Here is a 144179-nt window from a genome sequence, read left to right as displayed (position 1 = left end):
TCTGGCTGTGAGTCAGGTACCCGAACCAAAGGCAAGGCCTAAGGCAAGAAGAAGGAAGACCAAGAAGGCCACCTCTGTGGAGGGAACACCTTCTCTTCCTGCTGTTCCGACAGCACCCATTGGGATCCATGCTCCGGACGGGCTGGGTCCAGTGGAAAACCCAAACTCAACTCCTGTGGGAGAAGAGACAGAAGACTCTCCTGTGGGAGAGGTTCTCAACCCGGAGGATCATCCCGACCTTCAATGCTTGTTAGCTGAAGGGGGACCCTCCCGGGCAGACTTCTGTAAGGGACAGAGAGAGTGCCACTCTCTCGAGGGACTGAGGAAACAGGCCCTGTCCCAGGCACAAGGAGAAGTGCCTAGGACATTCCGGATTTATTGGGAGGGTGAGCTCCTTGTTAGTGAGCCCACTAAGCCTGAACCTGGTGCCCTCAAGAGGTTGGTGGTACCCCAGGTTTACAGGCCCTTCCTACTGCAGTTGGCGCATGAGGTGCCCTTGGCTGGTCATCTTGGGACCAAGAAGACTAAGCAGAGGCTCTCTGCCCATTTCTACTGGCCACAGATGGGAGTAGAGGTGGAGTCCCACTGCAGGACCTGCCCAACTTGTCAGTTGTCTGGCAAGACTGGAGGCAGTGTCATTGCCCCACTGCAGCCATTGCCAGTGGTTGGCACACCATTTGAGAGGGTGGGCATCGACATTGTCAGTCCCCTTGACCCTCCCACTTCAGGTGGACATCAGTTCATCCTGGTCTTGGTAGATCATGCCACCAGGTACCCTGAGGCAATACCCCTTCGGACTGTTACTGCCAAGGTGGTGGCCAGGGCTCTCCTGGGCATTTTCACCCGTGTTGGATTCCCCAAGGAGGTTGTCTCTGACAGAGGATCCAACTTCATGTCTAGTTACATGAAAACCATGTGGAAAGAGTGCGGGGTAACCTACAAGTTCTCCACCTCTTACCACCCCCAGACCAATGGTCTGGTTGAGAGATTTAATAAAACTCTCAAGTGCATGCTAGGGGCTTTGGAAGAACCCCTAAGGAGGAAATGGGATCTCCTCCTGCCATGCCTGCTGTTTGCTTACAGAGAGGTACCTCAAGAGGGTGTTGGTTTCAGCCCCTTTGAGTTACTCTTTGGACATCCCGTGAGGGGGCCCCTCGCCTTGATCAGAGAAGGCTTGGAAGCCACCCCTCCAGGTCCCACCAAGCAAGTGGGGGACTATGTGTTAGGTCTCAGACGGAGGATGACACAGATGATGGGTCAGGCAACAGCAAATTTCAAGGCCAGCCAGGAATTGAATAAGTACTGGCATGACCTTAAAGCCTCGCAAGTGGTTTGGACTCCGGGACAGGAAATCCTTGTGATGGAGCCTACCAAGCCTAGAGCTTTGGCAGACAAGTGGACTGGACCCTTCAGGATCATCTCCAAGATGGGCGAAGTCAATTATCTGGTTGACATGGGAGCCTCTGGGGTAGCCCCTCAGGTATTCCATGTCAACAGGCTCAAGCCTTTCCACCGGCGAGCAGAAGTCTCATGTCTCTTGCTAGCTTCAGGGCAAGAAGAGGATGAGAGTGAGCCCCTTCCTGATTTGCTGCATAGCAACCCTCAGGATGGCTCAGTGGAGGGAGTACATCTCTCTCCGGATTTGACAACAGAGCAACAGAGGGCCTGCAGGGCTTTGCTCCAACAGTATGCCTCTCTGTTTTCACTGACGCCAGGCCTTACACCATGGTGTAGGCATGAAATTGACATTGGTGACAGTGTGCCTGTACCGTATGTCAGATACCATCAAGAACCACATCCAGGCTGAGGTCGCCAAGATGTTGGATCTGGGTGTTATTGAACCCTCAACCAGTCCCTTGTCCAGTCCAGTGGTCCTTGTCCCCAAGGCAAGTTCCCAGGCGGGTACCAAGGATTGGAGGTTCTGTGTGGACTACCGCGGAGTCAATGCCGTCACCAAAACTGACGCGCACCCATTGCCCAGGGCTGATGAGCTTGTGGACACCATAGGTGCTGCCAAATTTGTGAGCACCTTTGACCTTATCTCAGGCTATTGGCAAATAGCTCTGACGGACCATGCCAAGGAAAAGACGGACTTCTTAACACCTGAGGGACTCTACCAGTTTAGGGTCATGCCTTTTGGGTTGAAGAATGCCCCTGCCACCTTCCAGAGATTGGTCAACCATGCTCTCAGTGGGCTGGAAGCCTTTTGTGTGGCTTACTTAGACGACATTGCCGTCTATAGTTCCACCTGGGAAGAGCATTTGACACATCTGGATAAGGTGTTGCAGGCCTTGAAAAGGGCTAACCTCACTATCAAGGCCACCAAGTGCCAGATAGCTCAGGGTAAAGTTACCTATCTTGGTCATGAGGTAGGAGGGGGTCAAATCCAACCTCTCTCCAGTAAAGTACAGGATGTACAGAACTGGGAGACTCCCACTACTCAAACCCAGGTGAGAGCCTTTTTGGGCCTCACTGGGTACTATCGCAATTTCATGGCAGACTATGGAACCATAGCTGCACCCCTGACAGCTCTAACTTCACCCAAACAGCCTAGGAAGGTTAATTGGACCGAAGACTGTCAGAGGGCCTTCGATGGCTTGAAAGAAAGTCTGTGTAGGGCACCTGTGTTGTGTGCGCCTGACTACAGCCGACCCTTTATCGTCCAGACGGATGCCTGCGACACCGGAATTGGAGCTGTCTTGTCCCAGTTAGATGACAAAGGGAGAGAACAACCTATCATATTCATCAGTAGACAACTCAAGGGTAGAGAACTTAGGTGGGCTACTGTTGAAAAGGAGTGTTTTAGCATAGTTTGGAGCTTTAGGCGTTTTAGGCCCTACCTTACGGGGTCTACCTTCAAGGTCCAAACAGATCATAAGCCCCTGAAGTGGCTTATGGAGATGAAGGGTGAGAATCCGAAATTGCTCAGGTGGTCCATTAGCCTGCAAGGGCTAGACTTCAACATAGAGCACAGACCAGGGAAGAGTCACGATAATGCAGATGGCCTTTCCAGAAGGTATGTTGACCGTCTGGATGAGGGTGTCTATCCCGTGGGAGATTAGACACCCTCCACCTCAGTCTGGGGGGGGCGACTGTGATGCTGGAAATGCATCAGAGGGACAGGGCCTCTGAATCCTTCTCCTTTCTGCTTTTTATCGTGTGTTCTGTCATGTTTTCTGCCCAGGAGTCCATGTGGGACTCCTGGCAGTGCAGCTCTCTCTTTTGGTTTGGTGAACAGACCCATGGGATACCCTTATGGCACCCATGGGTAGGGGTACAACCCTGTGCCCCTAGTGTATGTTTTTGGGCACCTGTGGGTGGCCCACAGAGCAGGGTATGGGCTGGTGGCAGATCCATGCTGAATTTGACAGGTGCTCTGGGTGTCCTCCATTTTGGGATACCCAGGCCCTGCCATTGGGATCAGTTGATTCCTGATAGGAAACAAGATGGCTCCTGTGGCCTCTTGCTTTCTATTGCCTGTTACCTTGTTTTCCCAAAGTCCTGGGAAGCCCTGACTCTGTCCCTTACCCCTGACTGGCTGTTGGGTGGAAGTTCCATATATGGTGTTGTTGTGAAGGCCCAGCTAGACTGACTGGAGCCTTCCCAGTGACTGTATGTTGTGGGTACCTCCTGTGGGTGGGACCTGGGTGAATGGAGTGTGTGACCAATATACACTCCTTGTTGTGGTTGTCTGGTGTCTGGCATGAGAGACAAAGACTGAGACAGCCCTGCCCGAAACTGGCCTGAATGCAGTGTGTAGTGTTGAATGGCTGGGTACTTGTCCCAATCCACATTCCTTGTTGTGAGTGTCTGAAAGGGAGGAGTGTGGCCTGAATGCACTGTGTGCCTGATTGGCTGACTGACTGCATGAATGCCCTTCTGTATGATTGGCTGCAGAGTGTGTGCCAGCAGTGTGGATGAGAGACAGAATAGTATATCTGGGGACTTCTCACCACTGGTAATTGTTCAGAAGCGTTCAGAAGCTGAGTCTCCACTCTAAGAGTAACTGGAACTGCTGATCCTCGACGTCCAGCTGGAAGAAGAAGACTTGCTGTTGCACTTGCTTCGACCGATCTGAAAGCTGCCGAATTCGTCGAGGACTGACCCGAGAGAGAACCTGGTAAGGCGCCCTCTTCCCGTGCTCTGAGGGATCATCGAGCACCGCTACACCTTCGCCGAAGCCCCCTGGAAGTCAGACCCTCGAAAGGCTGCCGACCCGAGACGGGAACGCCGAGGAGATCGAAGTGAAGCACCCGGACATCGCCGCCGTCGAAGTCCATTGCCGTCGACCAGGGTTCGCAGGTCTGTGTAACCGCTGAAGGCCCGTCGAAGTTGTGTTGCCCAGCCGTGGGAACCACTTGACGCTGTGCCGCCGACGAGCGGTGCCGTCCGCTCCTTGCCTAAGAACATTTGAATCGAAGGACTCCCTCGTCCGCACCATTGACCGCTTTATCCTGCCGGAGAAAGTCGAGGACGACCAACGCGCCGACGAGAACCCTGCCGGTGGGTTTCCCGCCACCCAAAGACCACAAAGACTCGAACGACTCGACGTCCTTGCTGGGCCCCCGTCTTCACAATCTTTGCAGTCCAGAACAATTGTCATCGAGGTGCCCCGCACGCCTCTGTCTAACGAGCACCGCTTGGATCGAAGCTGCCGCCTCATCGACGCCGTTCTACCCTGTTTGTTGTCGGACGTTCGACGCCCCGAGTCTCCCGCTTGAAAGGGAAGGCATTCAAGAAGGGCCGTCGATTCCCCGACGCCGAACGCCGAGTTCCTCGACTTACGTTCGACGCCCCGTGTCTCCCGCTTGAAAGGGAAGGCATTCAAGAAGGGCCGTCGATTCCCCGCCGCCGAACGCCGAGTTCCTTGACGCTTCTTGACGCCTCTCGACGATCCGTGACTCCCGCTTGAAAGGGGGTCGCTCAAGAAGGATCTGTCGACGCCTCTTCGAAGAACTCGACTCCACCAGGTACATTGGGGGGGTAAAAACATTATAGGAGGGAATAAGACTTGCAGAACAATATATGGACTGGGCTTGTGCTATATCTTTATTTTACAGGTTGCCCAGGTGGGGGGATCTCCACACAGAACTGTGTCTAGTGATAGGGGCCAGTATTCTGCCTATTGCTCAACCATCTTATTTTCTCTCCTCTCTCTATTGCTGGTTTCACTCTATTGATATGTGTGACATTTTTACAGTATTGTTGATGCACTTTAATGAGATCTAATACAAAGGGTGGTACCACTTTAGAATTGTATATATTTGCCATTGTTGATTTTCCTAAGTACAAAGTGAGTTATTATGGTAAGTGTACATAACCTTGAATATTGATTATATAAAGACTGTGTTCTAACCAATACAGTGTGTGGACATTCCTTTGTGGGGGCTTGGGGACTACACTGTACTTAAGAACCAGCCTGCATCACCTCCTGAGAAGCTAGGCCTTGATTGCTCGACCATAGCTACCGAATAGAGAATCTAGGCTAGGGTCCTCTGTGCCTCCCCTCTACCATATAGAGAGCAGAAGTACAGACCACCCCCTACCAGTCCTTTACAATCTCTAACTCAGAAAGTGCGATATTATTTATTCTTGCATTTTTAAAGCACTCATACAGCCCACGGGCATCGAGGCAATGTTGCAGGCTTTTTTTTTTTTTTTTTAGTTGCATATTTTTTTTTCTTTTTTTTCCTTATTTGCCTATTTATAGCGCACTTAAACACCCAGAGTTTTCTAAGCACAGATCGAACCTGTGTTGCTTGCTGTCGTCTTGCTCCCAAGGCGAACACGTTGCCACTGAGCTATCCTCCCGTGACAAACTAAGAAACAGCTCATCAGAAAATCAGGATTCGCCTCATACAGATTTGAATGTGTCTAAATAAAGTTTATTTATGTGGTTCTGTCATACAGTTGAACATTAAAGCACACAACATGGTAAAAGGTAATTCATTTCCGCAGGTTATGTGCATTCAATTCACACGGGTCAGATTACTTGCCTGGCATACTGAATGCGGGAACCCCAACATCGTATCAGAAATAATCCCAGCACAGTATAGTGCCAAATACACCATTCCATGTAGTATTCAGTGGAAGTAGTATAGGACTGGGTGTACATAGCTACCCTCAGCAATCACTGTAACTTAAGACTGTTGCTTTTAGTCAAGTAAATGGGTCTCCCGATAACATTGTCAATACATCGCCGGGTATCCCCTTAAGAGAACATTGCATTACTCTCTTTAGTCATTTTTCCCAGAAAAGTAGGAGCTTAATGCAAAGTGGAAAATTAAAATCATTTGAAATCGTGATATTTTTTCATTCCCAGGTCTGCATCGCAAAATAAATATTTCAAATGTATATCTCCAGCACAGAACTAATCTCCCTTGAGCCTTTTTATGCAAATGCTCTCTTCGCATAATAGCCTCTTTCTAATCCCCAGTTCAAAAGAGCTGCTCAAGCTGCAGCATTTAAAGGATAATGTATATTCTTTTTATGGTATGCCCGGTACTTACCCCTATGTAACATCCGCCTCTCCGTCTTACCCTTCCAGCAATCGACGTTTGGGGATATCTGTTATTCCTTTACATATACTAAAAAGTCAAAGGGGAATCTTAAGTAAGGATTGCTTTAAAGAAATATGACCTCAATGCTTGCTGAAATCCACACACTCGCAAAAGCCTCAAATCACCTTACCCCTTCAACTTATCTCTATTTTGAAGAAAAAAAAAACAACCTTTAAGGCAGGTGTTACTACATCAAGGACATTTAGGTGACCATTTGTTATTGAAAAAAAAAAAAAAACATTGCATGACATGTGTATTTTGTATGATATGTACTCGTAAATTAGGAGAATTTGTCAATTTATAAGGACTTTGTCCATGAATAAATTAAATATGTTTTTGTACCAAAGGTGTAGTACTCGCTTGCTGCAACAAATACTGCAATGCACAGATCCTTTATTTGTTAATGGTAACAAAATCAATGACATGCCTTTACAAATTTCCTGATTATTTATCGCTTACATTCATTACACTGAATCCTAGTTGTCATCATCACATCATTTACTTATGTGAGGTGGCGGCCCCCGAGATAGACTCAACCTGCTATACTTTCCAAAACATTTTAGAATACCTGTCTTATACTAGATTTGAGTCCCTCCTTTATGTTTAGTAGCATTTTTGCTTCCAATCACCACATGGGACATGTATGAGAACTCCATCCGCACCACACATCCCAAGATACAAAGCTCATCACTTCCAGGTTGGGGGCATGGGAAACCAGGGCTGTGATAGTGTAAAGGGTCTCCCAATATTCCACACCAAACCAAAATAAGGGAGAAAACTAAGGTGCACAAAGAAGCCAGGTTCATTAATACATTTGGCTGATAAAAGGACTAAAGATGTTATCACTTACTTCCTGGTAACCCCAGAGTTATAAACTAAACAAATTAAATCATCATATTCATACAAAACAATAATCACAAGCTACTATTGGTTTTTAGAATAAAATCACCTGTATAATTCCATATGTTGTTACTCCTAATTGGATGTTCCTTATACTAAAATCCACCCATGGTCCATCCCATTATACAAGATGTCATATCCCAGGCGTCATCAGACTGTTCATCTAATTGGTTGGCACTACAAGAGGTTGGCCCCAGTGCAATACTGTTTCCTGCTACTGATAAGGCTTTGGATGTCATCCTTATCCACAGCAGTCCAATTACCTTCTGGTGGGAAAGGAGAGATCAAAATGTTGTCTTGCCCAAATAACTATTACATTCACTCTCCTCTCATCTTTCCACGCCGGGTATCAATCTCCGAGTTTGCTGAACCTTGGACAGCTCGTCCTCTACTCCCTTCTGATAAATGCTGCTGCCAGCAGGTGTTTGATCTAATTGGGTCATGATGTCCATAGCTTATTCATTGCAGTGTGAGGCCAGTGTATGAGACATGTTGTCTTCAATTTATTCAACCTGTTAATGTTTTCTTCATGTATGTGTTGAACTGCTTTCACACTGGAGGCACTGTGGGTAAATCTTGCTAGTGTGTCATTGACAATTCTACTAAGTGCACCTGGCTATAAGAACGTTGTGTATTTCTGCCTGCTAGCAACAAAACAAACTTAATTGTTGCATACCTAAACTGGAACTATGAGAAAGGACTTTTCAAGCAGTTTCAACTATCCTCCCTCTTCTCTAGACCATTGCACTTTCAGTCATATAGACACAACCATGGACTAACACAAATCCCTATTAAACTATTTAAAACACAATGCTGTGCTTTCTTAACAATGTACTGTGCAGAGCCTTGCAAAAGGAAAATGGTGTTTCTCTTGATATTTTTAATGTTGCTTTACATATATGTCCTACCTAACTGTGCATACCACCATTACTACATTCCCTCAGTGTGCATTAAGCAACATAACCCTTCCTAAAATGTGGCAAACTAGCTCCCTATAGTCTGGCAAACTAGCTGTATCCTACATCTGTTACATTCTACATGGCGGTTGCATACACAAAATGACACTTTATTCACGTTTTCATTTTATGCATGTTCGCACTTCTTTGGGATCAGACTCCTCTTTAGGGGTCCAAGCTCTACAGACCCCCCTCAGGTTACCTCCTCCTTTTGCAAATATTACTTTGGGCCACAGGCTATGAAGCAATAATCACAATCAGCCTCACAATCTAGCCAGTGTTGTGTATAGTTCTCAGGGTCAAAAGGGGGCATAAACCTAGTTCCAGAGGATCAAATAGGTCTCTCTATTGGAACCATCCTACTTTCATCTGGGACAAATAGTGCATCTGTCTGTTTATCAATATGCACCAGACCAGCAGTACCTTCAATATTAGTAATAGTAAGGGGCATCACATTACTCTCTTCCTTCCCCTTTTTACTAATTCACTGTATCCATTTATTATGTGTACAATGCACATACTTACTAGTAGTACCAACAAGAGACACACTACGACTTTAAATATTTTGCCCTACCGGGGAGGCACCCGTGAGCACATCCAATGCTACCAGTCCTCATCTACTACTTTCGTCCACTCTGTTTTCATAGTTGTGTGCAGGGTGCACACGAAAGATATAGCTTCTGTTAAAATGCCACTCTGTTTTCTGGTGAAAGGGTGCAGCAACTTGCACCTATTTTTTGAGGTCTAGCACATACCTATTTTGGAAAACAGTTAGTGACATCCCTTAGCTCTTCCTTAATACCGTTCAGACCTCTCTCTGTGGCATTTGGCAACTGCAACAACTCCCACCTGGTGATTTGGAGCCATTTTGCATTTGCTGCAGCCTGATCACCAGGGGTCAGCAGGGGCTCCTTTTTAAGGCCAAACTCTTATGAGCCCCTACTTGTTGGCCACATCCATCATTTTGGGATGTTCATTAATAGACACAACTTGGTTCTGTGTCACTACAAGCACTGGTGAGTCAAGGATAGTAAGAGAGCAAATACAGTTCCAACGTGGCTAGAGGTACATGTATGCGTGAGTGCTACATGACCAATTATGGTCCATCAATACTGCAGTGCCCAATTGCATACCTTTACTTTACTTTACATTTATAACACACTCCAGGTAACCCTCCCCACCCCCCCACAGGCTTAAGGGAGCACATATAGTTAACATAAAAAAAGGAAAAAAAAAACTTGACAAACATTACGCATTGTTGATACATGTGTAGACATAGGGTCTGTGCTGCTCAGATGCCTAGTAGAATAGAAGTGATTTTAATTTCTTTTTGAAGGCTTCTGTGGACTCGATCACAAGTACATCAGAAGAGTAAATCCATGATCCTGTATTTTTCCATATATGTACTGTGTCATTATTTCTGAAACATAACAACAGTGTCATTATTCTTTGTGCGTTCATGGGTGCACAGTTGACCTCAACCCAGGTGTGCAAATTTGCATAGTGCCTTCAATTACCAAGGTACTTACTATTAAGGAATGCAACTGTTTCTTCTGCTAGCCCAACAATTATGTCTTCAAGGCATCCCATCACTCCATCCATCCAACCTGATTTTGAAAACACCATCATATTGTACAGAGCTGTGGCTTGGTCCAACACCATGGAACACAGCCCCTGTAGCATTAGTCAATTGTGTAAGTTCTTGTTGTTGACAAGTAACCTCCCCTCTATGTGCCCATTGCAAAGTGTACTCCACTTGTTTGTTTTCTAGGCCAAACTATCCAACATCCTCTGACCTTTAACATAATCATCACTAAAAATGTGAAAATAATCATCACTATCTACTCATTTAACAAATTACCCAGTGGCCTTGGAACAGTCATCTCGTTTTGCAAACGGCAACATGAACCAAACCATGCACCATGTCTACTTGTATTTTAGGTGCTACAAACAATCTGGGGCACTTGTGGTGTGGGGTATGAGAGAACAAATGTAGCAACTCTCATCTGATTTCTATCTTCCCACCTCCTGCATGTGGCCATACTAGGTATTATCAACTTCTGTTTGAAATCCCTCATATTTGTCTCTCAAAGACAATTCTTCATTAAATATTTCTCTATTTCTTCTTAAAGTTCTCCTTCTTCTATTCTCTACTTTATTTATATTGTCTACTTCTTCGTTTCTCAGATTTCTGTGTTCTAACCAATGGAAAGAAAGAGAAAACAGGAAAACTACTGTGCAAACTATTATTCAACGGCGCGATACAAGCACACTTAACATAACATATTCATGACACATTTGTCCTAAAAAAAATCACGTCTCCAAAAACTTGTAGAAAAACAGTTGGTGCGTATTGCTGGCCACAAAACATTTAAACAGATTCTGATTGATCAGTGGTTCACGTATTCTTCTTCTTCTTCTTCTTCTTCTTCTTCTTCTTCTTGAACATGCTCATTCAAATTGGGAATGAAACACTGCTCATTCATCTCAGCTGTAATGTATTCTCTAGATGCATGCACGGGATAGTGGAGCTGTTCTAATATTACTGTTAATAATTCTAGCAGCCCATCTTGGCCCATAATTCCTGATATTCCTGTGATGCGCGTCCTTCTAATTCAATGACCTGGAGCAGAGGTGGTTGGGCTTGGACAGGAGGTTCCATTGGAGCCAAATGAGAAATTTTGAAGAAGACTTGTCTTGACCTGTGCGGCTATAGATGAAACAATCTTGAGGGAACACAGCATCCTAGGACTGAGCAACACTCTACTTTGCCAGATAGTCTGCATGAACACTACTTGAAAAGGAATAAGATTGGGATACACCCCTGCAGACTGAATTTGTAATGTCCTGAAGATGGCTGGTTTATGTAATTCAGACAGATTACTCAGCAGAAACTCGAGTCGATGATTCGGAAACCTAAATTGGACTCAAATGTGGAAAGGCCTATTTTGTATCTAAAATCGAAAGGAAAAATGCCACAAAGAAAAGAGTGGTGCATTGACATGATTTACAGCACTTTGCACTTTGGTTCAATTCATTGACCCCCTTACGATGTTCAAATTTAGCACAGTATGAATTAAGTAAAGCGAGAATGATTGATATGATTTGACTGTGTGTTATTAGGTTTACAGGGTTTTGTATCTAGATTTTAGCATTTTTGTGGCTAGTTGTAAAGTATTGATGAAATGTGTTATGTAAAGATGTATTTAATGTATGAATAAATATATGAATATATTATTATGAAACAAACCTTGGGACTAGATCTCACCTGTGGAATCTGGCTTTAATACAAAATATGTGTTAAATGCAAATATGTTTTTTTCTTCTGTGCTGTGTCGGGGGTAATGCATTATATGGCTCTGCTATTTCTTTCTGATGTACCTTCTGCTCACTTAAGCAATAGGCCCCTAAGAGGGGCCCATTGCTATTAGTACCCCAGCCCATAAAACCGGGGTACTAAAAGCATTTTTTTTCTGCTCCATAAAAAAATGGCCACCGGGGAAGGGAAAATGAGTTCCGTTTTCACTTTCCAGGGCGGCCATTGAAAAAAATAGAAAAAAGGTTTTTTAAAAAAAGGCAGCCATGGAAACAGGAGCAGGAACTATCCGTATTCCCTTCTCTCTTTCCGTAGCAGTCAAAAACAAAATGGCCACCATGGAAAGGAGAGAAGGGCCTAGATGTAGTCCTTCTTTGTGTCCATGATGGCCTGTCACAGATCGGGAGCAGACTTGCTGCGGTCACAAGTGTTCCCAGCGTGTCAGTTTCTGAAATGGATGTAAAAGAAGGTAAGTAGGTATGGGAGGGTGGAGAGGGTATTCTGTAGATGGGGGCTGGGGAGAGGGGAAGACTTACCTCAGACCCCGGCGAGGGGAGATGGTGGCCACCAGCCCTGAGAAGGCTCAGGGTGGCGGGATTACCCCCTGGTAACACCCATGTTCTGAGCCTCCCCATTGGCTGGGTACTAATTTTTAATGTTTCTAACTATAACATGTCTGTTGAATTCGCTGCTTCTTTGGCCACCATACCTGTTGCCACAATGCCTTACACTAAGTTGGTACCATTCGTGTGGGGCAGCACTTCACGAATGCCACTGGCGTAGGCAGTGACAGCGCATCAATACGTTCGGACAATAATGCGGCTTGCTGCACTGGCATGCCATCTGCTCACTGGAACCCCCTTCTTTTACAGTGGGACAATCCTGAATGTACGGTTGATGTCACATAGGCTGAATCAGAGTAGATTGTCACCTCTCTGTCAGCGTAAAAATTGTAGGGATGTTATTAATGGCACAAGTTATGTTGCTTGTGCAGAGTATTGCAGAGGCAATCTCCATTCTCGCTACTACCTCGAGGTCTCCTTCCTCTCTATGTACTATGTAGAACTGATACACCTGTGTGTCTCAATCCGGTGCTCTGTGTGATTGTCGACAAAACATCAACCAACACAATCTCTCCCCCGTCAAGTTTATTTTACTTAACCTGGGGTATTTCATCATATACATCAGTATATATAGAACAGTCATATGCATAATTACCTTCCTCTACCAGATTGGCGATAAAGGTTGCCAGATTCACAGTGCAGCATCTTGCAATCTTAAATTAAGGATTGGATGTGATCGCTTCATAGCTAGAAACTTGCGATGTCATCAGCATGCTTTTCGGTTTATGCGAAATCGCAAATGGGGCGTGCTCCACATACAGTGTCACTGTACCACCCATCATTATTGTTGCTGATTTCTCAATAGAAAACACTGCTGCAGTCAATGCTCACTCACACAGGACATTTTGCTTCATCACTGGATCTAACAACCCACTGTAATATGCTAGCAGTTTATACCCCATCAAGGATTTCTGTGTGAAGACAGTTGTCATCACATACCCGTTTGAATGAGAAACCAAGAAAAACCTCTCTGCATAATCTGGTAGTGCTAAAAATGGGGTTGTTCTAAACTCTCTCTCTCAACTGTCGCCCCACCCATCGACACTCGCAATAAGAAAGATATCACAGTGAAGAAACCTCTACCGCTAATCCTCCCTATGCTTAATACTGCATCGACCACCTGCTCTGACACCACAGTTCTACTAGATACCTATAATCATGTCATGCTACAACCCCTCAACACCATTTCTCTGCTAAAACTGTGCAAACAAAAACCTCGCCTTCACCTCAATTCCTGGTTTACCCCACATCTTAGAGACCTTTGAAAACAAAAGAGAAAGGCTGAGGCACATTGGAAAAGTATACCGTCATTAGTTAACAAAAATAACCTAACCAAAGCCTCCTCTACTTACAAAAATGCCTTACTGGCAGCTAAAAAAGACGTGTGTAAAAAAACACATATTACTAACACAATGAAACACAAAGGAACTATTTAAGATCCTCAAGGAATTAGAGTCTCCTGTAGCCCCTCTGGACACTTGCACCACTGACACTTCCTGGTGTACTAACATCCAAAAGGCAATTCTAGATCAAATATCTATGCTTCAAGCTAAAATCAATGCTAAAAGAAGGAACCTCTAAGACTCTACACTTAACTCCCCGTCTTATGACCTCCCTATGCCTAAACACGCCTTCAAACCATTCAGCTTTCAACCGCTCTCTATCTGGGAAGTTGAAAATATTATCAAGAGGCTCAAAATGTCTAATTGCCAAGGTGACTCATGCCCTGACCCCATCATCAAGGAGGCTGCGCACAAGCTTGCGCCTTTTATCACTACCTTTATAAATGCCTCATTCAAATCTAGTATTGTCCCGGATAACCTCAAGGATGCTTGGGTCATCCCACTAATCAAAAAACCCACTATTGAACCGTGCAACCCATCCAATTACAGGCCTATTACCACTGTACCTTACTTACTAAAAATCCTGAACCGGGCGGCCTACCTACAAATCCAGGATTACCTTGAAACAAATAAATTATTGGGCCTTAGACAATCAGATTTCCGTCCCAGACATGGGACAGAGACCACCCTGATTGACCTAAAAACACAAATTGAGGATCTAAAAAGACATGGGCAAGTTGGTACTCCTACTTCTCCTTGATCTTTCAGCAGCATTTGATTTGGTAGACCATCGAATCCTATGTCACCACCTCAAAATAGCTGCCGATTTCTCAGACGCTGCCACATCTTGGATTAGCTCCTTCTTGGCTAATAGAACCAGGAGGGTCTTCTCATCTTCTGCCTCAGCTGAACCAGCACCTGTTCCGTGTGGAGTACCTCAAGGATCGTGTTTATCTCCCACACTTAACAATGTGTTTACTGAGCCAATCTTTGACATACTTGACTTTCTGGGTGTCTCATACACAAACTATGCTGATGACACCCAGATACTCATCCCCATCACAGGTGACTATATAATTGACTCTAAAGCTCTCAACGAAGTCTATTCAGTCACCTAGGCTTGTATGGCACATCATGGGCTCTGCATTAATGATGAAAAAACAGTTCCATGTGATAATATCCCCGCAAAAATATTGCCATACAAAAATTTCGCCATATTTTTGCAGCGATATTACCCCATGGAACCTGCGGGGGACACCCCTGCAACCCCCATATATTTTTAAAGGGAGCGGGGGACACCCCCGCATCATCCCCATCCATTTACCCCATAAATTATCCCCACCAAAAATATCGCCTATGGCCGTTCCCAACGACCATATGTACGGTGATATTTTTGGTGGGGAATATATTACCTGATACCGAAAAAACTGAGCTAATTGTCCTCAGCTCTCATCACAAACTCACTAAACTTGACCCAGCCTACAAATCATTTTCAATCGACGGCAACTTTATCAAAGTGTTTAACGTTACAAAAGCATTTGGCATCTACCTAGACTCGACACTATCCCTCCTTACTAGACAAACGAATGTTGTTGTTTCGGCTTCAGCCTACACCTGCAAACTCATCACCGCCTGCAGACACTTCTTGACGACTGACAACTGCATTATATTGCAAGAACTCTCATCATGTCAAAAATGGATTACTGCAATGCCCTCTAATTAGGGACTAGCCAAAGAAACATTGATAAGTTACTGGTCACCCAGAATAATACCATTAGGGCGGCCCTCAACTTCCCTAGGAGATTACACATCTCTGACACAAGACACAATCTACACTGGCTCCCTGTTGCCCATCATATATCACTGAAAACCCTTGCTTTAACTCACAAGGCCCAGAACAATTTGGCACACGCATACCTGACCAATTGCTTCACGCGGCTCACAGCAATCACACCATTGAGGTCAGCCTAGGTACACACGATATACCCAATTATAACCTTCAGACAGCGGGGGGATCCAGTTTCCCAGTCCTTGCAGCCAATCTGTGGAACACCATACCCACCACACTCAGAATAGAACCGCCCATCCACTCCTTCAAGAACAAAACTAAACTCTGGCTCCATGAGCGTGATGCATCTGCTTCCTCCACCTAATCACATTTGTACTGTATTTATATCTGCTCTTTTGGCAGCTTCTAAAAAACTGCTAACAATTGCTTTAGTAACCGCTGATACACTGTACTAGTTTATTTCTTGTGTGTCCTTTAAGATTTTATGATTTGCCCTTTCCCTTCAGGAAAGCTGTTTTGATTGTTTGTAACAATTTTCCGCAAATTATGCGCCCAGATGCCCCAGGGCAAGGTGCGCAATACAAATAAATAAATACAAATACAAATTCAACTTGGCTGGCTTCCCTTCCTCTCCCAACTAAAATTTCAATTCCTCTGTGGTGTCTTCAAATCTCTCCATGATTGCCCCCATCTCTCTTCCCTCCTCTCATTTTACTCTCCCTCCTGCTCTCTCTGCTTTGCTGATCTCTACCTACTCACTGTACCCCCAGCCCCATGTGCCTCCTTCTGTTCATTTCAACTCTTGGCCCCCCTTCACTGGAACTCCCTACCTATTTCTATCTGCTCCACCACTACCTACCCATCCTTCCGCTCCTCCTTGAAAGCCCTTCTTCTCCACCCTCCTGACTCTCCTTCCCTACCTCTTCCACCCAACTCCCCTGTCCCCCCTTCCCATCCCCTCCCTCCCTCCCCCTTCTTCCCACTCCCACTAATCTCAAATCAGACATTGAAACCTTCCTTACCTACCACCTCTCCCCTCCCTTCCCCCTTCCCTCTTCCCCTCCTTCTAAGTAAATTGTTCTTCATATTGTATCACTGTTTTTTTCATGATTGTAAATATGCTTCTTCATTATTGTACCTTGTTGTTATACTGTAAAGCACTTTGGATTAAAGTGCTAGTGCTATATGTACTTAATGAACATAAACATAAACATAATTGCATTTTTCAATACAATAAAAGACTCAATCATCTCTTCTGTCAATTTAAGTGCTTCTTTCACTTTTTGTGCTTCTTTTAATGCTTACAACAGGATATATGTGGCATAATCAAAAACCCAGGATCGACAATAATTGTACAATCCCAGACACTGTAGCATTTCTCTCACTGTTGCTGGGCGTGGCATATTGTGAATAGCTTCTGCTCATTCTGGTGTCACCTTCCTTCCTTCTGGGGTTATTATTTGTCCCAAATAAATCACCTCTTTCGGACAATATTGTACTTTTTTTGTCAACTTCGTATCCCTTTTCTACCAATTATGTTCGAGCATCACTGAATCTTCGCTACATTGCTTTTCTGTGGTGCTACACACCAACAGATCATCAACATATTGTTTCACTATGCTCTGTGTCTGTATGTTAGCCAAATCGATCGTTTAAAACTCTGTTAAACAAACTAGGGGATTCACAGTACCCCTACGGTGATCTTGTGCTGGAGAAGGTTCCTTCTATAAATAAATCAAGTAAGATATTGTGAGTCATAATGCAATGGAATGGAAAAGAAATCATTTTTCAAATCAATTACTGTTAAAACCATCGCAATTGTGGGTATGTTACCCAAAATTGTGCTTGGATTAGAAACAACAGGGACATCTGCTTCCAAAATATTATTCAACAGATGTAAATCTTGTATGAATCTCTACAACCCCTGTTTGCTTTTTTCACTGTGTACACAGCTGTGTTACATTGGTATTCTTATGGTATTACGTCTTGCTGTAGACGCACAGCTATTATCTGCCTCTCTTGATATGGGATATTACTTTATTTGGGGTAATATTGCAACAAAATAACCCTAACCGCCACTTTGCTTTTAAGACAGTCAACACCATGGGGATTACTGGTTTGTAATTCTTTGAGCACTTCTCAAAATCTGTGACAATGTGGTGATACTTTTTTAGCCAATATTATTTTCTGGAGGACCTATCTGTACACTATTTTCAATTGTTATGGGATGCTTGTCTGAAAAGTATAATTCATTGTCATCATCTCCATCTTGAAACATATGTTTGTCAGTAATGCTGATCAGTCACAGTGCTGGATCATTCACAAAAACTGCATGCCAGTCAATACCTTCCTCCTCTATCACATGCAAAATCACTCTGTCCTCCCTCATCACTGCTGCTTCTACATGCACCATAATATCGGTCCACCATTTAATGTCTGTCGATATTTTAGTTCTAAAAAAATGTCATGTGGGCAACCACAACACCTTGTCCTTTATTCTGGGGACACATTCCAAAAACACCTGTACTCCATAGGAGAACATGTCTGCATTAAATGGCATTCCTCTCATAACTTTCTGGCTGAAAAATTCCTGAATGAATGTGTGGCATGCCTATAATGAATACCTGGTGTACAATACACAATGCCTTCTCTGTGAAATAAATGGTCATGTTCAGTTTGTGCATACAATCTCTACCTAAGATATTCACTGGTGTGCTTTGTGAATATAATAAGGGTACTGAGATTGTGCATTTCCCAATTGTGACTGGCACATCTTCTATAAAAGTAAACCATTAACATACCCCTAGAAAATCCCTGTGTCCATAATCGTGTCCATAATCGTGTCTGACAATGGGTATTCCCTCACTGTGAGACAACACCTAGTTGCCCCTGTGTCTACTAAGAAAGAGAGTGTCATATTCCCTATCCTCACTCCCACCCTCGATTCCCCTTCTGGGTCTGGAGTTACTGATACTACTAGACTTGTCAGAGTCTTCTGTGGGCTGTCATACAGCAGGTGCATACTTTTGCCTATTAATAAAAAGGGATTCCCTCCCATAACTTTACCCCTCCAAAATATGGAGGGACACCTGCTGGTATAACATTTTGGTCCCACTGTCGTGTTGTCTGCTGTGCTTGTAAAGTATTGTTGTTGAACATGGGGCTGTGTCTGTTGCTGTGTATACTCAAAATTATTTGTCGGGCATATCGCATCTACTGTGCTTGTGGTGTATCATACTGTGGGCCTGATCATGACTTTGGTGGTAACGCCGGCGGTGTTACCGCCAGCGGTATTAGCCCTACCGCCGAACTCCCCGGCGCTAATAGTGCCGGATCACGAGTTCGGCGGTAATGTAATTCCCCATTCCTCATTGAGCCCATTCGGGAATGCCCCATTCCCCAATGGGTTCGGATTTCCCGCCGGCGGTAATAGTGCAAATTTTCAGTGGATTTCCCCCAGTTCAGAGCTGGGCGAAATCCGCCGAAGTCCTGATTTAGCGGACCCTTAAATCCAGCGGTAGTAGCGCTACCGCTAGATTTAAGGGTTACTGCCAAAGTCTTGATCAGGCCCTATGTCTGCTGCTGTGTAGAATAAGTAGGTGCAAAATGGGCTGCCCTACCTCTGTGAACCTGAGGCGCCAATCCATGTGGTATGACTCTAAATCAAACAATGATCCTGGTGTAAAGAACTGACCAAACTCCTAACAAATGTTTCTGGGGAAAAGCAATAAATAAATTAAGACTGGTGCATGGTACTTATGAAGACACAATAATACATAATGTGTGAAAAGGGTCAGATCATGAACAAAGTGACTATCATTAAGAAAAAGAAATACCTCTATCCAGCTGGAGTCTGTTAAATGTCTAAACTGTTGTCGCTTCAGCAGGTTATTTTATTTACAACAAGTCCTGTGAAACACAGTGACCACTTATGTACCTTATTTTTACAGTGAAGTGTGGGGAAAATAGTTCTCAGTATTTCACTATGTCCACCTTTAGGTATGCTTACCAAAGGACTTGTGTTATGATTGACACTCTCGTGTCTGCCAGTTTCACATTTACAACATCTCATGTGTAGCACTGGACCTTTCTTCTCTTTCCATTGCCCCTTAAATCTATAGAAACAAGACAAACAAACCAAACACAGTTGGTAGGTGTGCAAGACAATGTTGAATAGCCTAAATATAAAGCAAACATCTTGTGCTTTTATACCTTCTTATCAGTGGTGTGGTATGTATTGACCTGTAGAATGCCTCACAGTACCAATTGATGTGTGTTGTGGTCTAACTAAGTGGTCAGCCTATGGTGGCCAGCCTATGGCTGACCACCTATTTAGACCATGGATCTACACTATGGACAATAAAAGAAACACATTTTGAGACACAGCAAACAATGTCAGAATCATCTTATTTATAAGGTTCAACAAAAACCGTCCATTGCAAGGTAAATAGGACTTTCTGCAGTGTTTCAAAATTATGTTAAGATTGGAATGGTCTTCTTGAAGAAATATTGACACATATCAGCATCCTATACTAAACAATTCTCAGTGAATACACAGCAAGAGCTATAACTTACAAACTCCCATTATAGGGATCCGTTACACCTTGAAACCCTACAAACACAATTGTGACATGATGTTTTTTGTCACAGATGAGGCTCATAGAACCATGTGAAACAAATGTGTTTGTAATGATGTCCTCAAACTTGCGTCTATAAGGCTATTCATGCTCTTTTTCAATCCTGCAACCATATGTAAATGCTAAAGACAGAATGTATTTACAATAAATAGATAAACTATTCATGTAGCCCATCTGAACTGGAAAATTCAAAATGACCAATAGTATCCAGTTACAGAAACACGTATTATTTATATACACACTTCAGCTTGCCTATTCTTTGGAAGTAAAACACTTAATGAACAGGTTAGTCAAGCCATGCTCTAACATAGGGAAATCACTCCATCAACCTGTACAGAATCATAACTGAATGCCATTTAGGGCCTATAACAAAGGTTATTCATGAGTCAATATAAAATCCAGATTTAACACAATGACAGGTGTTTGTGTTTTAATAATTAACCTCTGTTCCTTTTTTTCAATAGCCTTCTCTCTATATTGGTACCATCTTTCTCCTTGTGGTTGTTGGCTACAAAGTGCAGCACCAAGGGGCTCTTAAATTCTTGTTTTTGAATTGACTCTTTATGCCCGCCCACGTGGACCTTAGCCTTCCTCATAGTACTTGCTATGTACAAAAGATTGCATTGAAACCTAATTGCATATACAATCTTAATAGTGTTGGAATTCGTAAAGTGTTTTTGTGCCCATGGTTTTCTTATGCCAGATCATGTGAAGTACTAGCCATGGTTTGAGGACACATAACATAGTTGCCACAAAGAACATATCCAATTGGAGACAGTAAGCCCCATAGCTGAATGATGGTGGGGTGGTTTTGTGAATTTTGGGAGCGTGTTTAAACACAAACATGGGTATCTCCAATTCTGAAGGTCCCTTTTCTAGAATATGCCAGTATCTCAAAACGATGTTCTTAATCTAAAAAGGATAAATTGTAATAGGCATTGACACACACTAGACTGTCTGTGGTAATATTCATGTTGTTGCTGTCTTCTTCTAGAGTAGCTTCCCTATTGTTAATTGATGTTGTCTTCTTGTTTTTGTGAATCAATTTCTTAGGGGACTGACAGCGCTCCAATGTTTTAGTTAACACATTAGCATGAGTCTAGAAGGTGCACCTCTCTGAACTGTTTCAATGTAACATAAGAAATTGTCCATATGTTAAGTTTTCTTTCAATGATCGAGGATGAAAACTATTGTAATGCAGTAGCACATTTCTGGCAGTAGGTTTGGTAAATGGTCCTATCTCCAAAAACCCCCACTCTACATATATTGTTATATCCCGAAAAATTCACCAAATCAACAAAGATATCACTGGTACATTTTAGTGGAAGGTTGAGTGTATTCAGCCAGTTGATAAAAGCTTGTGCTGCCTTCAAAGCATCAATCCATATGATAATGACATTGTCTATATAAGTCTTCCATAATCCAGGTTTTGTTAGTAAGGATTCCTGTCTTTGAAGAAGTAAAACGTTTGAATTCCTCAACACAGAGATTTGCAATACTCTGAGCCACAGTAGAACCCATTCTGATACCATTGTTTGCACAGCTTCTCATCAAATTGAAAAAACATTTTCAGTGAGTGAAATGTCTGAGAACCAAGAGATACAATCCATAGATTCTGGACTCATTGTAGAGCAAAATTGTTTAGGATGTCTCATAACCAACTCCATTAATACATATGGTGCCTTCATTTTTTGCTTCTTCATCCTTGTGCATAATGTCCTGTTTTCCCACACATCCAACACGGTCCTCCGAAATTCCCATAGCCAACAGGTCTAGGTCTAACTCCATGAAATCCTCCTCCATATGCTTGTCCAAATCCTCCTCCTCTTCCCCTACCCCTTCTGTTTCCCCTTTGCAAGTTCCCTCTCCCTCTGGAATAATACATCTGTCCTCCTCCTCCTCTATTAAATCCCATTGGTCCTGACTGCTGTTAATTCAGCTGATATTGTCCCTCTTCTGTATTTGCAATCACTGCCACTTCTACTGCTATTTTTTCCAACTTCTTCTGTACTCATTTTGCTTCTTCACTCACTCTGTCTTCTACTTTCTTCCTTTCATTCTCCTGCTTCAACCTAAAATAATGAACAATCTTCAATTGTATTTCAGGCCATTGCTTCATCTTAATCTCTATTACCATTCACAATTGTGCTTGCATGCTGTCAGGATGAAACTGGCATACAATGTGATAAAACACAAGGATATTTGTATACCATCCTGCTCTTGTTTCTAAGTGCTACTTTTCTTTAATCTCCTCAATATGCACACGGTCCTCATTTAGTTTAATTTTCTGCATCATCCTGCCAGTAATATGTGATATATCTGGGTATATCACTTGTAATGCCTTCCACATGATAGCCCTACAATTATCAAATGGTAAGCCATCATGCTGATTACTGTTTCCCCTGCCTGTTCTGACTTTTCCACAGCTTGTCTGCCTGATCTCCCACTATCGTTGCAAATAAACACTTCATAAAACCTACAGCTAAGATGATTCCTGCCATTCTCTTCTTCAGCTCATGAATCTACTTGCCCGTCCCTACTGTAAGGGATGGCAATTTAGCTAATACATTATTCAGATCTGTCTGGGATGGATGGACTGAGCCAATCTCATCCCCTTCTGTAACAAGGGTAGCTGTGTACTCTGCTTAAGGCATGTGGGTACATTCTTTAATTTGTTCCCTGTGGCCACAGCCATATGGGCCTGGCACGCTTTGAAGCCTATATCTATATAATGATGTTCTTCTTGCATTTAATGGCACAGGAAACAGAAGCCATGGCAGACCATCCTCATCCATTTGCTCGACATCACCCTTAATATCAATAAATTCATTTTCCTCCTATTTCTCCTCCTCATTTCTCCTCCTCATCCCCATGCATGGAATCCTAATGAATACTGTTAGTGTGCCCCACACTTTGGAGCAATCTATCTTTTTGTACATTCACTCTATCTGGTGCACTCAGCCGGTCCCCCGCCCTGCCTCTACATATGGACCTCTGCTGGCAGTTTCACTTGGGGGTCCTCAACAGCTCTGTCGATCTTGAACATAATTTGTCATTCTGTCCATTTATTTGGAGATGTACCTATTCTCTGTCCTTCTCTTCTTGCTTGGCTCTCTTTCTATAGTTCCTCCTTTGCTGCTTGTTCCTGGTCTTCTAAATGTTGCTGCACATCATTCTGTACCTGCAATCCATGAGACTTTTGTGTGTCCTATTTTATGTGTCCTGTCCTTTTGTCACTGTCTTCATTGGGGGTTGTTAGGGAGAATTCTCATAAATGGCTAATTTCACTTACCTATTGAGTCCCTCAGCAGCTTTGCTGTATTTTTAGGATTTATTTTTTTCACCTGGTAAGAGTGTGAGCCTTTTTCTCACTCTTACGTGTGTTTTGCTGTGTGTATTTTTACCATTTGTGTGATCTTGGGCTCTGGAGCCTCACCTACTCCAAGAGCACCATGTTTGTGTGTGTTACAAAGCACCCTCAGTGCAGTGCCACAGGGTTGTCTTTTAGACTTCCCACTGACTCCATTTTTCTGGGACTGACTAATGTTTCCCAGAAACATGTAAAGTTGCCATTAACTTTATGTAGTCTATTTAAATCACAGACCAAGTACACCCCATCTTACCTGCAGTACTGGAAAGGGTTATTTCTTATCCCTTTTTGGCTGTTTCTCATGGAGCACTGTTTCACTCCCTTTTCATCAAGACTTGGCTGGTTGCAGTGATAACTACCCTATTTTTCCTACTGCGGTTATCTTAAATAAGCATGGTATTGTTTTAGGATATTTTAGTAGCCTCGAACATAAACCCGCTTGGCCAAATATATTTTATTTCAGCTCTGGCTGGGTTTGTTCACCATTTCTTTTTGTTAAAGTCTTTCTTGTGTTTTACTCTGCGTGCCAAACCAGGTTTGGTTCCTTTGTTCACTTTCTTTTCGCGGGCTTCTGCACAGAAGCCCTCCTTAAGGCACCTGACATTATGGGTATGCAGGATGTGAGGGGGGGGGGGTAGGACCCCTGCCATGGGTTCCTTTGGTAACCCAAGTCACTATCCTGTTTGATTGGCTGGGTGACTGTCCTTGCCAGGACAGCCACCCTGCTGCGTGATTGACAGCCAGGCTGTGTGAATGGGGGAAAAATGCATAAAAAAGCAGGTCTCTGGAAATGGAAAGGCAGAGTCGCCACTGGAATGAAAGAACCAATGAGGAGCTGATGGAAGAGGACCCCTACCATGACTGAACCACCCGGTGAAGCCCTGCTGCAGGTCTGAATCCTCAAACTCCAATGACAGAGAAGATCCTCCAGGAATCTTCTTCCCTCTATCTGGTGGGACCACCCAGTTCACCCAAAGTTCAATCCAGGACCCCTCCTCTGGTCAAATTCACTGTGCAGAGCTACATTGGGCCGGATAGCCAGTAAGGTTGGACCCTGCTTGGGTTTTAAGGAGTGCATCTTTTATTTGTTGCTTTGCTCTGCTGCTGGTTTCTTCCCTGGGTGGTGCAGGACCCTCCAGTCTTCCTACTTTGTTTCAGTCCAACAGTCACTTCAGGAACTGTGAGCCTGCTGGAACTACCAGGAACGTCCGCCTCAGCTACAGCTCCCTCTTTGTTTTTAGGTTCTGTGAAAAACCGGTTGTTTGTTTCGTTCAGCTGCAGTGAAAGTGTGTGAAATCTTTCTTCAATCCAAGGGCTTGTCCTTCTCTTCTCTTTGAACTAACTTTTCTGCCAACTGACCTCGCCTGGAACCCGTGGCATGAACTTTACCGCAAACTACCCTGAACTGTGTGATCTTGAGCAAAAGAATTTTGACCTATTGACTTTGGTCTTAAGCCTTTATACCCTAATTATATCACTGTAGTTCCTCTTGCTCAATTGCCCTGAGTACGTACCTGTTGGTGTGGTTCCCTTTTGAATTTCTGAAGTGCCATTTTGCTCCCACTTCATTGTGTGAGCTTAACTTGTCTGGAACTTATTGGGAGTGGTATGGTGTATTAAGAGTGTGATTTTTAAACTGCTTTACTTTAGTGAAATGTTATAAAACTGATGAGTAAATGAATGTATATTCTTTTACTCAGAAACCTGAGTCAGTGTTTGTTTGAATCATAGTAATTGCTATCCTTTGTGTAACTATTGATTCTCCTCACTTGCCCTTGAGATAAGTCTGGCTGCTCAGCCATCGCTACCACTTTAATGTGTACTGCATATAATTCTGCCTAACACTGGTACACCTTGAGGATCAGTATATCCTGTGGCCGACTATAACAGGAACTGCAGGACGTGTCCAGGCATGGTCGACACTGTAAAGTACTTGGGAGGAGGACGAGCAGTTGGCAGCATGCATATGTTATCATCCTTCGCACTACATTCGTACTTGCATTCCTCCTCAAAAATCTTCCACAGTTTGAGAATGATTAATCTGTTATTTAACTTGAACTTATGGTCCTTGATCAGTAACACGTCATGCAATAAATGGGATGCAGAATAACTCATCAAATAATCAGACCGACTCAGGAAGTTGGCAAACTCTCATTTGACTGTTTATTATCATTTGTCTAAAACAGGGAGTTACAACAGACATCAGTGAACTTTCGATCATGTTCTCAACACATTTCACACAAAATTATACTTCAGTACTAACAATTCGTCATAAGTGACATCATACTATGTGGCAAATAAGAAAAACCTACAAGGGGTTGTCATTGGTTCAACATCTAGTATACATTCTATACAGTGACAGGTTGTGATAGGACATCTACTATCAGATGGACAACTTGAGCCTGCCTCTATTGCAAGTCATCCCCAACACTTATTAAGTACACAGAATACTATTAGTTCTTAAACTATAAGGCCCTTCGTTATATGGCCTTCTATAATTGGTTGGCACGCTCGTGCCTTGTCTCAAACATTCAGCTTATTAGCAGCACATAATCTCAGACCCAGGTGCCATGGGCTGGAGATGAATTTTGCGTCCCACCCAATTAGCTCACATCTCTCATCGCCCTTGCAGTCTGCCGTGCAGACTGTCTTTGAACATGGCCTTGAAGTAGTTTCTCTTCTCTTTGGAATAAAAGGGAGTATGGGTATTCCCAACTCATATTTCCATCCTTGGTTCACGTGACAGTAGACCACAATTCAGCCTATTTGATAGCATTTTATTGACTTGAATAATTAAACTTGGCACTCATGGTATTCCTTCCTTGTACCTTCGTTGTACCTTGATCAAGGGATGATCCAGCTTCTCATGCTTTCTGCCTTTGAGAACAGATAACCAGTTCTTGACTGCTTCCAGTCTTGACCTCAGGCCAGGCTGCCGTTCCAGCTTCAAGTCTGCGATCTTCAGCTAATTCTTTGCTGCAACACGCACAGCTCTCGATCCTTCTGTCTACATGGATTTTAACTTACTGGAATTGTGACACTGATGTCCAGTTTCAACATATATAATGGCGGCTTTGTCTGCAGTCTCTTCAATACATATAGCAAGCTTCTATGATCATTTGGTCTACCTGCATTGCTGTGTCTGTACATTCATTAAATTACTTGTATTTTCTGCAATGCATCGCACACACACATGCAATCTTCTCTTTGCATAGGAATGTTCACTCAATCCCTTATTTCGTCTTCAACTTCTATAAGGTCCATACGTCTTCTTCTTCTTATCTTCTTAGTGTGTCACTCTCAATTCTTGTTAAATCACCAGCTCCTCTTTAGCTCGTTTTCATATTCCTTGAGGGACTTCTTCCAAGAGACTGTCATCCCATTGGCCATAAATCTGGTATGGTTTTCTTAATGGATAACTTTTCTCGAACAATCATTGCGGTATGGTCACTATTACTGTTGTTAAGCACGGTGCAGGTTCAGGCTTCCAACATATTGGCAATACGGAGTGGGAATACCTGCAGAGGCACTCAGCTATTCCTTTACACTCTCTCCTCTGATTGATTCACCTTCATTAATCTCCACATCTTGGTACTCTTTCTTAAAGAAGTGTTTCTTTGTAGTCCAGATCTTCACCACTCCTTTCAGGGTACTGGCTGATTTAACATGTTCGTCAACACTCTAGGTCATGTAACTGCATCATCCATTTGGGTTACAATACATCCATTGTCCCACATACTTCTTGTGATTCTTCAGATATAGGAACTTCGTTCCCTCAGGTGCTCAAGATACTGGCCTTTATATATTCTCTGATTTCTTCATCAGTCAATTCCTTAGGTTCAAATCCTGATTCAACGTCAGTCATGATTCTCATTACCGCTGCTTTCTTGACTGTCTTCTTGCACTGTACAATTATTATCCTGATCACACAGAATCCAAACATCACCATCACCAAGATTGCTCCAAGAAGCTTGAAGATGTTCGCCATCCACTGTGGGACCCATGAGAAGAATAATGCAAACCGAATGTCATCTGCAACATCTTATGTCTGGTCTTCCATCTTGTTATGTAAGTTTGTCCGCAATGTTATGGCCTCTATCAAGGTCCCATTCTCGTCATCATGAAAAGGCATGAATGTGCAACATGATGGCCCATTTTGGTGCAAATGCCTCCTTCCATAACTGTAATCATATCATGGACGTATCTGTTCTGAAGGGTCATTAGCCATACGGCCCTCACATCTTCCTTGATAGCATTGAATCCCTTTGTGGTAGTGTTAATCGTCTGCAGAAGCTCCCAGCAAGTGATTTGTAACCACTTCACATTAGCCATTGTCTAGATCCCAGGCATAAATATAACCGTAAATACTGAAGCAGTCTTGCTGCATAACCTGTGCTCATATGGGATGGCATCAAATGCTTTTATTGATTTTTCTGAGAAATGATTCTCCCTTCTTGTTCTGTTGAAAAATTCGAACAATCTTCTCCTTCTCAAATGGACATCTGCTTTTGGAAATTCTCCAATATGCAGGTCACTTTTAGGAATCAGTAATGCTGGAACATGAAAAAGGACTAAGGAGCATGTCCCTTCCGAATCTTTGGGCAGCTTCATATAGGTTTTGGTCCCACATGCCCAATAATAATCAAATAAGCATGCTATCCCTTCCTTCATTCCTGCTACATCATAGCTTCGGCCACACTGGCGATTCTCTCCAACCTTATTCACTCCATTATTTGAGTGGTAGTATCTGCAATGGTCGTCCTTGATATACAACCCATGTCAAAAATGTCATAATCTACAGTCAATGAAACTTGCATTCCTTTTCTGTATTAAACACAACTGCTTCCCACTGTCTGGTCATTGCTGCTGCTTTACAAACAACTAGTCCATCAACCCATCCTTTGTGAGTCAGTACTTTTCATTTAACGTGTAGTTGTCCTCTTTCCCAGCATCTTCATAGCTATTCTTCATTCTTGCCTTGACAATTTAGCATCTTATCGTATTCCAGCTGCATCCATTTCAGTTTGCTCATATTTTATTATTCAGTGCCTTGTTTCTGGATTTTCTCTTGTCTTCAAATCTTGCATATAAGTATCTTCTTGTTTATTTGTCACTTTATTCATCCATACCATGGACGCTGTTCGACCCTGAAACTGTCCCCTTGTCAGAAAAAGTGCAAGATTCGTCAGGCAATGGGCTTTCTTCATTGGTACTTCCATGGCTATGAATATTCTGGAGGTTTCTAAAGCCTAATTTATGAGGGAACACATATAGCAACACTACTTTGCTCTCCCACCTTTCCCCGGTGCTGATACCACATGTTTTTACCCAGGTGTGCTTCTTTATCCAGGTATGTATCTATCCCCTCATTATGATCCTCCATGCTTCTTTTGTACCTACCCCGCAAAATGTTTGCAGCCCATGGAAACAACACTAAAGCAGCTTTACTATGCAAAGACAACACAAGGGGTTTTGCGTCATTGGTAATAGGCAAGTCAACAATAGTTCTGGAGTGGGGAAGATCAAAGGGATAGCTGCCTTGTTTGATTTAATGAAATAGAAAAGGTGAATCCAGAGAAATAAAAAGACACAAAACATAATCATACATATGTAAATCATGAACCAACATATCAGTCCCCAGCACCTTGCCATTCTGAAATTTCTTGGGTTTTCTCATTCTCCAAACCCATGTTCACCTCATTATTCCTCATTTCTACTGTAATCGTTTAAGGGAAAAGAAACATTTTACTCCTGAAGATATAACACTTCTTCAATAATTGCTATGAGCAATCTTCTGATCAAAGGGCAATTTTTAGGATCCTGTAAAAAAAGTGTGAATATCAACATTCTTTTCTGACAAGAGCAGGATAAGATTGAAGGATAAATATAAAAACAGCAATCACAAGATGATGTGCATCCCGTCTAAGAGGACCATAGATTTATCCAAATAGATACTCAGTGAGAAACAAGTCAGTGTATTGCTCTTGCATCCAGTTGTCCAATTCAAATTCTAGATTAGGCATATTCACGATACATCAATGTTTTTCTAAAGTCCATTTTTAGAATTCCTGTGACTCCTGACAAAGATCTGCATGCCTGCAATAATATCTATAAGGAGTGACCTAGGGGGGGCCACAGTTCAAATGCAAATCTGCATTTTAATTCAGCTAGTTGATTTATCGTCCTTCTTCTTTGTCATCGATCAAGTTTTCACATGCTGAAATTCTTCTTCTTGTCTTGATTCTGGATTGGTTGGGAGTGGTTTGGCCTCGCCGATGCACAGCTTCATGTCATTTAGATGAATCCACATGCGTCTGCCTTGGACCTTTACTGCTGAGGGAGTGACATTTTCAACAATAAATGGGCTATTAAAGCGTGGCTCATGCCACTTCCTGGTAAAGTTTCTAATTAGGATACAATCGCCAGCAAATAGTTGGGGTGCTGATAATAGTTCAAACATTTGGTTGCTGAATGGTTTTCATCTGTGTTCTGAGACCGACCCCCCTGGTGCTTGAGTTGATCTGAAATGAGAGTGATACTGACAGTCATACATGTTAAATAATCACGTAACTCATTTCCTAACATTTTTGCTGTACTCTTGACATTACTTCTACTCCTCAATGGAGGTGTACAAGGCATTTTCATCTGCCTCCCAGTCACTAGTTAATGGGGTGTGAGGTTTTGGTCCGACCCAGGCTGATTCCTAAGGGCATATCAAGCTAAGTATAGGCAGTATAGTCATCCCTTTTTCAATGTCATTTGAGTTTGGCAATATTTTCTTTACGGATGCCATTGAGTCACTCACATATGACATTTGCTTGTGGGTGATAAGCAGAAGAAAATGTATGCTTAACGCTCAACAATAGCCCTATCTGTTCAAATACTTAATTGAAAAAATGTGGGCCATTATCAGATATCAGCACTCCACACACACACCCCATCTTGGAAAGAAATTGCACACTAGAAATGTTGCAGTGCAAGTGGTGTCAGGGTATGTACACAGACCTGTCTCAATCAACCTGAAGAAGTGACACATCACCACTATCAGATACCTGTATCCACTACACACCTGCAGCATATCAACATAATCAATATGTTAATGCTGAAAAGGACCATTCTCTCAAGGAATAACTCATCTAATCATTTGCAGTGTATACCCAGCAGTACACCTTTGACGTACAATGCAGTTTACTACATAAATTGCAACGTGTCTAAGAGGTTTGGAATAAACCAGTCTTCCGGAATTATTGCCGCAAGACTTTACCTAGTTACATGCGCAGGGTACTCTATCTGTTCAAGCGCAATGGTTAATAATGCTACTGGCATTACTGGCTTTCCAGTGCTGTTTTGTCACCATAATGATTCCGAGGGGGATAAAGAACACCCCTTTTCTTCCATAATTTCTACTCTTCCTATGGTGCACTTCTTGAATCTCCCCTAATTGGGCCATCAGTAATTTATTAAACCCTTCTTGCATCACCATAACTGTGACTACCTTTTCTTTAAAACTTTGAGTATCAAAATTTGAAATATCTGGAGGATATGCAACCTTCTTGGCCTCTACATCTGCAGCTTAATTTCTGCAAGAAATAAAGTCTGTTCGCTTAGCGTGAGTGGTGCATTTAACAACTGCTATAGCTACTGGGAGTTGTAGTGTCATAATAAGCCTATCCAATAAAGATGCGTGCTGCACTGGAGTGCCATCTGCATGGAGGTAGCCCCTCTGTTTCCAACGCACTAGCCCTATATAGGTGGAGTCACTGTATACCATCACTTCCTGTCATTCATCTTTCTCAAGCGTGCCATTGAGCGGTAACAATTCTGCTGCTTGCGCTGAAAAGTGAGATGGTAGTCTTGCACTTGCTACCACTTCAAACTCACCATTTGCTTTATGCCTTACTACAGATGTGCCAGAAAGCCTTTCCCCACTAGTTTAATCAATTTTCAAAGAACCATCAATAAAGAGAATTTCCCCTCCTGACAATGCATTCTGCTATACGCGCGGTATAATCATCATAGAATTTAGCATAATTTGCACAATCATGCACATGTTCATTCTTTGCCAATGGCTCAGCTAGAAATGTGGCTAGATTCACTATCTTACATCAGACAATTTTGATTGTTTGGTTCAAAATCATTACTTCATAAGCAGAAACTCTGTAAGATGTCAATGTACCCTTAGGTTTATCCAAAATGGCAAACAAAGCATGTTCCACAAAAAGTGCCATAGAGCAGCTCATTACTATGCTTGTAGACTTGTCAATTGCGAATGCAGCAGCTGCCAATGACTGTTCGCAAGGAAAGTGTCCTTTAATAACTGGGTCTAAGATCCCACTATAAAATGCTAAAGGCTTGTAGACCAATTTGATCGTCTGTGTAAGCATTGCAGTCATGACTGTCCCATTTGTGTGTGAAAATAATTAGAAGTGCTCAGCATAATTGGGAATTCCTAAAACAGTAGCTATACAAATTGCATTCTTTAACTCTTCAAATCCCTCCCCCATCTTCTCAGTCCACTCTATTGTAACTTTGTTCACTTGTGCCTTTTTTAAAGCCTGCAAAAGGGGTATTGTGTATGTACTGTAATCAAATAACCAGGCTCTAACATAATTACATAGTCCCAAAAACTGTGGCATCTGTTTTACCGTATGCGGTTTGGCAGTTTTCATAATAGCATCAGCTCTTTCAGGTGTCAACATTTTTCCCTCATGTGAAATCAACAGTCTTATATATAACACTTCTCCTTGACAATACTGTAGCTTCTCTTTGTCTACTTTGGATCCCTTGTCTGCTAGGATAGTCATTAATTGAATTGAGCCATCTACGTATTGTATCACCACACTTTTCAAATTGACATTGTGTTGGCTCATCAGGAGGACCCTGTTAAAGATTGATGGAGACTCACAGTACCCTTGGAGCAGCATTGTATGCTTCAGATGTGTCTGATGAAATGTAAATGAAGTCAAGTCTTAAGAATCTTTATGCAATGGGATTGAGAAAAAACACATTTTTCTAATCAATCACTGTGAAATATTGTGCTTCTACTGGGATAATGCATAGCATTGTCACCTGGTTAGGAACTAAAGAAAACTCTGCTTCTACAATCTTGTTAATCGGTCCCATGTCCTGTGTGAATCTCCGTGACCCTCCCTTTGTTTTTTTCCAGGTACACTGCGGTATTACACACTGATTCTGATGGTAACAGAATGCTTTCTTCCATCAGTGCTGAAATGGTCTTGAATATACCCTCATCAACCTCTTGAGACATGTAGTACTGCTTTGCTTGATGTAAAATCGCTCCTGGCTACAGCTTTATTTTGACTTCTCCTATCCCTTTTAAAAATCCTACATCATAGGGCCTGTAGTGCAAAGCATGCTTGGTACTTTCTCAAAGTCTTTTTCAAAAAATGTCTAAACGCTGCCACATTATCACCATTCTCTGTGGAACCTCCCTTTTCTCTATCCTAATCCAGTATGTGATGCTCATTTAAACCCCTACCTCATCGTCTGTTGGATCATCTCTAAACATGCCATTGCCAGTAATGTCAGTTAACCTATACCCTTCTTCGAGATCTATCACTGTCCTCCATGGTCTGCCCTCGTCATATGTTCCTTTGAGCATTGCTGTTTCCCTTCGTACTAAGGCTGCTTCTAACTTGATAGGAATAGTCTGCAACCATCTTTGTCCATATGTATCTGTGGTCTCAAAAAGAATGTTTCAGGTATTCTCATAGTCTTCCCAACTAAGCCAGGTAGCCATGTTAATAGACATGCTCACCCCATAAAGGAAAACCTCTGGCTAGATTGGAATGTCTCGCAGAGCCATTTGCCCTGTGAAAGCCAATATAAATTCACCCACATTTAAATATTGAATTCCAGGAGTGGAACACACTATTCCTTTGTCAGTAAACAAAATTGTCATATTAAGTGTTGTCATCAAATCTCTTCCCAAAATGTAAACTGGTGTCTGTCGGGAATACAACAATGGAACAGACATGTCACACTCTCCTATAGAGACTGGTAATTCATTTGTAAAAGGAACTCAATTTATAGCTCCAGAGAACCCTTGAACATTCATGGCAATTCCCGACATTGGGTATTTTCCCTCTCGTATACAAGAACAAGTAGCCCCAGTGTCTACTAAAAAAGAACATGATTTGCCTCCCATTGTCACATCGATACTTTTCTCTTGGGGTCTGGTGTCACAGATAGTACTGAACACATCAAGTCACCCTGTGACCTGTCCTATTTTAGGTATATGCACACTCCTGTACCTGTGACGGGATTCCCTCCCACTAGAGTGGCACCTCCTATTTCAGGTGTCAGTAAATGTCCTGCGTTTGCATACCCCTGTGTCTGCATGGGGGCATGACGTGATTGCAATTGTGATGAATTAATTTGCACTTGTTGTTGCTGCTGTGTCTGTTGCATTTGTGGTGTTTGTGACGGATACACTGTCTGATCTTTTGCAGACCCTTCCCTAGTTTGTGTGTTATATGGTGGAGGATACGCTGTCCACCCTCTTGTCATTTGGCCATTCTGTACATTCCCTTGGCTCCCACATGAGCTCTCAATGTTCCCTACATCCCACAGGTCCAACATATAGGGGGTGACCGTCTGACTAGTTGTCCTTGGCTGAAATCTCTTTCCACATTCTGATTTTCACATATTGTAACTCAACTTGATTATTTTGAAATGCACCTCTTCCTCTATATCCCATACCCGTGCCTCGTGGCATGAACCCATTTATTGGTCCATTGTGCACTGATTATTTGCCTGCAATGTACCCACTGCTTGCTGTATTCCCAGCCCTTCTCCGCTTTTTAATGTCACCAATTCTATGACATTCTTTGACAATTTTTTCTGAACTAATTTAGCTTCCTCAGCTTCCTCAGTTTTTCTAGTCTCTTCTACTGCAGTAACCAACAATGATGCACTATTGTCAACTGTATCTCAGCCCGTGGTTTGGCTTCCATCCCCACTAATTTCTTCATCTGCCTCTGTCAAGGCTCAGGCAACCCTTGACATAAAATGTGGTAGAATAATGACACAGTTTTTTTTCCCACAGCTCTTTCGTTTCAAGAGTCCAATGCGCTTGAATATCCTGAATGTAAGCAATAGGGTCTTCATCTTCTTTCATCGTACGTGTCATGATTGCACCCTATCTGATGTGTCAGGATACTGTACCCTGAGAGCCCTCCACATGTCTGCTCAGCAATTGTTAAACAGCACCCTATTGGGCGCAGTGTTCTGTGCTGTCACACTTCAATAGCTTCCCTCTTCCATATGCCATCGGCTCTATCTTCAATAATGGCTGCCAAGAGACCCTTAATGTCTCCTATGGCCAACATGTTTCCTCCAGGCATTTTTTCTAATTCATGTATTAATTTCCCCGAACCCTATGTCAATCTCAGAGGTTTGCATCTTATATTATCCTTGTCCATCTGCGGCAGAGGAATATACTGTGGTCTTGCTCCCCCTTTTTCCAATATCGGAAACTGTGTGAATCCTAACCTGCAAACAGTTACCATTTTCTGCCTATTCATGGAGGGGTTGATTGTTGCTAATTGTCTACTTGCTCGTAATGATCTCAACCTGCTCACATATAACAGTGATTCTTCTTTCTCACTATTGTATCATCCTCTGGGGTGTTCTGCATATGATATGGGATCTGGCATGCTATCCTTAGGTTGTTCCAAATCTGACAATCTTACTTCCTTATCTGTCTGCAGGCTTCCCTCAGGGGAACATACGCCTCCTCCTTCTTCCCCACAGAAGAATTATCTCTCCTCGTCTGGCATGTCTAGTCCACAAGAAGTATGACTACTCTCTCCTTCACCCCGGTATAGGTTCAGGTTACTTAAAGACAGAGCTCTATGTTCAAGGTGAAATGGATTTCCTTCTTCACTTGTAATTGAAATACAGGGGATTGCTCTCCCTTCCCTCGGCTTCCCTATTTGCTACCTCCCTTCAATTTCTAATAGGCCTTATCAGTCCTGTCCCTGATACTTCCTATATTGAAGACTTCTTCTATCTCTACTCTGCTTGCCCCTGACGCTGATCCCTTTAATTGAAGGAACACTTCCATTCTGTCCCATCGCATTGTTGGACTTGGTTCCCTTAGCTCTTTTTTAATGCAATTAATATCAAGCTCCCGTTGTCTTCTCTTTCGTTCTAATTCTTCATCTAATTATCTTTGCTTTCTTGCCTCCCTTCTACATTCTCTCCTCCTCATGTCTTATTTCTTCTCTCCTCACTTCACCTCTACTTTCTATAGGATACATCTACCACCCAGCAGAACTCCCCTACACCACCAAACCGCATCTCAGCAGTCACCAGCAGAATGGCTACACTTGCGCTGTTGAGCACTATCACCATGTCTTAAAATTGCATTTTGCAGTCAACAAAATAATGGCTGCACTGTCTACCTGCCACACATGGGGAGAGATGAAACACCAAATACAATGTTTGCCAGTATTTTCTTCAGTGGCTCCAGGGAAAAGTTCATTTGCACCAAAAAGAAAGGAATTCAAAGGCAGCTCTACTACGCTGCCAGCCCAAAGCATTTCACTAAAAACGGAAATATTCTGCATTTTAAAATGACTGCACCCTCATGGCCTTTTTCATATGTTCAACAGTACACATTTCTGATCCAGTGAGACCCAGCTAGGTCCATTCATATTCAGGTCCTGCTCTACCAAAAGGGGGCATTTCTCACTGAATGAGAGGCTGTGCCAGGCAATATCTGTGATATAACAAAGAACTTCACTCCGAGCCGTACGAAGAAAAACGCTTTACTTTGCAACAAAATATCACAGCTGAATTCTTCATAAGAAGCCCTCTCTCTCTTAGCATGTCAGTTTCAAAGGATCCTTGTGTGGAACAGATTCCTGTGAAGTAGAAGTTAACTATGGCCATGGAAATGCTCAGAATAAAGATACCAGGAGAAGCCACATTTGAAAGTGACATCCCAGCAGAATTAACCCACGTGTAAAATCTGCTTTTGACAAAGATGAACATGCTGTTTAAAAGTGAAATGTTGAATTAAGGCCCTGTCATTGCTTAGAAATATGGAGGGGTGTGCGGGTTGTTTGTATATGGGATATTTAATTCCAACAAAATTGCTTTCTGGTACAGAATTTTCTTATAAATAAATAAATAAATAAATGCATTTACTGTGCTGAAGCAACAGAACAGATTTTTCCTGGCCTGGCTTCAAATGAAATTTGCTTCTTGGGAACAGGATCTGTATCCCTTCCAGTGGACCAGCCCTCGAGGCATATGAATAGACAATGGTGGTGGATCTCACACCCTCATCAGACTCTGTGGATGGGCTCGAGCCTGGCAGAATGGATTTCTGAGACACATAGGTGTGACTTTTTAGCAGCACCTCCCCTCAAACTGAAACTGGAGAGCTTCAAAGAAAACTCCATGGCAACACAGGACTAGGGCTGACAGTTGGCTGTGGGTTGGAAGGAAATGCCCTTATTTGGAAGACAAAAGCTGGCCCATCTCGGGCAAAAGACTATTTTATTTAATAAACTTTGAGACTGTTATTTCTGCAACCGGACAATGCAGCAATGCAAAAGTTTAGCAGTTTAAATGCAATTTTTGTATCATTAAAAGAAGACATTGTAATTGTCCCTAGTATGTAGTGAACGCAAATGGCAGAAAAATGGAAATCATGGGGAAAGTGTACATGGCGCAACTTTCAATTTTATGCAAACATGCTATGTGATAATAGGTACACATATGTAAAATTGTAGAATTTTAGGTGAAATATTTCCCACTGAAAAGAGCGAAAGATTATTAGGAGGGGGAAATGACAAAGTACAGAATTGGGAGTCGGGATGCCATGCTCTGTATTAAATGTGTCATTTACCTATGTGATTTTCAAAAATGCCACAACTTTAAAAATGTGCAATTTATGTCATAATTGATTTTTGACAAAAATGACTGTGGGAGGACATGGGCAATTTAAGCTCACACCATAAAACTGATGTCATGTCCTTGAACCCCAACCAGTTTACAGGAAGGCGGAACAGTACATCCTGACCAATCTAGTTGTTAGAGGCATGTCAAGCCAAAGGTCTGCCCCCCTGTGATGTCCTGTGATGTCACTGACCTTATGATATGATATGTTATTTATAACATGCTTAATATCCAGAGGTTTCTAAGCACGGACCCGGGGATCAAACCTGTGGTGCTCTGTGTCATCCTGCTTCCAAGGTCAGCTCGTTTCCCCTGAGCTATCCTCCCAAGACTTATAAAATGTTGAGACTCAGAGAAACAAAGGACACTCTTTTGAATTTTCCAGCTCCTGCACATCCCGCAATCCAGACATTTCAAATACACCCTGCAAGATTCCAGACTCCACTGCCAGGAAAGGGATAGTTGATCCAGGCCCTCCTATCCAGGGCAGAACCACCCTTCAGAACTGAACCCCATAACAAAATCCCACATACTAGGGAGCAAGGCGAAAGGTGGTGGAACCCTCATTGAGATTATACAGATCTGCCTGCCTGCCCTGTCACTGGTTTTATACAGCTGATGCACCTCATTATCCATTGAGACCAGACCCCGGTTACCAGCTGCCCCCCTCTAGGAGAGCCCGCCGATGTGGCATGACCCGATCCATTGAGTCCAGATACCTGGTTGGCTGTCCCAAGTCTCAAACCCAAGTGTTGATTGTGAGTATCACTCCATCCCATAGCAAATCATAGCGTACCCCATTTTGATACCTTGCCTTTGTTCCACCCCATCAGTAATCCTGAAAGTACACTAGTAACTGTTTAATTTATCTGAATCCTCTGTGTATTCTGTTCCTTGATTTCTAGGAGTTAGAGTCATTCTCCCTTCGTTAACGTTCTTTGCTTAAATCCTTAGTCATATTTTGAATAATTTAATTAATCCCCATTTTGAGCTGAACACAGCGTGAAGGTTAACTGTAGCATATATGAAGAGGCGTGATCGGGTAAATATAACTGGGGCTTTATTAGTATATTAATTAAAGATAGGAATATTAAGAGGGGATAACAAATAAGGAGTCTCTGAACTGAGATGCTTCAGACTCTCCAACTGCCTCTTCAATGTCCCGCCTTCTCTCCTCCGCATTCCCTTCTAGAATCCCTGTAGATTCCATGACATTAATGCAGCAGATGTCACAATGCTACACATCCCTCTTCTTTCTAGACAAGTCCTTACACTCCATAGCCCCTTAAGTACATCGGTCTCTGGTACCTTCTTCCAAACCTTGATACATAGGTCTTCATCCCAGTTGGTACATATATGGAATTTGCTGGTAAGGAAATGTTCTGGTTCTCTCTATTTTCATCTACATCACTTGTATTCTCCCTTTCAGCATTAACTTGACAATTTACTCCCATCACTCTTCCAGTATTCCAAACCCTTCCATCACTTGTCCGTACAGCATGTTTAAACACTTCAATAACTTGAATAGGATCAGACCACTTAATACCTTTCACTCTCAAGGCTTCTGGCAATTTCACTCTCACAAAACAGCCTACTTCCAGTGTGTAATTACCCCTGAATCTTTTCTTGTCATGACATGCTTTCTTTCTTCTTTGTCTCTGTCTAATCATATCAGCAGCATTACTGGTTACCACTCCCATATTTACCACTTTTCCCATCCATCCTGGACAGACCTTGGTGACTGCCTTTCTACCCCTGCTCAGTTCAAAGGGAGATATACCTGTGGAACTGTGTGGGGTAAACCTATGTGCCATAATAACTTTTTTAACTGCCTCTTTCCAACTGATTCCATTGGCTAATGCCCATCTAATGGAATCTTTCAATATTCTATTATACCTTTCCACTACACCATTAGTCTGTGGGTGATAAACTGCACTGGTCACATGCTTAATTGATTTTTCTTTTTAAATAATCTTCCATCTCTCTCGAGACAAACTGAGGGCCATTATCAGATAGGATAACTCCAGGATATCCTTCCCGACCACATACCTCTTCTATGAAATTGATAATATTTTTGGTTGTAACACTCGACATCATTTTCACTTCTGCCCATCTTGTTAAGATATCAATCATCACCACACAAAAAGTTTGGCTTCCTTCACTCCATATGGGACCCATTATATCGATCCCTACTTTCATCCATGGACTGCTCGGCACATCAGTCAACACCATCGGGTACTCATTACTCACACAACCCTTATCAGACTTATTACAAAGGATACATTTTCTTGTGACTCTCTCGATCTCTGCATCAGATCCCGGCCACCAGTATGTGTTCCTTATTCTGGACTTGGTTTTGGAAATCCCTTGGTGTCCTTCATGGCCTCGATCAATAATGCTCTTCCTTAAATCTTCAGGTGGGATTAATCTATCCCCTCTGAGCAAGTATCCATTTTGTACACTCAATTCATCTCTGATAGTCCACAGTCCTTGCACATCTGCCTCCTTGATCTTGCAGAGAGGAATTTGTCTTTTGTTTATATGTTCCATTATAAATTGTAGCTTGACATCTTTACTCATTCCTGTAAGCCATTCCTCCTTAGCAATAGCTGTGTCCTGCACCACACATATAATTTCTTGTTGATTCTCTTCATCATCTTCTCCATTATCCTCTCGGGTATTTGTAAGCCTGGATAAACAATCTGCAGCATAATTCCTCACTCCTGGAATGTACTTGACCACCACATTGAACTCCTGCATCCTATGTACCCATCTCCTTATCCTTGCCGACACTTTGTCCGACCCTTTGTTCATGAATAGTTCCACCAATGGCTTGTGATCCATATTCACCTCAAATTGCATTCCCCAGACAAAACTCCTGAACTTATCCACAGCCCACATGATGGCTAGAGCCTCCTTTTCAATAGTCGCATATGACTTTTCTGCTCCTTTTAATAGCCTCGAGGCAAACGCTATTATCTTCTCCTCTCCATTATGTAGCTGTGCTAACACCGCACCTAGACCCACATTACTGGCATCTGTCGTGATTACTGTTCGCTGACCCCTTATAAAATTCTTCAGTGCTGGTGCGGTTGTGAGGGCACTCTTTATGTACTTGAAATCTTTTTCACAATTCTCATTCCACTCATATTTAACATTCATCCTGTGAGATCCCTCAACGCAGCCGTATGATCTGCAAACTTCCTAACATATTTAGAGTAATACTCAGCCATCCCTAAGAAGGTTCTTAGTTCTTCTTTGTTGCCTGGCTGAGCCATGTCATTGATGGCAGACAATAAATCCGGTTTGGGTGAAATTCCTTGCTCCGATATGACATGACCTAAATACTCTATTTGCTTCCTGTAGATCTTCGATTTCTCTTTACTCAATGTCATGCCCATCTTATGCAGTTTCCTTAATGCTCCATCCAAAATCCTATCATCTTGAAAAAATATAATACGCTTATCACCATCAAAAATTTGATGCATGGTCTTCTGAAATACAGAGGCTGCCGATACAAGGCCAAACAGCATCCTCTTGTACTGGTATAAACCTTCTGGAGTTATGAATGCTGTTAACTGTCTTGAATCTTTGTGCAAACAAATTTTATGATACGCTGAAGTGAGGTCAAGAGTTGAAAATACTTTTGCAGGCCCCATCGTAGATAACAATTCCTGAATGTTAGGAAGCGGATGCCTCTCAGGGATGATACACTTGTTCAGTTCTCTGAGGTCTATGCATACTCTTACTTTCCCCGAGCTCTTCCTCACCACAACCAATGGTGATACCCACTCTGAAGCATCATTTTTTTTCAATTATACCTTGTTCCTCCAATGTTTTCAATTCATTTTTGACCTCATCTCTCATTGCCAGCGGAACATTTCTAAATTTCTGTGCAACTGGAACACAATCCTTTTTAAACTGTATTTTATGCGTAATCCCTTTTGCACAGCCTATTTCATCTCTGAATACTGCCTTCTTCACTGCCTCAGTAGACAATTCACTGGATTCAATCATGTAGACCGACTCTTCAGCACTGGCATCCAATTTGACCTTTAGCCATGCCTGATGCGTCCAGCGGAGTAAGGATGTTTCTCCTTTCCTCGATACATAAACTTTCACTTTAGCAACCCTATCTTTGAAAGCTAGCTCAGCATCAAACCATCCAAGAATGTCTATCTTCACTCCTCCATAAGCATTTGGTTTGATGTCAGAATCATTCAGCCATCTTGGGCCAATTTTTCTCCAGATTCTTTCAGGTAATAATGTGTACTTTGCTCCCGAGTCAGTCATCATTTTAACTGGATTACCATTTATCTTGATAATGGCCTTCGGACTCTCCAGTTCCATTCCATCTACTGTGCTACTGACAGCAAATACACATTCTTCCTCTTCATTTTCTTCTGCACCGCCAATCCAGTTCATATTTGCTTTATCAATTCTACAACATTTGGCAAAGTGGCCTTTGCCATTACAGTTCTAACAAATGATGTGGATGGCTGGACACACAGGACTGTTAGCACAATGCATGGGACTGTCACATCTGTAACACGTCCTGATTCTTCCTCTACCCCTCTGACCAATTTGAGGGTGTCTATTACTTGTGGAACGTCCTCTGTAGTAACTTCCATATCCACGTGCAAATCCTATGCCTCTCATATCACTGCCATGTTTGTATGTGCCCTGTGCTCTAAGTTCCTCCTTCCGTCTCACCACAGCATTATTTAGATCATCAGCCTTATCCGTTTTAGCCATTTGAATGGCATTGATAGAACTTTCCGATTTTACTGTAGTACTTTTCTTCTAGTGCCTTGACACAATTCTCCATATGCTCCACTTCCTTGGCTATGCGTAGTACTGTATCCAAATCAGGATCATCTTCTCCCCATAGTCACTCTCTGATTTTCGTACTATTACACTCCAACATAAATTGATCCCTAAGTCTCTCATCGAGTTGTTGTCCGAATTTGCAATTCTTCGCTAGCTTCCTCAAGGCCATTATGAACTGCTCTACACTCTCTCCACTCTCTTGCGATCTTTTGCCAAACTTATATCTCTCCAAAATCGTACTTAGTTTCTTTTCATAGTGTTTATTTAATTTTGCAATGCATTTTTCATATTCATTCAAGTCTTCCTCATCATAATCCGGTAAATTTGGCAGGTCCTCATATTTCTCCTGTCCTGCTGGTCCTAGACAGTGAAGCAATAGTGATTTCTTTCTTTCCACACTATAGTTCGTCCCACAGACTACTGAAGCATAATGTTCAAATGACTTCAAGTTTGGTTCTCCAGCTTCAAGTAGAAACATGGCTGGTGGCGGAAAAGTGTGCATTGCCATACAGCCAGATGCAGGCTGGTCACCTGCTCCTCTGTTGCTAATAATTGCTGCAGATTTCTTCGCTAATTAATGCAAGTCCCTTCTTATCAGCTAATACTTCCTGATATGCGTTCTGCTCAGACTCTTGAGTGACACCATTTATCAATTAACCTTTATTAAAATGGGTACTGGGACGAGTAGGACCATGAGCGGATCACTCGATCCTCATTTGCAATTTCCAAAAAAAACATTTTGTTTTTTTTATAGACTGTAAATATGCATCACCACCTGCAATATCCCAATAAATGAAAATCGTGGTTATTTACAACATCTTCCATAAAATCGGGGCCTTTACAATGTTCGTAACTGTAACTGGGTAAAGTGATCCAACTTAAGATGGCCGCCTTTGCGTACGTGTGTCACAACGTGCGGGTCCTTTTTTCTAAAGCGCAAGACTTTCCTCACTGCTACAAGCTTGCGGCAAGCTCCGAATGTTTGCTTTGAATGCGCAGCTCGAGATGCGGCTCGAGATGCACACGCGCACGGTAGACACAACCATAAGTCCAATTTGAATATAACTATGCTTCTGCAGTAACATCAAAGGATTTAAACACGGCAATCCGATCGTATGTTCCACAATACAAATACACATGAAGGCAGGGCACTCATTTCTTGCTCACCACGAATTGTAGATTGCTTGGATTGGATTAGATCTGACTGCCTCCACAGATCCTCGTCGCCGATGTAGCATATATGAAGAGGCGTGATCGGATAAATATAACTGGGGCTTTATAAGTATATTAATTAAAGATAGGAATATTAGGAGGGGATAACAAATAAGGAGTCTCTGAAGGGAGATGCTTCAGTCTCTCCAACTGGCTCTTCAATGTCCCGCCTTCTCTCCTCCGCATTCCCTTCTAGAATCCCTGTAGATTCCATGACATCGATGCAGCAGATGTCACCATGCTACTCGTTAACCTTGCAAATTAACCTTCGAGTGTACCTGGTCTTTCTTTTACAATATAAACACTAAAATGTAGTTTAATTAAAACTTCATTCCTTGTAAACCAATTTTCCTTGCCCACTGTTTCATTTTTCAACCAAATTTTCTTTCCTACTAAGAATCTCATCTTGTCATTGATCTATTCAACCCGTTTTTCAAATCGTTTTGACATTTTAACCTGTAAATATTAGAAAATGCAAGTTTTCAATGTGTGATTTTGCTGCACTGTGTTTTTCATTTCCAAGTCGATTTCTGAACTGCTTAGGACATTGATAGTGTGCTAGTGTCCTGATACTGTTATACCCAATTCATGCTCTTTTCATTCAACCGTCCTGGAAATAAACATTTAGTAATTTTGCGGGCTGTTTTCGGGGAGCTAAATCCATTTTCCTGCCTCCTATTCACTCGGAGTAGGTCGGATTTTTATTCCGATTGCTGCTTAGGGTACATGATACCTTGCTACACCTCCACATCCACGCAAAGTTTGATGTGTGGGAGTGTTTCTGGGTAAATCATTAACTGTGTTACCATTTAAAATCCATTCAAAAGTGAATTTAGCTTTCTTTCAAGTGTGTAGTGTTTATCTTACATGAAAAAGTCTAACTAAGTGCATTCCATCAATCTACCTTGTAATTATCACCCCACTGGTGATTGCTGCCCAATATAAATTTTGTGTGATTTTGTTGGAATTTCAAAATAAATAAATATTATATTACCATCCACCGGCCTGGTTCATGGTCCATTATGGCCTCAGGGGGTGTGAGACGGGTTGAGTGCCATCTCAATCTGAATCCTTAGTAAATAAAGTAAAAGTGTTTTAATTGTGCGCTGCAGCCTAGGCCAGTATCAAGAGTCCTGGTCTGGTGTATGTCATCATCTTCTCTTCACCTCTGCATTATTTTCTCTCTTAATTTCTGCGCTTCCTCCTCTTCCTTTCTCGTCTATCCCTATCTTCTATTGCTCGTTGCCTATTGTCATGTTTTATTTGTTCTTCTGCCCTCTCTTCTTTCTTTTGTTGCTCTTCCTTATACATCTGTTCTCACCTTTCTTTGCTCTTTTTTTATGTTCATTTTCCTTCAATTTTTTTTCTTGTTACCTATCTTTCCTATCTTGTTTATTTTTATCTTCTCCTTTCTTATGTCCTCAATATTCTTCCCATCTAGCTTGAGTAATATCTGTCCTCTCATACATTCATTCTGCATGAGCGTTATCTCATTAGCTTTATCTTTTTCTCCTTTGCATCTCTTGATCTCTTCTTCTATTTCTGCCGATACATTCAATCGCTCACTTTTCTCTTGTATATCTTTTATGATCTTAAAGATACCTCTTTTATCTTACTTTCTTCTGAACTATCGTCACTGCTATAAGTGGGTGGTTCATATACCGGGTTAATATATCTTGCTGCCACTTATAGTTCCCTCAATGGATACAACCCTTTGTCTACATCAACGGCTTTCACTTCAGGCAAGGCAAGGGGAGCTGAACGCTCAACACCTTCCTCCTTCCTCTGACTAAGCATCCACTCCTCAGGTGCCAGATCTTCCCTCTTTTATTGGTACATCTTCCAAAGCTCCAAAATAGCTAATTCTTTCCCCAATTTCTTCTCCTTGTAAACAGAGTGCAGGTATGTGGGCATGCGTCGTAATACCGCTTTTGACAGCGATTCCCCTTGTGGCCATAGCATGAACATCTTATCTGCTGTACCTTTCACCCATTCTGTACTATACTGTTTGAGCTCGGTCATGTGCTTTGGCAATGTTTTACAGAAATGCATCAGAGAAGTAATCTCCCATTTTGAGGAGTCTCAAATGACTGCCAATACTTACCAGATTCTAAAAAAAAAAAACTCTTGCCAAAAAAATAAACATGAACGTGCTCCAACAACCCCGCTCAAACCACTATCCTTTTTTCAAATATCTCTGTCTGTCTCAGAATTGGTACCAGTTTCTTCACTAAGATATCTACTTATAACTTCTCAATTCTTCTCAACAATAATTTCACATCTTGTACTGCCTCCACAATACTTCTATTTCATAAACAAGCAAAACAAACTAGTCGACTTTACACATTTAAACTACAGTGATCCCCCTTTTTTATCCTCACCCCTATTCAATACTTTGATCACAGAGTTTAGCTCATCTTCCTATGTGAACCTGTCCATACCTATCCTAGGGACTCCAACTGGAGTGTAAGACAACCTCTTCTGTACTCATTAGGTGTTACTCTTAACTCCTCACACAATATTTCCTGTTACTCCCACTACACTCAAAATTACCACAACCCTGCTCCCTTAATTTGCCACTCCCCTCACTCTACTCACCATTCAATCGTTTGACTCAAGGCCTTTGGTATTGTCTCCTCTTCCAACTGACCACTTTCACCTTCCGTCCTCAAAGCCCCTGTGGAAACCAGGTATGGATTTTGTCAAAGAGGAACCCTGCCCACCATCTCAATGTTCTTGCAAGTTTTCTATTCAGCCACTCTACACGGGAATCCCTGTGATCTTCCGCCTAAATGGCGGAGGATGTCCAATCGGCTGAAACTCTAGAGTTCTAACAGGTGGATGGGTCTTTTGATGCCATCCGACAGTGCTACCAAGTGAACCTATGGTCCTTAATCAGTAACACATCATGCTATGGATGGGATGCAGAATAACTCTTACATCAAATAAACAGACTGACTTAGGAAGTTGGCAAAGTCTAATTTGATTGTTTTGTTATCAATTGTCTAAAACATGGAGTTAAAACGGACTTCATCGGACTTCCGATCGTGTTCTCAATGCATTTTATACAAAATTATACTTAAGTACAAAAAATTCATCATAAGTGATGTCATATTACTTGGCGAATAAGAAAAACCTATGGTGGGTTTTGGTTGGTTCAAGGTGAACATCTAAGTATACTTTCTATACCAGGGACGGGTTGTGATTGGAAGTCTACTGTCAGGTGGACAACTTAAGCCTGCCTCTATTGCAAGTCATCCTCAACACTTATTAAGTACACAGAATGCTATTGGTCCTTCTATAATTGGTTTGCATGCTCATGCCTTGTCTGGACCATTCAGCTCATTAGCAGCACGTAAGCTCAGACCTAGATGCCAGGGAGTGGACATGACTTTTGCTTCCCATCAAATTAGCCTGACATCTCTAATCGCCCATGTCTTCTGCCATGCAGACTGTCTTTGAACTTGGCCTTGCAATAGTTTCTCTTCTATTGGGAATAAGAGGGAGTATGGGTACACAATTATCACAGTTCTGGTTGGCATGCCCAACTCCTAATTCCATGCTTGATTAACCTGACAAGAAACCACAATACGGCCCATTTTATAACATTTAATTGTCTTGAATTTTAAACTTGGCACTCATGGTTTTCCTTCCTTGTACCTTAATCAAGGGATGAACCGGCTTCTCATGTTTTCTGCCTTTGGGAGCAGATAACCAGTTTTTGGCCACTTCCAGTCTTGACATCAGGCCAGGCAGCCTTTCTCACTCCAAGTCTGCGATGTTCAGCTAATTCTTTGCTGTGACATGCACAGCTCTCGATCCTTCTTTCTCCGTGGATTGGAACTTAGTAGAATTGTGACCCCGATGTCCAGTTTCAACATGTATAATGGTGGATTCACCTGCAGTCTATTCACTACATATAGCCAGCTTCTATGATCATTTGGTCTTCTTGCGTTGCTGAGTCTTAACAGTCATTAAATGGTTTGTATTTTTTGCAATGTGTCTCACACACACACACATGCAATCTTCTCTTTGCATAGGAATGTTCACTCAATCCCTTATTTTGTCATCAACTTCTATAAGATCCATACATCTTCTTCTTCTTATCTCCTTAGTGAGTCACTCTCACTTCTTGTGATGTCAGCAGCTTATCTTTCTCTCGTTTTCATATTCCTTATGGGACCTCTTCCAAGAGACTGTAATTTCTTTGGACATACATCTGGTATGGTTTTCTTAATGGATACCTTTTCTCGAACACTCATCATTGTAAGTGACTTCAATCCAGCACTCGAACTAAGTAAATGCTTAGTATGGGATTCCCAATGGAAGCCCTTATTTATATATTTGTATGTCAAAGTTCTTTAAATCTGGATGATGAACCCTTATATAAGGCCCCTCTCTTTGAATCTCCCTGACCTCACTGAGCCAAGAAGTAGGTTTGTTTTGCAAATTAAAAGGTTTCTTTGAAGAATTGAACAATATATATATATATATATATATATATATATATATATATATATATATATATATATATATATATATATATATATCACACTTTTATGAATAAAATAATATCTGAATAGCACACTTATGAATATGAACGGTAATCAGCAATGGGTGATATTACAATATCAACAATCTCTTTAATCAGTTAGGAGTAGGAATAGGAAGGATAATGTAGCAGAGAATACCTTATGTGAATTCAAGGAAATGCAATAATAGGAAAGAATGCAACACAGAAATAAACTTGGTATGATTTCAATCAAAAGATAATATGATCACTTTTTCTCCTGTTATTACTCACTCCCCCCCACAATGCAATATGAAGAGATGGAAATGAGGGCACACAGGTTTCAAGAATACGATCAGTAATGCAGTTGAATTCCAGTTCCCCCAGCAAGCTTTGAGAAAACAGGTATGATTTTAAACACAGTTCAAATGCTTTTAATGTGATTTGCAATGAATGGGAAAATATGCAAAAATGATTGGAATTCACTAAAGGAGATTCAGCAGTAGCGAGAATTACTTTGGATTGGTACAGGTCAACACGAGCAATGATTCATGAATGATTATCGGATTGAAAACAAAATTCAGCAGTTGGAAACAAGAAAGGCTATTTTGACATGGGGTGAAATGGAGCTAAATTGCAATTTGCGGCAACTTTCCGCGTGCGGGAAACGCGATTGCGTAAAAACTATACGGAATTGGAATTTAGGTTTGCTAGAAAGCTTAGGATCCTAGCTTCAAAATGACAGTTACATTCTGGTTCTAGGACGTGCGGTTCAAAAGTTACAGAGGTTTTTGTGAAGGTAGATTTTTCAGAAACAGAATCAAGATTTCAAAAATGACAGATGCGCTTTAAAGATTTACCAACAAGGATAGGCTTATACTAAGGAGCTATGAAGAAGCAAGACACTCAATGGGAAGCCACCAGAACAGCGGTGCCTCAGCTCTGATCTCTGTCCATCAAAACATTTGTCCCTCTTCATAAAATTATCAGCGCAAAGATGATTATTGCTACAATTATCACAGACAATATAATGAGAAGAATTCAGGATGGACACAAGATTCTATCAGTTCTGGATAGGTTGAGATGGATGGAATAGAATTACTTTAAACTATGAGATTGATTCTGTACAGTTCTAGACTGGATACTGACTCCTATGGCTTTGGAATGTAGTGGGCCCCGTCAAAGATCTGGTCAAGGTTTTGGGTGGGATTCTCTCTCGCGACCGGAAAGGTCTCCGGCACTCTGGTCTCAGCATGGCACTGCGGTCTGCGCGGCCTCTTGGACTGGATCTGACGGGTTCTGGGTTACAGCTCTGCTCTGCGGGTCTGGATCTTGGTTCTAGCACAGGGTTCTTGGCTAGAAGCGCAAAACAGCACAGCCCGGCTGTTGAATGTGAGAGCCCCTTGGAAGTTTAGGGGTTAGAATCAGGTTGCTAGATTCTGAAGGCCTGCTGAAAAGGGTTCAGCTTTTGGGATTGGGCCTTTCTGCTTCAAGTTCTGGAGTCTGGATTCTAAGTTCTGGTCTATGTCTGGCGCCTGGATCTTCCTGCAGGGTGCATCACCAAGAAATCAGTTGAGAACTGGAAAGTGTGTGTCCTCTATCTGTCCTCTGCCGTCCCTATTTATGTATTTCCAAAGTGGGTGGGGAGGCTGATACTACAATGCCCAACCCTCTAAAGGATCTGATAGGTTAGAGGATTCCCTGTCCCCTGATTGGAGGAAGGATCAGCACGTCATCCTGTGTCATCGTTATGGCTTGGGGGAAAACACTCCCCTTTGTCTTTGTACAGTATATCTTATTTTTCATAAAACACATATTTACAATATACACAACGTGTTATTATTACATAAATCACATGACAGATTAACTAAGGTACATTTCTGTTCAACTCTCATCTTCCTAAGAGCTTTGGTTCAGAAATGTCCACTTTTTGCGCTTTTGGTGGGTTTCTCAATATTATTTCTGCACCAATTTTTATGCATGCATGCACACCCCAACTGAGCACATTTCTGTAATTTTTCAGGTTCCTGGCATAAACATAGTAGCTACAATATGAATAATTCCGGGGTTTGGTCTCAGAACATCGCACTGAGTCCAGCTTATTCTTTAACTGTGAGCGAATTTTTCATTTTAACAATCTCAAAGTTTCACATTTTGGTCAGTTCAGTGCAATGTGTTATAAGCATTTTTCTAAAACATACATGTGCTGTGCTTTCTGAATCCACACAATGGTTTGTCTCCACCTCCAAGGTCTGGGCTGATTCAGAGGTCACATGTCCTTCTTCTTGCTAGCAGTTTGGTGTCAGTCACACCCGAATTAGCATTTTCTATTCAGCCCAAGGATTCCTTTGTCTGCACTGAGAGCAACTTCCTTTTGACACCAGCCTGTCAATCTCTTAGCCAAGGGCAGGGGGAAGTCTCCTTTGTCCAGGGAGAAGGTGTGGAATTCGTTTGAACACAGTGTGGGAAACTTTTACCTCTGAAACCCAATGTCCAAAAACTGTCTTATCTTATAATATAACTGACATTTTTAACACATACATTAAACAATTTCTTACTGCAAGTCTTTTCAGAATAGAGTTTTAAATTGTATCCACCTCTTAGTCTTCTGATAGCAAGTCTTTCTTTGGCATAGTTTGGGCTCAATGTACAACTTTACACAAAATGGTTTTAAAACGCTGGCTTCTGGTAGAGGTGAGTAACGGTATTACACCCATTTTTGACAGGTTTCTTCCAGCAAGCAATCCTCAAAAGTGGACTTTGTTCAGATATAGATACACTTCTGTGGACCTTATATTTATGTAGCTTCTTGCGGAAGAATGATGTTGACCACCCAACAAGGAGGCTAGATCTTTTTGGGTGGTTTGTGAGCCATGATTTGTGCAAATTTGACACCAAATAAAAACAGATTTTTGAACCAACTGTTTCTTCTGCAATGATTTTGCTCTGTGGGCAGCCAAATGATGGGTTTTGGCAGTGGTCTCCTGTGTTACCACTGGCATAGGCAAACGTAGATGGTGGCCTATTTTTCAGGTTTTCACTGCGCACTTTCTGGTGATTTCTGGCGAGCAGCAAGCTTTCTGGCAGCCATTATGATGTTTCTGCTGCCAGCACTGCACAGTGATGTTGCAGGGCTTGGATTAGTTGGTTAAGACATCCCACAACATGGTATGGTCACTATTACTGGTGCTAAGCATGGTGCAGGTTCAGGCTACCAACAAATAGGCAGTAGTGCAGCATGACTTCCTGCAGAAGCACTTGGCTGCTCCTCTACAAACTTCTTCCCCTTATGTGTGGCGTCAAATGTGTTTACGTGTGCTGTAGAATCTACTGTGTTTGTATTCCCGCCCTGGATCATGTCCTAAACATGTTGCCTGCCGTTCCCTGTACCCATACCTTGCAATATTTTCTCCCAATATTGGGGGAGCAATTTGTACATGTGTGCCAGCGGGGTATCCACCATACAGAATAATATACTCTACTTACCAATTTCATAAATTGGCATTCTTCAGCAGCGTTCCTCTCTATATTCCTCTGTTTCCGTTAATCGAATCACCCTGCCACATTTTATTATATACCACAAAAAGTGCTCTAAACAAAATTCTAATCCTACTCACACCTTTTCACCCACATCCATACATCATCACAAATCTCAACTCTCAACACAAAAAACCCATTCCTACAAAAATACAACAATCAATAACTATACAAAATACAACACAATTGCTATATTAGCAGGTCCGCCTCTCATATATGGGACAGTGCTATGCAACACAGCATGCCCTTCCCCCTCAGGGAATATCTTTTTTCTTCACAATACCTAAACTATGCAATGCTGTCTTCCCTTAATACAATAGTGGTATCCTCTTCTTCAATATCTCTTTATCATTTTGACTTATACTACCATGTGGTCTCTCCAGATCACATCATCAGGATAGTACTCCCTGGTTAACTAGATAGTTCTCTTTTTCCTCCTCTCTCTGACCTTAAAACTTAAACAAACAACAAATCATACAGATGCACACAGATATTGTTCTTTGGGCACAGGGATACTTACTTTCTGAGATCTCTGAGATCCTCTGATGTCAAACCTCCCTCAACTGACTGCACTACCCAAGCCCAGAGTGCTGCGTGCGAGATTGGGTAGGACTCTCGTAGAACTTCACCTGCTACCTCCTCATTTTGTACGCATATTCCGGTGTCAACTGCACAACACCATTGCCTAATGGGTGTGGCTTGGAGCCTTTGACCTTGCGAGGATGATAGAGATCTCACTAGTGCCTCCAAGTATAAAGGTGCTCCTAATAATCCACACCAATCAAACATAAGGGAGCAAACCAAGATGCACAAAGAAACAAGCTTTATTGATACATTTTTGGCCGGTAAAAGGTCCACAGAAATTATCACTTACTTCCTGGTAACCCAAGGGTTATAAACTAAATAAATAAAATTGTCAAATTCATTAAAAAAAACAATAATCACAAGCTACTATTAGTTGTTAGTATAAAATCACCAACATTAGTCTATATGTTGTTACTCCTACTTGGAGTAACAACATATCTTAAATCCTGTCAATGGTCCATCCCATTATACAAGACGTCATATCCTGCACATCATCGGAACGTGCACTAATTGGTCAATATCACAATTTGCTGACCTCTTTACAATACTGGTGATGGCTACTGATGTGCCCTGTATATTATACTTATCCACAACAGTCCAATTACCTTTTGGTGGGAAAGGAGGGATGGAAACATTGTCTTGGCCAAAGAACTATCAAACTCACTTTCATCTACTCTTTCCATACCTTAATCCTCCAGACAGTTTGCTCAGCCTTGAACAGCTCATCCTGTACTCAAGTCTGATACATGCTGCTGCCTGCAGATGTTTGATCTAATTGGGTCATGACATGAATAGCGTATTCATTGTAGTGTGAGGCCAGCATATGAGACATTTTGCCTTAAATTTATTCGACCTAGTAATGTGTTCTTCGTGTATGTGTTGAACTGCTTTCACCATTGGAGGCGCCGGAGGAACATCTTGCTTGTGTGTCATTGACAATGCTTCTGCATGCACCTGGAAATTACAACTTTGTGTATTGCTGTCTGCTAGCAACAAAACAAATGTAATTGTTGCATATACACATTGGAAACATGATAAAGGCCTATTTGTGCAGTTTCAGCTATCCTCCCTCTTCTCCCAATCTTTTGATTTTCAGAAATTTGGACACCACCATGGACCAACAAAAATCCCTAATAAGCTGTTTAAGCCACACTGCTGTGCTTTGCTAACTATGTGCTGCGCAGGGCCATGCAAAGGGAAACATTGCATTTATTGTGTTATTTGTAATGCCGATTTACATATATACCCTACCTAACTGTGCATACCACCATTTACTACATCCTATCTCCGTATTCAGAAACCTAACCCTTCCCAAAATGTGGCAAACTATCTCCCAACAGTTTGACAAACTCTATCCTACTTGTGTTCCATTCTACATGGTGGTGCCATACACAAAAATACACATTAACCTAGTTTGCTTATTCTGTATGTTTGTTCTCGTTTGGGAACAGGCAGAGGCAGGAACTTGTGCTTCCCTGGCCTTATCTCACACTGAATTCCATCACAATTCTCGCTCCCAGGGTTCTGTCCAATGAAGATTACTGGTGAATAATTGAGCCATTACCTCATTGGGCCTCATTCCGAGTATGGCGGTAAGGGATACCGGTCACCGTTAACGAGACCGGTGCCGGTAATCCCTTACCGCCACTTTCCGAGTTCCCTTTGCGCCCTCGTCCTTAACGCCTGCTTTTAGCAGGCGTTAGGGACGTGGGCGCAAAGGGGCTTTTTAGCCAATAACGGTGACCGTAAAGTACGGTCACCTTTATTTGCAATTTCCCCATTCCCATTGAGTCCTATGGGGGCTCATTTGGGAATGGGGAAGAGCCCTGGGGAATGGGAAATTACCGCCCTGGTCAACTCGGAATAGGGCGGTAATTTCCCATTCAACCAGGGCGGTGCCAGTTCGGGTCCGGTGCCGACCAAGGCGCTACTACCGCCATTGGTTAGCGCCGGACTCGGAATCAGGCCCATTGTGTGTTCTTCTTGACACAATCTTACTTATTTGAGGACCTATAAAGCAATATCCAAGAAAGTAAAGTAATAACAAGACACTAGGCTATTGCTGCACTCAGCCTGGTTTAATTCAATTGTGCAAAGCCAAACAGAAACCAGTACTGCTGTCTCACTTTCAGAAGGTAGACATCCACCCACTAGAAATGTATAATGCTGAATTGCTGAACGAATTTCATAGATATCACCCACACTGCAGCTCTACATCCTGGATTGATGCATCCCCAAATCCATCCCAGGAAGCTGAGACCCCTTGTTTGGAACGACCCTGAATCGAAGATGGCAGAGGTGTGTTTAGATACTGAATAAGCTGTGGTTATGTGCAACTTTATCCACTGCTCAATGAGGAAGTGATATTTTTCTGGCTACTTTTTATGTATTTATTTTTTATTAAAAGTTAGTCTGCCTGTCGAAGTAAACTGGTGTGATGTAAGTAAATGGCAAAATAACTGGCTACAAGCTGTGAGTAGTGGCAATAGAATGCAGTGGGGTTTATTCCCTAAAACCGGGAGGATCACCTTCTAGTTGAAGGTGGACATAACCTTCATATGAAATATAGGGCGACTTTTAAATTAACTCTACCCTCTATGAACCAGAGATAGAGTTCATGGTCCCTATTTAACCTAGCCCCTGTCCAGAAGTTACTGCTACCATGAAAGCCACCTTTGTAAAAAGAAAATTCCGAGGTACAAGTGTAAGGGATCAAATGGGTGGTCCTGCATGTCACAAGGAGGCACACATATGAGGGTAGCTAACTGATGTAGTTCAAAACTATGGAAGATCCTGAATATCTATAGCTTCATTTGTGTTTCTTGTACCCTGTTGTCCCTGAATGTGTAAATGGATATCTTTGGGCCTCATTACAACCCAGGTGTTAAGGGGTTAACGGCGCTGTTAAAGGTGTCGGCGCTGTTAAACCCTTAACGCCTGATTACGAGGTCCCTTTGCGTGTTGCACTTTAACACCTGCTTTTAGCAGGCATTAAAAAACCAACCCGCAAAGGGACCTAGGAGCTAATTACGGCACCGTAATTTACGATGCTGTAATTAGCGCCTTCCCCATTCCCATTGAGCCCTATGGGCCAAAAATGTGAATGGGAAGGGGCCATGGTGAATGGGGAATTACCACCCCGCCAACCTTGGAATGGGGCGGTAATTCCGCCATTCACCATGGCGGATTCCGGCATGGAACATGGTGATAATAGCACCATGGTCCACTCCTGGGTTGTAATGAGGCCCTTTGTCATTTAAATGTGGAAATAGGTGGTTACCTTTGTATAAAAGGCCGCAGTGGAAACATCAGAAGCTGCCCCAGCGCTATTTATTGCAGCAGAGGGAAAGAAGTGTGATGTGGCCAGATAGCGATAATCTGCAGTACCTCCACCCTCTCCGTCTGAACCTTCTGTAGCATCCTGGGGTTGGGGGGAGGCATAAAGCACGCTCCAAGGCTAGGAAAAGAGAGAACAGCCATTATGTATGCCTCAGAAGATAGGAGATTATGCACAACGATTGATAAGTAGACAATTGTGCTGGCATGCACAGATCCACCATAACTGAGACAATGATGCTGAAACAATGAGAGTTGGATGGCAAAATGGGTCAAAAAGGCAAATGCCCTGCTCAGGACATTTGCATGCACGTGTTCATCCCCCAGCGGATATGCTCCTTTCTATGAATGTAGATTAATCTCTGCCCATTGACATATCATGTGGGCTACTTCTGCTAGGGAACTCCACTGAGTGACCATCTGTTTATTATTGTAGCCCTTAATTACCTGCGTGATGGTCCTAACAAGGACTGCCTGGCAATGCAAATGTGAGTAGAATTGGAGGAGAGTCTTGTGAATGTATGGCAGTTTTCAACACTTGGGGGAACTGTTGTGAGGTGCTCTACAATTCATACTGATGTGACATGTGGACCAATGGTCCTGGAATTTCAGATAAGTGGATTGAGATGGAGGCCTTCCCATGGGACAGCCCATGTGGATGCTGCAATCTTAGCCTGAAGCCCATGCAACACTCGAACCAATGGGCTCTCCTTGTTCATCAGAGATTGCAGAATCATCGGATTCCTGAACAATAGGTGCTCTGGAAGGAAAACTCTGGATTTTGTTATGGAAATGTGCACTACTCAGAATGTTAGTCAATAGGAGGAGGTAAGATGGTTCTTGTTCCAGTTCAATAGGAATCCATCAACCTCAACATCTTCAGTGACCTTAAAATGAGAATGAGCTGCACTGATAATCACCGAGGTAAACAAAGAGTTAAATACCTTCCAAATGTAAAACATCTACCAATGTAGACACCAGTTTTGTTAAAATCCGTTTATCTGAAGACAGTATAAAAGGGAGGAGCAAACATTTAAAGTGATTGCCTTTGTGACAAAACATCAGACACGTGTGATAAGAGGATTGTATCAGTACATGGAAGTACACATCCAGACATCACTGCACGCATGCTTGGAAATGTCCTGTTTTTATGAGGGGATAATAGTCTGCATATTGACAAGAACGAATGTGCAGCCAAAGCTCTTACAACACAAGAGAGTAGTTTTAACATGTATTTTATTACATGAGCGCAATGATAGTTGAATAATACTAACATCTGAAGCAAAGAGGCCTCGTTGAGGTCGGAGGGCTCACTTTTTGGGTAGCCCTCATATAATTGTCAATATGGTGATTTAGACAGGACAGGTGTGCATCTATGTGAACCTGTACATGTGATGCAAAGCAATAAAAAAGTAGAGACAAATCACACCTGTAATTGATGAGATCGGCTTAGCACTATTAGTGGCTTAGTACGCAGGTTTGAATCATGGCCGGGCTAAACTCAGCCTTTCATCCTTACGAGGTTGATAAATGAGAACCACAAACTGTGGGTAATAATAAGTAGCACTCAGATGCCTGAGGGTTCATAGCACTCTATAAATGCATATTATTATTATTATTATTATTAATAACGATTCTCAAAACTGGAGCTGCATACTGGATACGATCAACTATAACTGAGTGGCGATCCAGGTACAGAACCACGTGTTACACTCAAGAAGAACAAATAGTGTGGTAGACTCAGCTGTGTTTTGTCTCCCATAGAGAAGGTCTTCCAGGAAGCCATTTACATTGTACACAATTGTTCAAGCTAGATTTTAAACATCTGTGAGGAGATTTCGGAATGCCCAAACACCAAAAAGGAGCACATGTGTAAACAGAGAGCAGATTTCCAAATAATCAAGATCTTAGGTTCTCACGAGAATCAGGAAGAGCATGGCAAACTTGAACTAGAAAGGAAATGCATGAGTTAAAGAAAAGGAAGTCAACGTAAACTCCATTGGCTATCATGCAATATCACATTCCCTGAAAACTGAAGCAATTCAGCAGGAATACAATGAGACAAATTCATACAAATAATCAAACACCAGTAAAGTAAGACCAGTGGGAAGGGCTGTTAATAAACACCACTGGATAACAGACACAAGCGAGATCAAAACAAATGTGACACTAGCCACACTAATGAAGCCCTAGCAAGAACACTCAAAAGGTAACACTGTCTACGATTCTGTGGGACAGGAATTGTAATAATATTGGCTCTCATGAGGAGACTGTGTTAGCTTACAAAGCAGCGAGGAGGGTGGGTCAATATACAAGATATACTATGAGTGCATGGTTGTTTATGCAAGAATGTATTGCTTTGCATGCCCATTAATGACAGTCTTATATTGCACTAAAGATAACATGTCTGAAAATCTATTTCACAATGCAAGCACACAATTCAAAACCGTCCTCAAAATGGCAATCTGCAATTGAAAAGTGTGCCTGTCATGAAAAATAAAACCTGGTTTTAGGCATTTTAAAAAATGATACATGGGGAATGTCCTGTCCTATCGGCCATCTGGGTTCTCAGTTGGCAGGCACAGACATTCCAGACTGCTTTGGTATTTATGGGGCCACAGCTAAGTTAGTTAAAAACGAAGTGTTTCCATTCAAACATTTCTGGACTATGTTGGTAACACACTTCTACAACACTTCCAAAACATATTTGAAAGTTGTTCATATCTACTCAGGACAGGCCCACACTTGTGGTAATGAAAGTCACTTCAAATAGAAGAAAATAAGCCAATTCCATTGTCCCTGAAAATGATAGGGATCTCCATTTGCTTTTTCCCATTGAAAATGTAAGATGCCCAAGGACCGGGAATGGGATTTTAATTACAAAGAACCAATGGCAGCAGAAAACTTGCTAACTACCTATTATCTGAAAGCATCAAGAAAAATGATGTCCTTTCTTTGCAGATGATCGCGTATGATCTTTTCAGGCAGGGAACATGATCTACTTATAATTCAGAGAATCAGTAGAATAGATGGATGTGATTCACAAAGCTGCAAAATAAGTGTGTTATATGATATGCATGTGACACCGACCTAAGCTTTTGTTTACTTTAAGTGCATACTATTTGACAAGACCTGCAAGGGTGATGAGAATGTAAACATAAACTGGCATCTTTAAATAAAACAAAAACACGTAGACACGCTCTCAGTTACCTGAGAGTTCATGCTAGAAAAAAAGTGAAAAGTGTATCATTTTGATGATCTTTATTTGCTCTTTCACAATGTTTATATTTAATATACATTACAGCCTATTTCACTTAATAACTATTGTTTTGATTGTAGCCCTTTTCTGTGTCAGCGAATTATTTTAGATATGGTCAGAATTAAAATCAAGTGCTGATATTTTGTAGAAGGTGACGTTTATGCAAATCATTTTTAACAAGGTCTGTTGTCGGGATGTTAGACATTATGCCTCTGCGCCTCTCTAGTACAGTTAATAACAAAAGGAAGGATAAGGAATATGTTTTGTTATTTCTGTTTTGGAAGGCAGCTAATTGCTGAGAACCTCAGCATACATCCCTATGCCAGGTGAAAGTGATATGTTGTGTTGGCCCCAGTAAAAGCAAGCGCTCATTCCAAACGTTTGTGTAAAGTTTATTTTTGGTTTTCTTAAAATAAATATTTTTGCCCTGTTGCTTTACTGGTTGCCTCTGTATTGGCTTGTTTGTACTAGTAATGAAACACTTCACCTATCATTCAAGTACTTATGACAAAGGATGTATCGCACCAGTATGATTAATGCAACAGTTTTAGATAGTTTGCAATAGTAATGGGAACGCATGACTTTTCATTCAAGTACTTCTTCACACATGTGTTAGATATTATAAAGGCGACCTGTGAAACAATAGGGCTTTTTTATTTTTTATAAAAACACCTTTTAGACAATCATTTTTAATAAGGGTCATAGTTACTTCAACACCAACGGTCCTTTTAATACTCAAAGGGATGGATACACCAACCATGTGATCATTCCCCCAAGTGCAGGGGATGTTGGCAATATCTGAGCTAAAACACATCTATTTCAAAGAAAGCAGATGCTCCTGAAAAATCAGACTGTAAATGAGCGGTTTAATCAATATCCCATAATATATAGAAACCAACCATGAAACTTAAACAAAGAGAATTATTCAATACCACAATTCCTCTGAAGTGTGAGTGGAAAATGATATATTTAAGCTAAAACCCTATTCAAACAATCAGTCAATCTAGAATAGAGACAAGGAGATTTAAAACTGAGGAGAGCGAGAGAGTGATAGCGAGCATGAGAGTGAGAGAGAGAGAGAGAGAGAGAGAGAGAGAGAGAGAGAGAGAGGGAACCAGATGCATGGAGCTCAACCCAGATTCGACGCAGGAGAAGGTATCAGGTTACAAGAAACCGACCCTCGGTCTAGGAAGGCAGACCTTTTGGTTCCTAGTTTCCCATAGATGCTGTCCCCCAATGTTCCAGAGGGGAACGTTTTATCTGAGGGTGTTCCACAGGATAGGCAGTCTCCACTACGCCTACCTGCACTGCGTACAACTAAAGCAAGTTAAAAAATAGAATCTAACATATTGTGAAGATGTATTTACCTCTGACAATGAATACACCCAGTCCCTTGGGTATAGCAGAAGGGAGGCTTTGATTGTGGATGCATTACAATGCATTCAAACACTCACACTGGAAGTGTAAGACTTTCTGCCCTGTTAAAACGATAGTCTGAATGCATGCCCCAAATGAGCGCCTCTGTTCATAACACACAGTGTGGGCTGGACAGGGCTTTTGGTTGTTGAAATAGGATCCCACAAACATGTGGGTGGGTTCTGATTTTCTTATCACTTGCATCTTTTTGAATCCAATGTTTCAACTATCCTGAATCTAAAGGTGTCATCGCAATTAAGCTGTCTTCAGCACACATTTCATAAGCAAATTAATTTAGCAATATCCCAAAATTAACTTGACAGTGTTTCTGTTCAATAGTTTAAATGCACGCATACGTGGATGCTCCATTTTTATTGCAATTCCGATAGATATCATTTAAAGTGAGTGAAATATTTGGAACAGGCCTGTTGATTTAAACGCAGGTGCTTGCTTTGAATTCAATATGTCAGTTATAGTTTACATGTTGCTTTGATTTTCACTAGTGATAATGAATATAATTTACTATTTTAAATAAAACAAAAGTAAAGCGTGTTTCATTTCCCAGAGTGTTTGAGTGGGAATGTTGTATGTTGGAGCCATGTAACTGGGCTAGCTCTGTTCCATAACAAATACCTGCTGAAATAAACTGTATAAATTGAACTCTATGCCTGTAATCAAATTCGTAAGATTAAGCGCCTGGATACCTCTTGGTTTTGTGCGCTATATATATGTTCAAATAAACACATAAATTAATGGTTGTGCAATTCTTTATTTGGTGCCCTAAACTGTAGATGTTCAATTAAAGCCTCATAACTGAGAAAAGGTATGGTTCCTTAGAGCACTCAGTATAATAAACATGTATCACACACTTGGGTCATATGCCAGGCCAACACTGAAAGTGAACTGCACACTATCAATGTGCACACAGGATTGAGGCACAGAAACATGAGGAAATATCAAAGCTGATTTTTCCTAGCTATACAACATAGCATATCACTCGTTAAAAGTTGATGTTTTCTCAATAACAGAAGTTGTTAAGTGTAAGATTCACACCAGCAGCAATCGATTTGTCCAAAAGGAAAGATGGTAGTCAGGCATGGACTAACCAATATCAAGACAGAATATGGTCCCTTTTCAAGAGGAGAACCTTTAGGAGAACCTCCGAAGAGGGTAGCCCTACTACACACTTACTCATCACATTTGAAATGAATAAACATCCAGAAATTAAAATTGACGGATTCTTCATTAAATACCAAACAACTTCTCAAATTCATCAATAGGTTGTGCAATGATCATTATAATGCAAGGAAGAATACTTAGGGCCACTAGTCTAACATGGTGGTCTTTCACCCCAGCGATTCAGCACCTTGATGGAATAGAAGCGAGAAGAGATAAATAACAAGCACATGAACCAAAAAGGTATGAAATGCAGAAATGGTATCACAATATTCAGTCAAAAAATAGATTTTATTACATGTTAACTGTAGAGATTGGACCAGGGGATTACGTCAAAAAACATAGAATGAAGAATTGGCTCCAGGTGAGATGAGAATATAGTTTCAAAGTATCATGTAAAAAAGAGATCTGAGAAGTGGAGATGATACCAGGGTGGGATATGAACATTGCACTCAAAAAAGACATGTGAGGTGTGGAGATTGCATTTGGGTGAGATGTGAAAATGGTACCCGGGATCGAGAAAAAAAGTGACACAGTTTGCAAAATATAGCACCTTTTTCAGTGAACCACATTGACCCAAACCCAAGAAAGAGTGATAATGTTAACTGTATAAGGTTGTGGAAGGAAAGTCATGAGAAAGGCCTCGATCTATAAGGAACTTAAAGAGAAATTCACAGACGGGGCCCGATTCATGGAACTATTTGTTCTGTCACAATATATCATGCAGCACAAGCAAGTCAGGGACCTTTTTCCCCTGCACAGGATGTGTGGACAATAAAACCGTTTTTTATTTTTACCATCCCCAAATGGTTTTTAAGGAGGCCTCCAACCCGTCTCGCACCCAACCTCCACCAGAACCCTTTGTCCATTTTGACCAGGAACCAGGCCGGTGTTGTTAATGAATACTTTATTAATGTATTATTTTAATATTCAATAATAACAAAAATATGACAGCAGACACTACAGTTGTGGCAACACACTGCACAAGTTTCTATAACATAACTAGGCTAAGATAGACTTCAATGCCACACCAAATTTGTGTTGTGAAAGCAGTGCCAAATACATTCCCTCAACAGATTGCAGGAGGGTTAAGCACTCCCCCCTGTGACAATGGAAAACTGGGTTTTCAATGATTTAATATTAATGCTATGGGACAGAACACAAGGTACTTTGTGCTGCTTACACTGGAGAACAAAGAAGGCTTCAAAACCTACTAGCTTACACACATAGGAAATGTGCATTTAACACAGGCAACACATGAGAAATAAAATACAAAAAATAAAGCGAAAGCAATTCAAAAGAAGCAAGCAGGGTCTGATAGCGGAAGAAAGATAGCATAGGAAAAAAGTGTTCAAAGGATAAATTACATTTTTAGAAAAAAACAAAAATTGAAATCACATTGAATTTGGAGGGATCTGGAAATGACAAGCAAGCTCTAAACCATGAAAAATGAAGGAAAGGCAATGCACAATTTGAGGTTAGAATCTGATAGAGGAAGGGACATATTTTAGGAAATCACTGTTTAAAGATGAAAATAAATATTTTGAAAAACAACATTGCAAATCCCACTAAATTTGGCTACAGCTTAAAATGACACACACACTTTCAACAATGAGAAAGCACATAGGAACCGTGGTTTTCAGTGAAAGTGACAGGGGCAACTCACAGGTATGTTTTGGGGCAAAGAGATTCTCACAGTGGGAACATTAATTGATTTACTAAGCAAAATACTAGGGAAATAACTTTCTTAACTATGCAAAGAAACAAAGGACTTTTCAGGGGAAAGAGAACTATAACCACCAACAGATACACAAGGGGTGATTTTTTTTCCATAAGAAAGATGAGCTAAATGCACAGAGAAACCCCATTTTTTTCAATGCGAGAGTTACCAAAAATGCACAGACAATTAAAATACTTTTCAATAGAAACATTACTATATTTCACAAACAGATAGAATAGAGGATTTCTCCTCATGGGGACACTCAAGGTTAGGGCTTACATAGATAGGACTTATTTAACCTATGGCTGTGGAGATCTACACTTACAGAAGAAAATGACTCTATAGTCATCAATGGGGCCAGGGCTCCACTGCAGGGATCATCAAAGGGGTCTTCAAGGCCTCCCAAGCAGTTACTCCAGGTCCCTGCTTCACTCCTGGACTAGGCCCACATTTCTGCAAGGATAGCTCCAGATCATCAGTCAGCTGCACAATTTGGATTTTGTAGAGAGAATCCCCAGTTGAGGAAGAGCTACCTATTTATAAAGCATATGAAATCACAGCTGTGTCATCCTCCTCGCACAACTGATTGGGTAGTGACCAAGGGTTCCCTCCCCTTCCATAAAACGGTAGGCTCAGAGAAAATAGGCGTGATTTCAGCAGTCAGGGGAGGATACCCCATCAATCATGTGACACAGGCATGTGGTTGGATTGGCTTTTCTACCTAGAACTCTCACATTATGAAAAATACACCTTGTCATCAGCTTATGCCACAGATGCCAGCATATTCAGACATTACAATTTTTTGTGAATCGCATAAACCTTGTTTGATGACTGTGCGACATATTGGCCCAAAGCTACCATATTTTCTTGTTTATCGCCCAAAAGACATTACTGGAAAATATTATATTCGGTGGGTGGAATACCTATCACCTGTTAAACTTTTTCTCAATTTTTCATGAATGTCATATTTATGCAGGAACACAATTTATTTTTGTTTTATAACTTTTGATAGGTTGGAGTCACCTAAATCATTTTAAACCCACCAGAAGCAGCTCACTGACCACTTTTCATAAACCGAACATGAAAAATGTACAATAAATACTTCCCAAGTTATTCCAAAATTTGCATATCTCCCATTGTGTGAATGGGTGTGAAGTTCCACCTTCACTCTTCCCTCTCTGTACGCAGAGATCTGGTTCTTAGCTCTGATATCAAGAGGGACCCTTTTGTTCAGTTTAGCCTACAGCTTCAAAGACTAATTGCTATGTTTACGACAGCCTGAGTGCTTTTGGTCGTAAAACTTGAGGACCCACAGAATTCCTCACCTCACACCCATGGTAACACAGCTTGAGAAGGCTGATTTCACACCTCAGTTTCATTTCTAGGAATTGAAATTTAAGAGTTGTTCCTTCCCAGCATTTTACATTTGATCCAACTTTAGCAAAGTCCCACAATCTAAGCATGTAAACCCTTGCAACAGTACTTTCCTGCACAGTGATTACAGAAGGCAACATAATGGGCCTCATTCCGAGATTGGAGGTAGTCATGGCGCTATTTGTAGTCCGACCTTTGCGGGACCGGTAAGTCCCCATTGAAAAAAACATTCCCCATTCCCATTTGAGCCCCCATAGGGCTCAATGGGAATGGAGAAGAAGCTAATAACAATACCACAATTTGTGGTACCGTTATTAGCTCTGAAGTCCCTTAACGGGTCCCATCCATACCGCCTGGTCAGACCAGGCGTTAAAGGAGGGACCCGCTAAGGGAACTCGTAGTAGGGCGGTAAGGGATTACCAGCACCGGTGTCCTTACCGGTGCCTGGTATCCCTTACCGCCATACTCGTAATGATGCCAAATATGTTTAAAAACTTAATCTGTACTTTTGGATACTTAAAGTGTTGATTTTGAAGACCGAATTACAATGTCACTGTGGTCAGTTTTAGCCGTGAAACCTTTCATGCTGTTGTAGTTCCACATTTCCTTGTAGATTCTGGTAACATAAAAGATTCTCTGTGATGGGCTCATGATGAACTAACTCATAGTCCCTTGATGTATTCCTGCTCATATTTTGAAGGGCAGGCTTTTAATTGAAAATGACAATGGCTTTGGGAGGCAATTATTTGGTTAAAAGTACAAAACTCCATTCTGCAGTGCACATTTTAAGACAATATGGTCATTTTATTTACACGCTGGATGTCACAGTTTTTGCCAAGAGGGTCTCATCTTGTCCAGACCTTTCTCAACAGGTCTTCCCCTCATGTTTTACAAGGAATATTCTCAGGCATTTGCTCCTTCGTGTTTGGGCAAGGGCCTCATTTTGCATGTACTTCAGCGCAGGCCTTTTACTGAGGGGCATATTCCCCCACTGACTCTGGCCTGTAGTTATGGCATTTTAGAGCTATTTCACCCCACAGTGTGTGAAATCTGGTACTTGCGCATCAAATTGAGTGAGCACTGCTTGTCAATTCATGAAACCGACTGCGCAGGACTTTTCTGGGACTTGCGTGGAGTTCACGCAGTCTCGGCATGGCTCTGCGAGCAGCCGAGCACCTTGTGCTTGACTCCACACAGGGGATGGGAGTGTCCAGTGTAGAGGCCGGAATAGGGCACGGAACATGCAAAATAGGGAGGCCAGAAAGTGGGCGTAACGAGGGAAGGACCGCAGGAAGTCCATAGCAGGCCAACAAATGTGCACAACAAACCATTTTCATGATTGTGACCTCGCAACCTCTCACCAGCTAAACACCCACGCAATTCACTTGAAATCTCCACTACCCGGAAAACAACGTATGGAATTGCGCAGAGGAATCACATCTGTTTTGGAAGGCAGCTAATTGCTGAGAACCTCAGCATACATCCCTATGCCAGGTGAAAGTGATATGTTGTGTTGGCCCCAGTAAAAGCAAACGCTCATTCCAAACGTTTGTGTAAAGATTATTTTTGGTTTTCTTAAAATAAATATTTTTGCCCTGTTGCTTTACTGGTTGCCTCTGTATTGGCTTGTTTGTACTAGTAATGAAACACTTCACCTATCATTCAAGTACTTATGACAAAGGATGTAACGCACCAGTATGATTAATGCAACAGTTTTAGATAGTTTGCAATAGTAATGGGAACGCATGACTTTTCATTCAAGTACTTCTTCACACATGTGTTAGATATTATAAAGGCGACCTGTGAAACAATAGGGCTTTTTTATTTTTTATAAAAACACCTTTTAGACAATCATTTTTAATAAGGGTCATAGTTACTTCAACACCAACGGTCCTTTTAATACTCAAAGGGATGGATACACCAACCATGTGATCATTCCCCCAAGTGCAGGGGATTTTGGCAATATCTGAGCTAAAACACATCTATTTCAAAGAAAGCACATGCTCCTGAAAAATCAGACTGTAAATGAGCGGTTTAATCAATATCCCATAATATATAGAAACCAACCATGAAACTTAAACAAAGAGAATTATTCAATACCACAATTCCTCTGAAGTGTGAGTGGAAAATGATATATTTAAGCTAAAACCCTATTCAAACAATCAGTCAATCTAGAATAGAGACAAGGAGATTTAAAACTGAGGAGAGAGAGAGAGTGATAGCGAGCATGAGAGTGAGAGAGAGAGAGAGAGAGAGAGAGAGAGAGAGAGAGAGAGAGAGAGAGAGAGGGAACCAGATGCATGGAGCTCAACCCAGATTCGACGCAGGAGAAGGTATCAGGTTACAAAAAACCGACCCTCGGTCTAGGAAGGCAGACCTTTTGGTTCCTAGTTTCCCATAGATGCTGTCCCCCAATGTTCCAGAGGGGAACGTTTTATCTGAGGGTGTTCCACAGGATAGGCAGTCTCCACTACGCCTACCTGCACTGCGTACAACTAAAGCAAGTTAAAAAATAGAATCTAACATATTGTGAAGATGTATTTACCTCTGACAATGAATACACCCAGTCCCTTGGGTATAGCAGAAGGGAGGCTTTGACTGTGGATGCATTACAATGCATTCAAACACTCACACTGGAAGTGTAAGACTTTCTGCCCTGTTAAAACGATAGTCTGAATGCATGCCCCAAATGAGCGCCTCTGTTCATAACACACAGTGTGGGCTGGACAGGGCTTTTGGTTGTTGAAATAGGATCCCACAAACATGTGGGTGGATTCTGATTTTCTTATCACTTGCATCTTTTTGAATCCAATGTTTCAACTATCCTGAATCTAAAGGTGTCATCGCAATTAACCTGTCTTCAGCACACATTTCATAAGCAAATTAATTTAGCAATATACCAAAATTAACTTGACAGTTTTTCTGTCCAATAGTTTAAATGCACGCATACGTGGATGCTCCATTTTTATTGCAATTCCGATAGATATCATTTAAAGTGAGTGAAATATTTGGAACACGCCTGTTGATTTAAACGCAGGTGCTTGCTTTGAATTCAATATGTCAGTTATAGTTTACATGTTGCTTTGATTTTCACTAGTGATAATGAATATAATTTACTATTTTAAATAAAACAAAAGTAAAGCGTGTTTCATTTCCCAGAGTGTTTGAGTGGGAATGTTGTATGTTGGAGCCATGTAACTGGGCTAGCTCTGTTCCATAACAAATACCTGCTGAAATAAACTGTATAAATTGAACTCTATGCCTGTAATCAAATTCGTAAGATTAAGTGCCTGGATACCTCTTGGTTTTGTGCGCTATATATATGTTCAAATAAACACATAAATTAATGGTTGTGCAATTCTTTATTTGGTGCCCTAAACTGTAGATGTTCAATTAAAGCCTCATAACTGAGAAAAGGTATGGTTCCTTAGAGCACTCAGTATAATAAACATGTATCACACACTTGGGTCATATGCCAGGCCAACACTGAAAGTGAACTGCACACTATCAATGTGCACACAGGATTGAGGCACAGAAACATGAGGAAATATCAAAGCTGATTTTTCCTAGCTATACAACATAGCATATCACTCGTTAAAAGTTGATGTTTTCTCAATAACAGAAGTTGTTAAGTGTAAGATTCACACCAGCAGCAATCGATTTGTCCAAAAGGAAAGATGGTAGTCAGGCATGGACTAACCAATATCAAGACAGAATATGGTCCCTTTTCAAGAGGAGAACCTTTAGGAGAACCTCTGAAGAGGGTAGCCCTACTACACACTTACTCATCACATTTGAAATGAATAAACATCCAGAAATTAAAATTGACGGATTCTTCATTAAATACCAAACAACTTCTCAAATTCATCAATAGGTTGTGCAATGATCATTATAATGCAAGGAAGAATACTTAGGGCCACTAGTCTAACATGGTGGTCTTTCACCCCAGCGATTCAGCACCTTGATGGAATAGAAGCGAGAAGAGATAAATAACAAGCACATGAACCAAAAAGGTATGAAATGCAGAAATGGTATCACAATATTCAGTCAAAAAATAGATTTTATTACATGTTAACTGTAGAGATTGGACCAGGGGATTACGTCAAAAAACATAGAATGAAGAATTGGCTCCAGGTGAGATGAGAATATAGTTTCAAAGTATCATGTAAAAAAGAGATCTGAGAAGTGGAGATGATACCAGGGTGGGATATGAACAGTGCACTCAAAAAAGACATGTGAGATGTGGAGATTGCATTTGGGTGAGATGTGAAAATGGTACCCGGGATCGAGAAAAAAAGTGACACAGTTTGCAAAATATACCTTTTTCAGTGAACCACATTGACCCAAACCCAAGAAAGAGTGATAATGTTAACTGTATAAGGTTGTGGAAGGAAAGTCATGAGAAAGGCCTCGATCTATAAGGAACTTAAAGAGAAATTCACAGACTGGGCCCGATTCACGGAACTATTTGTTCTGTCACAATATATCATGCAGCACAAGCAAGCCAGGGACCTTTTTCCCCTGCACAGGGTGTGTGGACAATAAAACCGCTTTTTATTTTTACCATCCCCAAATGGTTTTTAAGGAGGCCTCCAACCCGTCTCGCACCCAACCTCCACCAGAACCCTTTGTCCATTTTGACCAGGAACCAGGCCGGTGTTGTTAATGAATACTTTATTAATGTATTATTTTAATATTCAATAATAACAAAAATATGACAGCAGCCACTACAGTTGTGGCAACACACTGCACAAGTTTCTATAACATAACTATGCTAAGATAGACTTCAATGCCACACCAAATTTGTGTTGTGAAAGCAGTGCCAAATACATTCCCTCAACAGATTGCAGGAGGGTTAAGCACTCCCCCCCTGTGACAATGGAAAACTGGGTTTTCAATGATTTAATATTAATGCTATGGGACAGCACACAAGGTACTTTGGGCTGCTTACACTAGAGAACAAAGAAGGCTTCAAAACCTACTAGCTAGCACACATAGGAAATGTGCATTTAACACAGGCAACACATGAGAATTAAAATACAAAAAATAAAGCAAAAGCAATTCAAAAGAAGCAAGCAGGGTCTGATAGCGGAAGAAAGATAGCATAGGAAAAACGTGTTCAAAGGATAAATTACATTTTTAGAAAAAAAACAAAAATTGAAATCACATTGAATTTGGAGGGATCTGGAAATGACAGGCAAGCTCTAAACCATGAAAAATGAAGGAAAGGCAATGCACAATTTGAGGTTAGAATCTGATAGAGGAAGGGACATATTTTAGGAAATCACTGTTTAAAGATGAAAAGAAATATTTTGAAAAACAACATTGCAAATCCCACTAAATTTGGCTGCAGCTTAAAATGACACACACACTTTCAACAATGAGAAAGGCACATAGGAACCGTGGTTTTCAATGAAAGTGACAGGGGCAACTCACAGGTATGTTTTGGGGCAAAGAGATTCTCACAGTGGGAACATTAATTGATTTACTAAGCAAAATACTAGGGAAATAACTTACTTAACTATGCAAAGAAACAAAGGACTTTTCAGGGGAAAGAGAACTATAACCACCAACAGATACACAAGGGGTGATTTTGTTCCATAAGAAAGATGAGCTAAATGCACAGAGTTACCAAAAATGCACAGACAATTAAAATACTTTTCAATAGAAACATTACTATATTTCACAAACAGATAGAATAGAGGATTTCTCCTCATGGGGACACTTAAGGATAGGGCTTACATAGGTAGGACTTATTTAACCTATGGCTGTGGAGATCTAAACTTACAGAAGAAAAGGACTCTATAGTCATCAATGGGGCCATGGCTCCACTGCAGGGATCATCAAAGGGGTCTTCAAGGCCTCCCAAGCAGTTACTCCAGGTCCCTGATTCACTCCTGGACTAGGCCCACATTTCTGCAAGGATAGCTCCAGATCATCAGTCAGCTGCACAATTTGGATTTTGTAGAGAGAATCCCCAGTTGAGGAAGAGTTACCTATTTATAAAGCATATGAAATCACATCTGTGTCATCCTCCTCGCACAACTGATTGGGTAGTGACCAAGGGTTCCCTCCCCTTCGATAAACCGGTAGGCTCAGAGAAAATAGGCGTTATTTCAGCAGTCAGGGGAGGATACCCCATCAATCATATGACACAGGCATGTGGTTGGATTGGCTTTTCTACCTAGAACTCTCACATTATGAAAAATACACCTTGTCATCAGCTTATGCCACAGATGCCAGCATATTCAGACATTACCATTTTTTGTGAATCGCATAAACCTTGTTTGATGACTGTGCGACATATTGGCCCAAAGCTACCATATTTTCTTGTTTATCGCCCAAAAGACATTACAGGAAAATGTTATATTCGGTGGGTGGAATACCTATCACCTGTTAAACTTTTTCTCAATTTTTCATGATTGTCATATTTATGCAGGAACACAATTTATTTTTGTTTTATAACTTTTGATAGGTTGGAGTCACCAAAATCGTTTTAAACCCACCAGAAGCAGCTCACTGACCACTTTTCATAAACTGAACATGAAAAATGTACAATAAATACTTCCCAAGTTATTCCAAAATTTACATATCTCCCATTGTGTGAATGGGCGTGAAGTTCCACCTACACTCTTCCCTCTCTGTAAGCAGAGATCTGGTTCTTAGCTCTGATATCAAGAGGGACCCTTTTGTTCAGTTTAGCCTACAGCTTCAAAGACTAATTGCTATGTTTACGACAGCCTGAGTGCTTTTGGTCGTAAAACTTGAGGACCCACAGAAATCCACAACTCACGCGCATGATAATACAGCGTGAGAATGCTGATTTCACACCTCAGGTTCATTTCTAGGAATTGAAATTTAAGAGTTGTTCCTTCCCAGCATTTTACATTTGATCCAACTTTAGCAAAGTCCCACAATCTAAGCATGTAAACCCTTGCAATAGTACTTTCCTGCACAGTGATTACAGAAGGCAACATAATGGGCCTCATTCCGAGATTGGAGGTAGTCATGGTGCTATTTGTAGTCCGACCTTTGCGGGACCGGTAAGTCCCCATTGAAAAAAACATTCCCCATTCCCATTTGAGCCTCCATAGGGCTCAATGGGAATGGAGAAGAAGCTAATAACGATACCACAATTTGTGGTACCGTTATTAGCTCTGAAGTCCCTTAACGGGTCCCATCCATACCGCCTGGTCAGACCAGGCGTTAAAGGAGGGACCCGCTAAGGGAACTCGTAGTAGGGCGGTAAGGGATTACCAGCACCGGTGTCCTTACCCGTGCCTGGTATCCCTTACCGCCATACTCGTAATGATGCCAAATATGTTTAAAAACTTAATCTGTACTTTTGGATACTTAAAGTTTGATTTTGAAGACCGAATTACAATGTCACTGTGGTCAATTTTAGCCGTGAAACCTTTCATGCTGTTGTAGTTCCACATTTCCCTGTAGATTCTGGTAACATCAAAGATTCTCTGTGATGGGCTCATGATGAACTAACTCATAGTCCCTTGATGTATTCCTGCTCATATTTTGAAGGGCAGGCTTTTAATTGAAAATGACAATGGCTTTGGGAGGCAATTATTTGGTTAAAAGTACAAAACTCCATTCTGCAGTGCACATTTTAAGACAATATGGTCATTTTATTTACACGCTGGATGTCACAGTTTTTGCCAAGAGGGTTTCATCTTGTCCAGACCTTTCTCAACAGGTCTTCCCCTCATGTTTGACAAGAAATATTCTCAGGCATTTGCTCCTTCGTGTTTGGGCAAGGGCCTCATTTTGCATGTACTTCAGCGCAGGCCTTTTACTGAGGGGCATATTCCCCCGCTGACTCTGGCCTGTAGTTATGGCATTTTAGGGCTATTTCACCCCACAGTGTGTAAAATGTGGTACTTGCGCATCAAATTGAGTGAGCACTGCTAGTCAATTCATGAAACCGACTGCGCAGGACTTTTCTGGGACTTGCGTGGAGTTCACGCAGTCTCGGCATGGCTCTGCGAGCAGCCGAGCACCTTGTGCTTGACTCCACACAGGGGATGGGAGTGTCCAGTGTAGAGGCCGGAATAGGGCACGGAACATGCAAAATAGGGAAGCCAGAAAGTGGGCGTAATGAGGGAAGGACCGCAGGAAGTCCATAGCAGGCCAACAAATGTGCACAACAAACCATTTTCATGATTGTGACCTCGCAACCTCTCACCAGCTAAACACCCACGCAATTCACTTGAAATCTCCACTACCCGGAAAACAACGTATGGAATCGCGCAGAGGAATCACATCTCTTGAGGTCGAATTTGCGTGCTGTATTTAGGGGTGTGTGCAGATAGACAGTGTTCTGATCATACTTAGGCCTGCTCATACGAAGCGTAGCAGGATGCAGGAATTGTTTGCAGGGGTTCACAGGCAGTTTGCTTGGGAAAAAAATGCAATGTGTGAACCTGTACACATGTCCTCAGGGTTCTGATTACAGTTACGGGACACCCTGCGCAGGGTCCCCAAGATGCAGGCCCGCTGCACTTGCAGGATTAATGCACTCTTTTCCATGAATCGGGCCCAAGAATTTTGGAGGAAATACCTGGAGCAGACGTGTGAAAGTGAACAGAAGGATATTGAAGGAGGAACATGAGATCCAGATGGGATCTACTAGGAGAATTTGGAAGGACTAGTAACACGCGAGGTGGGAGAGCATGGTCCTATCTATCACTTGAGTGATGTCATCCACGGGCTTGAAACAAGCAACTCTTACAGAATAACCAAGAACCTACAGTTATGATGTCTTAAAGAGCAGATAATGAAGGGGATATAATGTATTTGTATTTATTTGTATTTGTTTTATTTGTGAAGCGTGCCTGGCCCCAAGGCACCTGGGCGCATATCTTATGTTACAGTTTTATATAGTCAGTTACACGTATTTACAAACAGTGTGAACACAGATCTTATGTTACAGTTACAAATAAGAAGCAAGGTACAGTTACATCATTTTAAAAAAGGAGTCAATGTACATTATGGCTGCTTTAGACATCTTGGTACATCAGCCATGTCTTGGCTTTGTGCTTAAAAGAGTGGAAAGAAGGCTCAATCCTAATGGGGTTAGGCAATGAGTTCCATAATTTAGCAGCAAAGACAGGGAAGCTCACTCCGCCCACTTTTTGAAGTTTATATCTTGGTACATTGAGGCTAAGCGTTTGGGCAGATCTTAGTGGAAGTGTTGAGGAATGATGAACAAATCGGTTCGCCAAATAGGTAGAGGCCTGATTGTACACACATTTATGTGTGAGGGAGAGTGGTCTAAGGGATATTCTTTGGGTGACCGATAACCAGAGGAGGCTTCATTTAGTGTCCGAGATGTGTGAAGATCTAGGAAAGTTGAGGGCATTCCTAATGGCATTGTTTTGAGTAACCTGGAGTTTGTTTAAGTTGTGTTGACTAGTCCCTAGATATAATGCATTACAGCAATCTAGTTTAGACATAATCAAAGTCCTGGCAAGAGTAATGCAATTAGGGGTGGTAAGGAAAGGGCGGCAGGCTGAAATCAGTTTGCAGGTGTATGCAGAGGCTGCAATGACAGCGTTAGTTTGCCTGTCAAGCGAAAGTGTGGAATCGAGGTAGATTCGAAGGGTTTTGGTATTATTAGAGACCAGGATAGTGTTGCCATCAATGTTAAAGGATTTGAAGGCCGGGTCCAGTTTGTTAACTCGATTCTGTGAGCCGAGGATGAGGAGCTCTGTCTTGTCATCATTGAGACAGAGCTCATGCTGGGCCATCGAGGCCTGTATGACTTGATAAACCTCATTCAGTGCCTTAGTGTCTATAGTGTGGTCACCTGTAATTGGAATGAGTATCTGGGTGTCATCAGCATAGTTGTTGTATGTGACACCCAGATAGTCAAGTATGTCAAATAGAGGCTTGCTGAACACATTATAGAGTGTGGGAGAGACACAAGATCCTTGGGGGACCCCACAGAGGACTGGTGATGGTTCGGCAGTGGCACAGGGGGGAAGACCCTCATGGATCTGTTGTTCAGGAATGATTTGATCCAAATGGTAGCTTTGTCATAGAAATGAGCAGCAGTTATGAGGTGTTGACAGAGGATGTGGTGGTTGACAAGGTCAAGTGCCGCTGATACATCAAGAAGAAGTAGCAAAGCTAATTTGTAGCAAGACCGCCACAAATGTTAGCAGAGAAGGTCGTTTTGGTGGCCAGTGGTGCAGGCGTGCACCCACAGATAGTGCAGATTCATCAATGTTACTGCATGAAAAAAGGCCCCATGACTGGTCAGCTGTTTCAAACATGCAGAGAGCTGCAAGGCACTGTGCGGTCAGACTCCACGTATCCCCACCACACTGTGCCTTATGTCAGAACAGTTCTTTGAACACTCTGCAAGGACACATTGGTTTTGAGCGAAGGCCTCCATCGCCTTTTGCAAAAAAAAAAAAAGACGTGCAGAATGGACCGAATGTTTTCTTTTTCATTGAAGGACAACACCTCGGCTGTCCAAGTGGAGTGATTTAAAGAAAGAGAATTAGTAATACCAGGCGTGTACGATCGAGCAAGTACAGATGTAAAGGCAGGACTGGTATATCAGCACACCTTTAAGCAGTTCAGTGCTGTTGCTATGTACACCGGGTTCAGTATTTCACCCGGGGACTACTATTACTCCTTCCATCAATGATAATTGAAGTTCCCAGTGATAGCTGTATGCTGTGTCAGCAAGGCACGGTTCAGCTAAAGAAGAATGACTTTGCATACAACAAACCCATTCCATGTGCTACATGCTCTGCAGAGCTTAAGGTTATTGGAAACTCATTTGTTTCTTTTTTTTTTGTATGAGGTCTACAGATGAGTAAACCTTTCATTTCATGCAGTGTCACTTTCACAAACAGATGACGCATTTCAATTGCTAGGAACAACAAGCATGTCCAGAGCCGCAACAGGAGTATTGTTTAGATAATGACTCACATATTTCGGAACATCTTAATATGTATTAAAATAACAACTGAATTGCCTTCTACAAAAATAATACGCATACTTTCTACAGAGGCGTGACAATCCACTTTGTTTTGCGAATACACATATCCTTCATCCAGCCTCTTGTCCTAAATAAAGGATTGTTCAAGGATTGTTCAAGTGAGCATAATGTTCTTTAGAATACCAAACCTCATCATGTCAAGAGGTAAACTAATGAAATAAAAGCTGCCGAAGGGCGGCCCTGATTGTTAAAAAACGACCACAGATAAACGAGGTAACTGTTGTCATTTCGAGGAGTAACTCAGGAAGACAAAGGAATCGCATCATCCTGGAGATGGCCTTATACGAAGTGGGTCACGTGGGCTGGGATTCCTCTGATGGAATAAAGGTGAGCGACATCTTATGGCATGCGAACAGTGGTTGAAGTGAGCGGGAGCGGTCGGGAGTGGAGTTCCACTACTTTTTGCAACCATTTTCACCATTCTGGAACAGTTCTTTGTGAAGTTAAAGCACATTTCTCCACTTTACAACCCAATAGCAGTTAAGGCTAAACTGAAATCTGTTTCAACTCAATTGGCTGTCAAGCAGCATGGCTGCAACCCTTGACACATGTATTGCACATTGCACCAAGCCCGGGTCACAGTTACACTACTTTGTTTGGGACACTTCTACCACTGCATACCAACATATTTTAACATTCGAGTTGATCCCAGTAAACAGCAGCACACCATGCAAATGCCTTAGGATCTGTCTGGTGGGCTGTTACCTTCTCTTTCCAGGCCTGAATACAGGAGACTAAAGAGTACTGTGAACACAGAGTTCCAATGCCTAGGAGAGTGACTCATTATTGTCACATGTTACTGAAATTACTAAAACATATTGCCATTTTAGGCTTTGCATAATTCTGAACATGATCCTGTTTTAAAGGTATTAGGAAAACTACCATTGTCCTAGAGCCGCATGAGGAGTTTGGTGGTATTATGGGAGGTGAGGTCATAGAGCATAGTTTCTATTACCGCCGGTAGTCACCAGGCCTGAAATAGCTAATAGGGCAACATGGTAGTGTGGGCTATTTGCTTTGATCAAAGTGGGGAAGTTTTTGGGTCAAGGTGGGCCAATTTTCCTTGGGTCTTCCCTGTGCAGCTAGTATTATTGACCAGTGCTACTGAACACATATTCTTTACAATACACAATTTGAAACCCAGTATATAAGAAAAAAATGAACTCCCGATTGGCTACTGAAATGGTGTGTACATCAAGAACACATTGCCATTTGCAAGTGTGGACTCCTGTTTCATTGGTGGCTGATTGGGGCCAATGCTATGCCCTGTCTGACTCTTGTGCTAACTGGTGAACCTCTGATCGATTATGAATATGAGTTACTCCCCATTCCAAAGTGCCACAAGACTTAATAGGAGCACGGAGGTATTGCCACTCGTGGCAAGATCTATGCATGTAACACAGCCTTTATTTGGAGTTAACACCTTCAGCCCCGCATTTGAAGTACTACCCTTCCCCCATTTGGGGTTTCAAACCCATTATCAAGGGGGTTGCTTTAATGGAGCCTTAGTCTGTGGTAATTTAGGCTTTGCACTAAATCTGAGTGGTGGGATAGATGCGCAAGGCCAAAATGTGTCGCCAGATTGGCATAAAACGCGCTACACGTACCCCATTTACACAGCATAACAAATGCCACAACTGACTGCATCAAATGAAATTGCTCTCAGAGATTCTGGTTTTATATTTGATTTAATGAGGCATGCATAGGAATTAAATCATGAACATTACAGAAAATCTCTTCAATGAGATGAACTCTCCCTTACACTGTTTCCAATTATTTAGCATCATCGGAGCGCAATATCACATATGTAATTTAAATGCTAATGCCCAATTCTTCGCTTATTGTACACTGCAAATGGCCATTTAGATCTAAAGAGGCCCCATGCTTCTTGGACCACCCCACATTGTGCACCTAATACCCTGAGACGCACAGAAAATCAAAAAGGTAGCTTTAATTAGATGACCATTTGATCATCTTAGCTTCTCAGCTCCGACTGATAACACAAAAATCACTGGCTTTAGTTAATTTCCATAACAGTTCCTTCTGACTCGTGCGCCGCTTGTAAAATGATCGTCTTTCTTCACTTACTCATAATCTGCCATGTATTAGAGGCACAGATGCGCCGTTCATTGTAATCCCTTAACCTCTGGCACGAATCCTGTAACAGCCATTTTGATTAGAAACTCTCCTTAATGCACAAAAGTCCTCCATTTGCCTTATGCATTAGATTAGGAAATCAATTTAAAAGCTTTAAGGCCCTATTGGGGAAAACATCCTTTCATTAAAGGGGCAATGATGATGTTCAGGTGATAATGAGCAGGTTATGTCAGATCTGACCTTTGTGACAAATGAGATACCTATGAATGCGTTCAATGTAACCAAACTCTGGCAATTAAGTGGGCAATCCTTAGTTAAAACGTTAAGCTGACGATTTAATGCAGGCGGACACCTAACATTTGTCAGGTGTCGGTCGCTACGCCCCCTTACCGGTGAGCCCCCCATTTTGTAGCCCCTAAACCCACTGTTGACATCACACATTACATCACTGATGACATTCCATATGACATCACATATGAGACCACTTATGACTTCATCAGTGATGTCACTGCTCTTGCGAAAGAGCGATGTAACAATTAAAAAGGTTACTGCTGCATCTAAAAAGTGTTCAAGTGCAAAGCTTGTTTGGGGTTTGCATGTAAAGGAAATATCACTTTACAACCATAGAATTCCTAGACACCTGAGTCACTCGGTCTTGAATAAGTACTTACAAGGAAGACATGCGCTTCTACCTTCATCACTCTGTTCTTAAATCAATCAGCTATTTCAAGTAGACATCTCTAGTAGTATAATTATGAATTTTCACCAGTCTACATACGATTGATAACATGCATTAGAAGGAACATTTCCGAGACCCTTTATTCCACATATAACAACACACTTGTTGCCAATTAAATTCATCAAAAGATAGGCCTTGACCACATCAAATGGCAAAGGTTATGGCAGGTGTATTGCGAAATTCTACCATTTGACAAAACAGTTTCATGTTACAAGGACCCGGGGTTATCAAGAAAACTATACTCACAGAAGTTGTGATCCTTCAATGACATTTGGCTGATGTTATAGAATATGACTGCCAGGATCCCTACCCTGTGACTAGGCTGCCCAAAGCTGGTGGAAGTTGTACTTGCAAGTTCGACCGAGTGCAGCGAGGTAGTCTGAACCAACGAAGGGCCTCCGGGGATTTCTCCACCAAAGAAAGGTTTTGGAATAGTAGGTTAAAATAGTGCATTATATGGCATACTTTGGGTGAAACGTTGGGTAAGAAGCCAGACACTTTGCAATCTGTTGTGTAGTGTCATTCATGCAAATCACCAGAATTGCACAGGAGCATTTCCAAATGCGTTTTCATGATTACTTCCCCCACAACATATGTGTAACGCTCACCTGGCTCCCACGGAGGCGCTGGTCTGGTCTGGGTTGCTGTGGCCTCTTCAAGCGTGATGTGCAGAATTCGGACCACCATTTGAACAGGACCCCCAAATCTTGCTTGTCTGGCCCGTAGGAATATCCTTCTGCAGATGAGAAAGGGGATTAACTGTCTGCTGAATAGTGTGCTTGCTCCCCCCTTTCCCCCTTCGTTCTTCTCTGACTTCCTCCAAAACCCCCGGTTTAAGCTCACCTTATGGTTTGGAAGGATGAACTCTCCATCCTGCTTCTGGTGCAGGGGCGCGTGTTCGTCCAGTTACTTCACTCGTTTTCAGAATGGCGCTGGCACATCCCTTTGACTTTTCTGAGCGATACGCCGTAAGTATGAAGATGCAAAATTTCAAGTGTGAGCCACCTTTTATGTTTTTTTTTCTGTCCTTTATTTCAGGTGCAGAACAAAGGCGATGCGTTGAGGGGTTAAATTGCCGGTGGTAAAATCAGGTGAGTTAGTGACGAGGGCGACCCCTCTAAATGTCTTTATAGTTCCCCAGTAATGTCTTTTGTCCTTTCCCCATAGGGGCCGGGGTGCGATGCCTGCCAAAGATGCGGCGCCGACCCGAGATGGGCAATGGTTCACCAAGAAAAGCCGGTAAGTAATATGGCTGAAAATTCGGCTTTCCTCTTGTGTTCCCTTGCTCACCTTTTGTCTCTTCTTCTCTCCCCTAGGTGCAGAGATGTGGCGACCGGTGCTGAGAGCCGTGATGGAGCCGGGCGGCGTCTCGGGAACAGGTGAGTGAAGCGCGGCACTGCAGCGAGCAACGCAGTGCTTTTAAATGGAAGTCTTCCTTCAGGAATGCTGGCGTGAAGATTCCGGATGCAGTTAAGAAGGTTGAATAAGTTCTTGGTTTTCACCTTTCTCTTCTCTTATTCCCATACAGGTGTCTAGGGTCGAGGCGGGCGTGGCTGGAGTCCAGGTGCAGGAGCAGACACGGTGAGCGTTCAGCTGCTGGGATGCAGAACAACGCGAAGCACGTGTGGCTGTCCGGCCGTGGCTTAAATAGCTTTGGAAGAAGTTCCAGGTGAGTATTCTTCCACAGCCCCACCCAAGTAACAAAATAGTTCCTTCAGAAAAATAGTCCCTCCTAAGCCTCATTTGGCTTGGTTCTTCATGCAGCATGGTCTGCATCAGGTGAGTGTGCAGCATGGTCTGCTTCAGGTAAGTGCACCAAACACTTCCCCTTATGAGCCTGGCGTCTATGGTGCCAGGACTGATGTCCAACATGAGCCTGGCGCCAACGGCGCCAGGACAGAGTCCAAAGAGCCCCTATAAAGGGCCACTGGGCTTTTACCCGGGGGCGTGATGCCTGCTCCCGGGGGTGCTGGGCCTGGCCTGGTGCTCCGGGGGTAGGCGGGGGTAGGCATCATGACAATATGCCAGTATAAAAACAAAAAAAAATGTAACCATTGGTTGTGACCATACATTTCTATGCTGACAGCACCTATATATATGGCAGTATTCTTATGTAAGAACATACTCATACTGTGCACAATGCCAGAAATGATATGATAAGAAAACATGTCTAAACTAGCTCTGACAATATATGCCTGTACCCGCAAATAAGAACATACTCCTATTTGCTTTTCCATTAAAAATGCCATGCCGCAATAAGAAAACATGGCTTTGCCTATGCAAGCTAGGCCAGGTGCATAATAACACTTAAGATGTATGCTTCATCATAGATGCCTAGGAACAAACACCATGCTGCAGGAAGATAGTATAGATATATTGGCTGCACCAGAATGCCAGTCTAGCCATCTAATAATACTTATATTGCTTGCTTTATCATAGATCCCCAGTAAAAAATGTCATGCCAAAGTAAGAAAATGGCTGATTGCATCAAAATGCCATTCTGGCCACGTAATAACACTCATCATGCTCGCTTTGTCATGATTTTTAAGCAAAAATGATAAGTGTTATTTAGATCCTAGACTAGTATTTTTGTGTAGTAAGTCTAGTCATTTCTTACTGTGACATGACCATTTTTACTGGGCATCTATGATAGTATTTACTCTTTCATTCAAACATATAATCACACATCCAGACAGGATTCACACAGCATTGACTTGCTTATTCAAACACATATTCACACATTCAAACATCGTCACTTGTTTATTCACATGAACCCAAAATCCAATACATACAATACTTGCTCATTCACACACACATACATACAAACATACATGAACATAAACATACAAAATTACATTTTCCACATACATGTGTTGTATAAAGGTTCAGTGTAATTTTCTGTAATTCTGTGATATTGTATATATGTTTTTATTTCTTCTGACTTATTATTACCAAGCTGTCTGCAATCTCGCCGTGATACCACAGGGTCTGGGTGTGTAATAATGTAATAAATAAATAAATAAAATAAATAAATGCCTCAACCCCTGTCCGGATCCTGCTCCTGCTCCTCCCCAGCTCTCACATGTAGGAACATAGACCAGGACACACAATGCTTTCTGGTTCCTGCACTTGCGGGAAGGAGATGTAGCACTGATGAAATGATGCTCCCCAGCACCCAGTTCCATTTGTGTGTGCAGGGAGGCGCAGGAGCACCCCCCACGCATGCAAACATGCAGTTCCCCAGCCTGCATTTCCAATAGTCCATGCACAGCTAGGGAAGCAAAAGGCCATCTGGCCTTGCATGGCTCATTGAGCCAGCTCTGTTTCCCATTGGAACTTTAGCCCAGCCCAGGAGAGTTCCCTCAGCTACAACAAGCTGCTGGTACAACTCGTCCCCTCACCCATTATGAATGAGCTGTCCCTGATTAATGTGCCAATTTCATGCAACAAAACATATGGAATTCGGCATGTATTCAGGGCTCTGCGACCCTTGCTGTAAGCCCCATTGTGCAGGTCCTAAGCACATTGTTTACATAACAAATGATATGTCATGTTATGTTACTTGGCATTTATATAGCGCCTTATGGATCATTGGTATGATCTCAAAGCGCTGGTAGGTTAAACGCCCTCGGAAACCATAGTTCAAGTCAGTAGAGGAGTCATACGGTGCATGTGTGCACCTGATATGTGTGCAGCCAATGTGGGAGTTGCATGATAGCTGCTTCTTAGCAGTAGGTGTGGTGGTTGGGAGGTCAGGTATGTGTGTTCATTCTGGAGGGACGACTCCAGACTGATTTGTGGCTACATTAGGCCTGAGGAGACGCTTAAGCTAGCGGTGTGTGCTAGCTTGCTGTGTTTAATTTAGGATGATGAGGATTATGTGACACGTGTTATTATGAGATCAGCTACACCGAATGTGTCATAGTATCACTGTATTCTAGTTGAGTGTTGGTGTATAGGAGAGAGTAAGCATGGTAATGTGATATCGTGGTTATCAGTTAGATGCTTGAGATCGAGCACTCCATCAGTACCCTTTATTCTATCTGTTTTATTTACTCTGTCCATTCATCCCACTTCGTCTGTTCATCCATTTCGTTTGTGTTATCCATTTAATCTATTAGTCCTTCGATCATTTCATCCACTCCGCCCATTGAACGCATAGCTTACTCCATCCGTTCTGTAGACCCATTTCCTCCTTCCAATCCGTGTTCTATCCGTTTCATCTTTCTTATTCATTCGATTAGCTCTGTGTGTTCCACTCATTCCATCAGTTCCATCCACGCAATCCATTTGATCCGCACTATCCATTCCATCCACTCCTTCCATTCCATCTGCACCCTCTGTTCCATCCGCAACATCTGTTCCATCCACTCCATCCGTTCTATCCACTTGATGTGTTCCATTCACTCCATCTGTCGCATCCACTCCATCTGTTGCATCCACTCCATCTGTTCCATCTGCTCCATCTGTTCCATCTGTTTCGCCCACTCCATCTGTTCTGTCCACTCCATCTGTTCCATCCACTCCATCTGTTCCATCTGCTCCATTTGTTCCATCCACTCCATCTGTTCTATCCACTCCATCTGATCCATCCACTCCATCTATTTCACCCACTCCATCTGTTTCATCCACTCCATCTGTTGTATCCACTCCATCTGTTCTATCGTCTCCATTTGTTCCATCCGCTCCAGCTGTTCCACCCAGTCCATCTATTCCATCTGTTCCATGTGATCCATCTGTTCCATCCGCTCCATCTGTTCCGTTCGCTCCAAGTTATCCATCCACTCCATTTGTTCCATCCACTCCATCTGTTCTATAAACTCCATCTTATCCATCCACTCCATCTGATCCATCCACTCCATCTTTTTAATCCACTCCATCTGTTTCATCCACTCCATGTGTTGTATCCACTCCATCTGTTCCATCCACACCATTTGTTCCATCCATTCAATCAGTTCCATCCACTCCGTTTGTTCCATCCACTCCATCTGTTCCATCCACTCCATTAGTTCCATACACTGTATCAGTTCCATCCACTCCATCAGTTCCATCCACTCCATCAGTTCCATCCACTTCATCAGTTCCATCTACTCTATCATTTCCATCCACTCCACCAGTTCCATCCACTCCATCTGTTGCATCCACTTAATCAGTTCCATCCACTCTATCAGTTCCATCCACTCCACCAGTTCCATACACTCCTTCGTTCCATCCACTCATTCCGTACCATCCACTCATTCCGTACCATCCACTCTATCTGTTCCATCCATTCCAACTATTCCATCCACTCCATCTGTTCCATCCACACCATCTGTTCCATCCACTCCAACCGTTCTATCTAGTGCATCGGTTCTATCCACTCCGTCGGTCCCATCCACTCCATCCCTTCCATCCTCTCCATCATTTCCATTCTTTCCATCCACTCCATCTGTTTCATCTGTTCCATCCACTCTACATGTTTCATTCATTCTGTTTGTTTTTTTCTTTATTGCATCATTTCCATCCCCTGCATCCGTTCCATCCATTTTATCCACTTCATCCATCCTATCCACTTCATCCGATCTATCTACTTCATCCGTTTCTTCCGTTCCCATTTGATTCCTTCTGTTCCACTTCCATTTGTCCCATCTATTCCTTTTGTTCTATCTATACCATCCGTCCCATTCATTCCAACCAGAACATCTACTCTGTTCCATCTCTTTTATTTGCTCCATCTGCTCTGTCTGTTCAATCCATTCCATCCGTTCATTCTGACAAGTAGACTCAGTCCAACAACCTCTCCATTCCAACCGTTTCATTCACTCTATCCATTCCATTCACTCAATCACTTCCGTCCACTCTATCCATTCCATTCATTGCATTTGTTCTGTCCACTCCTTTTGTTCCATCTACTCCATACGCTCAATTTGTTCACCTTTTCCATCCATTTCATTCTTTTATCCACTTGATCCATTCGTTCCATCCATTCTACGTGTTCAATCTACTTTTCATTTTGTCTACTTCACCCGTTCCATCCACTTCATCCGTTCCATCCACTTCATCCATTCCATCCTTTTCATCCGTTTCATCCACTTCATCCGTTCTACTCAGTTTATCCCTTTTTTTTCAAATTTACATTGATCAATTTAGTTTTGTGTTTATTCATTCGGGTCTCTATGCTGGAGTGTTATTTTTGATTCAACAATCTTCGGTTTCTGTTTATTGTGCTTGTTTTAAGGAAAGAGCCCCGTATTCAGTAATATGCGGAAATACATGAGGTCTTCGGTGAGTCGAATGTGGGGTGGAAGTGAGTTCCACAGAGTGGGGGCCAAGGTTGAGAATGATGATCCACCTAACCTGACTGAGTTGGGGTTTGGTATCACAAGGAGGCAGACGGAGCTTGATCTTAGAGTGCGCAGTGGATGGTCTGGTTTTAGTTTTGCCCTGAAGGTATTGGGGTCTGGTTTTATGCTTTGCTAAGTGAGAGATGCATAAGGTTTTGAAAGTCACCCTTCATCCAACCGGGAGCCAGTGGAGAGTTTTGAGAGCTGGGGAGGTGTGGTCTCTTGGGCCAAGTGCTAGTAGTAGTTTGGCTGCAGCATTTTGTGCTCTTTGTAGTTTAGTCAGGTTGTATGGTTGGACTCCGAGGTAGAGGGAGTTAGCATAGTCCAGTCTTGACATTACAATTGTTTGAACCACGGCAAGTCTGTTGGGAAAGGAAAGGTACGGAAAAATGCGCCTAAGAATTGATATCACATATGACATCACGTATGACATCAGCAATTACATTACTGACAGGGAGTGCTCATCCATAATGGGCTTTTTGTGACATTGCCCTAGACCCTGCCCACCCTTAAAGTAGCCACTGGGCCTAGAACTCACAAATTCACAGGCCACTAGCCTTGAGCACTGGCCACTCTGCCAGGAGGATGGCCTTCTGCCATGCCACATGCCTCCCCAGGCTACCCAATGTATTGGGTCTGGCCTCCTGCCATGCCCAGAAGCCACTATACCCCCTTAGTTGGTCCTGTTGGGTATTTTGTGTAGATTTGGGGTCTGGCAGTATTTTCTTACCGCCAAAAGAAGAGTGGTAATTTGGTGATAACTTATCCTTGCATCTAGATTGGGTTTGGCCTTACCTCCTTCCAGTGACCATATCTTATTACACTATATTAGATAATTTAGTAATATACATTATTGGCGGTATTTTCTGGTGCTAAACTACTTGGTAGTGTGCATAATTTCCTCCCATATTTATGGCCCCATCATACACAGAACCTTCCTTATTCTTATAATATGAAAAAATAACAAAGACAGTGGTGCGCTCCAATTTGTTAGTTTTGTATTTTATTTGATTATTTTGAGTTATTTTTTGAGACGTAAGTTTCAAAGATCATCTGTATTATATTCATACAGGAATAATGGTTTCCACATAATTTCTTCAATTTCAAATAAAAGTTTCAACATGTCATTTTTGAGTTAGTCATTCAAATCATAGACGCTGTCGCAAAAACAAAGAAGTCCCCTCAGCAGGTGTTTCTCCATCCAATTTGGATGGTTCATCAGGAGGGTTTAGAGATGTACAATTGTTGTTAGCCCAAGACCTTATTTTTCAATTTTGAATTTAAGCTTGTGTTAGTATGCTGAATATGAATATTCTGATTTGAATATGTACCTTCGGTCCATTAGTGTAAACAGTTAGGTTTGTTTCCCATTTCCTGTGTCTAAACCTGGTAGAGAATGTCCCACTGGATATTCCGCTTTCGCCTGCTTTTGCTTGTGTTCTATGGGCCACATGGGAGATCCGATCGACGTCCACGACGTTATGGTTCAAAGTAAAACCGAACAACCCCTGAAATTCGGCAGTTATGGTAAGATAAGCAACCATAACTCGCGCCACAATGCACTGCTAACACTAACACCCAGGACATCAAAGATGACATCACAAATGTACATGTAATATGGAACATACTGAACCTTTTCTACTGAATTTGACTGTCCGCGGACATGTCCGAACAAAAGTAGCACCACCTAAAAACTCTGGGAGGTATGTGTAATTGTTATATCATAACATAGGAACATTTAACAAATTCACAAAGCAGCACACATACAAAGTATATGTAGTAATACTTAAGAAATGTAACCCATATATGTAATACACTAACCATTAATTTAAATACAATATGTTCTAAAATGGAATATACCAAAAGAAGATAAAGTGGCTTCCAACATACAGGCCGATTCATGGAATTAAGGTGCGCCGAAAATTCTGGCGCAGAGGTGCCGACACGTGCGATTCGAAGTAAAAGTGCGAAAATCGCAGTGCAACTGCGAAAATCGCAGGGAAACCAGCGCACATCGATTCATGGGAGTCCGTGCATGAGAAATATATTGGATGTGCGCCCAAAAAGTGCGCGGCGCACGCCGGCGCACAGGCCATCCAACGGCGTGTGCCACGGCCGCTGCGAAATCGCACATTACAAAAGTAGGCGGAACACGGGGCGTAACAATCGGAATGGGGAACAACGCGTGAAAATATGGGCGTCACGGGAGAAGTACAGGAGGCAAGTGCGCGGAACGCCCACATGCTCGCCTACAACTCGTATTCATGGAATCGAATAGGGCAAACCAGCGCACGGTCAAAGACACGCACAGGGCCAAATAAGTACGCCACAAGAAAATAGGCGGTAGCGTCCCTGCGTCTGAAATAAATGTGCGCCAAAATGTGCGCTAACAAAAAGCACCCATATACAGCTATGATGAATGATCCATGCTGTGGCCCTCTAGGACAAATGAGGTGCAAAGGGGTACCGACAAACACGGACACCCGCTGTGTGAAAAATAGCGTGTGCATGTATTACGGGGTTCGCGGGAAGTTCCACACGCGATTGGCCTGGGCACGGGTATTCCGGGGTGCGCGGGAAGTTCCACACGCGAATTTGCAGGGTACGTGTATTTCGGTGTGCGCGTGAAGTTCCACACACAATTTCAGCAGGGTACGTGTACTCCAGGTGCGCGGGAAATTCCACACGCGAATCCAGCAGCCTACGTGTATTTCGGGGGTGCCGGGGAGTCCGACATGTGAATTGGCCGTGTGGGTCCTCCCAGCTGTTCCATCTACACCCTCCACGGCCCCTGCAGGCGGCCCACACCACAGGGGACTACCCTGCACCCCTGCACATGTCCTGCAGGCGGCCCATCCACCATGGGCATGCCCCCCAGCCAACCCACATGTCACCTTCCACCACTGCCCACCAACGCAAGTCTCCCAGCACCCCCACCCCCCAGAATCCAGGGGCACCCTCCACCAGGCCCCCACTCCTGTCTCCCAGCACCCCCACCCCCCAGCATCCAGGGGCACCCTCCACCATGCCCCCACCCCTGTCTCCCTGCACCACCACCCCCCAGCAGTACAGGGACCCTCCACCAGGCCCCCACTCCTGTCCCCCTGCACCCCCACCCCCCAGCACTGTAGGGCACCCTCCACCAGGCCCCCACTCCTGTCTCCCAGCACCCCCATCCCCAGCACTGCAGGCCCCCACTCATGTCCAACTCATGTCCCCCTGCACCCCCACCCCCCACCAGTCAGGGGCACCTGCCTGCAGGCCCCCACTCATGTCCAACTCATGTCCCCCTGCACCCCCACCCCCCTGCATCCAGGGGCACCTTACACCAGGCCCCCACTCATGTCCAACCCATGTCCCCCTGCAACCCCACCCCCCCACCAGTCAGGGGCACCTGCCAGCAGGCCCCCACTCATGTCCAACTCATGTCCCCCCTGCACCCCCAAACCCCTGCATCCAGGGGCACCCTCCACCAGTCCCCCACTCCTGTCTCCCAGCACCCCCACCCCCCTGCATCCAGGGGCACCCTCCACCAGGCCCCCACTCCTGTCCCCCTGCACCCCCACCCCGCTCCATCCAGAGCACCCTCCACCAGGCCCCCACTCATGTCCAACTCATGTCCCCCCTGCACCCCCACCCCCCACCAGTCAGGGGCACCTGCCAGCAGGCCCCCACTCATGTCCAACTCATGTCCCCCTGCACCCCCACCCCCTGCATCCAGGGGCACCCTCCACCAGGCCCCCACTCCTGTCCCCCTGCACACCCACCCCCTGCATCCAGGTGCACCCTCCACCAGGCCCCCACTCCTGTCCCCCTGCACCCCCACCCCCCTGCATCCAGGGGCACCCTCCACCAGGCCCCCACTCCTGTCTCCTGCACCCCCACCCCCACCCCCCAGCATCCAGGGGCACCCTCCACCATGCCCCCACTCCTGTCTCCCTGCACCCCCACCCCCCAGCAGTGCAGGGCACCCTCCACCAGGCCCCCACTCCTGTCCCCCTGCACCCCCACCCCCAGCACTGTAGGGCACCCTCCACTAGGCCCCCACTCCTGTCTCCCTGTACCCCCACCCCCCAGCATCCAGGGGCACCCTCCACCATGCCCCCACTCCTGTCTCCCTGCACCCCCACCCCCCAGCAGTGTAGGGCACCCTCCACCCAGGCCCCCGCTCCTGTCCCCCTGCACTCCCACCCCCAGCACTGTAGGGCACCCTCCAGCAGGCGCCCACTCCTGTCTCCCTGCACCCCCACCCCCAGCATCCAGGGGCACCCTCCACCAGGCCCCCACTCCTGTCTCCCTGCACCCCCACCCCCCAGCATCCAGGGGCACCCTCCACCATGCCCCCACTCCTGTCTCCCTGCACCCCCACCCCCCAGCAGTGCAGGGCACCCTCCACCAGGCCCCCACTCCTGTCCCCCTGCACCCCCACCCCCCAGCACTGTAGGGCACCCTCCAGCAGGCCCCCACTCCTTTCTCCCTGCACCCCTACCCCCAGCATCCAGGGGCACCCTCCACCAGCCCCCACTCCTGTCTCCCTGCACCCCCACCCGATTTGCCAGGGTACGTGTATTCCAGGGGTGCGCGGGTAGTCTTACACGCGATTTCATCAAGGTACGTGTATTATGGGTCCGAGTGAACTTCCACATGCGATATAAGCAGGGTACGTGTATACCGGGGTTCGCGGGAAGTTCCACACACCTTTGCCCTGGGTACGTGTATTTCGGGGTGCGCGGGAAGTTTCACACTCAAATTTGCAGGGTACGTGTATTTCAGGGGTGGGCGGGAATATTTACTCGCGAATGGGCCTTGGAGAGCTTGTTACGTGTATTCCTGGGGTGGGCGGGAAGATTTACACGGTCGCCTACAATGCGCAAAAAAAAAAAGGTCCAATCCAGAAACACATACGCCAGCATGAAGCAGGCACACGTCCCGCGCAGCATAAAAGAGTGCGCAAACAACAAACAAGCTCAGACGCCAGGATGAATATACCGTTCCTAGCAGCAGTGGCCGTGGGATACCGCAGGAGGAGGCGAAGGATAGTCAGGGCCAGAATCTTCACACCCAGAAGCAGCCTATTTGGTATGCCTGATGACCAGGTGTATGGGAGGTACAGGTTTCCACCACACATAATACTCGACCTGGTCAGTGAGTGGGAGGATGACCTCACATCACCCACCCTGTGCTCCCAAGCACTCAGCCCCCTGGAGAAGGTCCTCAATGTACTGCACTTCTTGGCTACGGGATCATTTCAGCGGACAAGTGCCATAGTGGGGGGGGTGTCACAGGCCACGCAGTCACGGTGCCTACACCAGGTGTTGGCCATCATCACTGCACGCCCATCAGTTTGCAGGCACATATACCTGCCCAGAACACCTGCAGAAAGGCAGGCTGTCAGCCAGGATTTCTACAGGGTGGCACAATTTCCCAAAGTGCTAGGTGCCATTGATTGCACCCATGTGGCTCTACGTCCCCCCAGGGCATCTGAGCACATCTACAGAAACCGCAAGCACTGGCATTCCATCAACGTCCAGGTAGTATGTGATTCCAAGGGAATCATCACCTCAGTATATGCCAACTATCCAGGGTCCACCCACGACAGCTTCATTTACAGGATGTCAACCTTAACCCGGGACAAGGAAGCTGAGCGGCATGGCGATGCATGGCTGCTTGGTGAGTATAAATGCCACAGCACACGCATGCATGACAGATACAGAGTAATGTCAATACCCCACTAATGATCCCCATCACCACCTCCCCAAGGGATAGTGCCTACCCTCTGAGCACCCACATGATGACGCCAATTCGGAACCCCATCACGCCTCCAGAGGTAAGATACAACACAGCCCATATTGCAACACGGGGCATAGTGGGACGCACATTCAGAGTGCTCAAGTCACGCTTTCGCTCCCTTGAACGTTCTGGCGGGCAGCTGTTATACGCTCCCACAGTAGTGTGCATGATCATAGTGGCAGCATGTGTTCTGCACAATGTTGCTACACGCCGGAGCCTGGCTGTGGACATGGTGGTGCCCCCACATCCCCAACCACATGCACGCCCGCTTCGCATGGGAGGGGAAAGGGCACGGGGTGAGGCAGCCCATACGCAGCTGGTGGCTAATTACTTCACATAGAAATAACACCCCTGCGGAGTGCACACAGCCCTGGCACATGCCATCTGACAATCAACAATGACTCAATCTGACAATTATGATGAATTAAGGGACAGTCAACTGTCAGAACCATAGCAGCCTGAGATTTTTCATCTGGAAGTGTCACAATGTGGGCATCCCTACCTACACAAACACCACCAATGCAGTGTCTTCAAAAGACACACTTCCATGCAGCAAAAATGAATACCCACTTGCAAAATACAACATGAGAACAGTGCCATGTCACCCAACCCCTCCCCGGCACGGCCACATAACACACCATGGCATGTCATGCTATGTGAGAGCAAACAAATTAATCCCCACAACATGATCCAAGTGTCACCAACTAAAGTGTCCCTAATGGAAACTGGCCACACATGAAATGCTCACAGTAATGCAGGACCAACAACACACATTACCAAATACTTAACAATAATACTAATCACCTACACAACCTCCAACCTACCATAAACATGACAGTACGGACTTAAATAATTGATAGCCTCACTACCTGATAATGCCAGCACTTCGAACACTTCCAACTGTACAGTGTTAGCACCACACAAAAGTGTAGGTGCACTGCTACAACATGGACTCCATTTCCAAAGTAGACCGCCTTGTGAAGACATGACAAATGGACCTGCAAATTAGGAGGATGAGATAGATGCAGAGGCACATATCAATACACCATGCAGTGTACAATACAACAACAATATGCACTAGGAATGTATACACAGTATTGACTACAGACTGCCCACACATCAAATGGGAGTCCAACGTCACCGTGTAAGTCAATGTCACTTGGGCACACCCTTTGCAAGCCCATGGAAACGGGAAGCAGGAGGGGTGTGTGTTACACAAACCCAAGCATCTGACCCAAATTCAGGACAAGCCTGCATGTGCCCAGCCACAATACAGCGTATGCCCACGGGAGCCACACAAGGCAACACACTGTCCAAAAAATCAAAAATCAAAAATCAAAAAACAAAAATCAAAAATCAAAAATCAAAAATGGCCATGAATGGGCCCGGGGGGTGGGGGAGGCCACCCAGGAGGTCCGAGGACAGGGTGCACACCAAAACCCTCCTGTGTGGATCTTGCGGAAAAAAAAACACCTCCATGGGCTCATGGCCTGCATGGCTACCATATTGTGGGAGAATCGCTGCTGTCGCTCTCCTCACCCTCTGCAGCTGCATCAGGAGGTGGTGGCACTATGGGAGGCAGCCCACGCAAAGCCCTAGTCTGGTCCTCCATGGCTGCAAGCATGCGGGTGTGGAAGGTCTGGTTCTGGAGGATAATTGTGCGGAGGTCCCCATGCAACAACTCACGGGATGCCCGGACCTCCTCCCTAGTTGCCTGCATCTCAGCTGAGAGCGTACGTGTGAGCCGCTCCAGCTGATGTTCTGTCCTCGTGTTAGCTGAAGCCTCAAACTCAACCAGAGTTACCCTGAGCTGACGGAGTTCCACCCTCAGGGCTTCCCTGTGGCCCTGGGACTCAATAGAAATGGCTTCCCGCGGAGTCTCCAGTGCCGCCTGCCTGTCCCTGTTGGACGCCAACATGTCCTCCCTGTGTGACTTGCTAATGGAGTCTGTTGCCTGCTGTAGTTGTTCAATCAGCCTTTCTTGGGGGACAATGGAAGTGGCCACCCTATCCATGGCCTGAGCCATCATCTCAGTTGATGCTGCCTGTTGGTTTGCCTTACCGTATATGGATTGCTCCCACCGCGTAAGCGGGCACCACACCTGTCTGGGGCAAGGCGAACTGCGCCTTGCTGTGCCGGCACTGCCTGAGGCTGCAGGACTGCATTCCCCCTCTGATCTTCTGGCCCAGGAACAGGATCAGATGTAGCGGAGTGTGACCCTGCATCCGTAACCACCAAAGGCGGACCTACCAACACTGACATCCCCATTGAGGGTTCTACCCCTGGTGCAGGTGGGTTGGACAGTACAGAATCCCTCCCAGAAACACTTACCTGCGACTGCACGTAGGTCTCATCATCTGAATCGACACCTGAATAGAGCTCGGGGGAGGTGCACCCAGAGACACCCCTAGAGATGATGGTCTGCAGCAAGTGTGGGTTCTCACCCACCACCACACCACGTCCCTCACTGGTGCTCGGTCGGGCCTAAGACCCCTCCTGGGTCTGCATCATCTCCACAACCCCAGCAGTATCAAGTGCGTCATCCCCTGCAAAGACATGAAAGAAAAGAAATGGGAACAGGCATTAGCACCATGGCACACAATTAGGGCTGAGAAGCAACAGAAACAGTACTTCATTGACACATGTCCCACATGACTATAACCCTCCCATGCATGCACTGTCACTGCGTGTGAAGGGGAGGCAAATGGCACACATTGATGACACCAAGATGGAATACCCACACATTTGCTACATGCTGGCTAGCAGTGCCATCACACATTGGCCTGTGGTTGGCATGTCCAATACACATACATGACACATGCCATCACACAGATGGCATGTACCCTAGCCATGTCACACGTGTGACAATAGGACTGAGAAATGCCTAGTGAAAGTGGTGGAATGCAGACAATCAGCCTGAATGAAAACAGAATAATATGCAACTATGTTGTGGCAAGATGACACTTCAAGGGCAACTGGCGTGAGGTTGGGCTGAATGTCTACTGTTGCCAGAAGGGATACTGCAACACCCAAATCCTAGTGCGCAGAATGTATTGGATGAAGCACATGGGTGACCCAAACCACTCAGGCACACACCCCCTCACCTGGCACTCAATCAGAAGCACTCACACACACACCATGCACATGGATGACACAAACATGCATGTGCACTCACCGGACAATGCCTCGTAATCTGGCAGGTCTCCCACGCCTTGGATCTGTTCCTCTGTGACGTAGGTCCCAGCAACAAACTGATGTGGAGTGAGTTCTATGTCCTCTGCTGGAGACCCACCTCCAGTCACTAGAGTTGCGGCACGACTTGAGGCCAGCTTTTTCTTTGCCCTGCGCTTCAGTTCATTCCAGTGCTTGTAGCAATCATTAGCTGTGCACCTCACGAATCCAAGGGCCCTTATGAGTTCCGCGATGGTCTGCCAGTGTGCCTGACGCTGTGCAGGTGTGGTCTTGCATCCTGCAGTAATCACCATTTCGCTGTCATGTGCGGAAACATACTCCACAAGTGCATCAAGTTCGGCCTGATTGAAACTGGGCTTCCTTGGTGGGCCGCACTGTGTAGCCGTGTCTGGGACATCAGCCTGTACTGGACGAGCACTCTTCCTCTTCCGCTTGGAAGGTGGTGGTGATACTGAGTGTCCTACGCTGCTCTGGACACTAGGGGCAGGAGCCCCGGTGGACTGTGGACCAGGAGTGTGGGAATGAACACTCACCATGGGACTTGGTGCAGGCATTAGCTGAAGTGTGATCTAGTCAGGGGGAACGTCAGCAGGATGGACTAGGACCGACACTGTCCTGGCTGGGAGACTCAGAGCTGGGGTGGATGGAGCCGCAGCTGCCCCTGCATCCGCCCCACCCTGCCTACTCGGGGCAGCAGATGACATAGCTGCCCCTGATCCACGTGGGCTGGTGACACCAACGTGCACCGCCACATGTGGCCTAGACCTGCTGACCTGGAAGTCAGCCATGGAGTCACCCTGTGCCAGTTCTGGTGCCACAATGGGCTGGTCCAACAAGGGCTGAGCAGGGATGGTGCCAGCCACGTTACCCTCAACCAGGGGGGGGGCATGGGTGCCCCTGACTGGTCACCCACACATGGGGGGCTAGGTGCACCCTGCAAGTCCCGGCCATGTCCCCTACCCTATCCACCACGGCCACCTCTTGTGGTTCTTCCACCTTTGCCACCCTTACCGCGTGCTCGCCTCCCAAACATAGCACTGATGTAGTTGTGCGTATGGGAGTTGCAGTAAACTATTGTCCTGGGCAATTGGGGGTCAAAGGGGTAGGGTACTAGATGGAATTCGTACCCTAGTGCTCTAGCAAGGCTGGATGTGACCCCTGGGGGAAGATGACGGGTCACGCAACGCACAGGCACCCCGAAAAAGGGAGATAATGTGCACGCAACCCCTCCTAGACCACAGTGCGTGGAAAAATAAACCTGCACTACGCTGTGGCACCCAGAAACAGAAAAATGAATGTATGCGTGTCACACACAGCCTAGGCTGACTTCTGAAGGGGTAGGCAACACACGGGGCAGGCACAGATGTCAAATACGTGCGTGACTCAACGTCTGCCAGGAAATAACGCGTGAAAAATACGCGCGTGTGCGCGTTGGCAACACCCCCGCCAAAAGAAGAATTGTACGCTGTCTGAGGAGACAGGACAACAGGAGAAGTGAACGCTGTATGAGGAAACAGGCCCAGGAAAAAGACAAAAAGAGAAAAAGCTGTCAGAGGTAACAGAGGGTACGAAGTAAATCGCGTGTGAACCGACAAGAAGTACAGATTTCACCCACTCGCTCTCCACGAAAAGCACGTACAAGGAAATGGCGTTCTACATGTACCTTTTAAACATGCCCACACGTCCAGCGTCACTTCCGCGTGTACGCGCTAAGGCCCCATCCTCCAATTACACGAGCTGACACTTTGAGGCTGACACTCTGACGTGCAGTCATTGGGCGTGTAACATGCACCCGTGTACAGGGAAACGCCCGCGCATGCACGTCACAGACGTGCATACGCGCTGGTGGCCTTTGGGCCAATGAATTTGTGTACGTGTGCTGACGCGCTTACGCGCTAAGGCCCTTTACTCGAATTACATGCAGACGTGCTGGATTTTCACGTGCCAAATCACTCTGTATCAAGCTGGCCACGCGTAAGCACACGGAAAACCACGCTCCTGCCCAGAAAGCCGAATTACTGCCCCCCAGAGCCCTGAACACGCTCCCACCTGCCATCTGCTGCTACCTGATTGCCTGCTGCCCACGTGCCCTGCCATTTGCTGCCTGCACATCAGCCAGGGGTGCTGTTGCTGTGACCACCCCTGCTGGAACCGAAGATTCCCGACTGGGATTCCATCGCTCCACAGACCAGCCCCAGGACCCAGTTGCCCACCCACTCCTGCCTCTGGGGTTGTCATGTCGGGCACTGCAACATCTGGCACCACTGACAACCCCCGGCCAGAGAGGCAGAGGGGCACCAGCTTCACTGCCACCGAAGTTGGTGTCCTGGTGGAGCAAGTCCTGGGGCAGTATGATGCCCTCTTCGGAAGTTTGTTCACCGACAAGGAAGGACGGACTCGGATCTGGACAGACATTGTGACTGCATCAACGCAGAGGGGGCGGCAGTCCAACTATTCCATCATGTCAAGAAGCGCTGGGAGGACTTCAGGTCCAGGACCCTCAACAAGGCCCGGCACCTCTTGAAGGCAGCGGATGCTAAGGGGCGCCGGGGCCACTTGTCGTACGATCAGATGAGGGTCCTGGAACGCATATCCCCAGCGCTCCACGTCCAGGTCCTTGAGAGGCAGACCTGTCTGGAGTTGAGCGGTAAGTGTACATGCATCATGATTGTGAGCTGTGCGTGTGGTGATGTGCCAGTAGTGTGCAGGTTGCACATGTGTTTTTATGGGGCCAAGTATGGGGGGGGTGTACAAGGCTGTGAGGCTAACACATGCGAGGGCTGTCATGTGTGAGACATGGATGGTGCTTGTGTGTGTAGGCTTGCATGCCAAATGCAGTTGTGTGGGCACACATGTTTGGATGAATGTGTATGTAAGTAGGCATGTTCGTGATGTCACACATGGATGTTGTTTTCAGCTGCATGTATCAGCACTGTGTACATGTGAATGTGTGTGTATTTGACAAGGGTGTAACAGTGATGTAACATGGATGCATGTGACAGCGGGATGTGGAAGCCTGATTGGCAGATGTGACATGGATGCCAATCTGAAAACTGTGACAGTTGGCAGAGGTGTACACATGCATGCAAATGTGGTGGTGTGTGTGCATGTGTAGTGCACTCCCTGTGTTGCATATGATGTCTGGCTCACCTTTGCCTGCTCATGCTGTTGTATGTGTATGGATGGTGCTGGCAGTTGCGATATGGCTGTGGTATGGCTCATGTGTGCGAGTTGAAATGACATGTGCATTGGCGATTGTGATGCCATGTCTGAGGTTTGCAAATGCCACTCATGGACAACTGTCATGTGTGTATGTGTCCATTGTCCAGTGCCCTGATGCCTGTGTTTTATTTCTCCCTGTCTGCAGCATCAACTGATGAAGAGGGCGGAGAAGGTGCTGCGGAGCACAGCGGCGGGGATCGCACCACCAGCCGGAGACGCAAGGCCCTGCTCCCCTCCCAGGTTGTGATCTCGTCGGGGAGTGAGGAGTCCGGTGCCGTGTCCCCGGCTGCAGCTGCCGGGGGGAGGTCCAAGAGACAGAGGTCGGAGTTGGACTCCTCGGCAGCAGAAGGGGCAGCTGGGACCCCACAGGGCCCAATGGGGGAAGATGGCACGGAGTCTTCCAGGTTGGTGGGGGGTTTGGTGATGGAGGAGGCTGTGCAAGTGACAGAGACGGGGTCTGGAGGTGGGGATTCCACTGGTGCTAGTGGTGCAGTGCAGGACCAGGGACAGGAGGCAGCACAGGCTGCCACGGAGGTGCCTGTGTGCAATCCTGTCCCTGATCCTGTCACTGCATCATCTTGCACCAGCAGGGATGCCTACATCCAGACCCGTTTTCAGGCAGGGGATGAGCTCACAACAACTGGCCTTCCTCTGCCTGCGGGCGTGGCTATCCAGGTACGGGTTGAGCCTGTCCTGACAGGTGTGGCGTTGCGTCAACGGGCCATGCAAGGTGACCTGCAGTCTTTTCATGAAGAGACTGCACGTCATCTCGAATGGCTTGTTGACCGCGTCGGCCTACTGGGACAGGTCACCCAGGCTGGATTCCTCCGTTTGCTGCAGCTTGCTCCGACCCCCTCCTCAACTGAACACCCTATGCGCCAGTCGTCCTCCGTGCCATCTTCCCACCCATTTGTCACCTGGGTGCCCTGTGGAGCTGTCTCTGACGTGCGGCCAGGCTGGTGGAGGAGGCATCCCTGCCACATTCGGGAGTCGGATGTCCAGCAGGGGTGGCCACATCGACTGCACCCCAGCCGGTGGAGGATGCGCAGGCAGCAGGAGCCAGGGCACGGGCACAGGCACAGCAGCAGCAGCAACGAGGTGGGAGCCATGATGGCTCGGGGCCTTTGACATAGGAGGGGCAGGCATCGGCCGGAGGGCAGGAGGACCCAGGACGGGAAGTGTCTTCCGTGTGGCAGCGGTTGGGCCACGCCATAGATGGGGAGCGGCAGCGGGCGGAAGAGGCACGGCTCACGATGGTCAGGGCGGAGAACTCCATGCAGAGGGCCCTGAGGCGGGCCGAGTGCCTCGAGGCAATCCGCAGGGAGTTGGAGGTGAACATGTCGTTGGCCCTGCGGACCCTCGGGGCCATGGAGGAGGACCGCCTCCGATACATTGAGCAGGAGTTCGATGATGCCCTGGCCCGGAACAACCCAAAGTGAGCCGTCGGATTGGCCCGCTGCCCTTGTAAATAGTTCTGTAGTTAGTATTAGGTTTCCTTTGCTTTTTTACATTTTTTGGACCTTTTGGACAATGGACCACATTTTTGTATATAGTTTTTTTTATTAGGTAGTGTTATTAGATAGGTTTCATTTCTTCTGTTGGGATCATGGACCCTGGATTGTTTATCTGTATATAGTTGACTGTTGGGAATTTTTTTTTAAATTTGATTTTACCCATGGAGCAATGGTTTTTGGTTTTAATTTTCCATTGGATTTACTTTACATTATTTTACGGACATGCTGCTTTTTGTTTTAAATTCCCATTTTCGTTTGTTTATTTTTGATTCCATTTATGTTGCTTTTAATACATAGTTTTTCATCATACTTCAATGTGTAGTATCATCTCATTGGTTTCATGCATGTCATAAATTGGTTTTTGACATTCACTGACACCCATTGTGTGTATGTGAGGGACATGTGTTCATTTACATACTTGCCATTGGGGTTGTATCATGTAATTGGCATTTCTAAGTGGGTGGATGCAATACTTGGGTGGCTGTTTGGCATGTGGAGGCTGCCCATAAGGGCCAGGGATCTAGATTGTGATGACATGTTGGCTGGGGGACATGTGTGGGGGCCTGGTGGAGGGTGCTCCTGGATGCAGGGGGGTGGGGATGCAGGGGGACAGGAGTGGGTGCCTGGTGGAGGGTGCCCCTGGATGCAGGGGGGTGGGGGTGCAGGGGGACAGAGTTGGACATGAGTGGGGGCCTGGTGGAGGGAGCCCCACATTGCTGGGGGTGGGGGTGCAGGGGAACAGGAGTGGGGACCTAGTGGAGGGTGCCCTACAGTGCTGGGGGGTGGGGGTGCAGGGAGACAGTAGTGGGGTCATGGTGGAGGGTGCCCCACAGTGCTGGGGGGTGGGGGTGCAGGGGGACAGGAGTGGGGGCCTGGTGGAGGGTGCCCTACAGTGCTGGGGGGTGGGGGTGCAGGGATACAGGAGTGGGGGCATGGTGGAGGGTGCCCCTGGATGCAGGGGGGTGGGGGTGCAGGGGGACAGGAGTGGGGGCCTGGTGGAGGGTGCCCTACAGTGCTGGGGGTGGGGGTGCAGGGGGACATGAGTTGGACATGAGTGGGGGCCTGGTGGAGGGTGCGCCACAGTGCTGGGGGGTGGGGGTGTAGGGGGACATGAGTTGGACATGAGTGGGGGCCTGGTGGAGGGTGCCCCACAGTGCTGGGGGGTGGGGGTGCAGGGGGATATGAGTTGGACATGAGTGGGGGCCTGGTGGAGGGTGACCCACAGTGCTGGGGGGTGGGGGTGCTGGGAGACATGCGTTGGTGGGCAGTGGTGCAAGGTGACATGTGGGTTGGCTGGGGGGCATGGCCATGGTGGATGGGCTGCCTGCGGGACATGTGCAGGGTAGTCCCCTGTGGTGTGGGCCACCTGCAGAGGCCGTGGAGGGTGTAGAATGAACAGCTGGGAGGACCCACACGGCCGATTCACGTGTAGGACTCCTCGGCACCCCCGGAATACACGTAGGCTGCTGGATTCACGTGTGGAATTTCCCGCACACCTTGGAATACACGTACCCTGCTGAAATTGCGTGTGAAACTTCACGCAACCAGAAATACACGCACCACTGAACAATTGCGTGTGGAACTTCACGTGCACCTTGGAATACACGTACCCTGCTGAAATCGCATGTGAAACTTCACGCGCAACCAGAAATACACACACCACGGACAATCCCATGTGGAATTTCCCACGCACCTTGGAATACACGTACCCTGCTGAAATTGCATGTGGAACTTCTCGCGCACACCGAAATACACGTACACAGGGCAATCGCGTGTGCAACTTCTGGCGCACCCCAAAATACACGTACCCAGGGCAATCGCGTGTGGAACTTCCCTAGCAACCCGGAATACACGTACCCAGGGCAATCGCATGTGGAACTTCCCGCGAACCCCGTAATACACGTACCCTGCTGATATCACGTGTGGAAGTTCACGCGGACCCATAATACACGTACCCTGATGAATTCGCGTGTCAGACTACACGCGCACCCCTGAAATACATGTACCCAGGCGAATCGCACTGCTGGGGGGTGGGGGGATTGGTAGACAGGAGTGGGGGCTTGGTGGAGGGTGCCCCTGGATGCTGGGGGGGTGGGGGTGCACGGGGACATGAGTTGGACATGTGTGGGGGCCTGGTGGAGGGTGGCCCTGGATGCAGGGGGGTGGGGTGCAGAGGGACATGAGTTGGACATGAGTGGGGCCTGGTGGAGGGTGCACCACAGTGCTGGGGTGTGGGGGTTCAGGGGGACATGAGTTGGACTTGTGTGGGGGCCTGCTGGCAGGTGCCCCACAGTGCTGGGGGGTGAGGGTGCGGGAGACATGCGTTGTTGATCAGTGGTGTAAGGTGACATGTGGGTTGGCTGGGGGCATGCCCATGGTGGATGGGCTGCCTGCGGGACATGAGCAGGGGTGCAGGGTAGTCCCCTGTGGTGTGGGCTGCCTGCAGGGGCCGTGGAGGGTGTAGAGGGAACACTTGGGAGGACCCACACGGCCAATTCACGTGTAGTACTCACTGCGCACCCCTGAAATACATGTGCCCTGATGGAATCGCGTGTGATACTTCCCGCGCACCCCTGGAATACACGTGCCCTGATGGATTCGCGTGTATTACTTCATGCGCACCCCTGATGTACACGTACCCAGGACATTTGCGTGTGAATCTTCCCGCGAACCACTGAAATACACGTTCCCCACTTGGCGTTTGCTGTTTGGCAGCCCTGTGAACTGGTCCAGGGTTAGCGCAGACATTTGCGATGAATTGGGAATATTGATGGCTTTCCTTGCGCGAGGGCGTTCTTGGGGGCGTAACTGGCGCTGCTGCAGGTTCGCTGCGCCACTCTGCACCATGGCTGGTTTTGGAGGCTAAAATCCATGAATACGCTGTGCGATGAAATGTATTTTTTCGCACGCGGCTGGCGCAGTGTATCGCACAGTGACACTGTGCGCCAGCCGCGTGCGCCACTTTTGTGCGAAATTCTATGAATAACCCTGATAATGACCTCACAGACACTCCACAACTAAGAGCAAGACCAGACGTACAGACTATTTATCACATACTTTCCTGAAATAGTAAGTGCACTTCATTTTACTCATATATTTATAAACGTTCTGTATTAGATTAAAAAAAAATATAACTTTTTTGTTTTCTCACAGAAATGTGTAGTACTCTGGAGTGGCTAGAGGAGCATTTCCCACAAGACGAAATGTCAGAAGATAGTGCACCTAATGGTGCACACTTTACTATATAAACCAATTAATAAATATTATTTTGTATACATTTAACATATACATTTTTTTTTACAGACCATACAAAAATTGCCACTACCACAGAAAAAGAAGCGGTGGATAACATTCTGGAACACTTTAACCAAAAAATGGACCACCTTATGGCAAATTTTAACGATTTCAAGAACTTTGTGGAAGATCACCTACAACATACCATTGTCCCACCTGTACTTGTCCCCCCTCACCATATCCCACTCATTTAACCCCAAACCCTCTCCATGGACCAAAACATTTTGATAACATTTCCATCCCTTCTTCACCTGATCCCAATGTTGTTGAAATCCCTAATTCTCCTGTTTTTGTTTCCGTTTCTGCCCCACCTTCTCAGTCATAAATTGTTTATATATGTCAAATAAAGTTACTTTTTTATATTGTGTTTTAATTACTTTCAATTCTTTGTGTTAAAACTAATTTAGGTGTCCACGAACAGCGCGGTTGTTCGGAAATGTTCGTAAATAAACAAAAATGTAAGTGTCCTGAGGACACTATATCTGTCCGTAATGTTCTCATTCAAGTTGAAACTGGTCTAAGATCACTCGTACTGTCCTGAATTGTTCGTAAATAAACGAAAATGGATGTGTGCTGGGGACGCTATGTCTGTCCGTATTGTTCGCAAGTAAGTTAAACTGTGCTAAGAACAAACGGCTGTCCGTAACTGTTCGTTTTACGTGTGACGCACTTTTAATTAGTTCAGGATCGAACACTGTCCGTAGAACATCAACACGCATACGCAAAGCAATGTCCGTATATTGGGTGTCCTGCGGACGGCCGCTTCCTTAGCGAACATGCTCACAAAGCAATCATGTGACCGCGCCCACGCAGATCGCGTGTTCTGAATGCGGACACTGTTCGTATCCCCGAACAGTTTAAAAGTACATTTCCAAGTAATCCACAATATTTCTCATTAAAATCTCACCATACCACAAATCCCACATACTAATCCTAAATTTCCACATAGTTTTTGTGACTCTTTGAACCTTTTTTGGTGTTCGATCTGTCTTGCGGACGGCACGCATGTCTGTGAACTGCGTACAAGCACCCCTATAAAGACCACGCCCTAGAGTTCATTCTCATTGTGTTTCTGGCTATTCCACAGAGCACAATGCATTTTGCTGCATACTTTGCAGATTTTGAGATTTCCATCTCCAAGACGATGACATCCATGGCTCCACTATTGCCACCTGGTGCTACATCTGCCTCAGCACCACCCCCACCCCCTCCACCACCACCAACTCCCCAAGGGCCTGAAGAGGGGAACAGAAGTGAGGATACAGAGGCGGAAGAAGAGGATGACGAGAACGAGGTAGAGGAAATCCCTACTACCCGCCCTCGGCGTGATTCTTGGGTGTGGCAGTTGTTTACCATTCACGGGAATGTTCCTAAGGCTCGTGCAAACCGTGTCACTTGCAATGAGTGCAAAATGGTACTCAGTCGCGAGAGGCATGGTGCATACAGCTTTGGGACCACGACCATGAAGCGACACCTGAACTAATTCCACACTGGGGCCATTCGCCAGGTTGTACCTTGCGAAGAGCGTAGTAGGTTGATTGCCTCTGCTTCATCCTCCGTTTCTGATCCTGTCAACACAAGGAACACCTCTGTGGGACAGCGTCTTCCTCAAGCTGCCTCACAGGACATACAGAATTCTGATGACCCTTACCTTTCGAGGGTCACAGTTGTATGTATGTACTGTGACACAGTACTCTGCAGGAGGGAGCGACTTCGGAGTGCTTTTGAGACTATCGTCTCAGAGCATGAGAAGACTTGCTCACTACCCAAATGAAACCCACTCTACATCTTCCTCTCTCAGCTCGCCCTTTCTTATCCCTGTGGTTGGTGTCCCCCCTTTACCCTCCTTTACCCTCCTCTCCTAGTGTGTTGTGTATAAAAAACAAAAAAAAATACAAAATAACAAAAATAAAAAAAAATAAGTCTCTTATCAGAGCCGCCTTTCACAGTTAAAAAATAGAAGTGAAGATAAATAAAGCAGGGCCCTTTGTATATCTTAAAGGTCCGTGGACAGTTCGCGAACATAAAAAAAATTGGGGTGCTACCCTATTGTAACCATTGCATTTTCCTCTGGGAGCAAGTGGTGGCTCTGAAAAGAGCCTTTGAGAGGATTTTGTATGTCAAAAATTATAAATACTTAACACCTACTTCAAAATGGATGCTGTATTTCTAAAAAAGGTCCCAATGCATTTTGTACATTTCTCAGAAAAATCTGATTGCCAGCATAAGTAAGATGGACTCCATCTCTGCGACAAATGTATGTACTACGAAACATAATATTTTCATTGTGAAAAGAGGACATGCCAAAATCTCTTAGGAAGGCACAAACAGCCTTATTGACATTACGCCTTGCTTTCTCTATTTGTGGACCACATGAGAAAGAACGAAGCCATATTTGTCTCTGCGCAATCTGTGAAAAAACTACTTTGGAGTTTGGAAACATGTCCATGATCTTCTGAAGTCCTTCTTTCATTGCAAATTGCAAAGAAATTCCAGACATATGTCCTAAACTGTTCCCTCCACAATGAATTACAATTATGTCTGGATGTTCCTCTATCTTCAAAGTTGCACAGAGAGGTAGCAAGTCCAACCACTTCATTCCACGCACTCCATGCCAGTGCACTTCCACATGTGGGAATCCAAGATCTATAGATACTCCACAGCTTTCTGCATGCACCTTCAACCAATGTAGCCACGAGTCCCCCAAAATCCGCACAATCTGTTTTTTGAAACACTCAGCCATAGCTATCTGCTCTTCTCTCAGCAAAATGAATATCTGAGAAAACCTCTCCTAGCACAACACACTCACTAAACTTTACTGACCAATCCCATGCTACATTCAATCTCATTTGCATACCTCCCCACCCCAAATTTTCCAGATGTAATACGCGGTGTCCTAGAACTACCGCTATGTCCACGAACATATCGTAACATGGACAGCCCTTCTACCATTTCCACTTCACTCTCTGTACCATTCCCTCATTGGATGTAGCTAAGAAATCACATGACCATCCACCAATCATATCCAAGACCTCTACATGTAACTGCATCATCATAGATCAGCACTGCAAATGTACAGTGAATCTCTCGGAGAACAAGTCTCATACCATTGGCAAGCACGATCTACGAGAAATACTATACAAGTCTCCAAGATTTCTACTTGCAGCTTCGTCCATATCCATATGCATGAACACAAACTACAGGTATGCATATTTTCTATACAGTACATGAACACATTTTCTAACCGACTTTTACCTTGTATAATATGTAAAATGAATCTACGATCATTTTTTCATTGTCCTAAAATGAACTGTGACTTACAAACCTTTATACCGTTTAATTTCTTCATACACACACGCAAATAATGTTAAACCAACATTTTTGAAATAAAATATATAGACTACATATAATCAAACAAAATTACATGCACACTCTATGATCAAATCTCAAACAATAATATTTGTACAAACACATAATTGGTTTTAATTTTTTCAATTTATATATTTACTTACATTTATATAGGACAAGCAGGCTATGACATTGACTCACTATTACGTGGACAAAGCTTGGTAACAGGAATAGTGGTATACAGTGGTAGATTATGAATTTCCCAAGCCATAGTAAAGATATTTTCTTTCCTACAGTTAGTCATAAGATAGTTTTAATGGTTTTGAGCAAGGCGCTGAGCATTTCAATTTAAAGAAATCTATGTCCAATTTAAAAACACTGCTATATACAAACCAAATTACACATTTCTTTCTTTTACAATTGCAGTGAAGACCATTCTCCAGAAAAGAAGCAGCCGAATTTGAAGTACAAAGAACAACTAAGAAGCAAACTGCTCATTTTAGAAAAAAAGTAAGTAAAATGTTACCATAATATTTCAATTATTACTCAAACACACTGTAAGGGTAATTCATGCTATTTATGTGCCTAAAATTAGATATTCTGCACCATTCTGACCAAAAATCCCCCCGTCTTAAACAGTGATATACTGGCAGAATGGCCCACAACTTCCTATTTTTCGACACACAAATTACCCAACTCAGCCGCTAGAATTTAGATGTTGTAGAACAAACAACTGTTTTAATTGTATAGCTTTAGATATACTATTTATACTTCTCCAAACCACTGGCTTACTTTTTTCTGTCATCTCAACCCCAGTTTAGTAACACGTTAATTCAAGAATACCCATCCCTAGTAGTTGTACTTCCCAAAGCACAATCACACACCATTACATACATCTTTATCATCTTACTCAAACACTCATGCACACAACACACATGCATTCCAGAACACCCCAACCCATACCTTCTGTATTTTTTTCAACAGACCCTAAAGAATGCCTACCAAAAAGCAACTCTGTAGAAAGGAACGCAGAAGTAGAGCAAATGAAAAGAAAACTCTCCAACATAAACATCCATCTATAGCAGAATTTGTAAAAAAAAAGTTGAAACACAACAGCTAATACAGTCATGTAGTGAAACAGAAGAAGTTTCTAGTACAAAAACTTTGCCTCGTCTATCAAAAAGTAAAACAAACCAAAAAACAATTAACAGAAAATCAACTATCACTACAAATAAAACTTCCTATATAAATCTTGATGTAGTACAAAGTAAGCATACCAAAAAAAGTATTTCCATCACAAAGTGCTTCAAAATCTTATGAAAATAGGAGAGAAACCAGGTTCAACACTTCAAACCTATCTTAGAAAAGTAATCTTAGAAGCGTTGATAGAGAGTGCAATTCTTCTCAAAAGAAAGTTATTTATTTTAGTGTTAAACAGAATAAAACCACTAACAAAACTAATAACTAAATTACAAAAAAGACTTTTCAATAAACAAAATGACAATAGAAATAACTTCTTAAATATCTGTGGAGGTGAATGGAGTCACAGTACATAGCAGTGGTCGAGGTTATGAAAAAGTTAATAATACCATAATGGAACAAGAAGTACTCCTTACAAAAATATGCCCTGAAAACGTAGATTTACCCCTCCATTCAACTGAATCCGAACATCTAGTGTACAAATGGCCATGCACGTCAATGTGTAACATTCCCAAAAAAATTTCAAGTCTTTATGCCAATTCCTCAATCAATATGTGAAAAGCAAAGACAAAATCAAAATTAAACTACTGCAAAATATGGATGCTTGTCCAGTACGCAAGTACACAGTACTACAAGGACATTCATTGCATTACAGGACCTACTTGCAAAACAACCTTCCATGATATCAAAAGGATATCAACACATCGTGCGCAAGTATAAGAAATCTAGTTTATAAACTGTACTATGCTAAAACTCCTGCTTTAGCACTAGCCAATTTAAATAACATTCTTCTACATGGTACAGAAAAAGACCTACTAAAAGAAATCAACTATATCCAGACAACATATTTTGGAAGTGAAACCCACTTACAAGATGAATTAGCTGTAAACCAACTTCGTAACAATTCTGCACATGGCAAACTTTCACTACACACATACAAAAAAGAAATACTAAAATATATAAGTACTTCAGCTGAAGTACCAAACCATGTGTGTGTATGTTGCCGCAGAACTTTTTATAAAAGTAACACAAAAACTGTAGACATAGCATACAAAATAGAAGACAATGAAGAATCTAAATGGTTTGAATTAGCTCTCTACCTTATAGCAGAAAATAAATATGAAAAAACTGACCCCATAATACTTTGCAGTTACTGCACTACAAAACTTGACAACAACCAAACTCCTTCACGTGCTATTACAAATAACTTGGAATTACATCCACTACCAAAACCCCTTCAACAACCTAATTTATATGAGAGCATCATAATTCAAACAGTGCACCCATTTCAAGCAATAATATGCCTTCAACCAAAAACTGCAAAATTACCTCCCTCTGAATTAGTGAAAGGTATTCGTGGAAAAGTAGTGTATTTACCATTAGATCTAAAAGAAAATGTGCACACTCTAGGAGTGCAACATCTAATGCAACAATCTTTAATTATCTTGGTAAATGGAGTACCTACAAAAGACAAAAAAAATTGGCAACAACTGGTAGATTTATGTAAAGTTAGAGAAGCCCTGCAATATGTTAAAGAGAATAATGAATATTACAAAGAAATTAATATTGAAGAAAACGTGAAAGATACAACTGAAATAATTCAAGAGACACAAGAAGCTGGTCAATTGGAGCTCCTAGATCCTGCTACAATATCAAACACTTTAGACCATTATACAATTCATCCATTGCACTCTAATGACACCATAGAAGATGCACTGGAAACTTACCAAATGCGTCAAACAAAAGGATCACCAATCAGCATATGGGAAAAAAGTATAGAAGCACATGCTTTTCCACTACTCTTTCCGACTGGCAAAGGAGGAAGACACGATGATAGACCTATTCAAATATCAGCATCAGAATATCGCTCATTACAAATGTATTCTGAAGATCCCAGATTTCGACAAAATGTGGAATACATATTCCACCTACTCTTTGAAAGTGAACTAGCAACTTTATGTTATGAAGTTGCACACATATTAAAATCAGGATGTTAAGAAATGCAACCAATAATGGAAATTAGCGCCACAGACAAACTAGATGTACATGGAATGACACTACCCATGTGTGACCAAGCCACTACAAGACTAAATAGTTTAGAAAAATAAATCTCAAACACAGCAGGCTTGGAAAAGATAATAAAATTATCCTTAAATTGCAGAGTAATACTGAAACGTAACCTTGACGTGGACCAAGGACTAGTTAATGGAGCACTGGGTACAGTTGTTGGCTTTCAAACATACCCACGTGACAACAAAATTTAGTTTGTCAATATTCTCTTTCACAAACTTTCAGAAATAAAAAGAATAGGACGCTCAATAGCTCGATTCCTTCTCTTCAAAGACATGTATGTACGCAGAGAACAATTTTCTCTAACTCTTGCATGCGCAGTCACCATTCATAAATCACAAGGTCTTACCCTAGACAAAGCAATGATAGACATTGGCAACACAGTCTTTAAAGAAGGCATGAGCTACGTAGCACTATCACGGTTACGTACACTTGACAGTCTATTTCTAATCGACTTTGATGCAAGTAAAATAAACGCTGATATTCCTTGCATTTTAGAATACAATAGACTTTGTTCACTATACACTTTGTTGGGTATTTTTGTGGAGATTTGGGGCCTGACGGTATTTTCTTACCGCCAAAAAATAATTTAGCAACAATCACTCCTTGTATTCAGATTGGGCCCTGTACAACAATAATACAGTGGACAGCACACAGACATGCGTGGTTGGTATGCGTGGTTGGTATGCGTGGTTGGTGGTATTTTGGTGAGCATAATTCCCTTATTTTATTTGTGGCCCCAATATCCAGAACCCCTTATTTTTGTTTAGATTTTTCGTGTAATCACTAGAGAGACCTCAGGCTTGCATTTCAGGAACACTACATTTTCATTTTTAGTGTGCCACCATGGGCAATTTCTCTCTGTCTTATCTACGGCAGCGAGCTATCATGTGGTATTTTTACTATCTTATATACGGTAGTGAACTATGTCCCGGGCCTCCCTTTTTGCCGACTCATAGACCTCCGGCAGACTACAACACACACAGTTAGTTATAATTGCTCATACTGAATTACATTGTGCACACGGCTGCAGTCAAATCTTATGTTTAGCTACCTTGAAAATGACAATTGCACTGTCTAAACATCTCCCCACATCATCAGCACTGTATTGGTAAATATAAAACACACCACCCGTCTGCTTTCAAATATTTTTGTGTATTATAAAAGTTGGATTTAAACACGATCTCACTCTTTACAGAAATACATGAAATAGCACAGTAACAGCATTATCTGTGATACACTGAAAAGAGAGTGGCGGAGACAAGAACTCAATTTGCAACATTAAACACGTGAGTAAAGCACAGGAATCTCCTTTCCTACACTGACTGAATATTCTCGTACACACTCAGCCCCACACATCAGCGAGATAATTACCAGGCTTATTCAGCATGTAACTTCTTTGGCTGTTCGCCTTCTGGAGGGGTTCACCCAGCAAGGACAAGCATCTGCCGTCACTCGAACTGGGGCTTGTTGACTGGAAAAGCCAGTCTCTGCAACCAAGTTGAATCTGCTTTAGGAATCAGGCCTCCCCAGCTGTCAACCCCGTCCTTCTTCGAGCTGTGTCCAGATGTCCCAGCCTTTCTTCCCCCAGATTCTGCAGCAAAGCACTAGTCACAGCCTCCAACATGATGCTTGATGTGACGTGCTCAAATCAGAATCAATCATGTTCTATCCTCCTACTTTTAACAATGGTTCTTCTTGTACAGTTGCAACTGTAACAAGCTGATTTCCTGCTTATTCGAAGTCTTTGCTTCCTGCAGTTACTGTGGACAGAGCACAGGAAGAAAAAGAAGAAGAAGGAAAAAAAAAACTTGAATGTGTGTTTAAAACTGATTTTCAGAGTCTGCCTCTTTCTGCAGTGAAGACACATTCTTTTTTTAATGAGTTATAATTATTAGTCTTGTTAGTGATATTAGTTTGTTAATTACCAAATGTGTCTCTTGCAACATAGGCATTTCAGTTGAGAAATGGTGTGCATTTTGAAGGTACAGATGTGTGCTTTTAACTGTGAAAAATGTATTTGCATTTTATATGTAAAAATCGTTTTTGACTGAATAACCTGCCCTTACTTATATGTCCATGTTACACTGGCAACACATAGCTTGAAACAACTGCATCATAGCAGTGCACCAAACCCATGCAGTGGTGCTGCATAAAAAAAACATGCTACACATTGATCCTGTGCAGTAGTGCTGTACTCTGTGCTGCAACACGCCAAATATCCTTACATACCCTCCTTTTTTTTTTTATTTGGCTACGATCCAAGCCAAATCCAAAAAAAAAAAAAACTGCTCCTTTTCAGAGGATTTGGCCCTTGTCCAAGCCACAATCGAAAGAAATCTAACTTGCCCCCTTTCTTCTTTTCACAATGTAGCAATCCAACAAAATGAATATTCATGTGCATCAATGAAAAAGTTGCAATCAACACAATATTCATCTGAGTTCATCAGTTTACAAAATGTTCTACATTTGCCTTCCCAATGGAAATGTCATTAGTCCAGAGTTTCAATTTTATAAGTCAATTGAAAACAATAAAATAAAACAAATAATTAACATAACAGATTAAAATGAATAATTAAAATAATAAATACGTGGAACTCCATATGCCAGGACACTTGTCTGCCTCTGATATGTCCCGACCAGCGATGTCACATCATTTGGTTCATTCGAGTACTCTTTCATCTTGGCAATCTTGGGTCCATAGGAGTCATCTTTTTTGGCATTCTGGTTATCTTGTCTTCACCTCCACCTGGAGGCAGGCAACTTTTGGTCTTCATCCAGGGGACTCCAGGACTCCATCGTCTCCCGTGACCTCTGGTATAAATAGTTAATGTTCTAAACCAAAATAGAAACGAAACAGATTAAGTATATAGCACAATACTAACCACCCTTTTGCCAAAAATAAAACATTTTTTTTTCTGAAATTAAACACAGGTTAAAAAGAAAATAAGCATACATGAAACAACATTTTAAATTCAATGCATTTTCATTCTGCACACCGACCATGAGCTTCCATCATATATTTTTTTTAAACTTTTTATATTATTTATTTATTTACATATATTACAGTGTTTATGTGCCATTATAATAAACAACTTTTTAACTTCTCTGTCACTGCCTCCTGACTGTACCTATTTATCTTATCTTTTTGTGTTCAAGGGACTTTCTGTTGTATCAGTGGGCAGCAGCCCCAGGGCTTTCTGTTTCTACATGCTCAAGCCGCCTGATCTCGTGTCTGGGATGGCATGGCTTGATCTGATTTACGTGGACAAACTGCTCTATCTCCGTTTCACCTTCATTTTTCAAAATTTTATAAACCACAGGAGAGACCTTATCTTTAATTCAAAATGGCCCCTGCCAGGCTGCTAGAAATTCAGAATTTTTCTGTTTACTTTTTCCAAAATGAAACTTGTACACCTGATCCCCAACACTGTATTCTCTCACTGATGTTCTTTTATCATAGTATGTTTTAGCACTGTCAGCAGCCCTTTCCAGATTTCTCTGCACAAAAGCAAATGTATGTTGCAAATGCTTCCTCAGTTCATCAATCTACTCATGAACTGTGGATGCACTCACAAGTGTCTGCTCATGTGTTCAGTATAGTAGGTGTTGTGGTAACACCATTTTTCTACCCGTCAAGACCTCATGGGGGCTAACACCAGTTGCTTTGGCGGGAGTTGATCTGATTGCCATCAAAACCAACGATAAACGTAAATCCCAGCTGGAACCTGCTTCTGCCACAAATTTCTTTAAAATATCCACAACAGACCTATTGCTCCGTTCAACTCCACCTGAAGAGGCTGCCCGATATGCGATATGTAGTTTCCTTTTCACACCCAGTATTTGCCATACCTTACTCATTAGGGTACTTGTGAAATGACTTCCTCTGTCTGACTCAATTCTTTGTGGCAACCCAAACCTTGAGAACACATGGTTCACCAGCAATCTGGCTGCTGTTTGCGCACTACAATCTGGTGCAGGAATACATTCAATCCACTTCGACATCAAACATATCACACTTAAAATGTAACAGTGTCCTCTGCTTGACCTTTTTAAAGGGCCTACATAGTCTATTTGCAAATCTGACCATGGGAGAGTTAGGCCTCTTTTCATCAATGGTGCTCTATGCATTGGCGAAGCAGGTTTACATTGGGCACATACTAGATATCCTCTAGTATATAATTCCACATCTTGGGACATATGTGGCCAGTAAGCACAATCTTTCAGTATTTCCAATGTTTTTTGTGAACCTCTGTGGCCTGCAGTTATTGCATCATGTGCATGTTGTAGCATTAGCCCTCTGAATGAAAGGGGTACCACCCACTGTATCTGTCCTGTTATGGACTCTCTAATCATGAGTCCATCTTGTAATCTAATTCGTTTTTTATTCTTTAATAGTACCCTCAACTCTTCTTTTCCCATACAATCATTTTCTGTTAAAGGGTTTGTTCAGGATCTATCAAATGATTATAATAGATTCCCAAAATTCAATTATTCTTTTGTGCCTCAATCAAATCTTGGTCTGGCGTGTCATGGTCCCATTGCACCACTGGTTGATCTACCTCCTTTGGTGCTTTTGAACGTGTTACTGCATCAATCTTTATTTCACCCAGTAAATCATCAATAGGTAGCAATTCTCCCATCACAGCCCCAATTTTAGCCAGGTGGTCTGGCTTATCATTTCCCTCCTTATCCTCTCCTGGTGTTTTTAAATGACCACGAATTTTTCTCCAGTATATTGTTAGATCATTCTCTGACACCAATTTGTCTATGGCTTGTATCATTTTTCCATGTTTAAGTGGCTTTTTGTTGTATGTAATCATTCCTCTTGCTTTCCAGCCAGGTAAATATTCCACAAAACTATTCCGTGCATAGTCAGAATCAGTCACCAGGACAATTTCACTGAACTTTCTATCAACTGCAGTAGTAATTGCTTTATAAATGGCTGCCAATTCCGCCACTTGACTGCTCCTAGCTCCAATCCTCATCCCTATACTGGGGACTCCTTCACATTTCAACCAGACATTTCCTATTCCTGACACTAATTGTTTATTACTGTCATTTTCAATGTGAAAAGCACAACCATCCACATATACAGTTGGCAAATCCTTGCATGTTTTTTCATCAAAAGCTTTGTGTGGTGATTGTTCAAATTCCTGCCAATTAGGTTCCACTTCCATGTCATTTGATATTTGTTCAGCTGCGCAGTCATGTAAGTCAGCTAACCCTTGAGCAATTGGGCTCTTTTTATTTTGTCCATATCTCACTTCTACAGGAAAACCTTGTAATGCCAGCGTCCATGAAGTGATTCTGGACTGCGCTAGATTACCTGACCTAATTCTTTTACTCTCTAAAAACTGCAAAGGTTGATGATTTGTTTCAATAATCACCTTTTTTCCCTGAACAATGGGGCGAAAATGTTGTAGCGCCCACACAGTGGTTAATAGGGCCTTTTCACATTAATTAAATTTCATTTCAATTTAGGAAAATGCCTTACTTGCATAGGCAATTGTTTTGTGATTCAAATCATGTTTTTGTAATAACACTGCTGACATACAATGTTCAGAAAAACCTATTTCTATAAAGAAATCCCTACCTTTTATGGGATATGCTAAACATGGTGCCTTTACCAGACATTCCTTCAGTTTAGCCACTGCCTCAGACTGCTCTTTTTCCCATTTCCAGGGAGTATTCAGTTTAAGCAGTTTAGTCAATGGTTGAGTGATTTCAGCATAATTTTCAATGAATTTTCTGTTATAGCCTGTCATCCCTAATAAACTTTTTACTCCTTTCACATTCTTAGGATCTTTTAATCTTTGTATGGCCTCTATCTTCTTCTTTTGTGGAATTAGCCCATGTTCAGTCACTTCATGGCCTAGAAAGTTCACTTTTTTCTTGCACCATTGTGCTTTTTGCACAGATACTTTGGCGCCTGCTTTCTGCAATTGGCCAAGCACATGTCTTATTTCATCAAAATGGCTTTTCAGGCCTTCATTTTTTATAAAGACATCATCCACGTAAACTATGGTTCCTCTTTCCGCTGCATCAGGCATGTTCTAAGCCAGGTGTATTGAGTCCTGTCAAATGTAAAGGAAAATAAATTCTGTATCTCCTCTGCCAATGGCACGCACCAATATCCAGAGGTGAGATCTAATGTGGTAAACACTTTTGAACCATGTATCTGAGCTAAGCCCTGATCAATGAATGGCAATGGCCATCTGGACACTGGTACTCTTTTATTTAACTCTCTCAAGTCTGCACATAGCCGCCATTGACCATTTGGATTTAACACACCTAAAATAGGTGTATTGGATGTGCTATGAATGGGCCTGATGATTCCCTGCGATTCCAAATTTTTAATAATCTCTGCCAATGATTCTAAACATGCCAGCGGTAGTCTATACTGGCGTACAAACACTGGACTTCTGCTACACCCTTCTGGTAGTGTGGCCACATGTAAATCAGTTAAACCACAATCATAAGCATCTTTTGCAAATACATCCTTAAACTCCATAAATATCTCCCTCAGATTGTTTCTATCCTCATTGCTGTCACACGCATCTGAAAAGGAGATCTGCTCTTCTACCATTTTGGAAAATTCTGGAAAATCTTCTGATAAGGGAATCTCGGCGCTTTCCTCTAACTGTGTGGCTGTGTCTTTTTGTAAAGCTGCCACTTTTAAATATTTTGGCATATCAGCTTCCACTTTAATGGGCTGATTTTCTGTTTCATTTTTATTTAAATTAAATATTATGCAATCCTCTTGATGGCAGCACACTGTCTCATTTGAATCATAAGGATACACAGAATTAATTTTAAATATTCCTTTGGGCTGAGAGTCCAGGTGTTCTGGCAACTCACCCTTGGCATCTACATACTTTTCAGGGATATTTCCAATCACCATGTTATTTAAATCTGCCATATAATGTGATTTTTGTATTGCCTTTCCTAATGGAGAGTTTTCCTCTAAATGAATATCCTGACAACCTTTATTATTTACCATAAATTTTACAGATCCTTCACCAATATTTACCAATGGAGTGTATTCATAATCCAGGCCCTGCTGTTTTATGGATTCATTCAGGCACACAAATGCATCAGAATCTTTCATCTGCTGTATATTTCTGCACTTCAGTGTTATTGCAACCTGTTTGGTGAATGCAGGAATAATAGTATCCTTCTTCATCTGTAATTCAACTGCTAATGGACCAGCTGCGCGCAATGAAAAGCTCTTCTTTTGTCTTCAAATTCAGGTGCATGATGTCGTTGCCCATGTTAAATTCATTTTGTGCTCCACTCACTATCCATACATTATGGTAAATTGTTTTCTGCCCAATGCTAATTTTAAGCATGCATCTGCCTGCAATTCGGTTTTCAAAGTCTGGACTATCCAACCCAGAAACATATTGATTTTTAATCCTAAATTTCGGGATTTCCTCCCTCTCCATTATTTTTTGCAACAATTTCTCATTAATGAAGCTTCTCTACTGTTCAAGCGCTAAAATGGCTTTTATTGTTTTAAAACAGTCATTTATACCAACATGAACCCATGGTTGCTCATCTTCCATGTGTTTTTCAGCAAGAGTGGTAATGTGTTTTTCTGAATCTGTTTTAGAATCAATATTCTGTTTGATTGTTTTCTCTTTTAAATAAAAACGTAATGTGTGCTCATCTATGGCAGTCTGCCAATTTTTCCTTGGGTCCAAGAAGATTTGTACAGGTAGTCCTTCATTATCGCTCTGCATTTTCCCTTGACACATTAATATAACAGTGACAGTAGGTATGCAACTATTCTGGAGATATACCTCCACAGCATCATTTGTTTTGGCAACGGTGTGACATTCATTTATGTTGCTGTTTTGTGATTTTAGTTTCTTAGGCCTCAATGGTTTTTTTGGTTAAGGACCACAGCACTCCATTCACCCCATCTATGAGAGGAGACAATCTTTTCAGGCAATCTGTCCCCATCAGAAATGGAATTTCACAAATAGATGTGATCAATACCTCTTGTTTCATTCTGTGCTTTCCTATTTTTATGTCAACCTCAGTTAAACCTATGATGGGCACCTCCTCCCCATTAAAGTTATGCACTGGACCTTGATTTTCCTTCACTGTGATCTGACTCTGTGGGGGTCTCCCTTCATTGATACTCTTTACCAGCTCCTTGGACATAATTGTGGCCTGTGCGCCAGTGTCAATCATAGCAAATGTGTGGCATTTTTCTTCTACAGTGATGGGTGCATAATATCTGTCCTCAACTTCCTCTAATACACATAAGAAGTGTGAATTCTTACTGATTTCAGGGCTCACCTTTCTCAGGCCTTTTTCACTTTTGGCTAAGCACATTGGTAAATGGAAAGACATGTTTCCCTCCTTTTTACCCATTTCTGCGCGAGAGACTTTATTCATTTCTCCATGATCAGAGGTTTTTTGGAGTGTAGCCACTGTTCGCCCATCCATCTGGGTAACATCAGAGACCACATTACAACCTTCCAACTGAACATGTGTAACAACATCATTCAGCAATTTGTCATTGTTGAATTCTGTGCATTTGTGATCATTTAGTGTGATACCAGCTCTTTCAGCCTCTTCAAAAATATGTGGCTCAAAGAATTCTTCAGGTGATTGACCCGTACCCTCCTTTTGAGTATTTCCTTTTTCTACCTGTGTTTGGTCATTGTTTTGCTTGCCCAGGGAAGGAACTATAGCATCCCCACTTAATCCCTGTTCACTGGTATTCTTCATGCATGAGTCATTTTTCTTAAATCTGTCTCTTTGTTCTTTTGGAATTCCAGGTGTTTCTTTTTCATTTGCACAAATCTTCAATGTTTGATTTAGTTCTAGGTTAAACCGTACCTCTTTTTTAGAAGTATTTGCATTTTCTGTTACATGTTCATCTATTGGTGCTTTCACTTTTAAATCATTAGGCATCTCAGAGTCATTATGCAAAATTACATCAGGGCAATCTGTCTTTTTGGCACTGCAGGTGTCATAAGTACTTAGTCACTTCTCAGAAGCCCCCCGGTCATTGCTAGGGCCATCAGGCCCCTCTTTAGATGGTTGTTTTTGTGCTGTATGGAGCTTTCCTATTTGCTCAGCTAACATTTTCACTTGGGCCTCAAGGCACTGGAACCTTTCGATCTCTCTAGAATCCTCTTTCTGTGGCCTAGGTCGATATTGGTTGTTTTCCCCCTGATTGGATCTATTCTGCCTCTCAGGTGATTGATGTCTGTTGGGATGGTTTCTGAACTCTTGATTCATTTGTGGAGGGGAGCGGGGTGCACCCATCCTTTGATTATAGTCCCCTGGTGGGGAATCATTGTACTGACGTGGATTGTAGTTCATGTTTTGCCTCATGTCCTGTCTCTCAGATTGTCGGTACTGGCCCCTATGTTGATTTCCATTATCAGTAAATCGATCCACATATCGGGGTCTATTCTGATTACCATATATCATCAAATCTGCTCTGTGTCCCCAATGACTTGTAGGGACCATCATTTCTTTGATCTTGATTTTGTCTCTGGTTATTGTTCATACCTGCCATATCAGGCTGATATCCTACCCAGGGTCTGTCCCCTGAATACCTAGGGCTGATGTAGCTCTCCCTATTACTAGGATCATGTGATTGGAACATTGGTACAGGAAATGGCGATCTTTGTTGATTACCCCTTTGTTCAGGTGTCACATTATTTTTTCCTTGGCTTTGAGCAGACTCAAGGGACATTTTGGCTGACCTGATTTCCATTACTGTGGCTGAGGGTTCTTTAGATTTAGGTCTAGTATCTTTCATTTTATCACTTTCTCTACCCTGACAATAGAGTACCTCATATAGTGTTGTGCTTTGATGTACAATCCATTCAAGGGACTTGTCACAGTCAAATTCACGGACCAATTGGGATATGATGTCTTTCTGTAGCCCATAGAAGTATGCAGTTTTAAACTCATTGGAATTTGGGTCAAAAGATACATCAAAGCGAGAAAATGCTCTTTTTAAGTCTTGTAAAAATTGGCGAGGGGATGTATTAGGTCCAGCAGTGATTGTGTAAGCGACTTTCTTTGCCTCCTGCAATGACTGAAAAGGAGAAAAATGACGCCTAATTTCTTTTTCAAACTCCACCCAGGTCATATTCTGCTGTTCATTTAATCCCCTTATGATGCTGGCCGTCGGGGCATCTAAAGTTAAATGAAAATATTGTCTGTACTGTTCCTTAGGTATCTGGAGTGCTTTAAAAATGTCATGCAACGCTTCTAAGTGGTCCTCAATGCAGCATTCACCTCCCTTTTTAAATGGTTTGATCAGGGCTTTAATGGATTTCATTATTTTTATGGGGCTACTTGTTGCAATGCATGGAATTGCACTACTTTGTGATTCAATCCTGTTTTCAGGTGTATGAGATTGGTGGCTGCTCCCAATGGGAGTATCAAATCCCCCAAGGGCGCTGCAACCAAGTTCAGTCACCGGCCCAGTCACTGGAGCACTAGCTCTTTGGGCAGAACTATAATTCACCTCCACTCCATTGAATGTGGTACCCTGCCGCCTCTCCTGGGACCTGGGAATGCACATTTGCTGTTCTAAGTCCTTACACTTTTTAAGGAGTCTGTTTGCTTCATTTTGCAAATAGTTGTTTTCATCACTCATTTTATTAATCACCTCCTGCATGTCGCACATTTGCATTTGGCATTCATTGAACTCTTTATTTCTCTTGTCTCTTTCTTGAGTCATTTTAATCATGTCTTGTTCTGCACTCTGGAGATCACATTCTTTTTCACAATGTTCTTTTTGTAAAATCTGCATTTCTGAAACAACCTCATCTTTATCCTGTCTAATGTGGTCCACTAAGGCTTTTAAGTGTACCAATTCTTGCTCACTATCCTCAAATAGTTTCTTGCTTTTGGATAACTGAGCATCAAAGTCTCTGCATTTTAATTGCATGTCTTTTTGGCATACATCCAATTCTACTCTTAACATTTCCTGATTTTTACTTGCCCCATCTAATTCAGTCTTTAACCTGTTAATTAGCTGGGTATCATTTTCCTGCATTCGCAGGGACCTATTCAAAATAAACCATATTTTGCTGCATAGCCGTATTAAACAGTCTTTCTCTATGCTTTTATCGGCTGCATTCAATAATCTTGTAAGGCAGACCTGAATTATGCTGCCTTCTGCAAAAATATTGTCTAGTTTTTGTTTCTGCACCTCACCCTGAATGCGGTCACGCTATTCTAAGGTACTGTTCGACGACCACGTCCCATGTGCAAACAACTTTGCCTCTAAATATTGCACTAGGTCTGAAAATGTGGTTTCCCTTTGTGACATTCTGAAATTCGTTTTTAGTGGCACACTGCTATTATAAAATGGGTTCCCTTTAATGTGCAAATGGCAGTGTGAGACACGCTTGCCACGCCCAGTAGGTACTCTATGATCACTTTCCCGGCCTGCAACGCACCATAAATATGTTGGGTATTTTTGTGGAGATTTGGGGCCTGACGGTATTTTCTTACCGCCGAAAAATAATTTAGCAACAATCACTCCTTGTATTCAGATTGGGCCATGTACAACAATAATACAGTGAACATGCATTATTTCAGCACACAGACATGTGTGGTTGGTATGCGTGGTTGGTATGCGTGGTTGGTGGTATTTTGGTGAGCATAATTCCCTTGTTTTATTTGTGGCCCCAATATCCAGAACCCCTTATTTTTGTTTAGATTTTTCATGTAATCACTAGAGAGACCACAGGCTTGCATTTCAGGAACACCACATTTTCATTTTTAGTGTGCCACCATGGGCAATTTCTCTCTGTCTTATCTACGGCAGCGAGCTATCATGTGGTATTTTCACTATCTTATATACGGTAGTGAACTATGTCCCGGGCCTCCCTTTTTGCCGACTCATAGACCACCGGCAGACTACAACACACACAGTTAGTTATAATTGCTCATACTGAATTACATTGTGCACACGGCTGCAGCCAAATCTTATGTTTAGCTACCTTGAAAATGACAATTGCACTGTCTAAACATCTCCCCACATCATCAGCACTGTATTGGTAAATATAAAACACACCACCCGTCTGCTTTCAAATATTTTTGTGTATTATAAAAGTTGCATTTAAACACAATCTCACTCTTTACAGAAATACATGAAATAGCACAGTAACAGCATTATCTGTGATACACTGAAAAGAGAGTGGCGGAGACAAGAACTCAATTTGCAACATTAAACACGTGAGTAAAGCACAGGAATCTCCTTTCCTACACTGACTGAATATTCTCGTACACACTCAGCCCCACACCTCAGCGAGATAATTACCAGGCTTATTCAGCATGTAACTTCTTTGGCTGTTCGCCTTCTGGAGGGGTTCACCCAGCAAGGACAAGCATCTGCCGTCACTCGAACTGGGGCTTGTTGACTGGAAAAGCCAGTCTCTGCAACCAAGTTGAATCTGCTTTAGGAATCAGGCCTCCCCAGCTGTCTACCCCGTCCTTCTTCGAGCTGTGTCCAGATGTCCCAGCCTTTCTTCCCCCAGATTCTGCAGCAAAGCACTAGTCACAGCCTCCAACATGATGCTTGATGTGACGTGCTCCAATCAGAATCAATCATGTTCTATCCTCCTACTTTTAACAATGGTTCTTCTTGTACAGTTGCAACTGTAACAAGCTGATTTCCTGCTTATTCGAAGTCTTTGCTTCCTGCAGTTACTGTGGACAGAGCACAGGAAGCCAAAGAAGAAGAAGGAAAAAAAAAACTTGAATGTGTGTTTAAAACTGATTTTCAGAGTCTGTCTCTTTCTGCAGTGAACACACATTCTTTTATTAATGAGTTATAATTATTAGTCTTGTTAGTGATATTAGTTTGTTAATTACCAAATGTGTCTCTTGCAACATAGGCATTTCAGGTGAGAAATGGTGTGCATTTTGAAGGTACAGATGTGTGCTTTTAACTGTGAAAAATGTATTTGCATTTTATATGTAAAAATCGTTTTTGACTGAATAACCTGCCCTTACTTATATGTCCATGTTACACTGGCAACACATAGCTTGAAACAACTGCATCATAGCAGTGCACCAAACCCATGCAGTGGTGCTGCATAAAAAAAAAAACATGCTACACATTCATCCTGTGCAGTAGTGCTGTACTCTGTGCTGTAACACACCAAATATCCTTACATAACAGTCTATTTCTAATCAACTTTGATGCAAGTAAAATAAACACTGATATTCCTTGCATTTTAGAATACAATAGACTTCGTTCACTATACACTCCCCATCTAAACACATTTCTGTTCCACAAAAAGTAAAACATTATACAAGAACAATAAATCAAACAGAAATGCAACAGGATGTCACTGCAAATCCTCCAAGGAGAGTAAAAGAAAGTAATACTGCATCAAGTGCCACAAGCAAAAAAGAATCAATTAGGGAAAGTAAACCAGGTACTTCTTCAAAGAAGGAAGAAAAACTCAAAAAAAAACAGTCAGATACAGAACTACCTGGTCCATTTAAACTCTCCAATATAGTTGGTGTAAGTTGCTACGCAAATGTAGCAATGAATATTCTATTTCAATTACCACCAATTGTTGAGAACATTTACTTACACAGTACAGACCCATTGTGTTTGCAAATGTTAGTACTTCACAGAAACGCAGCAAACAATCCTGACAACACGTATAGTGTTTATGGAAAAAGACAACAATTGGACTACTGTGCTGGAATGGTGAAATTCACTATAAACTCACAGGAAGATCCACAAGAATTTCTAATGTACTTACTATTAGTAATGGAAAACAAAAACATACCTATAAATGAAATCTTCCAGATTTCATACATGTGGAAACATACATGCACTCTCTGCAACAATGTGACACAAGAAGAAATCCCCAATGAACGCTTTGTGTATATATCAATACCTAATTGTGAATCTGTTCCATTTCAGCAACTTGTACAAAATGCAAACCATGGTAGATTATGTTCGACCTGCAATTCAGATAATTGCTCCACGTTAGTAATACAAACACATAGTAAATATGTAATACTAATGCTTATACGTTACAATGCAGATGGTACCAAAAACAACTGCAAGCTGACTGAATTCACACATGGTCAAATGGTCAAATATCACTTGGTAGGAAAACCTTCACAACAATAGGTTTAATCTACCACGCAGGAGCCACAACCAATTCAGGGCACTACACTGCATATATAAAAAAGAAATGTGGATGGTTTGAATGTAATGGTAGTACCATTACTCTTAAGTAGAGATTACCAGCAAATCTTACAAACGCTTATTTAATGTTCTTAAAACCAAAATTTGATAACTAAACTGTACTTAACCTTAAGTACACTTGTAGTAAAAAAATATAAACTGTCACAATATTCCAAAAGCTATCTAACTGCCCAAGATGCTACAACAACTAATCAGATAAATTAATACCACTCAAATGGAGAAAAAAACAGACAGTTAGAATACGCCAATTGGTATCTAACTGTCCCAAAATTTAGAAATATCCAAACAGATAAATCAATACCACGCGCGAGTTATGGTTGATTAGCTTACCATAACTGGCGAATTTCAAGGGTTTTTCGGTTTTACTTGGAACCATAACGTCGCTTTAACAAAGTTTTTTCACTGAATTTCATACGTTTTTAGCAGCGCAACTTAACCATAAGTTCCCTATTACAAAGTTTTTGCTCTGAATTTCATAGGTTTTTAATAGCGCAACTTAACCATAATGTCTCTTTAACAAAGTTTTTTCATTGAATTTCATAGGTTTTTATTGCTGCAACTTTACCATAACGTCCCTTTAACAAAGTTTTTTCATTGATTTGCATAGGTTTTTATTAATACAACTTTACCATAACGTCTCTTTAACAAAGTTTTTTTATTGAATTTCATAGGTTTTTATTGCTGCAACTTTACCATAACGTCCCTTTAACAAAGCTTTTTCATTGATTTTCATAGGTTTTTATTAGTGCAACTTAACCATAATGTCCCTTTAACACATTTTTTTACTGAATTTCATAGGTTTTTATTAGTGCAACGTAACCATAACATCCATTTCAATGGATGAAGACCACTAGCATCCTAGGTTCTCAAAGTGGGAACCCGGGGTGGTAAAAAAAAATATTTTTCTTCCCAAACCGGAACTCCTGCGGCGTCCCGGTGTAGGAAGGAAAATCTTTGGAAGGGGAAGGCGGGGTGTATAAAGAGAACACAACAGGGCATCGGCGGGGGGTGGGGGAAACCAGGAGAGAGACACGGGGCATGAGCAGGGGGTGGGGCAAAACTGGAGAAAGAGACGGGGCATGAGCAGGGAGTGGGGACAACAGGAGAGAGACACGGGGCATGAGCGGGGTGGGGGGAACAGGAGGGAGACACAGGCAGGGACGTCATTTAGAGGTCGCCAGAGGTCGCATCTGTGACCTCTGAGGTCTCTCTTGCGACCTCTGCGGTCACCCTTGCAACCTCTAGAAAAAAAGAAAAAACATTTTTTTTTTTGTAATGGAAGCTCCTGGGCTGTGGCCAGCACCATGAGGCTCTTTACTTCTGGAGTGGCTGGCTTTCTTGTTAAGGCCCCTTAAAAAAAAAGAAGAACAATAAGAACGAACAGGAGTGCCACAAGTCTAACACTTTCAGCACTGACCCTAAATAAGAAAGATTAGGAATACCAAATAATGTGTTTTTCTGGAATTCTATACAATACTTGCTAGACTCGCCAAAGGTTTATTTCAGACACACTTCAGAAGGTGAGTCACTGATTTAGTCTGTTCTTAAACACCTCAACTCAGCCTTTCATCCTTCTGAGGTTGATAAATGATTACGAACACAGGTTGGGTGATATTGGGTGTATATTTTCTCTATATAAAGCGCTTAAGCATAAGTGCTATATAATAACACATCATTATCATTTGGTCATGGACGTCTGCTTGCATTTACAGTAATTTGGTAATAGGGGCCTATACACACTGATCTTAACTATACATATGTCGATCCATTGTTGTATGAAATGTATATCACATTATAGTGATATCGTAACCATATGTTTTGTTGTGTACAATGCTATGTGATAGCACTTCCTGTTTTGTCAACGGGTGAAAGGTCGCATTCCATAACATCCCGCGATATCACTTCGGGGTCGGGTCAAATGACGTCACATCTGTGATGTCACCAGGGTCAAGGTTCGTGTGATATCACTTCCGCTACCCCTGGCATTTTGGTGAAATGACATCTCTGGACACAGGGCATGAGCGGGGGCTGGGGGTAACAGGAGAGAGACACGGGGTATGAGCAGGGGGTGGGGGCAACAGGAGAGAGACACTGGAAATTAGCGGGGCGTGGGGGGAACAGGAGAGAGTCACGGGGCATGAGCGGGGGGTGGGAGGAACAGGTGGCATGAGCGGGGGTGGGGGACAACAGCAGAGAGACACGGGGCATGACCGGGGGGTGGAGGGAACAGGTGGGAGACACAGGGCATGAGCGGGGGGCACCAAGAGAGAGACACGAGGCATGAGCAGGGTCTGGGGGGCAACAGGAGAAAGACACGGGGCATGAGCGTGCGGAGCACAGGAGGGAGACACGGGGCATGAGCGGGGGGTGGGCAGGCAACAGGAGGAGACATGGGGCATGAGCGGGGGAAACAGGAGAGAGACACAGGGCAATGACCGGGGGGTGGGGGGGAACAGGAGGGAGACACAGGGCATGAGCGGGGTGTGGGGGGAACAGGGAGACACGGGGCATGAGCAGGGAGTGGGGGGAACAGGGGAGACACAGGGCATGAGCGGGGGTGGGGGAACAGGAGGGAGACACGGGGCAGGAGCAGGGGGTGGGGGGAAAAGTAGGGAGACACGGGGTGGGGGGAACGGGGGAGACACGAGGCATGAGCGGGGGTGGTGGGAACGACAGGGAGACACGGGGATGAGCGGGGAGTGGGGGAACATGAGGTAGACACGGGGCATGAGCAGGGGGTGGGGGGGACAGGAGGGAGACACGAGGCAGGGGTGGGGGAACAGGGGAGACGCGGGGGTGGGGGGAACAGGGGAGACACGGGGCATGAGCGGAGGGTGGGCGAACAGGAGGGAGACACGGGGCATGAGCAGGGGGTGAGGGGAAAAGGAGGGAGACACAGGGCATGAGCGTGGGGTGGGGGGAACAGGGGAGACACGAGGCGTGAGCGTGAGCGGGGAGTGGGGGGTACAGGAGAGAGACACGGGGCATGAGCAGGGGGTGAGGGGAACAGGAGGGAGACACAGGGCATGAGAAGGGGGTGGGGGTAACAGGAGAGAGACACGGGGCATGAGTGGGGGGCAACAGCAGGGCGACACAGGGCATGAACAGGGGGTGGGGGGCAACAGGAGAGAGACACGGGGCATGAGCGGGGGCTGGGGGGCAACAGCAGGGAGATGCTGGGCATGACTGAGGGTGGGGGGCAACAGCAGGGAGACATAGGGCATGAACGGGGGTGGGGTAACAGGAGAGAGACACGGGGCATGAGCGGGGGGTGTGGAGTAACAGAAGAGAGACACGGGGCATGAGCGGGGGGCAAAAGGAGAGAGACACGGGGCATGAGCGAGGGGTGGTGGGCACAGGAGAGAGACACGGGGCATGAGTGGGGGGTGGGGGGTACAGGAGGGAGACACGGGGCAGGGGGTGAGGGGCTACAGGAGAGAGAAACGGGGCATGAGCAGGGGGTGGTGGGAACAGGAGAGAGACACAGGGCATGTGCGGGGTGTGGGGGGAACAGGAGAGAGACACGGGGCCTGAGCGGGGGGTGGGGGCAACAGCAGAGAGACACGGGGCATGAGCGGAGGGTGGAGGCAACAGGAGGGAGAAACGAGGGCATGAGCGGGGGGTGAGGGGTAACAAGAGAGAGACACGGGGCATGAGCGGGGGGTGGGGGGCAACAGGAGAGAGACACGGGGCATGAGCGGGGTGTGGGGGGAACAGGAGAGAGACACGGGGCCTGAGCAGGGGGTGGGGGCAACAGGAAAGAGACACGGGGCATGAGCGGAGGGTGGGTGCAACAGGAGGGAGACACTGGGCATGAGCAGGGAGTGGGGGGGAACAGGAGAGACACGGGGCTTGAGCGTGGGGTGGGGGGCAACAGGAGGGAGACACGGGGCATGAGCGGGGGTGGGGGGAACAGGAGAGAGACACGGTGCATGAGCGGGGGCTGGGTGGAACACGTGGGAGACACGGGGGGTGGGGGAACAGGTGAGACACAGGGCATGAGTGGGGGGTGGGGAGTAACAGAAGAGAGACACGGGGCATGAGCGGGGGGCGAAAGGAGAGAGACACGGGGCATGAGCGGGGGGTGGTGGGCACAGGAGAGAGACACGGGGCATGAGTGGGGGTGGGGGGTACAGGAGGGAGGCAGGGGGTGGGGGGCTACAGGAGAGAGACACGGGGCATGAGCGGGGGGTGGGGGGAACAGGAGAGAGAAACGGGGCATGAGCAGGGGATGGGGGGAACAGGAGAGAGACACTGGGCATGTGCGGGGTGTGGGGGAAACAGAAGAGAGACACGGGGCCTGAGCGGGGGGTGGGGGTAACAGGAGAGAGACACGGGGCATGAGCGGAGGGTGGGGGCAACAGGGGGGAGACACGAGGGCATGAGCGGGGGGTGGGGGGTAACAAGAGAGAGACACGGGTCATGAGCGGGGGGTGGGGGGCAACAGGAGGGAGACACGGGGCATGAGCGGGGGGTGGGGGGAACAGGAGAGAGACACAGGGCATGAGCGGGGGGTGGGGGGGAACAGGAGAGAGACACGGTGCATGAGCAGGGGCTGGGTGGAACACGTGGGAGACACGGGTCATGAGCAGGGGGTGGGGGCAACACGAGGGAGACACGGGCATGAGCGGGGGGTGGGGGGCAACAGGAGGGAGACACGGGGCATGAGCGGGGTGTGGGGGAACAGGAGAGAGACACGGGGCATGAGCGGGGGGTGGGGGAACAGGAGGAGACACGGGGCAGGAGCAGGGGGTGGGGAGAAAAGTAGGGAGACACGGGGTGGGGGGAACGGGGGAGACACGAGGCATGAGCGGGGGTGGTGGGAACGACAGGGAGACACGGGGATGAGCGGGGGGTGGGGGAATATGAGGTAGACACGGGGCATGAGCAGGGGGTGGGGGGGACAGGAGGGAGACACGAGGCAGGGGTGGGGGAACAGGGGAGACGCGGGGGGTGGGGGGAACAGGGGAGACACGGGGCATGAGCGGAGGGTGGGCGAACAGGAGGGAGACATGGGGCATGAGCAGGGGGTGAGGGGAAAAGGAGGGAGACACAGGGCATGAGCGTGGGGTGGGGGAACAGGGGAGACACGAGGCGTGAGCGTGAGCGGGGAGTGGGGGGTACAGGAGAGAGACACGGGGCATGAGCAGGGGGTGAGGGGAACAGGAGGGAGACACAGGGCATGAGAAGGGGGTGGGGGTAACAGGAGAGAGACACGGGGCATGAGTGGGGGGCAACAGCTGGGCGACACAGGGCATGACCGGGGGTGGGGGGCAACAGCAGGGAGACACGGGCATGAACAGGGGGTGGGGGGCAACAGGAGAGAGACACGGGGCATGAGCGGGGGCTGGGGGGCAACAGCAGGGAGATGCTGGGCATGACTGAGGGTGGGGGGCAACAGCAGGGAGACATAGGGCATGAACGGGGGTGGGGTAACAGGAGAGAGACACGGGGCATGAGCGGGGGGTGTGGAGTAACAGAAGAGAGACACGGGGCATGAGCGGGGGGCAAAAGGAGAGAGACACGGGGCATGAGCGAGGGGTGGTGGGCACAGGAGAGAGACACGGGGCATGAGTGGGGGGTGGGGGGTACAGGAGGGAGACATGGGGCAGGGGGTGGGGGGCTACAGGAGAGAGAAACGGGGCATGAGCAGGGGGTGGTGGGAACAGGAGAGAGACACAGGGCATGTGCGGGGTGTGGGGGGAACAGGAGAGAGACACGGGGCCTGAGTGGGGGGTGGGGGCAACAGCAGAGAGACACGGGGCATGAGCGGAGGGTGGGGGCAACAGGAGGGAGACACGAGGGCATGAGCGGGGGGTGAGGGGTAACAAGAGAGAGACACGGGGCATGAGCGGGGGTGGGGGGCAACAGGAGAGAGACACGGGGCATGAGCGGAGAATGGGGGCAACAGGAGGGAGACACTGGGCATGAGCAGGGAGAGGGGGGGAACAGGAGAGACACGGGCTTGAGCGTGGGGTGGGGGGCAACAGGAGGGAGACACGGGGCATGAGCGGGGGTGGGGGGAACAGGAGAGAGACACGGGGCATGAGCGGGGGGTGGGGGGGAACAGGATAGAAACGCGGTGCATGAGCGGGGGCTGGGTGGAACACATGGGAGACACGGGGCATGAGCGGGGGGTGGGGGAACAGGGGAGACACAGGGCATGAGCGGGGGGTGGGGAGTAACAGAAGAGAGACACGGGGCATGAGCGGGGGGCAAAAGGAGAGAGACACGGGGCATGAGCGGGGGGTGGTGGGCACAGGAGAGAGACACGGGGCATGAGTGGGGGTGGGGGGTACAGGAGGGAGGCAGGGGGTGGGGGGCTACAGGAGAGAGACACGGGGCATGAGCGGGGGGTGGGGGGAACAGGAGAGAGAAACGGGGCATGAGCAGGGGATGGGGGGAACAGGAGAGAGACACAGGGCATGTGCGGGGTGTGGGGGAAACAGAAGAGAGACACGGGGCCTGAGCGGGGGGTGGGGGTAACAGGAGAGAGACACGGGGCATGAGCGGAGGGTGGGGGCAACAGGAGGGAGACACGAGGGCATGAGCGGGGGGTGGGGGGGAACAAGAGAGAGACACGGGTCATGAGCGGGGGGTGGGGGGCAACAGGAGGGAGACACGGGGCATGAGCGGGGGGTGGGGGGAACAGGAGAGAGACACAGGGCATGAGCGGGGGGTGGGGGGGAACAGGAGAGAGACACGGTGCAGGGGCTGGGTGGAACACGTGGGAGACACGGGTCATGAGCAGGTGGTGGGGGCAACACGAGGGAGACACGGGGCATGAGCGGGGGGTGGGGGGCAACAGGAGGGAGACACGGGGCATGAGCGGGGTGTGGGGGAACAGGAGAGAGACACGGGGCATGAGCGGGGGGAGGGGGGAACAGGAGAGGGACGCGGTGCATGAGCGGGGGCTGGGTGGAACATGTGGGAGACACGGGTCATGAGCAGGGGGTGGGGGCAACACGAGGGAGACACGGGGCATGAGCGGGGGTGGGGGGAACAGGGGAGACACAGGGCATGAACGGGGGGTGGGGGCAACAGGAGGGAGACACAGGGCATGAGCGTGGGGTGGGGGGAACAGAGGAGACACGGGGCATGAGCGGGGGTTGGGGGGGCAGCATGAGGGAGACACGGGGCATGAGTGGGGGGGTAAGGGGCAACACAAGGGAGACAAGGGGCATGAACTGGGAGTGGAGGGGAACAGGGGAGACACGGGGCATGATCAGGGGGTGGGGGGGAACACAAGGGAGACATGGGGCAAGAGCGGGGGTTGAGGGATCAGGAGGGAGATACGGGGCATGAGCGGGGGTTGGGGGGCAGCAAGAGGAGACACAGGGCATGAGCGGGCAGTGGGGGGAACAGGGGAGACACGGGGCATGATCGGGGGTGGGTGTTAGGGAGAATTCTCTGTTTAGGCTGAATTTCCTAACCTAGTGAGTCCCCCAGCAGCTTTGCTGGATTTCTGGAGTTTGTTTTTTTCCATCCTGCCAAGAGTGAGACTCTTTTCTCCCACTCTTGGACATGATTTGTGGTTGATTTCTTTGAATGTCAATGTGTTCTATGGGCTATGGGGTCTTTTACTCCATAGGGCCTCATGTGTTTTGCTATGTGTGTTACACCGCACCCTCCGTGCCGTAACACTGGGGTGTCCTAGGTGATCCCCACCATAGACTCCATACCCTGGGACTGACTACTGTCTCACAGGGCATGTAAAGTCACCATTGGCTTTACTAGACCTAAATTTACTAACAGAACTAATACAAACCACCCTATTGTGGACGTACTGGTAGGGGTAATTCGATTACCCTTGGGTCTGTTGTTCGAGGGGGCACTGTCCCGTCCCCCCTCGTCGAGTTTTGGCTGGTGGCAGTGGAAACTACTTGTTATATTCGACCCCGAATATAATTCTATGGGATTCTTCCCATTGTTGGAGGCTAATACTTTTTCCCGTTAGTCTCTAACATACTGCCGGTTTATTTGTCTTAAATAAATCTACCAGTTGGTATTTTCTGCCAGAACTCGTTTTTTTAAAATGGCGTCTGTGTTCGCCTCTGTAACTCCGAACCAAAGGTTGAGCCCTTTGTTCCACTTTTGGCGGGATTCTGCACAGACGCCCTCCAAAGTGGTGCCATTCTGTGTGGGTACCACAGGGGATGTGGGAGGGGGTTTAGGCTCCCTGGACTGAGTTGCCTTGCCAACTCAAGTCGCACTCTGATGTGATTGGCCCAAGTGGTGAGCCACCCTGCTCACCACTTAGCGTGGTTTGATTGACAGCTAGGCTGAATGAATGGGGGTTTTCTGCATAAAAGCAGGGCTTTTGGGACTGGATCTTCAGAAGTCGCCACAGGACCTAAGAATCCGACGAGGGTAAAGCTGAGCCTACCTGCAACGACGACACCTCCAGTGGAGCCCTGCTGAACCGACTCACCACTTCCCAACTACAGAGAAGATCTCCCTCCTGGAGAGTCTTCTTCCCCTGACTGGTGGGAACAACCAGTCCCTTTGCTTTTTCTTCGCTTTCAAGGCGTAGTGGTTGAATTGCCCGTGCTGAGCACCCCGGTAACCGGATAGCCACTAGCCCGTACCGCGACCAAAAGGTGGTGCCTTGTGACGGAGCACTCCGTGGCTGGTCTCTTCCCTGGTGGTGCAACGATCTTCAACTTTCCTTCGACGACGAGCCCATCTCATCTCTTGGCAAAGCCCCGACTTGCATCCATCTCCAGGAACAACTGCCCCCGCTGGAGCTGGCTCTTTGCTTACAAGGTACCGTGTCCGTCTGGCTTCCCTTGTGATGGGTAGCGTGGGGTGTCTTGAATCCCTACCTTCCCCCTGGGTCGCCTCCAGACCTTCTTAACTTTCTGTTCTAAACTGGCCCAACCTTTCTGTGACAATTTGCTACAACGACTCGAAGTGCATTTCCGCTGTGATACTTTTTGGGACATATCGCCTTGCCTCTCTCCGAGTGGGCCTGGCCTCTGAACTTTGTGATCCACAGTAGACCCTGCCTTACTTGCCTTGCATTTGCTTCGTAAAAGTATTGGTACCGAGTTGGTTTCATACCCTGCCTTTTCTCCCCCGTTCTAACGAATATTAGAGTGCCATCTAGGGTAAAGCATTCACCTCTGTCTGCAAATAAGTGGTGCCGTTGAACCTAGATTTGTCGAAATATTGTAAGGGGATCGATATACTTATAGTATTTGTAATTGAAGTTGTTTGCCTTATTAGTGCCAGTGTGTTTTTCGTAGATGTGTTTTTAAAAAATAAATAATCATATATCTTTACACCCAAGCTCTGTTCCGTGTCTGCTTGTTCTACTGTGTAAATTGTCCTATCTTGTATACTCCACATACTGCCTAACTTTTCTTGAGAGAAGTCTGACTGCTCAGCCACAGCTACCAAGTGAATCTGTGTGGTACAGACGGCTACCAAGTGGGTTTACTGCCAAACACCTGTAGGCCTAAATCTTTTGCAGTGGTCCCAGAGGGAACTGCACAGGTTTCCGCTTAACAGTGGGGGGCAACAGGAGGGAGAAACAGGGCATGAGCGGGTGTGGGGGGGAACAGGGGAGACACGGGGCATGAGCGGGGGGTGGGGGGAACACGAGGGAGACACGGGGCTTGAGCGGGGGGTGAGGGGAACAAGAGAGAGACACGTGGCATGAGCGGGGGGTTGGGGCAACAGGAGGGAGACATGGGGCATAAGCGGGGGGTGGGGCAGAACAGGGGAGACACGGGGCATGGGTGGGGGGTTGGGGGAACAGGAGAGAGACACGGTGCATGAGCGGGGTGTGAGGGGAACAAGAGGTAGGCACGGGGCATGAGCGGGGGGTGGAGGGTACAGGAGGGAGACACGAGGCATGAGCGGGGGTGGGGGAACAGGGAGACACGGGGAATGGGCGGGGGGTGGGGAGGAACATGGGAGACACGGGGCATGAGCGGAGGGTGGGGGAACAGGAGGGAGACACAGGGCATAAGCGGGGGGTGGGGGGAAAAGGAGGGAGACACGGGGCATGAGCAGGGGGTGGGCAGGAACAGGGGAGACACGAGGCATGAGCGGAGAGTGGGGGGGAACAGGAGAGAGACACGGGGCATGAGTGTCGGGTGAGGGGAACAGGAGAGCGACACAGGGCATGAGAGGGGGGTGGGGGGTAACAGGAGAAAGACACAGGGCATGAGCGGGGGGTTGGGGCAACACGAGGGAGACACGGGGCATGAACGGGGGGATAGGGGCCAACACGAGGGAGACACGGGGCATGAACGGGGGATGGGGGAACAGGGGAGACATGGGGCATGAGCGGGGGCTGGGGGAACATGAGGGAGACATGGTGCAAGAACGGGGGGTGGGGGATCAGGAGGGAGAGACGGGGCATGAGCGGGAGGTGGGGGGCAACAAGAGGAGACACGGGGAATGAGCAGGGGTGGGGGGAACAGGGGGGACACAGGGCATGAGCGGGGGTGGGGGAATGGCAGGAGACATGGGGCATGAGCATGGGGTGGGGGTACAGGAGGGAAACACGGGACATGAGCTGGGGGCTGGGGGGAACAGGGAGACACGGGGCATGAGCGGGGGTGGAGGGAACTGGGGAGACACGGGGCATGAGCGGGGGTGGGGGGAACAGCAGGGAGACATGGGGCATGAGCGTGGGGTGGATGGACAGGAGGGAGACACGAGGCATGAGCGGGGGTTGTGGGGGACAGGAGGGAGACACGGGGCATGAGTGGGGGGCTGGGGGGGAACAGAGGAGACACAGGGCATGAGTGGGGGTGGGGGGAAAGGGGAGACACGGGACATGAGCGGGGGGTGGGGGCAACATGAGGGAGACACTGGGCATGGGCGGGGGTGGGGGGAACAGGGGAGACATGGGGCATGAGCGGGGGTAGGGGGCAACAGGAGGGAGACATGGGGCATGAGCGGGGACTGGGGCAAACATGAGAGAGACCCAGGGCATGAGCTGGGGTGGGGGGAACAGGAGAGATATGCGGTGCATGAGCAGGGGGGTGGGGGAGAACACGAGGGAGACATGGGCATGAGCCAGGGTGGGGGGCAACACGAGAGAGACACGGGGCATGAGCAGGAGGTGGGGGGAACAGGGGAGACACGGGCATGAGCGGGGTGGGGGGAACAGAGGAGACACAGGGCATGAGCCGGGGGTGGGGGGCAACAGGAAGGCGACATTGGGCATGAGCGGGGGTGGGGGGACAGGAGGGAGACACGGGGCATGAGCGCAGGGTGGGGGGTAACAGGAGAGAGACACAAGGCATGAGCAGGGGGTGGGGGGCAACAGGAGGGAGACACTGGGCATGGAGGGAGACACGGCACATGTCTGGCTCTCCCTTTTTTCCCTTTACTAACATATCTAGGTCACATAGTTTTCTTCAGTAACAGTCAGGAAGTAAAAATTGAAAAGGTACTATATTTGTAGACTTAGGGTCAAGTCACATCATATGAAACATATATATAGTGGAAGACACAGGCTTGAAAGAGAGCAATCCTTTCTGTGCATGAAGATAATCATTAGGGTTATCGGCACTTTCTCATAGTTTTATTTTTATTACTCTACCTTCCCTGTATATGCTTATATTTGTATACATTATACTCACTCTCCTTTCCTATGGGTGCAGTCACATTATGTGATACACATACATATGGTAAGTAGCAGCTTTGAAACAGAGCAATAGTTTCTCTGCATAAAGACAATCAGTTAGGTTATGAACTCTTTCTGCTACTACTTCTGCTTTTTTGTTTACTTCACTGTCCCTGTATATACTCATATTTGTATGTGTTGTTGTCTCTGTGTTTTGTCTGTAATAATTATATATTAAGTTGGTTTTATTATCTACTTATTACATGTTTTACAGTACGCAAAACTCTAATAAGAAAGCAGTTATCATTTCACTATTCAACATGGCAAGATTATATATATGGCACCTTCATCATATATGCTGCAAACACTGCCTATGTTTCTGCATGAGTAGCTTAGTATACTCGATAGAACTTCATAATAGAATGCTATTTATATCAATTCATTGCTTAATGCACTAATTAGCTCATGATATTTATCCCAATGATCCTTGATAGTTTTTGGTAAGCATTATAAGAATCCCTGCTACAGAGTTTTTATGAAAAGTAAATGCACATGTGATATCATCAGTGATGTCATCAATGGCATTTGTGATGTCATCTTTAATGTCCTGGGTGTTAGTGTTAGCAGTGCATTGTGGCGCGAGTTATGGTTGCTTATTTGACCATAACTGCCGAATTTCAGGGGATTTTCAGTTTTACTTTGAACGATAACGTCCCTTTAACAAAGTTTTTTCACTGAATTTCATAGGTTTTTAGTAGCGCAACTTAACCATGACGTCCCTTTAACAAAGTTTTTTTACTGAATATATATATATATATATATATCTTATATTGCAAACAGTTACAAAGTTATGAAACAGTTCTTACCATTTGATTTCATCTCTACCTGTAACAAAATGAGAAGAGAAAGACGAAGCCACAGATACAGTGCTAATACATCTTTTTCAAACTAGGATTCAACACATGACAAATAAAAATGCAAGGGATTTTCTTTGGCTTTGCTATGCTAACTGCCTGGTAATTTTAGAACACATTCCCAAACAGTCGCATAAAAATAACCTCACTTCGACCATGGATGCTCACCAAATATTTGCAGTCCCCTCTCCCACACAATCTCCTTTTCACTCGAGCAGGCCCAGTCAGCAGGGGTTTTCTCTATTATCTCAAATGTTTGGAGTGTGTGGCGAAAACATAGAGTACTCAAGCAAGCGCTAAGTGAAACCAGGCACGTCAGTCTGGAAACCCAGTCATTCTCCAACTAACTCTCCCCCCGTCCTTGTTTCCCAGCAAAACTCTGCACTGTCCCATTCTGCATACGTGGCACCACTCCAGATACACTTCCTTCCAATCATATTAGCAGAAAATGTATTCTGTTAACACCCTCATGTCCCAAAAAATGGTAGCTTCAGATTATAATAACTGTATCTTTTTTGATTTCCTGCTGCCTTCCTGCTTTCTGCATTCAACACAGCAAGAGAAAAGAAGAGAGAAAAATCCAGTGCACGTTTAAAAACAAATTTCAAAATATGTATTTTCATCTCACTTTGTACATGGGACTACATTATAATGTTAATGAGTTAGAATTAGTGATTAGTAATTATTAATTAAATCAGTCAGTTATATAAATAATGTTCAATAATGTAGTCCTCTATGCATGAGGTAACCCAGAGAAAGAAAAAAAAAGTATGCACTTTTACTCTCGGTAGTTTTATATTGGGCTTTGGCTGTAATATGAATTCCATACCTTGCATGCCTCCAGCCACATATTCACCTGTTATACTGGCAACATAGGACTGGCTATATGTGTATGCCACATTATTACTGGTAACAAAATGCCAACACTTTCAGTGAGTTGCTATAAACTTCGAGGCGCTATATATTATACTGCATTATCCCTCCTTTTCTGACAATTTGGCCGTGATCCAAGCAACAATTGGAGGTAAACCAACTTGCGCTCCCTTTTTTTTCCATCATAGAAATTCAACAAAACGAATATTCACATTTTTAACAATAAACCACTGCTTAGCCACCATAAAATCAGAATTCATCTCAAATGAGTCCATTAGTTCTCATAAAATATTGTACATATTTTTCTCCAACTGAATTGTCCATAGTCCAATTTTCTCTTTTTTAACCAATTATAAAATAATAAACTAAAATAAATAATTAAAACAAGGAATTAACATAACAAATAAAAATAATTAAATAAACCAATAAAGGTGTGGGACTCCAAGCTTCCAGGATGTATCGGAATTAATGCACCAACAACGCTGCAGGTTCAGTTCAATTCAGTTTCATTGATGATAATGATGTCCACCTCTGAGACGACCTGACCATCAACTTTACATCATCTGGTTCATCTGGTAAATTCCTTCATCCTGGCACTCTTGGATGCTTTTTCATAGGAATCATCTCTTTTGGCGTTCCAGTTACTTTGTCTTCTCCTCCTTCCGTAGGCAGGTATCACTTGACCTTCATCCCGTGGACTCCAGGACTCCATCACCTCCCGTGTCCTCAGGTCCTGTGACCTCCCACCTCAAAACACATGTTAGTGATTCTAAATCAAATAGAAAATAGACAGGTTAAGTATATAGCACAATACAAATTTCACCATTTTACCAAAAATAAAATATTTAATCCAAAACATTTCACCCTTTTTCTTTGGTCTCTGAAAATAAGCACGCCAAAGCTCACCCTCAGTTTTTAATATTTTATAAACCACTGGAGACACCTTATCTATGATTTGAAATGGCCCCTGCCAAGCAGCCAGAAATTTAGAATTTTTCTGTTTACCTTTTCCAAAATTAAATTTATACACCTGATCCCCCACCCAATACTCTTTCACAGATGTCTTTTTAGCATAATATGATTTTGCACTGTCAGCAGCCCTTTCTAAATTCCGCTGCACAAAAGCAAATGCATGTTGTAAATGCTTCCTCAATTCTTCCATAAATTCATGAACTGTAGATGTGCGTACAAGTGTCTGTTCATATGTTCTGTATAGCAGATGTTGTGGCAACACCATCTTCCTACCTGTCACTACTTCATGAGGGCTGATGCCTGTTGCTTTGGCAGGAGTTGATCTGATTGCCATCAAAACCAGAGGTAAATGTAAATCCCAACTGGAACCTGCCTCTGCTACAAACTTCTTTAATATATCCCCAACAGACCTATTACAACGTTCAATTCCACCAGAAGAAGCGGGTATATATGCAACATGTAGTTTTCTTTTCACTCTCAGTATTTGCCACACTTTACTCATTAGAGTGCTTGTGAAATGACTTCCTCTGTCTGATTCTATTCTTTGTGGTAACCCAAATCTTGAAAATATATGATTTACCAGTAATGTAGCTGCTGTCTGTGCACTAGAATCTGGTGCAGGAATACACTCTATTCATTTTGACATTAAACAAACCACACTTAAAATATACCGGTTCCCCCTGCTAGACCTTTTTACAGGCCCTACAAAGTCTATTTGCAAATCTGACCATGGAAGAGTTAAGCATCTTTTCATTAATGGGGCTCTATACATTGGTGAAGCATGTTTAAATTGGGCACATACTAGACATCCCCTAGTATATAATTCCACATCTTGGGACATATGTGGCCAGTAAGCATAATCTTTCAGTATCTCTAATATCTTTTGTGCACTTATGTGCCCTGCAGTTATTGCATCATGTGCATGGTGTAGCATTAACCCTCTGAATGAAAGGGGTACCACACACTGTATTTGCCCTGTTATGGACTCTCTAATCATGAGTCCATCCTGTAGTCGAATTAGTTTTTATTCTTTAATAGCACCCTCAAATCTTCTTTTCAGACACAATCATTTTCTGTTAAAGGGTTCTGTTCCAGGTCTATCAAATGATTATAATAGATTCCCAAAATTGGATCATCCTTTTGTGCCTTAATCAGATCTTGATCTGGTGTATCATAACTCCAGTGTACTACTGGTTGATCTACCTCTTTTGGAGCTTTAGAGCGTGTAACTCCATCAATTTGTATTTCACCAAGTAAATGTTCAATAGGTAGCAACTCTCCCATCACAGCCCCAATTTTAGCTAAACGATCTGCCTTATCATTTCCCTCCTTATCCTCTCCTGGAGTTTTTAAATGCCCACGGATTTTCCTCCAGTATATTGTCAAATCATTCTCTGACACCAATTTGTCTATGGCTAGTATCATTTTTCCATGTTTCAGGGGCTTTTTATTGTATGTAATCATGCCTCTTGCTTTCCAGCCAGGCAAATATTCCACAAACCTATTTCGTGCATTACCAGAATCAGTCACCAGAACAATTTCACTAAATGTATTATCAACTGCAGTAGTAATTGCTTTATAATTCTGCTACCTGACTGCTCCTACCCCCAATTCTCATCCCTATACTGGGAATGTCTTCACATTTCAACCAGACATTTCCTATTCCTGATACCAATTGTTTATTACTGTCATTTTCAATGTGAAAAGCACAACCGTCAACATATAAGGTTGGCAAATCCTTGAATGTCTTTCCATTGAAAGCTTTGTGTGGTGATTGCCCAAACTCCTGCAAACTAGATTCCACTTCTGCTTCATTTGATACATGTTCAGCTGTGCAGTCATGTAGATCTGCCAAACCTTGAGCAACTGGGCTATTTATTTTGGCCATATCTCACTTCTACAGGAAAAACTTGTAATGCCAGTGTCCACAAAGTAATTCTGGACTGTGCTAGGTTGCCTGACCTAATTCTTTTACTCTCTAAAAACTGCAAAGGTTGATGATTTGTCTCAATAATTACCTTTTCCCCCTGAACAATGGGGCGTAAATGCTGTAGCACCCACACAGTGGTCAAAAGGGCCTTTTCACATTCACTAAATTCAATTTCAACCTGGGAAAATGCCTTACTTCCAAAAGCAATGGTTTTTTGATTCAAATCATGTTTTAGTGATAAAACTGCTGACATACAATGTTCAGAGAAACCTATTTCTATAAAGAAATCCCTATCCTTTATGGGGTATGCTAAACATGGCGCCTTTATAAGACATTCCTTTAATTTAGCCACTGCCTCAGACTGCTCTTTTTCCCACTTACAGGGTGTATTCATCTTCAGTAGTTTAGTCAATGGTTGAGTAATGTCAGCATCATTTTCAATAAACTTTCTGTTTTAGCCCGTCATTCCTAATAAACTTTTCAAACCTTTTATACGCCTAGGGTCATTTAGTTTTTTTATGGCCTCTACCTTCTTCTTTTGTGGGTTTAGTCCATGTTCATTCACTTCATGGCCTAGAAAATTCACCTTTATCTTGCACCATTGTGCTTTTTGTAAAGATACTTTGGCACCAGCCTTTTGTAATTGACCAAGAACATGTTTAATTTCATCAGAATGGCTTTTTAAGCTTTCATTTATTATCACGACATAATCCACGTAAACTATGGTTCCTCTTTCCGCTGCATCAGGCATAGCCTTTCTCAAAAATATTCCAAATTCACTCCCACTATTAACGTATCCGAATGGAACCCATGCATATTGGGTCTTATCAAATAAAAATGAAAATAAATTCTGAATCTCCTCTGCCAATGGCATGCACCAATATCCAGATGTTAGATCTAATGTAGTAAACAATTTTGAGTCATGCACCTGAGCCAGGCCTGGATCAATGAATGGCAGTGGCCATCTGGACACTGGCACTCTTTTATTTAATTCTCTCAAATCTGCACATAGACGCCATTGACCATTTGGCTTTAACACACCCAAATTAGGTGTGTTGGATGTGCTATGAATAGGCCTGATAATTCCCAGAGACTCCAAATGTTTAATTATCTCTGCCAATGACTCTAAACATGCCAGTGGTAATCTATACTGGCATCCAAATACTGGGCTTCTACTACACCCTTCCGCTAGTGTAGCAACATGTAAATTAGTTAGGGCGCAATCATAAGCATCTTTAGCAAAGACATCTTTAAACTCCATAAATATTTTTCTCAATTCATTTTTATCTTCATCGCTATCGCATAATCCTTTTGATGACAGCACACTGTCTCATTTGAATCATAAGAGTACACATATTCAATTTTAAAGATTCCTTTGGGTTGAGAATCCAGGTATTCTGGCAACACACCCCTGGCATCCACATACCTTTCAGGGATATTTCCAATCACCATGTATTTTGGATCTGCAGTATAATGTGAATTTTGTATGGCCATTCCTAATGAAGACTTTTCCTCTAAATGAATATCTTGACACCCTTTATTATTCACCATAATTTTCACAGACCCTTCACCAACATCTATCAATGAAATGTATTCATAATCCAGGCCTTGCTGTTTTATGGATTCATACAAGCACACAAATGCATCAGAATCCTTCATCTGTTGTCCATTTTTCCATTTTAGCGTTATGGCAACCTGCTTGGTGAATGCAGGAATAATAGTATTCTTCCTCAGCTGTAATTCAATTTCATATGGGACCAGTTGTGCGCAATGATAAGCCTTTGTTTTGTCTTCAAATTCAGGTGCAGGCCCACCTAGCCGTGACGATATTTTTTGATTAAGGAAATCCAACACTGTACACATTCTGTGCATGATATCATTGCCCATGTGAAAGTCATTTTGTGTTCAACTCACTATCCACACATTATGATAAATTGTTTTCTGCCCAATACTAATCTTCAACATGCATCTGCCCGCAATTCTTTTTTAAAGTCTGGACTGTCCAAACCAGATACATATTGGTTCTTAATTCTAAATGTTGGGATCTCCTCCATTATTTTCTGCAGTACATTCTCATTAATAAAGCTTCTTTCCTGTTCAAGCGCTAAGGTGGCTTTTATTATTTTAGAATAGTCATTTATACCAATGTGAACCCATGGTTCCTTATCTTCCATGTGTATTTCAGCAAGACTAGTAATGTGTTTTTCTGTGTCTGTTTTAGGAGTAGTATTCTGTTTGCATGTCTTCTCTTTTAAATACAAACGTAATGTGTGCTCATCTATTGCAGTTTGCCATTTTTTCCTAGGGTCTAAATAAATTTGTACAGATTGTTTCTCATTTTCACTTTGCATTTTATCTTGACACATCAAGATAACAGTGATGCTAGGTATACGGCTATTCTGGAGATATGCCTCTACTGCATCATTTGTTTTGGCAACGGTGTGACATTCATTTATATTGCTGTTTTGTGATTTTATTTTCTTAGGTCTCAATGTTTTTCTGTTGAGGACCACAGTACTCCTTCACCCCATCTATAAGAGGAGACAATCTTTTCGGCAATCTGTCCCCATCAGAAATGGAATTTCACAAATAGATGTGATCAATACCTCCTGTTTCATTCTGTGTTTTCCTATCTTTATGTCAACCTCGGTAACACCTAAATTGGCACCTCCCTCCCGTTAAAATTATGTACGGGACCTTCATTTGGCCTCACTGTGATCTGATTCTGTGGAGATCTCCCTTCATTAATACTTTTTACCAATTCTTTGGACATAACTGTGGCCTGTGCGCCAGTGTCAATCATTGCAAATGTACTGCATTTCTCTTCCACAGTGATGGGAGCATAATACCTGTCTTCAACTCCTCTAATACACATAAGAAGTGCAAATTCTTACTAATTTCAGGACTCACCTTTCTGAGGCCTTTTTCACTTTTGGCTAAGCACATTGGTAAATGGAAAGATAGTTTTCCCTGCTTTCTGTCCATTTCTCTGTAAGAGACTGTATTCATTTCCCCATGTTCAGAGGTTTTTAGGAGTGTGGCCACTGTTCGCCCATACATCCAGGTATCATCAGAGGTCACACTACATTCCTCCAACTGAACATGTGTAACAACATCACTTGGCAATTTGTCATTGTCTAATTCTGTGCATTTGCAGTTATTTAGTATGGTACCAGTCCGTTTAACTTCTTCAAAAATATGTGGCTCAAAGAATTCTTCAGGTGATTGACCTGTACCCTCCTTTTGAGTATTTATTTGTTCTGCCTGTGTTTGGTCATCATTTTGATTGCACGGGGAAGGAGCTATAGCATCCCTGCTTAATCCCTGTTCAATGGTGTTCCCCATGCATGAGCCATTTTTCTTAAATTTGTCTCTTTGTTCTTTTGGAATTTCAGGTTTTCCTGTTTCATTGGTACAAATCTCCAATGTTTGATTTAGCTCTAGGTTAAACCAAACATCTTTTTTAGATGTATTTACACTTTCAGTCACATATTCATTTGCTGGTACTTTCATTTTTAAATCATTAGGAATCTCAGAGTCATTATGCAAAATCACATCAGAGCAATCTGTTTTCTTGGCACTGCAGGTATCATAAATACTTAGTCACTTATATGAAACTGCCCGGTCAGTGCTATGGCCTTCTGCCCCCTCCTTTGATGACTGTTTTTGTGCTGCACAGAGCTTTCCTATTTGCTCAGCCAACATTTTCACGTGGGCCTCGAGACACTGGAATCTTTCCATTTCTCTAGAATCCTCACTCTGTGACCTAGATCGATATTGGTTGTTTTCCCCCTGATTGAATCTATTCTGATACCTCTCAGGGGAATGATTTCTATTGGGATTGTTCCTGAATTCTGGATTCATATGTGGAGGGGAGCGGGGTCCACCCATCCTTTGGTTGTAGTCCCCTGTTGGTGGTGAATCATTGTATTGACTTGGAGCGTAATTTGTATTCTGCCTCATGTCCTGTCTCTCATGTTGTGGGTAATGACCCCTATGTTAATTGCCATTATCAGTAAATTGATCCACATATGAGGGTCTATCCTGATTACCATATATCATGGTGTTGGGATCAAATCTGCTCTGTGTTCCCAATGTCTGGTAGGGGCCATTATTTCTTTGATCCTGACTCTGTTTCTGATTATTATCCATACCTGACATATCAGGCCAATAGCCTGCCCGGGGCCTATCTCCTAAGTACTTAGGGCTGATGTAGCTCTCCCTATTACTAGGATTATGTGATTGAAACATCGGTGCAGAGAGTGACAACCTTTGTTGATTACCCCTTTGTTCAGGTGTCAAATTAGTTTTACCTGGACTTTGAGCAGACTCAAGGGACATTTTGGCTGACCTGATTTCCATCACTGTTGCTGAGGATTCTTTAGATTTTGGTCTAGTGTCTTTCATTTTATCATTTTCTCTACCCTGACAATAGAGTACCTCATATAGTTTTGTGCTTTGGTGTACAATCCATTCAATGGACTTGTCATGGTCAAATAAACGGACCAACTGTGATATGATATCTTTCTGTAGCCCATAGAAGTAAACAGTTTTAAATTCATTGGAATTGGGGTCAAAAGATACATCAAAACTAGAAATAGCTCTTTTTAAGTCTTGCAAAAACTGGCAAGGGGATATATTAGGCCCAGTAGTGATTGTGTAAGCAACCTTTTTCGCCTCTTGCCATGATTGGAAACGAGAAAAATTACATCTAATCTCTTTTTCAAACTCAGCCCATGTCATATTCTGCTGTTCATTTAATCCCCTAATGATACTGGCTGTGGGGGCGTCTAGAGTTAAATGAAAATATTGTCTGTTTTGTTCCTTAGGTATCTGGAGGGCTTTAAATATGTCATGCACTGCTTCTAAGTGGTCCTCTATACAGCACTCCCCTCCTTTTTCAAATGGTTTGATCAGGGCTTTGATGGATTTCATTATCATTATGGGGCTACTCGTTGCTATGCATGGAATTGCACTACTTTGTGAATCAATTCCGGTTTCAGGTGTATGAGATTGGTGGCAGCCCCCAATGGGTGTATCAAATCCCCCAAGGGCGCTGCAGCCAAGTTCAGTCACCGGCCCAATCACTGGGGCACTAGCTCTCTGTGTAGAAACAGAATTCACCTCAACTCCATTGAATGTGGTGCCCTGCCTTCTATGCTGGGACCTGGAAATGCACATTTGCTGTTCCAAATCCTTGCACTTTTTAAGGAGCCTATCTGCCTCCTTATGCAAATAGTTGTTTTCATCACTCATCTTATTAATTATCTCTTGCATATTGCACATTTGCATTTGGTACTCATTGAATTATTTGTTTCTCTTGTCTCTTTCTTGAAACATTTTAACCATTTCCTGTTCAGCATTTTGGAGATCACTTTCTTTTTCACAATGTTCTTTTTGCAAAACCTCATCTTTGTCTTGTCTAATATGATCTACCAACGCTTTCAAATGTACCAGTTCTTGTTCACTATCCTCAAACT

This window comes from Ambystoma mexicanum, chromosome 2p, assembly GCF_040938575.1.
Source record: "Ambystoma mexicanum isolate Mex_15411 chromosome 2p, UKY_AmexF1_1, whole genome shotgun sequence".
Lineage (NCBI taxonomy): Eukaryota > Metazoa > Chordata > Amphibia > Caudata > Ambystomatidae > Ambystoma > Ambystoma mexicanum.
The sequence above is the reverse complement of the archived record's forward strand: the minus strand, read 5'-3'. Positions refer to the sequence as shown.